The 144,179-nt window shown below is 40.1% G+C and overlaps 4 protein-coding genes across 9 annotated transcripts in view; 1 reads left to right on the top strand and 3 right to left on the bottom strand.

Annotated features, from left to right (window-relative positions):
- Positions 1-26,638: 26,638 nt before the first annotated feature.
- LOC124115545 lies at positions 26,639-29,860 on the bottom strand. Its single transcript, XM_046476572.2, has 2 exons — positions 29,336-29,860; positions 26,639-28,740 (listed from the first exon to the last, which is right to left on the bottom strand). The coding sequence occupies exon 2, from the start codon at positions 28,668-28,670 to the stop codon at positions 27,750-27,752; it is 921 nt and encodes a 306-aa protein (XP_046332528.1). The 5' UTR covers positions 28,671-28,740; positions 29,336-29,860; the 3' UTR covers positions 26,639-27,749.
- A 934-nt stretch (positions 29,861-30,794) lies between these two features.
- Positions 30,795-114,856, bottom strand: LOC124115558 (prolyl 3-hydroxylase 1-like). 5 transcript variants are annotated; one of them, XM_048386593.1, is made up of 20 exons: positions 114,182-114,856; positions 102,346-102,498; positions 75,959-76,130; positions 73,744-73,869; positions 73,321-73,454; positions 69,061-69,153; positions 66,873-67,064; positions 62,509-62,565; positions 60,395-60,554; positions 58,601-58,685; positions 57,699-57,777; positions 53,117-53,354; positions 51,628-51,734; positions 49,785-49,880; positions 48,597-48,710; positions 46,514-46,664; positions 43,958-44,072; positions 42,864-42,936; positions 38,410-38,455; positions 30,795-31,033 (listed from the first exon to the last, which is right to left on the bottom strand). In XM_048386593.1, the coding sequence occupies exons 1-20, from the start codon at positions 114,665-114,667 to the stop codon at positions 31,029-31,031; spliced, it is 2,682 nt and encodes an 893-aa protein (XP_048242550.1). In that variant the 5' UTR covers positions 114,668-114,856; the 3' UTR covers positions 30,795-31,028. The 5 variants fall into 5 exon arrangements, with proteins under 5 accessions (XP_048242550.1, XP_048242547.1, XP_048242549.1 ...); XM_048386590.1 differs by lacking the exon at positions 30,795-31,033 and having other exon boundaries at positions 37,401-38,455; positions 114,182-114,717; XM_048386592.1 differs by lacking the exons at positions 30,795-31,033; positions 48,597-48,710 and having other exon boundaries at positions 37,401-38,455; positions 114,182-114,717.
- A 408-nt stretch (positions 114,857-115,264) lies between these two features.
- On the bottom strand, positions 115,265-116,660 carry LOC124115562. Of its 2 annotated transcripts, XM_046476596.2 has the most exons (3): positions 116,550-116,660; positions 115,765-115,814; positions 115,265-115,655 (listed from the first exon to the last, which is right to left on the bottom strand). In XM_046476596.2, the coding sequence occupies exons 1-3, from the start codon at positions 116,582-116,584 to the stop codon at positions 115,441-115,443; spliced, it is 300 nt and encodes a 99-aa protein (XP_046332552.1). In that variant the 5' UTR covers positions 116,585-116,660; the 3' UTR covers positions 115,265-115,440. The 2 variants fall into 2 exon arrangements, with proteins under 2 accessions (XP_046332552.1, XP_046332553.1); XM_046476597.2 differs by lacking the exon at positions 116,550-116,660 and having other exon boundaries at positions 115,765-116,519.
- A 14,505-nt stretch (positions 116,661-131,165) lies between these two features.
- The window catches only part of LOC124115546 (tRNA (guanine(37)-N1)-methyltransferase-like), a 17,380-nt gene continuing 4,366 nt past the window's right edge, over positions 131,166-144,179 (top strand). Inside the window, exons 1-3 of the mRNA XM_046476573.2 lie at positions 131,166-131,983; positions 134,519-134,741; positions 137,363-137,551. Coding sequence (XP_046332529.1) covers positions 131,462-131,983; positions 134,519-134,741; positions 137,363-137,551 — 934 coding nt within the window. The 5' untranslated portion in view covers positions 131,166-131,461. The remainder of the gene's footprint in view (positions 131,984-134,518; positions 134,742-137,362; positions 137,552-144,179) is intronic.

Here is a 144,179-nt window from a genome sequence, read left to right as displayed (position 1 = left end):
CTTACTACTCCCTTGTGTATTCTATAACGTCACTACTCCCTTGTGCATACGATAACGTTACTACTCCCTTGTATATTCTATAACGTTACTACTCCCTTGTGTATTCTATAACATCACTACTCCCTTGTGCATACTATAACGTTACTACTCCCTTGTATATTCTATAACGTTACTACTCCCTTGTGTATTCTATAACGTTACTACTCTCTTGTGTACTCTATAAAGTTACTACTCTCTTGTGTATACATTAACCTTACTACTCCCTTGTGTATTCTATAACGTTACTACTCTTTTGTGTACTCTATACAGTTACTACTCTCTTGTGTATACAATAACCTTACTACTCCCCTATGTATTCTTTAACGTTACTACTCTCTTGTGTACTCTATAACGTTACTACTCCCTTGTGTGCTCTATACAGTAACTACTCTCTTGTGTATACAATATCGTTACTACTCCCTTGTGTATTTTATAACGTTACTACTCCCTTGTGAGTTCTATAAAGTTACTTCTCCCTTTTGTATACTATAAAGTTACGGTGTCATCCCACTTGATCCAATTTTTAAACCCAAGGTACCCAAGTCATATGGGAATGCACGCATGGTGACTTCTTGTTATTAGATCTTGTGGGAATGTGTTGTTAAGTAGACCAAGTCATTTCAGTCTCATCTGAGGGGTGATCAGGTTCAAAATCAATTCAAAGAGCGAATACTTTATTACTTGATAGATACATGTACTAACAATAACAATATCAATTCAAAGACATAAATATATAAATATCAATGATAACTATAAAAAGTTTATCCATTTATACTGGTACATCGATAAACACAGACTGTGTATTATACCCAACAGTCGAGCAGCTCTGTCAGTATACGTCATAAGGGAGACACAGCCACTGATCAAATTGTCCTTGGCTTGTCGCAGACCTTCATGAGTTGCAATGTACTGTCGTCTCCTGGCAGGCTCCCGTCTGTGACCACTCTGCTGCGCCCACTCTCACCTTAGTTTTGGACCGTTTGATTAGTCTAACAAAGTCAAATATGTTTGAGTGGCATTTGGAAACTGTATGAAGCTTGTTATGCTAACCCTCTACGTTGCTGTTTGTCCTGTGCCCATTATTGGCAAAATGGTTCCAGTTAAGTGTCCCACACTGCACTCTCCATCCAGATCGTTGTAACCTCCTCAAGGTATGTCAGCTATGGCATCCAACTGACTTGAGCAAAGTGGATCTGTACTCTGTCGAACACAGCAGTAGCAGCATTTGCCTTCTCAAAGTCAATCTGAAAGACTTATGGTGGGGAAAAGGAGACGGTGTCGCTCTGTTACTTGTTGAATCAGCTGAAATGTCCTGGTGTGGGTTGCCTCGGCGTTGTTTGGCAGCAGACATTAGACAAGTGGGTACATTAGTCCGTGTATCTCGGCCTGGAGAGTGTAGACTTGCAGGAAGAATTTGGGAGAGAGAATGTTCATCATATACTACATCAGCATCACAGGGGTGTTCAAGGTTTTCTCTTGTGGTGAAGTGTAGAATCCCTTCGTTGTTGTCGCCATCAGCAAGCAGGAAGTTATCACTGGCATCAGTTGTTGTCCACTAGCCTTCCTGTTGGATAGACTGTCTTGTCTTGGGTAGCTTTGGACGAGCCTTCTGCCTCTCTCCGCACATCGGTGATTTCATAGAGATGTATGTAGGAAATTGCTGAAGGGCTTGCGTTGATATCAGGTCAGCATTCTTCCTCAGGGCGGACAGCTCAGCGATATAGATGGCAGGAATGGGCATAGTCTCTGTTCTTGACCTCTCCAGTAATCTCACCTGGAACGTCTACATCATGGATGTAGGGTAGGAGTTCATGGTTCTGTGCGGTTGGTCCAACTTTCAGCAGCAGATCATCGGATGTCTGAATTGTTCCTTTGCAGTGCTGAACTGAGCATCTCCAATATGTTGTGTTATCTTTCTTCCTGTTAACCTTGAATTTATTGCCGGCATGGTAAGCAAATCTACCTCAGCGTATATTCGGTAAATATAGGACAACAAGTGAATTCGCCATTCTGACATTTATATGACCATGACTACAAACATACATGTACATACATTCATACTGTTTCATTTATAAATCCTTACTTCTCAATTAAATGGAGAAGGAAATTTAAAGTCTTAATCCCAGTCAAAGAGTTGGAGCACTGGAGTTTCATGTATCCCATAACGTTACTACTCCATTGTGTATTTGTCACCTTGTGTATTATATGACCACTCACTTGTATATTACCTCCCCTTCTCAATTCTCTGACATATTTACATTCACGTGTATATTACCTCTCTTCTCTATTCTCTAACATATTACCACTTACTGGCATATTTTTCTCTAACATATTACATCCCCGTCTGTAGTCTCTAACATATAACAACTCTCTTGTCTGTTCAGCAACATATTTCTACTATGTTGTCTATTCAGCTACATATTTCCACTCCCTTGTGTATTCAGCAACATATTTCCACTCCCTTGTGTATTCAGCAACATATTTCCACTCCCTTGTCTATTCAGCAACATATTTCCACTCCCTTGTGTATTCAGCAACATATTTCCATTCCCTTGTGTATTCAGCATAATATTTCCACTCCCTTGTCTGTTCAGCAACATATTTCTACTCTCTTGTCCATTCAGCAACATATTTCCGCTCCCTTCTCTAGTCAGCAATATATTTCCACTCCCTTGTGTACTCAGCAACATATTTCCACTCCGGATCCCTTGTGTATTCATAAACATATTTCGACTCTCTTGTGTATTCTGTAACATATTCCCGCTCCCTTGTGTATTCAGCAACATATTCCCATTTCTTTGTTTATTCAGCAACATATTTCCACTCCCTTGTGTATTCAGCAACATATTCCCACTCCCTTGTCTATTCAGTAACATATTTCCGCTCCCTTGTGTATTCTGTAACATATCACCGCTCCCTTGTGTATTCAGCAACATATTCCCATTTCTTTGTTTATTCAGCAACATATTTCAACTCCCTTGTGTATTCAGCAAGATATTCCCGCTCCAGTGCCTATTCTGTAACATATTTCCGCTCCCATGTGTATTCAGCAACATATTGCCGATCCCTTGTGAATTCAGTAACATATTTCCACTCACTTCTGTATTCAGCAACATTACCCCACTCCCATGTGTATTCAGCAACATCTTTCAACTCCCTTGTGTATTCTGTAACATATTTCCACTCCCTAGTATATTCTGTAACGTATTCCAGCTCCCTTGTGTATTCAGCAACATATTTCCACTCCCTTGTGTATTCAGCAACATTACCCTACTCCCTTGTGTATTCAGCAACATATTCCCACTCCCTTGTGTATTCAGCAACATATTCCCGCACCCTTGTCTATTTAGTAACATATTTCCGCTCCCTTGTGTATTCTGTAACATATTCCCGCTCCCTTGTTTATTCAGCAACATATTTCAACTCTCTTGTGTATTCAGCAACATATCCCCGCTCCCGTGTCTATTCAGTAACATATTTCCGCTCCCTTGTGTATTCTGTAACATATTCCCGCTCCCTTGTTTATTCAGCAACATATTTCAACTCCCTTGTGTATTCAGCAACATATTTCCGCTCCCTTGTGTACTCAGCAACATATTCCAGCTCCCTTGTGTATTCAGTAACATATTTCCACTCACTTCTGTATTCAGCAACATTACCCCACTCCCATGTGTATTCAACAACATATTTACATTCCCTTGTGTATTCAGCAATATATTTCCGCTCCCTTGTGTATTCAGGAACATATTCTCGCCTTTTGTGTATTCAGCAACATATTCCCACTCCCTTGTCTATTCAGCAACATATTTCCACTCCCTTGTGTATTCAGCAACATAACCCCACTCTCTTGTGTATTCAGCAACATATTCCCACTCCCTTGTCTATTCAGCAACATATTTCCACTCCCTTGTGTATTCAGCAACATATGCGCAATCTCTTGTGTGTTCAGGAACATATTCCCGCTCCCTTGTGTATTCAGCAAAATATTTCCGCTCCCTTGTGTATTTAGTTGGATTATCCCGCTCCCTTGTCTATTCAGCAACATATTTCCACTCCCTTGTGTATTCAGTAAAATATTTCCACTCTCTTGTGTATTCAGGAACATATTTCCACTCGCTTGTGTATTCAGCAACATATTCACACTCTCTTGTGTATTCAGTAGCATTCTCCCGCTCCCTTGTGTATTCAGCAAAATATTCCCGCTCCCTTGTATATTCAGCAACATATTTCCACTCTCTTCTGTATTCAGCAACATTACCCCCCCCAGCCCCCAACCCCCCCCCCCCCCCCCACCCCCTTGTGTATTCAGCTACATATTTCCACTCCCTTGTGTATTCAGCTACATATTTCCACTCCCTTGTGTATTCAGCAACATATGCGCAATCTCTTGTGTATTCAGCAACATATTCCCGCTCCCTGGTGTATTCAGCAACATATTTCCACTCCCTTGTGTATTCAGCAACATATTTCCACTCCCTTGTGTATTCAGCAACATATTTCCACTCCCTTGTGTATTCAGCAACATATTTCCACTCCCTTGTGTATTCAGCAACATATTTCCACTCCCTTGTGTATTCAGCAACATATTTCTACGCCCTTGTGTATTCAGCTACATATTTCCACTCCCTTGTGTATTCAGCAACATATTTCCACTCCCTTGTCTATTCAGCAACATTATCCCGCTCCCTTGTGTATTCAGCAACATATTCCAGCTCTCTTGTGTATTCAGCAAAATATTTCCGCTCCCTTGTGTATTTAGTAGCATTATCCCGCTCCCTTGTGTATTTAGTATCATAGTTCCGCTCCCTTGTGTATTCACTAACATTATCCCGCTCCCTTGTGAATTCAGCAACATATTCCAGCTCTCTTGTGTATTTAGTAGCATTATCCCGCTCCCTTGTGTATTTAGTATCATAGTTCCGCTCCCTTGTGTATTCACTAACATTATCCCGCTCCCTTGTGAATTCAGCAACATATTCCAGCTCTCTTGTGTATTCAGCAAAATATTTCCACTCCCTTGTGTATTCAGCAACATATGCGCAATCTCTTGTGTATTCAGGAACATATTCCCGCTCCCTTGTGTATTCAGCAACATATTTCCACTCCCTTGTGTATTCAGCAACATATTCCCACTCCCTTGTCTATTCAGCAACATATTTCCACTCCCTTGTGTATTCAGCAACATATGCGCAATCTCTTGTGTATTCAGCAACATATTCCCGCTCCCTGGTGTATTCAGCAACATATTTCCACTCCCTTGTGTATTCTGTAACATATTTCCACTGCCTTGTGTATTCAGCAACATATTTCTACGCCCTTGTGTATTCAGCTACATATTTCAACTCCCTTGTGTATTCAGCAACATATTTCCACTCCCTTGTCTATTCAGCAACATATTTCCACTCCCTTGTGTATTCAGCAACATATGCGCAATCTCTTGTGTAGTCAGCAACATATTCCCGCTCCCTGGTGTATTCAGCAACATATTTCCACTCCCTTGTGTATTCAGCAACATATTTCCACTCCCTTGTGTATTCAGCAACATATTTCCACTCCCTTGTCTATTCAGGAACATATTTCCACTCGCTTGTGTATTCAGCATCACATTCACACTCTCTTGTGTATTCAGTAGCATTATCCCGCTCCCTTGTATATTCAGCAAAATATTTCCGCTCCCTTGTGTATTTAGTTGGATTATCCCGCTCCCTTGTGTATTCAGCAACATATTTCCACTCTCTTCTGTATTCAGTAACATTATCCCGCTCCCTTGTGTATTCAGCATCATTTGTCCACTCCCTTGTATATTCTGTAACATATTCCCGCTCCCTTGTGTATTCAGCATCATATTTCCACTCCCTTGTCTATTCACTAAACGTATGTCTACTCCCATGTGTATTCAGCAACATATCCTTTCCTTTGTTTATTCAGCAACATGTTCCCGATCCCTTGAGTATTCAGCAACATATTTCCACTCGCTTCTGTATTCAGGAACATTATCCCGCTCCCTTGTGTATTCAGCAACATATTCCCGCTCCTTTTTGCATTCAGCAACACATTTCCACTCCCTTGTGTATTCAGCAACATATTTCCACTCCCTTGTGTATTCAGCAACATATTTCCACTCCCTTGTGTATTCAGCAACATATTTCTACGCCCTTGTGTATTCAGCTACATATTTCCACTCCCTTGTGTATTCAGCAACATATTTCCACTCCCTTGTCTATTCAGCAACATTATCCCGCTCCCTTGTGTATTCAGCAACATATTCCAGCTCTCTTGTGTATTCAGCAAAATATTTCCGCTCCCTTGTGTATTTAGTAGCATTATCCCGCTCCCTTGTGTATTTAGTATCATAGTTCCGCTCCCTTGTGTATTCACTAACATTATCCCGCTCCCTTGTGAATTCAGCAACATATTCCAGCTCTCTTGTGTATTTAGTAGCATTATCCCGCTCCCTTGTGTATTTAGTATCATAGTTCCGCTCCCTTGTGTATTCACTAACATTATCCCGCTCCCTTGTGAATTCAGCAACATATTCCAGCTCTCTTGTGTATTCAGCAAAATATTTCCACTCCCTTGTGTATTCAGCAACATATGCGCAATCTCTTGTGTATTCAGGAACATATTCCCGCTCCCTTGTGTATTCAGCAACATATTTCCACTCCCTTGTGTATTCAGCAACATATTCCCACTCCCTTGTCTATTCAGCAACATATTTCCACTCCCTTGTGTATTCAGCAACATATGCGCAATCTCTTGTGTATTCAGCAACATATTCCCGCTCCCTGGTGTATTCAGCAACATATTTCCACTCCCTTGTGTATTCTGTAACATATTTCCACTGCCTTGTGTATTCAGCAACATATTTCTACGCCCTTGTGTATTCAGCTACATATTTCAACTCCCTTGTGTATTCAGCAACATATTTCCACTCCCTTGTCTATTCAGCAACATATTTCCACTCCCTTGTGTATTCAGCAACATATGCGCAATCTCTTGTGTAGTCAGCAACATATTCCCGCTCCCTGGTGTATTCAGCAACATATTTCCACTCCCTTGTGTATTCAGCAACATATTTCCACTCCCTTGTGTATTCAGCAACATATTTCCACTCCCTTGTCTATTCAGGAACATATTTCCACTCGCTTGTGTATTCAGCATCACATTCACACTCTCTTGTGTATTCAGTAGCATTATCCCGCTCCCTTGTATATTCAGCAAAATATTTCCGCTCCCTTGTGTATTTAGTTGGATTATCCCGCTCCCTTGTGTATTCAGCAACATATTTCCACTCTCTTCTGTATTCAGTAACATTATCCCGCTCCCTTGTGTATTCAGCATCATTTGTCCACTCCCTTGTATATTCTGTAACATATTCCCGCTCCCTTGTGTATTCAGCATCATATTTCCACTCCCTTGTCTATTCACTAAACGTATGTCTACTCCCATGTGTATTCAGCAACATATCCTTTCCTTTGTTTATTCAGCAACATGTTCCCGATCCCTTGAGTATTCAGCAACATATTTCCACTCGCTTCTGTATTCAGGAACATTATCCCGCTCCCTTGTGTATTCAGCAACATATTCCCGCTCCTTTTTGCATTCAGCAACACATTTCCACTCCCTTGTGTATTCAGCAACATATTTCCACTCCCTTGTATATTCAGCAACATATTTCTACGCCCTTGTGTATTCAGCTACATATTTCCACTCCCTTGTGTATTCAGCAACATATTTCCACTCCCTTGTCTATTCAGCAACATTATCCCGCTCCCTTGTGTATTCAGCAACATATTCCAGCTCTCTTGTGTATTCAGCAAAATATTTCCGCTCCCTTGTGTATTTAGTAGCATTATCCCGCTCCCTTGTGTATTTAGTATCATAGTTCCGCTCCCTTGTGTATTCAGTAACATTATCCCTTGTGTATTCAGAAACATATTCCCACTCTCTTGTGTGTTCAGCAACATGTTCCCGATCCCTTGAATATTCAGCAACATATTTCCACTCGCTTGTGTATTCAGGAACATTATCCCGCTCCCTTGTGTATTCAGCAACATATTGCCGATCCCTTGTGAATTCAGCAACATATTTCCACTCACTTGTGTATTCAGCAACATTACCCCACTCCCATGTGTATTCAGCAACATATTTCCACTCCCTTGTGTATTCTGTAACATATTTCCACTCCCTTGTATATTCTGTAACGTATTCCCGCTCCCTTGTGTATTCAGCAACATATTTCCACTCCCTTGTGTATTCAGCAACATATGCGCAATCGCTTGTGTATTCAGGAACATATTCCCGCTCCCTGGTGTATTCAGCAACATATTCCCACTCCCTTGTGTATTCAGCAACATATTCCCACTCCCTTGTCTATTCAGCAACATATTTCCACTCCCTTGTGTATTCGGCAACAGATGCGCAATCTCTTGTGTATTCAGGAACATATTCCCGCTCCCTGGTGTATTCAGCAACATATTTCCACTCCCTTGTGTATTCAGCAACATATTTCCACTCCCTTGTCTATTCAGCAACATATTTCCACTCCCTTGTGTATTCAGGAACATATTTCCACTCGCTTGTGTATTCAGCAACATATTCACACTCTCTTCTGTATTCAGTAACATTATCCCGTTCCCTTGTGTATTCAGCAACATATTCCAGCTCTCTTGTGTATTCAGCAACATATTCCAGCTCTCTTGTGTATTCAGCAAAATATTTCCGCTCCCTTGTGTATTTAGTAGCATGATGCCGCTCCCTTGTGTATTTAGTATCATAGTTCCGCTCCCTTGTGTATTCAGTAACATTATCCCGCTCCCTTGTGTATTCAGAAACATATTCCCACTCTCTTGTGTGTTCAGCAACATGTTCCCGATCCCTTGAATATTCAGCAACATATTTCCACTCGCTTGTGTATTCAGGAACATTGTCCCGCTCCCTTGTGTATTCAGGAACATATTCCCGCTCCCTTTTGCATTCAGCAACACATTTCCGCTCCCTTGTGTATTCGGGAACATATTCCCGCTCCCTTGTGTATTCAGCAACATATTTCCGCTCCCTTGTCTATTCAATAAACGTATTTCTACTCCCATGTGTATTCAGCAACATATTCCCATTCCTTTATTTATTCAGCAACATATTCCCGCTCCCTTGTGTATTCAGCAACATATTCCAGCTCCCTTGTGTATTAAGCAAAATATTTCCGCTCCCTTGTGTATTTAGTAGCATTATCCCGCTCCCTTGTGTATTCAGCAACATATTCCCGATCCCTTGTGTATTTAGGAACATATTCCCGCACTTTGTGTATTCAGTAACATATTTCCGCTCCCTTGAGTATTCAGTAACATTATCCAGCTCCCTTGTATATTCAGCAACATATTTCCACTCCCTTGTGTACTCAGCAACATATTTCCGCTCCCTTGTGTATTCAGGAACATATTCTCGCCTTTTGTGTATTCAATAACATATTTCCGCTCCCTTGAGCATTCAGTAACATTATCCCGCTCCCTTGTGTATTCAGCAACATATTTCCACTCCCATGTGTATTCAGCAACATATGCGCAATCTCTTGTGTATTCAGGAACATATTCCCGCTCCCTTGTGTATTCAGCAACATATTTCTACTCCCTTGTATATTCTGTAACATATTCCCACTCCCTTGTCTATTCAGCAACATATTCCCACTCCTTTGTCTATTCAGCAACATATTTCCACTCCCTTGTGTATTCAGCAACATATGCGCAATCTCCTGTTTATTCAGGAACATATTCCCGCTCCCTGGTGTATTCAGCAACATATTTCCACTCCCTTGTACATTCTGTAACATATTTCCACTGCCTTCTGTATTCAGCAACATATTTCTACGCCCTTGTGTATTCAGCTACATATTTCCACTCCCTTGTGTATTCAGCAACATATTTCCACTCCCTTGTCTATTCAGCAACATATTTCCACTCCCTTGTGTATTCAGCAACATATGCGCAATCTCTTGTGTATTCAGCAACATATTCCCGCTGCCTGGTGTATTCAGCAACATATTTCCACTCCCTTGTGTATTCAGCAACATATTTCCACTCCCTTGTGTATTCAGCAACATATTTCCACTCCCTTGTGTATTCAGGAACATATTTCCACTCGCTTGTGTATTCAGCAACATATTCACACTCTCTTGTGTATTCAGTAGCATTATCCCGCTCCCTTGTGTATTCAGCAAAATATTCCCGCTCCCTTGTATATTCAGCAAAATATTTCCGCTCCCTTCTGTATTTAGTTGGATTATCCCGCTCCCTTGTGTATTCAGCAACATATTTCCACTCTCTTCTGTATTCAGTAACATTATCCCGCTCCCTTGTGTATTCAGCATCATTTGTCCACTCCCTTGTATATTCTGTAACATATTCCCGCTCCCTTGTGTATTCAGCATCATATTTCCACTCCCTTGTCTATTCACTAAACGTATGTCTACTCCCATGTGTCTTCAGCAACATATCCTTTCCTTTGTTTATTCAGGAACATTATCCCGCTCCCTTGTGTATTCAGCAACATATTCCCGCTCCTTTTTGCATTCAGCAACACATTTCCACTCCCTTGTGTATTCAGCAACATATTTCCACTCCCTTGTATATTCAGCAACATATTTCTACGCCCTTGTGTATTCAGCTACATATTTCCACTCCCTTGTGTATTCAGCAACATATTTCCACTCCCTTGTCTATTCAGCAACATTATCCCGCTCCCTTGTGTATTCAGCAACATATTCCAGCTCTCTTGTGTATTCAGCAAAATATTTCCGCTCCCTTGTGTATTTAGTAGCATTATCCCGCTCCCTTGTGTATTTAGTATCATAGTTCCGCTCCCTTGTGTATTCACTAACATTATCCCGCTCCCTTGTGTATTCAGAAACATATTCCCACTCTCTTGTGTGTTCAGCAACATGTTCCCGATCCCTTGAATATTCAGCAACATATTTCCACTCGCTTGTGTATTCAGGAACATTATCCCGCTCCCTTGTGTATTCAGCAACATATTGCCGATCCCTTGTGAAATCAGCAACATATTTCCGCTCCCTTGTGTATTCAGCAACATTACCCCACTCCCATGTGTATTCAGCAACATATTTCCACTCCCTTGTGTATTCTGTAACATATTTCCACTCCCTTGTATATTCTGTAACGTATTCCCGCTCCCTTGTGTATTCAGCAACATATTTCCACTCCCTTGTGTATTCAGCAACATTACCCCACTTCCATGTGTATTCAGCAACATATTTCCACTCCCTTGTGTATTCTATAACATATTTCCGCTCCCTTGTATATTCTGTAACGTATTCCCGCTCCCTTGTGTATTCAGCAACATATTTCCACTCCCTTGTCTATTCAGCAACATATTTCCACTGCCTTGTGTATTCAGCAACATATGCGCAATCTCTTGTGTATTCAGCAACATATTTCCACTCCCTTGTGTATTCAGGAACATATTTCCACTCGCTTGTGTTTTCAGCAACATATTCACACTCTCTTGTGTATTCAGTAGCATTATCCCGCTCCCTTGTGTATTCAGCAAAATATTCCAGCTCCCTTGTATATTCAGCAAAATATTTCCGCTCCCTTGTGTATTTAGTTGGATTATCCCGCTCCCTTGTGTATTCAGCAACATATTTCCACTCTCTTCTGTATTCAGTAACTTTATCCCGCTCCCTTGTGAATTCAGCAACATATTCCAGCTCTCTTGTGTATTCAGCAAAATATTTCCACTCCCTTGTGTATTCAGCAACATATGCGCAATCTCTTGTGTATTCAGGAACATATTTCCGCTCCCTTGTGTATTCAGCAACATATTTCCACTCCCTTGTGTATTCAGCAACATATTCCCACTCCCTTGTCTATTCAGCAACATATTTCCACTCCCTTGTGTATTCAGCAACATATGCGCAATCTCTTGTGTATTCAGCAACATATTCCCGCTGCCTGGTGTATTCAGCAAAATATTTCCACTCCCTTGTGTATTCAGCAACATATTTCCACTCCCTTGTATATTCAGCAACATATTTCTACGCCCTTGTGTATTCAGCTACATATTTCCACTCCCTTGTGTATTCAGCAACATATTTCCACTCCCTTGTCTATTCAGCAACATTATCCCGCTCCCTTGTGTATTCAGCAAAATATTCCCGCTCCCTTGTATATTCAGCAAAATATTTCCGCTCCCTTGTGTATTTAGTTGGATTATCCCGCTCCCTTGTGTATTCAGCAACATATTTCCACTCTCTTCTGTATTCAGTAACATTATCCCGCTCCCTTGTGTATTCAGCATCATTTGTCCACTCCCTTGTATATTCTGTAACATATTCCCGCTCCCTTGTGTATTCAGCATCATATTTCCACTCCCTTGTCTATTCACTAAACGTATGTCTACTCCCATGTGTATTCAGCAACATATCCTTTCCTTTGTTTATTCAGGAACATTATCCCGCTCCCTTGTGTATTCAGCAACATATTCCCGCTCCTTTTTGCATTCAGCAACACATTTCCACTCCCTTGTGTATTCAGCAACATATTTCCACTCCCTTGTGTATTCAGCAACATATTTCTACGCCCTTGTGTATTCAGCTACATATTTCAACTCCCTTGTGTATTCAGCAACATATTTCCACTCCCTTGTCTATTCAGCAACATTATCCCGCTCCCTTGTGTATTCAGCAACATATTCCAGCTCTCTTGTGTATTCAGCAAAATATTTCCGCTCCCTTGTGTATTTAGTAGCATTATCCCGCTCCCTTGTGTATTTAGTATCATAGTTCCGCTCCCTTGTGTATTCACTAACATTATCCCGCTCCCTTGTGTATTCAGAAACATATTCCCACTCTCTTGTGTGTTCAGCAACATGTTCCCGATCCCTTGAATATTCAGCAACATATTTCCACTCGCTTGTGTATTCAGGAACATTATCCCGCTCCCTTGTGTATTCAGCAACATATTGCCGATCCCTTGTGAATTCAGCAACATATTTCCGCTCCCTTGTTTATTCAGCAACATTACCCCACTCCCATGTGTATTCAGCAACATATTTCCACTCCCTTGTGTATTCTGTAACATATTTCCACTCCCTTGTATATTCTGTAACGTATTCCCGCTCCCTTGTGTATTCAGCAACATATTTCCACTCCCTTGTGTATTCAGCAACATTACCCCACTTCCATGTGTATTCAGCAACATATTTCCACTCCCTTGTGTATTCTATAACATATTTCCGCTCCCTTGTATATTCTGTAACGTATTCCCGCTCCCTTGTGTATTCAGCAACATATTTCCACTCCCTTGTCTATTCAGCAACATATTTCCACTGCCTTGTGTATTCAGCAACATATGCGCAATCTCTTGTGTATTCAGCAACATATTTCCACTCCCTTGTGTATTCAGGAACATATTTCCACTCGCTTGTGTTTTCAGCAACATATTAACACTCTCTTGTGTATTCAGTAGCATTATCCCGCTCCCTTGTGTATTCAGCAAAATATTCCAGCTCCCTTGTATATTCAGCAAAATATTTCCGCTCCCTTGTGTATTTAGTTGGATTATCCCGCTCCCTTGTGTATTCAGCAACATATTTCCACTCTCTTCTGTATTCAGTAACTTTATCCCGCTCCCTTGTGAATTCAGCAACATATTCCAGCTCTCTTGTGTATTCAGCAAAATATTTCCACTCCCTTGTGTATTCAGCAACATATGCGCAATCTCTTGTGTATTCAGGAACATATTTCCGCTCCCTTGTGTATTCAGCAACATATTTCCACTCCCTTGTGTATTCAGCAACATATTCCCACTCCCTTGTCTATTCAGCAACATATTTCCACTCCCTTGTGTATTCAGCAACATATGCGCAATCTCTTGTGTATTCAGCAACATATTCCCGCTGCCTGGTGTATTCAGCAAAATATTTCCACTCCCTTGTGTATTCAGCAACATATTTCCACTCCCTTGTGTATTCAGCAACATATTTCTACGCCCTTGTGTATTCAGCTACATATTTCCACTCCCTTGTGTATTCAGCAACATATTTCCACTCCCTTGTCTATTCAGCAACATTATCCCGCTCCCTTGTGTATTCAGCAACATATTCCAGCTCTCTTGTGTATTCAGCAAAATATTTCCGCTCCCTTGTGTATTTAGTAGCATTATCCCGCTCCCTTGTGTATTTAGTATCATAGTTCCGCTCCCTTGTGTATTCACTAACATTATCCCGCTCCCTTGTGTATTCAGAAACATATTCCCACTCTCTTGTGTGTTCAGCAACATGTTCCCGATCCCTTGAATATTCAGCAACATATTTCCACTCGCTTGTGTATTCAGGAACATTATCCCGCTCCCTTGTGTATTCAGCAACATGTTGCCGATCCCTTGTGAATTCAGCAACATATTTCCACTCCCTTGTGTATTCAGCAACATTACCCCACTCCCATGTGTATTCAGCAACATATTTCCACTCCCTTGTGTATTCTGTAACATATTTCCACTCCCTTGTATATTCTGTAACGTATTCCCGCTCCCTTGTGTATTCAGCAACATATTTCCACTCCCTTGTGTATTCAGCAACATTACCCCACTTCCATGTGTATTCAGCAACATATTTCCACTCCCTTGTGTATTCTGTAACGTATTCCCGCTCCCTTGTGTATTCAGCAACATATTTCCACTCCCTTGTCTATTCAGCAACATATTTCCACTGCCTTGTGTATTCAGCAACATATGCGCAATCTCTTGTGTATTCAGCAACATATTTCCACTCCCTTGTGTATTCAGGAACATATTTCCACTCGCTTGTGTTTTCAGCAACATATTCACACTCTCTTGTGTATTCAGTAGCATTATCCCGCTCCCTTGTGTATTCAGCAAAATATTCCCGCTCCCTTGTATATTCAGCAAAATATTTCCGCTCCCTTGTGTATTTAGTTGGATTATCCCGCTCCCTTGTGTATTCAGCAACATATTTCCACTCTCTTCTGTATTCAGTAACTTTATCCCGCTCCCTTGTGAATTCAGCAACATATTCCAGCTCTCTTGTGTATTCAGCAAAATATTTCCACTCCCTTGTGTATTCAGCAACATATGCGCAATCTATTGTGTATTCAGGAACATATTTCCGCTCCCTTGTGTATTCAGCAACATATTTCCACTCCCTTGTGTATTCAGCAACATATTCCCACTCCCTTGTCTATTCAGCAACATATTTCCACTGCCTTGTGTATTCAGCAACATATGCGCAATCTCTTGTGTATTCAGCAACATATTCCCGCTGCCTGGTGTATTCAGCAACATATTTCCACTCCCTTGTGTATTCAGCAACATATTTCCACTCCCTTGTATATTCAGCAACATATTTCTACGCCCTTGTGTATTCAGCTACATATTTCCACTCCCTTGTGTATTCAGCAACATATTTCCACTCCCTTGTCTATTCAGCAACATTATCCCGCTCCCTTGTGTATTCAGCAACATATTCCAGCTCTCTTGTGTATTCAGCAAAATATTTCCGCTCCCTTGTGTATTTAGTAGCATTATCCCGCTCCCTTGTGTATTTAGTATCATAGTTCCGCTCCCTTGTGTATTCACTAACATTATCCCGCTCCCTTGTGTATTCAGAAACATATTCCCACTCTCTTGTGTGTTCAGCAACATGTTCCCGATCCCTTGAATATTCAGCAACATATTTCCACTCGCTTGTGTATTCTGGAACATTATCCCGCTCCCTTGTGTATTCAGCAACATATTGCCGATCCCTTGTGAATTCAGCAACATATTTCCACTCACTTGTGTATTCAGCAACATTACCCCACTCCCATGTGTATTCAGCAACATATTTCCACTCCCTTGTGTATTCTGTAACATATTTCCACTCCCTTGTATATTCTGTAACGTATTCCCGCTCCCTTGTGTATTCAGCAACATATTTCCACTCCCTTGTGTATTCAGCAACATTACCCCACTTCCATGTGTATTCAGCAACATATTTCCACTCCCTTGTATATTCTATAACATATTTCCGCTCCCTTGTATATTCTGTAACGTATTCCCGCTCCCTTGTGTATTCAGCAACATATTCCCACTCCCTTGTCTATTCAGCAACATATTTCCACTGCCTTGTGTATTCAGCAACATATGCGCAATCTCTTGTGTATTCAGCAACATATTTCCACTCCCTTGTGTATTCAGGAACATATTTCCACTCGCTTGTGTTTTCAGCAACATATTCACACTCTCTTGTGTATTCAGTAGCATTATCCCGCTCCCTTGTGTATTCAGCATAATATTCCCGCTCCCTTGTGTATTCAGCAAAATATTTCCACTCCCTTGTGCATTAAGTTGGATTATCCCGCTCCCTTGTGTATTCAGCAACATATTTCCACTCTCTTCTGTATTCAGTAACATTATCCCGCTCCCTTGTGTATTCAGCAACATATTCCAGCTCTCTTGTGTATTCAGCAAAATATTTCCGCTCCCTTGTGTATTTAGTAGCATTATCCCGCTCCCTTGTGTATTTAGTATCATAGTTCCGCTCCCTTGTGTATTCACTAACATTATCCCGCTCCCTTGTGTATTCAGAAACATATTCCCACTCTCTTGTGTGTTCAGCAACATGTTCCCGATCCCTTGAATATTCAGCAACATATTTCCACTCGCTTGTGTATTCAGGAACATTATCCAGCTCCCTTGTGTATTCAGCAACATATTGCCGATCCCTTGTGAATTCAGCAACATATTTCCGCTCCCTTGTGTATTCAGCAACGTTACCCCACTTCCTTGTGTATTCAGCAACATATTCCCACTCCCTTGTCTATTCAGCAACATATTCCCACTCCCTTGTGTATTCAGCAACATATGCGCAATCTCTTGTGTATTCAGCAACATATTTCCACTCCCTTGTGTATTCAGGAACATATTTCCACTCGCTTGTGTATTCAGCAACATATTCACACTCTCTTGTGTATTCAGTAGCATTATCCCGCTCCCTTGTGTATTCAGCAAAATATTCCCGCTCCCTTGTATATTCAGGAAAATATTTCCGCTCCCTTCTGTATTTAGTTGGATTATCCCGCTCCCTTGTGTATTCAGCAACATATTTCCACTCTCTTCTGGATTCAGTAACATTATCCCGCTCCCTTGTGTATTCAGCAACATATTCCAGCTCTCTTGTGTATTCAGCAAAATATTTCCGCTCCCTTGTGTATTTAGTAGCATTATCCCGCTCCCTTGTGTATTTAGTATCATAGTTCCGCTCCCTTGTGTATTCAGTAACATTATCCCGCTCCCTTGTGTATTCAGAAACATATTCCCACTCTCTTGTGTGTTCAGCAACATGTTCCCGATCCCTTGAATATTCAGCAACATATTTCCACTCGCTTGTGTATTCAGGAACATTATCCCGCTCCCTTGTGTATTCAGAAACATATTCCCGCTCCCTTTTGCATTCAGCAACACATTTCCGCTCCCTTGTGTATTCAGGAACATATTCCCGCTCCCTTGTGTATTCAGCAACATATTTCCGCTCCCTTGTCTATTCAATAAACGTATTTCTACTCCCATGTGTATTCAGCAACATATTCCCATTCCTTTATTTATTCAGCAACATATTCCCGCTCCCTTGTGTATTCAGCAACATATTCCAGCTCCCTTGTGTATAAAGCAAAATATTTCCGCTCCCTTGTGTATTTAGTAGCATTATCCCGCTCCCTTGTGTATTCAGCAACATATTCCCGATCCCTTGTGTATTTAGGAACATATTCAGGCCCTTTGTGTATTCAGTAACATATTTCCGCTCCCTTGAGTATTCAGTAACATTATCCAGCTCCCTTGTATATTCAGCAACATATTTCCACTCCCTTGTGTATTCAGGAACATATTTCCGCTCCATTGTGTATTCAGGAACATATTCTCGCCTTTTGTGTATTCGGTAACATTTTTCCGCTCCCTTGAGCATTCAGTACCATTATCCCGCTCCCTTGTGTATTCAGCAACATATTTCCACTCCCTTGTGTATTCAGCAACATTACCCCACTCCCTTGTATATTCAGCAACATATTCCCACTCCCTTGTCTATTCAGCAACATATTTCCACTCCCATGTGTATTCAGCAACATATGCGCAATCTCTTGTGTATTCAGGAACATATTCCCGCTCCCTGGTGTATTCAGCAACATATTTCCACTCCCTTGTATATTCTGTAACATATTTCCACTCCCTTGTGTATTCAGCAACATATTTCCACGCCCTTGTGTATTCAGCTACATATTTCCACTCCCTTGTGTATTCAGCAAAATATTTCTACTCCCTTGTGTATTCAGCAACATATTACCACTCGCTTGTATATTCAGCAACATATTCACACTCGCTTGTGTATTCAGTAGCATTATCCCGATCCCTTGTGTATTCAGCAAAATATTCCCGCTCCCTTGTGTATTCAGCAAAATATTTCCGCTCCCTTGTGTATTCAGCAAAATATTTCCGCTCCCTTGTGTATTTAGTTGGATTATCCCGCTCCCTTGTGTATTCAGCAACATATTTCCACTCTCTTCTGTATTCAGTAACATTATCCCGCTCCCTTGTGTATTCAGCAACATATTCCACCTCTCTTGTGTATTCAGCAAAAAAAATTCCGCTCCCTTGTGTATTTAGTAGCATTATCCCGCTCCCTTGTGTATTTAGTATCATAGTTCCGCTCCCTTGTGTATTCAGTAACATTATCCCGCTCCCTTGTGTATTCAGAAACATATTCCCACTCTCTTGTGTGTTCAGCAACATGTTCCCGATCCCTTGAATATTCAGCAACATATTTCCACTCGCTTGTGTATTCAGGAACATTATCCCGCTCCCTTGTGTATTCAGCAACATATTGCCGATCCCTTGTGAATTCAGCAACATATTTCCACTCACTTGTGTATTCAGCAACATTACCCCACTCCCATGTGTATTCAGCAACATATTTCCACTCCCTTGTGTATTCTGTAACATTTTTCCACTCCCTTGTATATTCTGTAACGTATTCCCACTCCCTTGTGTATTCAGCAACATATTTCCGCTCCCTTGTGTATTCAGCAACATTACCCCACTTCCTTGTGTATTCAGCAACATATTCCCGCTCCCTTGTGTATTCAGCAACATATTTCCACTCTCTTCTGTATTCAGTAACATTATCCCGCTCCCTTGTGTATTCAGCAACATATTCCACCTCTATTGTGTATTCAGCAAAAAAAATTCCGCCTCCTTGTGTATTTAGTAGCATTATCCCGCTCCCTTGTGTATTTAGAATCATAGTTCCGCTCCCTTGTGTATTCAGTAACATTATCCCGCTCCCTTGTGTATTCAGCAACATATGCGCAATCTCTTGTGTATTCAGCAACATATTTCCACTCCCTTGTGTATTCAGGAACATATTTCCACTCGCTTGTGTATTCAGCAACATATTCACACTCTCTTGTGTATTCAGTAGCATTATCCCGCTCCCTTGTGTATTCAGCAAAATATTCCCGCTCCCTTGTATATTCAGCAAAATATTTCCGCTCCCTTCTGTATTTAGTTGGATTATCCCGCTCCCTTGTGTATTCAGCAACATATTTCCACTCTCTTCTGGATTCAGTAACATTATCCCGCTCCCTTGTGTATTCAGCAACATATTCCAGCTCTCTTGTGTATTCAGCAAAATATTTCCGCTCCCTTGTGTATTTAGTAGCATTATCCCGCTCCCTTGTGTATTTAGTATCATAGTTCCGCTCCCTTGTGTATTCAGTAACATTATCCCGCTCCGTTGTGTATTCAGAAACATATTCCCACTCTCTTGTGTGTTCAGCAACATGTTCCCGATCCCTTGAATATTCAGCAACATATTTCCACTCGCTTGTGTATTCAGGAACATTATCCCGCTCCCTTGTGTATTCAGAAACATATTCCCGCTCCCTTTTGCATTCAGCAACACATTTCCGCTCCCTTGTGTATTCAGGAACATATTCCCGCTCCCTTGTGTATTCAGCAACATATTTCCGCTCCCTTGTCTATTCAATAAACGTATTTCTACTCCCATGTGTATTCAGCAACATATTCCCATTCCTTTATTTATTCAGCAACATATTCCCGCTCCCTTGTGTATTCATCAACATATTCCAGCTCCCTTGTGTATTAAGCAAAATATTTCCGCTCCCTTGTGTATTTAGTAGCATTATCCCGCTCCCTTGTGTATTCAGCAACATATTCCCGATCCCTTGTGTATTTAGGAACATATTCAGGCCCTTTGTGTATTCAGTAACATATTTCCGCTCCCTTGAGTATTCAGTAACATTATCCAGCTCCCTTGTATATTCAGCAACATATTTCCACTCCCTTGTGTATTCAGGAACATATTTCCGCTCCATTGTGTATTCAGGAACATATTCTCGCCTTTTGTGTATTCAGTAACATTTTTCCGCTCCCTTGAGCATTCAGTACCATTATCCCGCTCCCTTGTGTATTCAGCAACATATTTCCACTCCCTTGTCTATTCAGCAACATATTTCCACTCCCTTGTGTATTCAGCAACATTACCCCACTCCCTTGTATATTCAGCAACATATTCCCACTCCCTTGTCTATTCAGCAACATATTTCCACTCCCATGTGTATTCAGCAACATATGCGCAATCTCTTGTGTATTCAGGAACATATTCCCGCTCCCTGGTGTATTCAGCAACATATTTCCACTCCCTTGTATATTCTGTAACATATTTCCACTCCCTTGTGTATTCAGCAACATATTCAGGCCCTTTGTGTATTCAGTAACATATTTCCGCTCCCTTGAGTATTCAGTAACATTATCCAGCTCCCTTGTATATTCAGCAACATATTTCCACTCCCTTGTGTATTCAGGAACATATTTCCGCTCCATTGTGTATTCAGGAACATATTCTCGCCTTTTGTGTATTCAGTAACATTTTTCCGCTCCCTTGAGCATTCAGTACCATTATCCCGCTCCCTTGTGTATTCAGCAACATATTTCCACTCCCTTGTCTATTCAGCAACATATTTCCACTCCCTTGTGTATTCAGCAACATTACCCCACTCCCTTGTATATTCAGCAACATATTCCCACTCCCTTGTCTATTCAGCAACATATTTCCACTCCCATGTGTATTCAGCAACATATGCGCAATCTCTTGTGTATTCAGGAACATATTCCCGCTCCCTGGTGTATTCAGCAACATATTTCCACTCCCTTGTATATTCTGTAACATATTTCCACTCCCTTGTGTATTCAGCAACATATTTCCACGCCCTTGTGTATTCAGCTACATATTTCCACTCCCTTGTGTATTCAGCAAAATATTTCTACTCCCTTGTGTATTCAGCAACATATTACCACTCGCTTGTATATTCAGCAACATATTCACACTCGCTTGTGTATTCAGTAGCATTATCCCGATCCCTTGTGTATTCAGCAAAATATTCCCGCTCCCTTGTGTATTCAGCAAAATATTTCCGCTCCCTTGTGTATTCAGCAACATATTACCACTCGCTTGTATATTCAGCAACATATTCACACTCGCTTGTGTATTCAGTAGCATTATCCCGATCCCTTGTGTATTCAGCAAAATATTCCCGCTCCCTTGTGTATTCAGCAAAATATTTCCGCTCCCTTGTGTATTCAGCAAAATATTTCCGCTCCCTTGTGTATTTAGTTGGATTATCCCGCTCCCTTGTGTATTCAGCAACATATTTACACTCTCTTCTGTATTCAGTAACATTATCCCGCTCCCTTGTGTATTCAGCAACATATTCCACCTCTCTTGTGTATTCAGCAAAAAAAATTCCGCTCCCTTGTGTATTTAGTAGCATTATCCCGCTCCCTTGTGTATTTAGTATCATAGTTCCGCTCCCTTGTGTATTCAGTAACATTATCCCGCTCCCTTGTGTATTCAGAAACATATTCCCACTCTCTTGTGTGTTCAGCAACATGTTCCCGATCCCTTGAATATTCAGCAACATATTTCCACTCGCTTGTGTATTCAGGAACATTATCCCGCTCCCTTGTGTATTCAGCAACATATTGCCGATCCCTTGTGAATTCAGCAACATATTTCCACTCACTTGTGTATTCAGCAACATTACCCCACTCCCATGTGTATTCAGCAACATATTTCCACTCCCTTGTGTATTCTGTAACATATTTCCACTCCCTTGTATATTCTGTAACGTATTCCCACTCCCTTGTGTATTCAGCAACATATTTCCGCTCCCTTGTGTATTCAGCAACATTACCCCACTTCCTTGTGTATTCAGCAACATATTCCCACTCCATTGTCTATTCAGCAACATATTCCCACTCCCTTGTGTATTCAGCAACATATGCGCAATCTCTTGTGTATTCAGCAACATATTTCCACTCCCTTGTGTATTCAGGAACATATTTCCACTCGCTTGTATATTCAGCAACATATTCACACTCTCTTGTGTATTCAGTAGCATTATCCCGCTCCCTTGTGTATTCAGCAAAATATTCCCGCTCCCTTGTATATTCAGCAAAATATTTCCGCTCCCTTCTGTATTTAGTTGGATTATCCCGCTCCCTTGTGTATTCAGCAACATATTTCCACTCTCTTCTGGATTCAGTAACATTATCCCGCTCCCTTGTGTATTCAGCAACATATTCCAGCTCTCTTGTGTATTCAGCAAAATATTTCCGCTCCCTTGTGTATTTAGTAGCATTATCCCGCTCCCTTGTGTATTTAGTATCATAGTTCCGCTCCCTTGTGTATTCAGTAACATTATCCCGCTCCCTTGTGTATTCAGAAACATATTCCCACTCTCTTGTGTGTTCAGCAACATGTTCCCGATCCCTTGAATATTCAGCAACATATTTCCACTCGCTTGTGTATTCAGGAACATTATCCCGCTCCCTTGTGTATTCAGAAACATATTCCCGCTCCCTTTTGCATTCAGCAACACATTTCCGCTCCCTTGTGTATTCGGGAACATATTCCCGCTCCCTTGTGTATTCAGCAACATATTTCCGCTCCCTTGTCTATTCAATAAACGTATTTCTACTCCCATGTGTATTCAGCAACATATTCCCATTCCTTTATTTATTCAGCAACATGTTCCCGCTCCCTTGTGTATTCAGCAACATATTCCAGCTCCCTTGTGTATTAAGCAAAATATTTCCGCTCCCTTGTGTATTTAGTAGCATTATCCCGCTCCCTTGTGTATTCAGCAACATATTCCCGATCCCTTGTGTATTTAGGAACATATTCCCGCCCTTTGTGTATTCAGTAACATATTTCCGCTCCCTTGAGTATTCAGTAACATTATCCAGCTCCCTTGTATATTCAGCAACATATTTCCACTCCCTTGTGTATTCAGTAACATTTTTCCGCTCCCTTGAGCATTCAGTAACATTATCCCGCTCCCTTGTGTATTCAGCAACATATTTCCACTCCCTTGTCTATTCAGCAACATATTTCCACTCTTTGTGTATTCAGCAACATTACCCCACTCCCTTGTATATTCAGCAACATATTCCCACTCCCTTGTCTATTCAGCAACATATTTCCACTCCCATGTGTATTCAGCAACATATGCGCAATCTCTTGTGTATTCAGGAACATATTCCCGCTCCCTTGTGTATTCAGCAACATATTTCCACTCCCTTGTATATTCTGTAACATATTTCCACTCCCTTGTGTATTCAGCAACATATTTCCAGGCCCTTGTGTATTCAGCTACATATTTCCACTCCCTTGTGTATTCAGCAAAATATTTCTACTCCTTTGTGTATTCAGCAACATATTACCACTCGCTTGTGTATTCAGTAGCATTATCCCGATCCCTTGTGTATTCAGCAAAATATTCCCGCTCCCTTGTGTATTCAGCAAAATATTTCCGCTCCCTTGTGTATTTAGTAGCAATATCCCGCTCCCTTGTGTATTCAGCAACATATTCCTGATCCCTTGTGTATTTAGGAACATATTCCCGCCCTTTGTGTATTCAGTAACATATTTCCGCTCCCTTCAGTATTCAGTAACATTATCCAGCTCCCTTGTATATTCAGCAACATATTTCCACTCCCTTGTGTATTCAGCAACATATTTCCGCTCCCTTGTGTATTCAGGAACATATTCTCGCTTTTTGTGTATTCAGTAACATATTTCCGCTCCCTTGAGTATTCAGCAACATATTTCCGATCCCTTGTGAATTCAGCAACATATTTCCACTCACTTGTGTATTCAGCAACATTACCCCACTCCCATGTGAATTCAGCAACATATTTCCACTCCCTTGTGTATTCTGTAACATATTTCCACTCCCTTGTATATTCTGTAACGTATTCCCGCTCCCTTGTGTATTCAGCAACATATTTCCGCTCCCTTGTGTATTCAGCAACATTACCCCACTTCCTTGTGTATTCAGCAACATATTCCCACTCCCTTGTCTATTCAGCAACATATTTCCACTCCCTTGTGTATTCAGCAACATATGCGCAATCTCTTGTGTATTCAGCAACATATTTCCACTCCCTTGTGTATTCAGGAACATATTTCCGCTCGCTTGTGTATTCAGCAACATATTCACACTCTCTTGTGTATTCAGTAGCATTATCCCGCTCCCTTGTGTATTCAGCAAAATATTTTTCCCGCTCCCTTGTATATTCAGCAAAATATTTCCGCTCCCTTGTGTATTTAGTTGGATTATCCCGCTCCCTTGTGTATTCAGAAACATATTCCCACTCTCTTGTGTGTTCAGTAACATATTCCCGCTCCCGTGTGTATCCAGCATCATTTGTCCACTCCCTTGTATATTCTGTAACATATTCCCGCTCCCTTGTGTATTCAGCATCATTTGTCCACTCCCTTGTATATTCTGTAACATATTCCCGCTCCCTTGTGTATCCAGCATCATTTGTCCACTCCCTTGTATATTCTGTAACATATTCCCGCTCCCGTGTGTATCCAGCATCATTTGTCCACTCCCTTGTATATTCTGTAACATATTCCCGCTCCCTTGTGTATTCAGCATCATTTGTCCACTCCCTTGTATATTCTGTAACATATTCCCGCTCCCGTGTGTATCCAGCATCATTTGTCCACTCCCTTGTATATTCTGTAACATATTCCCGCTCCCGTGTGTATTCAGCATCATTTGTCCACTCCCTTGTCTATTCTGTAACATATTCCCGCTCCCTTGTGTATTCAGCATCATATTTCCACTCCCTTGTCTATTCACTAAACGTATGTCTACTCCCATGTGTATTCAGCAACATATCCTTTCCTTTGTTTATTCAGCAACATGTTCCCGATCCCTTGAGTATTCAGCAACATATTTCCACTCGCTTCTGTATTCAGGAACATTATCCCGCTCCCTTGTGTATTCAGCAACATATTCCCGCTCCTTTTTGCATTCAGCAACACATTTCCGCTCCCTTGTGTATTCAGGAACATATTCCTGCTCCCTTGTGTATTCAGCAACACATTTCCGCTCCCTTGTGTATTCGAGAACATATTCCCGCTCCCTTGTGTATTCAGCAACATATTTCCGCTCCCTTGTCTATTCAATAAACGTATTTCTACTCCCATGTGTATTCAGCAACATATTCCCATTCCTTTATTTATTCAGCAACATAGTCCCGCTCCCTTGTGTATTCAGCAACATATTCCAGCTCCCTTGTGTATTTAGCAAAATATTTCCGCTCCCTTGTGTATTTAGTAGCAATATCCCGCTCCCTTGTGTATTCAGCAACATATTCCTGATCCCTTGTGTATTTAGGAACATATTCCCGCCCTTTGTGTATTCAGTAACATATTTCCGCTCCCTTCAGTATTCAGTAACATTATCCAGCTCCCTTGTATATTCAGCAACATATTTCCACTCCCTTGTGTATTCAGCAACATATTTCCGCTCCCTTGTGTATTCAGGAACATATTCTCGCTTTTTGTGTATTCAGTAACATATTTCCGCTCCCTTGAGTATTCAGTAACATTATCCCGCTCCCTTGTGTATTCAGCGTCATACTTCCACTCCCTTGTGTATTCAGCAACATATTTTCCACTGTTAGTTCTATAACATCGTCATGCTTGATCGGATATGTTTTCGAACAGTTTGTAACAACTCGTGGAAGAGAACGGACATTAATGCGTTTAGTGATTGATTGCGCAGATCTCACTGGGCAGATCTCATCAGGCGTATTTCCTGGTGACCTTTGCGACGTTTATTTAACAGTTTAAGAACTGAAGAAACTGGAAATGAATGGAATTGGAAAGGGGAGGCGAACGTAGTAGTGTAGCTTACTCTTGTCAAAACCCTCTGTTTAACAAACAGGAGTTGCTATTCTATGACTATTTTATGATTAATCTCATCTCCAAACCTCCAAACTCGGTTATAGTACATAAGGGGGCGGTCGGGGAGCCTAGTGGTTAAAGCGTTCGCTCGTCACGCCGAAGATTCGGGTTCGATTCCCGACATGGGTACAATGTGTGAGGCTCTTTTCTGGTGTCCCCCGCCATGATATTGCTGCAATATTGCTAAAAGCGGCGTAAAGCCATACTCCATCCCTAGTACATAAGGTAAAAATGAAAACAAAACAATTAGTGAACCAAGCATTAACACTGGACTTATTTATTTGCTTATTGTTGATGAATCTGTTGAGGAACTATAACACATATTATTGGGACAATTGCGTGGATCAATGCTCATGATGTCAATCACTGGATTGTCTGGTCCAGACTCGATTATTTGCAGACCGCCGTCATATAGCTGGAATTTTGCTGAGTGTGGCGTTAAACAACAAACAAAAAACTTGTTTTTGTAATAAGCTCAACTCCAAAAGAAACGTGAAGTTTTCTTTGAGAATTTGAAGTGGTTAAAGTAACATGCAATAGAAATGAAATCTTTGTTCACTGCCTCCTCTTCTGCCAATTCTTATTATATTGTGCCCATATCTGAGTGCGGTAATGACGCCGAGTTGAACGGTGGACCCCTTAATGTCGACCGCAGTGTAGATGGTACCTCGCAACCTAGGTCAAACTGTTTAACGCTAATTGGTCTGTTGTGAGTCCCATACGGGCAGTTGTGGTTGTACATCTATCGCGTAGGTGTGACGTCACCATCACATCGTACCGATCTTGTCTGCGGAACACCACTCTCAGTCGGCCGCTTCGTGGACGATCACCTGCACTGTTGGTCAACTGATTATGTTCCTGAAGCCTGGAAGTTGTGGAATGGCATCTCGTGGCATACTCCATCCAGCTACAGTGAGACAGAATGCCCTCGTCCGGTTTTCCCGTGTCAGACGGGACATGGTGTTTTTGTGTCAAACATAAAATCAAACTACAAAACCAACGGCTATTGTTTGAGACCAGCAGATAAGGTGTCAATAATTCAACTGACACGCTTTCAAACGTTCTGGTAATAAATAGTATTCCACGTTTTATGCATTTTCCATAGAAGTTCGTACAACTATTGCAAGTTACGTTTTGGTGAAAGTTATCATGTGAAATAAAATGAATTTTTGTCTAATAAAAATGGAATTCATTTTATAATTTTACATCCCTTCAGTTGAATGATAACACATATAAAAATAAAAAATTCGCCTCTTGGTGTTGAAAGGAGGGGACTGTCCTCCACTGCATAGAACCACTCCTATTTTCATTATGTACTATATTACCACTCCTGTCTGCATTCTGATATCTAAAAATGAAGTTTAGCAGGACATATCAACAAACTCGAGGTTAAACCTGAAGTGTTCCAGAAATTGAATCAGTTGGGCAAGTCTTACAGGTAGGGTAAGGTTTGCATCAAGTGGGTGGAAATTCAACAGAGCTTCTTTATTAGTAGCGAGGTCTATTGTCATGACAACGCGTACATCACATGCAGTTCTATGCATCAGAGCGAATGGCGTCAGACCGCCTAGTGAAACATGAAAGATGGCTGCCATTTCGTCTTTGGTCCCAAAGGAAAAATTTCTGTGAGCTTTCAGTTTGCACCGAAGCCTTTTCAAGTCAATATCATGATTTTCGTCACAGATAACCAAGTAATACTGACCTCTTCTATCTTTGAGAAATAAGTTCTTGCAGAAAACCTCACCTGCACAGTCGTGCCTGTGTGCCCGGGGTGCATATGGAACTGGTTGGGACGTAACACCAAACCCCACTAGCAAACTCATCAGATCCATGATACATTGTGGGGATACAGTATCGTCATAAACGGTATCCTTGTCCGCAATGTTGACAAAGGCAAAGTCTCCAAGGTTAGCGGTATGTTTACACAGAGCTGAGGAACCACCAGGAGGTTGAGTACCTATCATATTGTATCTCCCTTTGTGCCGCCCACAGCAAGGACTGCTGCCTCGGCGGTGCCGGGGCAAGCTAGGGGTTGCCATCTGCACTCCCTCACCTCTCATGACGCCCTCCGATATAGCTGGAGCCTCATCGAAGCTCCTAGAGACGCTTAGGATCAGTCCGTCCTCAGGTGTGGCCGAGCCCATCTTCCTCACTTCATTAGGGTGTGCGTATTGCTGATCATGGCCAGTTTGAGATGTCTCGGTCTGGAACCAGGACTTGAAGAGGCGACGACAGGACAGCTTTGGGCGCGAAAACTGCCTGGCCACATCCATTGAAGCCATCGTGGACGTAAACTGGTGGATGACATATTGTCATCCATTTCATCTTCACAGAACAGACTGGTCGCATCATCTACAATAAAACATGAAGACATAATTTGTTTTAGTCTAAATATTCATTAGAAATATATATGCTTGGTGGTACATACACAGATATGTTTCTTATACACATATCGCTTCTAGTACATAAAGACTGGCTTTGTGATACATCGATAAATGTAAGGTGAGGCTTAATGGGGTTTAGTCACGTTCAAGATTATTGCACTTATATAGCGACGTGCATGCACGTATGCGTGTGGCTGCATGCACTAGTCTGGACTAATACCGATTTTATAGTGCTAGCCCACAGAGACCCCATGCCGCAGTGTAACATGAACACCCCACACATACACAGTATACAGATTCGGGGCCGACCAGTCCGTGTCCGTCTTTTGGTATGACGCGGTCGGTGATGGAACCCCCGACCTTTTTTTCCAGGCGGACGCTCTAACACTAGACCACGGAGGCGGTCCACATATATGTCCTGTGATACAGTTCAGTCTTGTGATACACAGATATGTCTTGTGGTACATACACGGATATGTATGACGACCCAAATGCAGAAACCTGGCGTACATACAAAACAAGTCAAATAGCAGTTTCATCGTAGACTGTAAAAATCAACTTACCGCCACAATCTGTTCAACAACGTGTTGTGTAGAAATGATCTCTACTTCTTCCAAACTACTGTACGCCTGGGTCTACATTACAGTGTTTGCTGTCGGTGACACGGTCAATGTCCAGGGGTTCACAAGCTCACTGATCATGACTGTAAAGCGTCCGTAAAATGATCAAATATGTCGTCCTAGTTCGACATTCATTTATTGCCAGTTTTTACAATCCAATCATAGTGTTTACGTCTTCATGTCGATACTAGTGTCCGCCAATACGGTCTGTAGAGATTCTGTCTGGTGAACGTTACCTGGCCGCCGAGCTATATAGGACAGTCTTCGTTCACATGTGACAAGTCGATAAAAGTATTCAACAGCTGAAACTCCGGAACTATTTTCATATCCGTTGGGCCTAAATGCAAGACTATTGTACTCCAAACATCTGCAGAAAACAATTAATGAAAATGTACCGTCATCCCCAGAAAACAGACACTCGTGATACATATTTATCCCTTTGTACAACTTTGTGGTTCTAAATTTAGAAATGAGACACGCGTTTGCAGTGGTATTTCATCAGTTGTTGCGAAAGAGCTATGGTGCAAGTTGTCTCCCTTACTACAGCAGCCCTCTCTGCGGTTAATCGCGCACTTGTTCATAAAATATAGGCGTGGTAAATTAGTGGAATTAGACGGAATTCGTGGACGTCGGTAAAAAAATCCAAGAGTAGACCATTTTAAACGAAATAACCAGTTCATGAATGATATATCTTAAATCATAACTTCACTGATTATTGGATCCGTTTGTATTAGTTATCATTCTCATTATTATTCTATTATGACGGGAATTTGTTTTTAACTATATGATTTTGGAAGTAAACACACCAACTGTATAGAAAGGTACTGGCATCTAACGAGTGAAAACGAGTCAATATGAAAAATTCACTAGTTTCAGAAAGTTGGTATTAGGGGGACGTTTCGCATCTCATTTATTACTTGCCGTTTATAACTTTTATAAACCTCATTTGAGATTCCCGTCATAAGCTAGGTCTGGATGAATACAATATTACACTGCCGTTTATAAATGGTCAACGCGACCCACAGCATAATCCAACTGAGTTAAACAGAACAACAACAAAAAGTTGAGACATATAAATGTCTATAAGCATTACAATTTTCGAATATCTGGTTTTTAGGGTGTGTTTTTTACAGAGCTGAATAGACATCAACTCGGCCATGAAGTTGATTGGCAGTTGGGGTTTAGGGTTGAGGGGGTGGGTTCCAAGCCTACCTGGCCCTTAGTTTTTGTCTCCCAATGTTTAGTTTATGCATTTGAGGGAGATGGACTGGTATAGAGCTGGAAGTCAAGCTTTGCTAGTGTAGTGGTTTATACATAGTAAATGAGGTATAAAGTATTGCGGCTGTTGTGGCTGGGGCTACCATCGCGCCCTGACGATTCTTCAAGTCGGCTTTGAAAACAGGATCCGCCGAAAATAGCAACGACTTTTAATATAGATTACAAACGAAAACGGCAAAGCATTTACATAAACCCTTCTTTTTGTTAATATATTATATAACTTTCTCCCGCCTGTTGCACTGCAAGTGACTGTTGACGCGAGGTAAAAAACCTCTTCGTGTTTAACAGTATGTAGCCTGTGTTTCCGTCCTATTCTTTGTGTAATTGAGTCACCTCTGTCAGTGATTAACACCACACTTTAATCTGTGGGCAAAAGAGGAATGCGTGTCACATGCGAGTTTATTCAGCAAAACAACTCAATCTCAGTAAAACTGTTAACATGTTTTATCCATAAACCATAACGCATAACGCAAAATATCATTAGCAATGTATAATCATTTAATTCTGACATATAATGTTTTGTGGCTTTTATGAAAGTGTGTTGAATTGAAGAAAAAAGTTGTAGCCGTTTTTGACTGTTGTCAGCTTGATTCCAAGTTCCACTTGTTTCCTAAAATTCAAGGATTAAGCAAAAGGCAAAACGTTCCACAAATTAGTTGTGTTCACAGGCCTATAAAATTCAATTACGCTGACCAAGGTGCATCATATACCCGACAAATCCTGAAATAATTACAAGACTAATCCCAATCAATATATAACACAAAACAGACATAAAGAAATTGATTTATGAGCTTTCTACAAATGTGTTCTGGCATAAACGGCTATAATGGAACCGCGAAAAATGTATGCATATTCACGGAAAATAAATGTTACATATAAACATATTCACTGACTGGAAAACAGATTCAGAAAAAATACAGGTACTCGGAAGTATCAATTCTTGTTTGTATGGCCTATATCTATAATATAGCATGTTGATACTTATAGAAAACTGTTGTACAACTATTTTCAATTGAAACAATTTTTAGTGGTGGGACTGAGGGCACCTCACACATTTTTCCAAAATCCTATGGCATGTTTAGGATAACAAAACTTCATGAGATGCTTTTGGGACAAATCACATGTGAGAAGACACACAGTGTGGCAATAAAATATATATTTCAGACAAAAAATGCTTCTGGCTTTGCAAAAAAGTAAATAAGAATTGTAATCCAATAGCTGAAAAGTTGGGGCGTTCTGTTGATACCATACACTCACAAACCATTGAGTATACGCCAAATCTAAACTTATTAATCTGCTCAATGAAGACAGACAAAACAATGTGACTGAGGAATTATGACCTGGTGACTGCATAAACTAGCCTTATCTACACAGTAGGCTCCTCAGGCAACGTGACTTCTGATCTGTGTTCCCTCTACAGGACAATGTTTAGCCATGTACATAATTTACAAATTTATTTGTTTCTAATGTATGTCAAAAGTGTTTTATGGAGTCGTTTTAGCCAACCTATCTAAGAATAATGGCCTCAAATATACATGACATGACAGACAAAATCACTGGCAAATATTGAGCTCTGGTCTTCTGGTTACATAGAAATGGTGCACCCAGTGATAGAGGTATCACCCTGCAGCCAGGTAAGACAGCTAGGTAAGACATGTATATAATAGTGCAGTCAGCAGTTATGTCTCTGACAGTCAGACATCCACTGAACCTTCATCCAGGACTCAATTAGAAACAGGAGCACCGCCATCCCTACTTTTTCAAAACTTTGCTATATCTACCTATCTTCATCTTTGACAAGTTTACCTCATGTGGTCAAATGCAGTTTAACTTGCCTCTAGGTCCTTGTCTAGGGACTCACCATTACTATTCTAGGGGAGTGGGGAGTTGGGGTGATGGGTTGGCATTTTTTGTTAAACAGAAACTTCTAAAAATGTTTACACCACCATGGTCGCCTTTACTTCCGGTTTTGGAAAACATGTGCCCTATGCAAGAAGACTTGAAAACTGTAAGACCCCTCAATTCCGGCCAATTGTATGCTTGATTATGCTAGCTGTTAACATGTGTAAGAGTGAGTGAGTGAGTGTGTGAGTTGTGTTTAACACTGCTTTTAACAGTATTCCAGTTATATCATGGCGTGTCAGCTTAATGTGGGAGGAAAGTCCGAAGTGATGCAGGTCTCAGACGTTTACCACTTCGGTGAAACCCACAAGCACAAGTATGGTGCTGACAAATCTAGAAACATAATCAGGGCAAACCGGAATTCGAACCCACAATCATAGGTTTCTGGCATGCCCAAGGGACGCAACTCTGCACAGCGAATTGTGGCGCCTTAGAGGACTGGGCCACCCGTGCCCCCACATGTGTAAAATCTCACAGTACACAAAGAAGTATATCTACATTCAGAATGACAATTTCAGTGACTTTCACCTTCAATAAAAATTGCACAAAATCTTACCACTTCAAAGATACATTTTTAGCATATGACCTTGAGAGTGAATATGACCCCTAGTTGTAACAAAGAATATATGGTACATGCTAAAGAAGGTCATTCTAATCTGTTATCAAAATTCTGTGAACTTGGACCCTCCCAAAAGAAGACCTGTACGAAGTTCCATTGACCTTTAGCAATAATTTTAGTCAAAAGAGTAAACATGCTTCCCAATGACCTTCTCTGTGACCTTATACAAAGGTCACTCACAACCTTTTCCAATCGTGGTTCCATCCTATGGAATACATGTTTCAAGTTTCACTGGCCTACAGTAAATCCTTGAGTTGTACAGTAAACACATTAAACACACTTTTCTCCTAGGGATATAATGGAGATATGCATGTCAAAAACGTGTTAAAGAAGAAAGTGCGACAGCAGCTGCGGCAGTCAAATTCAGGCAAAACCATAATCCTTAATATTGTATAATCCACAGAGTTTATCTGCTGCCAACAGTTCGAAAAACACAAATAAATTCCATAATGTCAGGACAAAATCGAGTTTGGCAAGCTTCTGTGTAACAACAGATTGGGTATGATATAAACATTCTATAACAATTAAAGAACAATATATGTATAAAGTAGACATTTGGCACATTTAAGGCTAACCAAGGAAAGCACACAGGAACCTCTACGGAACTCTCAGGTAATACAATACAAGGATAAATATAGGAAGTATATCTTGTCTCAAATCTCTTAGTGACAGGTCAATTGTTTGATGATGCAATCTAATACATAATTGGGCAACCATATCCTGACTAAATAATCTATAACCAATACCAATGAAACATTTTGCAGTAACCAAGGAACTGTGTAAGTGATCACAGGCACATCACATTGTTGCTTCTTCCGCTAAACTGAAGCAGTACAAGAAATTTTCAGATGGTTTGAAAGTAACAATAATCAATACGGATCTGTGCCAAATGGTATGTAAAAACTTTGTATCTGATCTTAAAACATAACCATGGGGAAGGAAGGTGGCTCCCAAAGTCCCAAACTTAACACCATCAAACCATGGTTACATTCAAAACATAGCTAACATTTTGTTCAGGTGACCTCAAGGTAACACCAATCATAACTAAGGTTTGCACACAGCAATTCATGTACACGGCACCTTTAATATAAAAAACATATACAACATCTGACACAAATATCTTTGGCATACATATCACAGTAATCATGTAACTGAACATGACCTGCCTCTGTACAGAAACAAAGGATGTCACATTCCTTCTAAACTCATGGAACATGTCACACTTCTTCTGTATATTAATACAAATATCTGTAAGAAATTATGTATAGGCGACAAAAGTCAACATACTCAGATTTGTACACACACACATTATAAGTTAAGTTATAAGCAATTCTGGTTTATTGACCTTGACCTTCAATCTCAGCCCTGAACTATCAAGTTATATAGATATATAAAGTCTCAAATTCCAAAAATAAATGCTCAAGATATTGTGTACACAATCTTGTGGGTTTCAGCTACTTCACAATGACCTTGACCTTCAACATCATCCACTCACATTCTAGAAAATTACTTCTTGCAAACTTATATGAAGTCCCCATATCATTCTCACACTACTTTGTGAATGCAACTATCTACAAGTCATGGGAGTGAATGACCCCTGAAGTGACCTTGACATTTGACACACTTAGGACATATGACAGGTATTGAGTTAATAGACCGCCCCATGCTGTCAATCAAAAGTAGACAATGCTTGTAAATACAAAATCAGTTTTGATTCATGATTTTTGGTTGTTGCTTTTTGCCAGTTTTGGGCATTGAGTTAGCAATATTCATATTCCAGGACAAGGGAGACATACTGAACACACTTTTAAAAAATATGTGATCCCACTTTGGTAGTGCAGATTGAAATCATAACATTATTTAAACTCTGGTGGGAATTGTTGTCCACTCTCTTAGGTATTAACTTTGTCACAGATCTTGAAATGTTTTAATTTCAAAATGACAAATTTCCCAATAGGCCTACCTAACATTGCAAACTACTGCAGTAATAATTTATAAACATGGAAATATAGCCATTGTCAAAGGTTTTCTGTCATGCAACATATTTCAATTAAATTCAAATAAGTTCACATTATTGTTTGAATATTTCAGCATTCCTATGAAGAGGCAGGACCCATTATTTAGTTCCTTGATCCAATTCTTGTGAAGGGAAGCACCCAATCCAAGGATAGAAAGGAAGAGGATAGTTTAATGAAGTGAGAAGAATAGTGAATTGGCAGAATATTGTGACTGATTGAAATAAAAGTTTATTTCTCTGTCATGAGAATAAAATATGTGTTTAGAAATTTTTACAACAGAAGTTATTCAGTGGCAGTGGAGACTTATTGTTATGCATTTTAGTTAAATAATAACACAACTGTCATGGTGATTTTAACTGACTTACTGTAAATGATGTCAAGACATTTTTGATAACACAGATTCCTCAAGTAAACATTAAAGTAATGATATAAATCATAATCTAATGAAGTAATTAATCATTATTCCAATCAATTAGGTGATGTAATGTCAAAGTTAGATTCATATGATTTAACTGCAGGACATGGCAAGCACATATACACAAAATAATTCATGGTACAACATCCACTTGGTATAAAACCCAGCTTGTTGACTCTTGCAATAAGACATATTTCTTCTCTAATAAAGATAAGGCTGAAAGTGATACCAGTATCAAACATATTTGAAGATACTGCCTCCAAATATTTTTTTAAAATATCCCAAACTATCAAAAGGCACCAGTTCACCACAAGACCTATCAATGTACCAAGTTTGCTGAAGAAATATTGTTAGGTTGTCAAGGTCAGCTCCAGAAACCACATTGTGCACAAACAGACGATGTCCATTTCATTACCCCCACGCAGAAGACATTGCGTGGATAATTAGTGCTTCAGATATGAAATAAATGTGACTGTTGACAATCTATTTACAGATATCCAAATGATTTGCAATATGCACATATGCTTGTGTTTATGGTTTCCATAACATTAAAAACGAAAGGAAAAGACAAAATTTAATTGAACTGCCAATGGATGTGTAATAAATTACTGACAGGACCTTGCCCTTCCTGACATGACTAGCTTGAAGTTATGCACTTCCTCAGGGACAGATAAGATTTACATTGGACAAATGCTCCATTTCCATTCACCAGATAAAATTTGACAACTGAGTCCCAACACAAAATTTGTATAAGTCTACTTACAACACTTTTTGACAAACAACTGGCACCAAATGTATCAAGCCAAATTCATCACTCATGCAAATAAAATTACACCGTCTGTGACACCATAGCAACTAGCGAGTGCCTGTCGCTCTGTCCCCTACCGTTCTAACATCAACAACAAGTTGGAGACAAGGCGAGGGCTTATTGGCCAGGGCTGGAACGGTCTATCATTTAGAGTTCTTCACCAAGTGATTGGAAAATGCTCAATTTTGTCATGAATCCAAAGGTGAAATTTGAACCATTTAATATGACCTCCTGTGATCTTGACCTTATACAGAGGTCACCTAAGATTCGATATAACCAAAACCCCACCTTAAAGATGATGTATATTAAGTTTGATCGTAAATACTCAAGTTATCCTGCACACAAGCTATTTTGACGTCTCCCTCATACTGAGTGACCTTTACCTGCAATATTATCCAATTATATGTCATAAAAATATACATAGGAATATAGAGGAGGTATACCCGGGTAGGAAGTCTCTTTCATCTGTCATAAACTTGTGGTTGAGAAAACCAATTGTGGCAGTGGTGGTGGTGGAGCTCAAGTTGGAGCAAACACATTGAGCAGTCCCCCTTATTAGAAGGCGCATCTTCCCGAGGCAATGAGTTAACTGACTATAAAAGTCTAGTTTCCACCCTTGCCGAAATAGGCTGGTATTATGGAGTTACATTTTGGCTGGACTAATGAGTCTATTCATAGTCCAATCAAAATCATGCAACGAAATTGAAATCCGCTTTGTAAACTGTCATGCAGATTTCGGTCGATTGCAGGATTTGCAAAGCATGTGCACCGCCAACTCGTTGTCAACAAATATTTTCAAATGTTTTTAATCAAGGTGCTTACGTGATTTGATGCACTTTGTGATGTAAGACTTGTTTTATGACAAATTTGATCTTGATTATCGATCAGATCGTCTTGACAGGGCGCCACCATTTTGTTTGAAGCAAATGCAAGTGATACGAGAGGTGGAATCTGATTGGTCCATAGGACAGGCATAGAAGGGACATAACTCGTAATAGTCACAGTTGGCGCTACGATTGAGGCCAGGATTCGAGTCTAGTTCGGCAAGGGTGGAAACTAGACTTTTAAAGTCAGTTAACTCTCTTGCCTTGGGTAGATGTAGAAGGCGTTCTTAATTACAATTTCAGTAAAAGTGTTACACACATGGCCCCGAAGCCTATGTGACTCTTTCAGCACAAAAGAAATCCTAGACTGTACATACATTTACACAGACTTCATGACACAGTCAGAGACATCTATGAATTTGCAACCGGTCAAGGCAAACAGAAAAAAAATCCCTGTCGTTATATCTTGAGTAAAATAGTCTGAAAGAACACCTAAAAGCAGATCCTGACTTCCTGATATACAAATATAGGGTGTTATGTAGAAAAATACTCATGTAAAAGATATGTCAGATACTGACCCATACAACCTTTTGACCTGTAAGTCTAGTGATCTTATGTTTCATTATGCCAAGGTGTAAATGCTGGATGCTTTGTGTCTTTAGTGATGTGGGTGGGAGGACCAAACCTCTCACACATGAAATTGGGCCAATATTTCACCTGATACAGTAAGAATCCATGTCCACATGACAAAAGATAAGGAGATTCAAAGACAGGTGTACATACAATTTTCAGACAATAAAACATGATGGTTTGTACAGCTGAATGAAGAGACATATATGTGAATAATTTCCAAACATGTTCAGTATTATGATATGAGCATTCAGAAGAATGACTTCCATAAATAATAACCTGTGAACATTTGAATAATTATCAAAACATCTTCTTAAATAACAACAAGTTGTAAAAAGTATTGGTTATAATTCAGTCTTGGACAATTCTTTCTGGTTCTTTTCTTCTCTCTCCTTCCGCTTTGTGGCCAAAATTTTGCGAGCTTGTAGATGTGCAAGTTCCTTGAACTGTGGGTTGGTTGTGAACCACAATGCTAATGCACATCTGGTACCCTTGACAACTGCCTTAACCCCATGAAACTCACCAGCATTAAAGCTGACAAGTCGCCCACACTTGGGATGAACATTTACCTGGGAAGGAAAACAAGACAGTGAAAATGTTTTTCCATGGCTCTTCCATCTATCATTCTGCTTGTAAATATACCATATTATCACAATTGTTCATGCTTGTAAATATACCATATTATCACAATTGTTCATGCTTGTAAATATACCATATTATCACAATTGTTCATGCTTGTAAATATACCATATTATCACAATTGTTCATGCTTGTAAATATACCATATTATCACAGTTTATGCTTGGAAATATACCATATTACCACAATTGTTTATGTTTGTAAATATGCCATATTATGACAATTGTTTATGCTTGTTAACTTATGTCAAAACAATTGTATATGCTTTTAAACATATAATATAAGAATTGTATATGATTGTTAGTATGCCATATTTTAACAGTTGTTTATGCTTGTAAACATACCACATGATAATTGTTAATGCTTGTAAATATACTATATTATAACAATTGTTTATGCTGGTAAATATACCATATCATAACAATTGTTAAACTTTGTAATATACCATATAATGTCAATTGTTTATGCTTGTAAATATACCATATCATAACAAGTGTTTAACTTTGTAAAATACCATATAACAATTGTTAATGTTTGTAATTATCCAGTCAACTGTCAACCTGTCAACCCCTCATCATGACAATGTGGGAGATTTGACTTCAAAATGTGGGAGATTTGCCTCCAAAGGGGGAGATTTTTAAAATAGTGAAGATAATTTTATTTCCAACTCTTATTTTTATTAATGCGATTAAGAAAACCAAATATTTTAAAACAATCAATAATTATTAACTTTTTATACGTACAGCTTGCATAATTTCCATTTGCATTTCCTCCTCCAAGAATAAACATAGCACAATCTATCCATATCACTTTCGTTCAAAGATCATCTCAGATAAACGCAAACAGAAATTGAAATTTAACGATCGGTAGCTTGACCAGTTGACCATGGGATTCAATCCAACCAGTTGTCAGACTTTGTTATGATGCAGGTTTTCTAAGTATTTGGCACGATTTTGGTTACAAGAAATATCAAGTGACGCAATATCCTGATGCAACATGATCGCCCTTAATTTTTTTTCTGTCTGCAGTACTTCGTCTGTTGATAGTCCCATTACTTCGCTTCTAAAATTTCCTAGAAACGTTCTGGTTATTCTATTCCAAGAAATGTATGCCATATTTGGAAGTACTACAGTGTTCCCTCGTTATTGCGCCCTTCAATAAAGTGCTAACTCGGTTATAGCGCGTGGTAAAGCATGGCTCCAAAAATTTACTATCATTTTCAATAAACTCAAGTTTTCAAATGACACGATGCTTTCCCCCATCTCAGAAAACATTATAAGCTGATCACCGCAATCACTTAACACCAGAAATACCAGTCAAACAAATCCGAACCGAAGTACGCAATTTAGTCCTATTATTATAATATCTGGTAATAAAAAAAAAATGTTCATTGTTTATCTGGACTAATGTTGCAATATATATATTTTAATTATATTTAAAATTTCATTCAATTATTAGATTCTATAATAATATTTACAATAATTTCGGCGAAATCGTATGCGAAGTGACCGGTAGATCGCACAACTCACCATTATTAACAGCAACCACGGTCAGATTACCGCTATTGACGCCTTGAAACAAACTTTAGTTGCAAGAGAAATGATACACATATCATAAATGCCATACCATGACTCGCTAAAAGTCATATTTGAGGCAATTTGACTATTAAATGTCAACATAACGTTTTCGCTATCGAAATACATATAGCACGGGAAGTCCCTACGGTGACTGGTCAAAATCGTTTCATACGTCAAAAAATATCCTGCATACAATCTGTACCAAAGTGCTACGCTTGTCGTTCTTATAATTTTAAGTATATATGGTGGAAGCTGCAACTAAAATAACACGATATTGGACTATATTATTCCTGATAAAATAATAATATCAGATACAATTTCTTCCGACCATGGCATCAAATTTCTTTAAAGTGGTATCACTGGGTACGTTTTAACTGAATCACCGGTAGATTGGGAGGAAACGCGTGCACAGCTGATTGCTATTTCCGGCTTAGTTTACGAGAAAATACACACGGTAATCTTAATCTCTGCATATAAAAGAATACCTTAGAGAGCAGGAAATACATTTTAAATGGTAAATCATCATGTCTAGTGATGTTTTATATCAAATTTCATACTTTTATTGACCAAGTTTGTTGCCGATCTACCTGTTTATTCACCTGAAGGGATACGATGTGTTGTTGTTTTTTAAAGCGCATATTAATACTCGATAAATCTTTTTCTACACTATGAATCATAAATAACTTCTATTCTAATCTTTTTTGAAACCCTGAAACATGCAACGTAGATCGTGTTAGGTAGGCAGAGCATGTATACTGTTTTGTTGGTCATCTACCAGCTACAACTCAACCTTCATTAAACCGCTGATCATCTATAATGCTCATCAATTATTTGGACCCCGAAGGTTGCGTTGTAGCGAGGGATCACTGTATTACGTTTTACTACAATTTATGAATGAAATGAGTCTCGTTGTCGTTGTTGACCTTTCTGACCTTGACGTGTATTAATCTCATTGGTTGACTAGTACTCTTGTATGCAAATTAGATTGCAGATCTGGTATGCTAGCAAATTATTAGCCAATCGTGTAAAATAATCACAGGATACATTCGCGTGAAATTTGATAAAGTTCTAAGTGTTGATATTTCTGTGCACACAAGTCACGATGTCAGTCAAAAGTTTATTTATAAGTTTCACTTTAAACTTTGACTTTGAAACCCTAGCTACGAGAAAGCCTGATCGTGTAATGCATTGTTATTTCGACTACTGAATCAACCAATCACGCATCGTGTTGCTTTTGAAGATGGCGCTTGCATGTCCTATTTTGTTTCCATTTCCGAGAGTTTAATGACGTAACTTTGAGGTATGTTGATGTTTTAACAAAGTTTCTGACAAATCTGATAACCAATTAGATCTAAGTCAACTTGTATAACTGGACCAGCCATATATGTACCTACGTTCTTAAATTATGGAGGAATAAACACACTAAGAACATGAAGACAACAGTTCATTTCAGTAGGTGATGAATACTCGGCTGATTATTTAGGTACCTGTTAGGACTATCTGAGTTTTCTTTACAGTTTACATTGTTAAATCGTTCACCACATGAATTTAATTACCAGTTGATTACAAGACAAAGGCCCATCTGGGTCCCCCTATGGATGGCTGTGATAACGGTCCCCCAATCCGTGAGCCTACTGAACAGATCGGGATGTAAACTTCCCATTCTTTGTTTTTACTCACGGGACAAGAGAGGCTAATTTTTAAAATAATGAAGAATATTGTTTTGCGGGAGAAATAGTCCATGATACGGGAGACTGGGAGATTTCATCAAATTGCGGGAGTCTCCTGCAAAATGCGGGAGGGCTGACAGGTCTGAATATCCCCTATTCTAACAATTGTTTATGCTTGTAAATATACCATATTATACCAATTGTTTATGCTTGTAAACATACTATATCATAACAATTGTTTATGCTTGTAAACATACCATATTATACCAATTGTTTATGCTTGTAAATATACCATACTATAACAATTGTTTATGCTTGTAAATATACCATATTATACAAATTGTTATGCTTGTAAACATACCATATTATACCAATTGTTTATGCTTGTAAATATACCATACTATAACAATTGTTTATGCTTGGAAATATACCATATTATACAAAAAAATTATGCTTGTAAACATACCATATCATAACACTTGTTTATGCTTGTAAACATATATAACAATCGTTTATGCTTGTAAACATACCATATAACTGTTTATGTTTGTAAACATACCATATGATAATTGTTTATGCTTGTAAATATACCATACTATAACAATTGTTTATGCTTGTAAATATGCCATATTATAACAATCGTTTATGCTTGAAAACATACCATATTATAACAATACAATTGTTTATGCTTTAAAAACTACCATATGATAAAAATAATTTATGCTTGTAAATATACCATATCATAACAATCGTTTTTGCTTGTAAATATGCCATATCATAACAATTGTGCATGCTTGCAAATATGCCATATTATAACAATTGTTTATGCTTGTAAATATGACATATTATAACAATTGTGCATGCTTGTATACATACCATAGCATAACAAGTGTTAAATTTGCAAATACATGTATACAACAATGATTAAAGTTTGTAACAACAACATATTTATAAAACAAATTTACAAGTAAGTAAAGAACTCCAACATCACACTAGACAACATCTTTCAAGACATAAGAATATTATTTAATTGAAGACAATCTTTCCACAAAAACAGATTCATGAAGTCAAGGAATGAGTTCAATACATACCTGTGCAGATTTATTCTTGTGAGCAAAGAAAAATTCCCCACCCTCAAACTCATGGTTTAAGTAAAGAATTGCACTGAAAAGAAGCAAACACATCTCAATGTAAGCACCCCAGAGCTATCCTGGCGTTTACAGTTCCTTCATACACATAGGTATTAATATTTGTAGATGCCGAAGCTCTAACTAATATTGTAATTCTAATCATGCCATCAACAATTAATTACAGTTAATAAGACATGCACCAGCCTGTCTTAATACATGGAGAAATCTCCCACAATTACCTTCCTACATTCTGTCTATATATACAGAAATGTGAATGACCTACCTGTCTACATCTAATGGAGAGGTCAATGACCTACCTGTAATATGTCTAAATGTAATGGAGAGGTCAATGACCCACCTGTAATCTGTCTACGTTTAATGGAGAGGTCAATGACCTAACTGTAATCTGTCTACATTTAATGGAGAGGTCAATGACCTACCTGTAATCTGTCTATATTTAATGGAGAGGTCAATGACCAATCTATAATCTGTCTACATTTAATGGAGAGGTCAATGACCTACCTGTAATCTGTCTACATTTAATGGAGAGGTCAATGACCTACCTGTAATCTGTCTACATTTAATGGAGAGGTCAATGACCAACCTGTAATCTGTCTATATTTAATGGAGAGGTCAATGACCTACCTGTAATCTGTCTACATTTAATGGAGAGGTCAATGACCTACCTGTAATCTGTCTACATTTAATGGAGAGGTCAATGACCTAACTGTAATCTGTCTACATTTAATGGAGAGGTCAATGACCCACCTGTAATCTGTCTACATTTAATGGAGAGGTCAATGACCTAACTGTAATCTGTCTACATTTAATGGAGAGGTCAATGACCCACCTGTAATCTGTCTACATTTAATGGAGAGGTCAATGACCTACCTGTAATCTGTCTACATTTAATGGAGAGGTCAATGACCTACCTGTAATCTGTCTACATTTAATGGAGAGGTCAATGACCTACCTGTAATCTGTCTACATTTAATGAAGAGGTCAATGACCTACCTGTAATCTGTCTACATTTAATGAAGAGGTCAATGACCTACCTGTAATCTCTCTGAATGTAAGCAGGGAACTCCTTGGGGCAGGAACCATCAGTCTTCAGCATACAGTTGTCAGCATGGACCGGGTGACTCAGGTCCGACCGGTCAAGGTTACCATCTGATACAATCACAGGTCATGATACATATTACAGGAATACAAAGTAGATTGTCCTAACTTTCCTGAATGGTGATGCTAATGAAACCTAGTTCAATACCCACTTCAAGTCCCTGTGCCACAATCAGTTTTTGAAGAGGACTTGTTCACGAGTTGGGTCTTATTTCTTGAGAGTTGCAATGTTCTTCATTCAGGGCTTGAATAATTTCTCAAACCCAACTTGTCCTGCAGGGCAAGTAGATATTATTTTGTACTCGTCCTGCGTCCTGTTATATTTACTAAAGTTTTGTTTTCTCAGTTATTATTTATGGCAGACAGTACAAAATACTTCCCCACCTATTGAAACTTGCTCAACGATGTGTCTTGCACAGTTCGTTTTCTTTTTTCACAGTCATACTGTTTTTTGTTGCCTATTTGATCATGTCTTTTGTTGTTAACCCCACCATCCCCGATCAAAAACTTCCATATGTCAGCCATTTCCTTCACAAAATCAGTCATCAGCTGTTCACTATCGCTTTGACATTTGAGCGTCAGAATTGAGTTGCTTACAGCTAAAATAATATATATAATTATCTTCCTTTAAAAACTAGTTTCAATTCCTGCTGTGCAAACGTACTTCTTGTTTATTTCTGTAACAGTCAATTGCCAAGTATGTCGCCTATTTATGATATGAGCGACATGTATTTCGTTGTTATTACTCAGAAAGTGTGGGAGATGAAGACAAATTTTAGGTTTGAAATTATCTTGCATATTTTATTGAAAACAATTAGAGATGAATTTAAATATATATGTACTTGCCCGGTATGACGAGCGTTTCTTCAATTCTTTCTCACCCTGCACATGCTGCCACTCGTCAATACGAGTGGAGGAACGGATTATTCTAGCCCAGATTCATATATTCCCTAAGAAATGCAGACAGTTTTGACTCTCATTTGTTGTTTTGGGTGATACTTGAAGCCCAGAAGAATAGATTAGAAATTTGGTACAATGTCTTCTGACATACAGTTATTGTCATGTGTAACAAAAGCAGTAGCTCATTTGTCCAGAATCTATTGGGTCAATTCTAAACACAAAGGTCACTATCTTCTTGGACTTATACCAAGCATTACTTATGAGATATGAAAACAGGTTCCAAGTCTTAATACAGCAGATTGCCGAAGATGCTGTACACAACATTTGAATCCCATGACTTTATTTCAGTGTTACATACGGAACTGTGCAGCAAGTTGTAACATACATCAACTGAAGCTTCAGCTCCCACTCAGTGCTGCATGGACATATATTTCAGTTACCGCTGTAAACTGTTGTATAGTTTGTTTATACTGGAAACATATATTGAACATAACTAATCCAGTGATTAAACATAGTTTATTGTGAAAGGACCCTCACTATAAACATGATATACATTTGGTCTTATTAAATACTTTGTTGACATTGGGTGTTGGCAGTTTTGTTTGTTCTACACTTCATATATTTATCATGACACTTCAAGCAAATGAATTGCATTTCTCTACAAAGTCTGTGCAAGAATAGCAATGCTGCTCTGATGGTCAATGGCTAGAAGTTGGATGTAGCAATGCATACGGATACTAATGTCTTGGATCAACTCAGATTGAACAAGAAAGGTATTTGCATTACATTAAAAAATTCAAGAATCAGCCCCATCCCTACCTTTTACTGAACCTAAACTTAAAATTCAGTAAACCATATTGACCTAAAAATATCGTCTTGATTTTTCCATGTTTCAACACAAGCCTAAAATCCAGAATTTTCAAAAGTTCAAGGAGTGTGAACTTGTACAAGAAGCAAACATTGTGGGTATGCTTTATAACAGATAGTTCTGTCCAATATGTAATACATGGAATCACATGTAAAGGGTGCAAAGAACAATATATTGGGCAGAAAGGATAAGCCAGAGTGAGAGTCCACAAACAACAAACACAGGATCTCAAACCAGATGCATTGGCTAGGTGCCACTTGGATACATGCTCTTCAGAAACATATTTCTTTGGAAAATTGTGCCCATCACTCAACTGCTAAATTATCTAAACGTGATGCATATGCCTGCCTATAAAAGACAGTAATGGACTTTCATGCAATTTATAGTGCACATGACCCTTGATACTGTGATGCCATGGAAACGTGGTGCCACAACCACTGTATCTCAGTGTCCCTGGTCATCGCAAAGAAACATGGAAAAAACATTGGTCATTATTTTTCTTAAATGTTCTGAATATATAAACAAGGATAAACTTCAGGCACTTCCTTCATAGTGAGATTATCCTCAGCTGTCAGACTGGACCCCTATCCCCAACCTTTCAGATCATTGCAGTTTAAAATTGTGTCTCCCTCATATAACCATATGTCCAAATTTGTATGACACCCATTTGAATCTCTGTCTGGATAACTGGAAAGAAAAGGCTATGTTGTGACGTCCTACTCACCATCAATGGCTGACCGACAAACAAGGTGTGTGAAGTCAAAGTACAGAGGTTTTGTGACATTGAAGTATTTCTCTGTGAACAGACGACTGCGCTCGCTCAGGTTCACAAACAGCTCAACGGCAGCATAGCTTACTTTGTCCGAGTTGGCCAACTGAGGAAGGGAGAGCATCACATGACAGTAAGACGATGGTTGTGGTAAATGAGGCACTTGTCACACAAACAGAAAATAGTTGTTAAACATTTCAAGATCTAAACGAATGAAAGATAAAACATATCATTAAGACAACTTAAGCCTAATAACTCAATTGATGGGACAAAATAGGAAGATATTACTCTTACAAAGGTTAATATTGTGTTTAGAGAGTCTAGAGTATGTAAAACATTGTGCTCAGTGAAAGTGATAGCAACACAATGAAGATGACTGTACACTAGTGATGGAGCTAGCTCCTCACTGTCTTAAACTTCAATACATAGATGATCACTGGTCTACACACTATTTATGTCTGACCTGCACACTAAAGATAGTAATTTCACACAATGGATGGGACCTAGACACTATAGATGGGACTTACACACTATATATGTGAGACCTACACACTACAGATATGAGACCTACACACTATAGCTTGGACCAACACACTACAGATGGAACTTACACACTATAGATGGGACTTACACACTATAGGTGGGACCTACACACTATAGATGGGACTTACACACTAGAAATGTGAGACCTACACACTATAGATGAGACCAACACATAACAGATGGGACTTACATACTATAGATGGACCCAACACACTATAGATGGGACAAACACAACACATTTGGATGGGACCAACACACCACACTATAGATGAGACCTACACACAATAGATGTGAGACCTACACACAATAGATGTGAGACCAACACATAATAGATGGGACCTAAACACTATAGATGGGACCAACACCCTATAGATGGGACCAACACACTACAGACGGGACCTACACACTATAGGTGGGAGACTTCCACACTATAGATGGGACCAACACACTATAGATGTGACTTCCACACTATAGATGGGACCAACACACTATAGATGTGACTTCCACACTATAGATGGGACCAACACACTATAGATGTGACTTCCACACTATAGATAGGACTTACACACTATAGATCGGACCCACATACTATAGATGTGGGACTTACCTCAATAGATGCGAGACCTACACACTATAGATGGGACCTAACACTATAGATGGGACCTACAGACTGTAGATTGGACCTAGACACTATAGATGGGACCTACACACTGTAGATTGGACCTACACACTGTATTACCTTCTCTTGAGGGTAAATTTGTATCGTGAGTGTTCCTTGAAAACAAATACCCTTGAAAATTGGTTCATATTCCAGAGGGCACAGGAATCGGACTGTTTTACTGGAACATCCGATGTATTAGAAGACAAGAAAACTTCAGGAAAGACTGTAACATTTCTTTGTGGTCTACCACTCTTAGTTAGATGGCAACTCTGAAGCAGCTTACGTTTGTTGATTAGTGAAACTAACAATTGATTTCTAACCCTACTGGAACATCACAAATATGACCAAAACCCCTGTGTACAAATTCTTGTTAATAATCAATACAAAAAGACCCACCTAATCACTGCCATTTGTCCATAAAAATGAGATCCTCTAAGCCTAGATAATCTAGCTGTTGAACAGTCACAAGAATACCTATAATAACAAAAGTATTTCAGCTATGATATTAACCTAACAGGCACCCTGACTCCATATACTTAACAGAATATTTACAAAAATCAGAGTTCCTAGATTGCCTTGGACAACAAGAATCTGAGGGGACCTACAACATCTCTACACAGTTCCATGGCTAACAATTACTCGCTTTTCTGACAACATTCTGATCCACGGTCCTCAAATCCACCTAGTGCAAAGACTATTATCACTGGGTCCAGTACTCTGGAATGGAATCTAGTATGCGGGTTTTTGTTAATGTCTTTTCTTCATGTCAGATCATTGATACCTTAGACATCTCAACAAATATACGCATCAGGTCAGGCATGACAACATACAAACCTTTGCTGCACGGTAAACTGTGAGGCCTTGGAACATCTCATGCTCTGTGTGAGGGGAGATAGCTGATGGCTTAGTGGGGAGATGCTCGTACCCATCACCGACTAAAGCACCCGTCTAGAAGCCAGCAGAGATGACAAGCAGAGGACAATATAGACAGGATGTGAAGGAAAGCTGAGAGTGTGCTGAGACCACATATCAGGGTGTACTCCAATACAGTGCCAATACTTGTGCTAACAGTAATACAGATATATATCATTCAAGCCTACAGCTGTATGGTCAGCCTAGCAGGTGCACTGAACAACAAGGACAAATTCTGGGTTGCGGCAAAAGAGAAATGCTCTCCAAACAAAACAAGGTGTAGCCTACAGCCACACAAATTTCAGCTTAGCTGACCATGCTTTGAGCTTTTGAAGTAGAAACAAAATTTAACAACATCCATTTTCTATATTGCGCAACATATGAGAACAATAAGTGTTATTTAAATGTTTATGAAAAAGAAACAACTCAACCCCACCCAATATGCAAAATGATCCAAATTCTGAAAGACAGCTATTCCCTTACAGCTAATCAGCATGTATTGATACTACTATTAAATATACACCCTGATACACACAGCTATTACAAATCAATTTTCTAAAGCGATAAAGAAAACAGGATCAGTAGTAAACTATCCAATGAAACATCAAAATTACTAATGGTAAACTATGCAGTTGTATGAATTATTTGAAAGATTGTATGACATTGCAGTTAGATGTGAGACTACATAGCGATCATGAGAGTGTTAAAACACAAATTCAACACACACAAAAACCCATGTCAAAATACTGCAAAATGAAAAAACATTACATGAAAAAAACTTTGCAAAATGTCAGGTTCATATTGTTACTTAATGAATTAACAAAATATTTTTTTTATAATCTTATAATCTAGGCTAATGTACCAATGACGTCTGACTTGTTTAATAATTAACAGAAATAAAATCTTTAAAAAATCTATTTAATGATCCTACATGACATAAGCCCTATACAGATTTACACAAGTTACTAAGTAAACATGGGAGTGTTTTAGAGTCACTATCTAGCCTTCAGCTGAATGACACTTCTAAGCTGAAACCTGCACCACTTTCAAAGCGTTGCTATGTGCTGATGGCAAATGATATATAGTTACAATGCCAACATATATATGTACCTCCCACGCGTCAATCATTGTAAAGCCCTTAAAATTCTCCTGGGGTGTGTGAGGGAAAGAATTCCCTTCATAGCCACTCCCCTCTGTACCGTGAGTCTGAAATACAACAGCCCTGAACATCATCGCACATCCTGCTTCTTACTTTCTCAATATTATTTACCATCTTTATACACAATACCAAGTCCCTACCCACTGTAGTTGATAAGAATATATTACCACAGGCATTGTAGCTCACCTGGATATGTAGTCATCAGTTTTTAAAATGTCAAGAAAGATAGCTACTTAACAAACATTGCTGTCCGCAATATCTTAATATATTCTGCATAAATACCGAGGTCTGAATACTAGTACCATAATTCTAAAATAATTTGAACAAAATAACATTTTTATCATCAGGAGAAACATACATGCCAAAGTTTAACTACCCGGTACCTCAGTTTGGAAATCTCAGTGGACAAACATGGACAGAGCCAAAAATGCATTTTGAGAGAATTTAGAAGCAAGGTCTGTATATAAAATTCTGCAAAAAAGTGGAAACAAATCAAACAAATACGAAATTTAACTACATTTTAAACAAAAAATGGCTGAGTAACTGAAAAGCCATAAGAAGTGACAGCTTACAGTAAGATTGCTAACTTACGTCAAATCTAGGTCAAACTATAGAATATTGCAAAAATAAATCGAATTGGCCTACTAGATTTCTGAGAAGCCATATTTGATTTCCTGTCAAGCTTCCTAAAACAAACATGGAACTACATATGATGCCCATCTCAAGTATCAGATCCCCAGTTCTTCGAAAAAAGTGCCTGCCCATAGGACCTTGGCAGGTAGATTTTGTATATATCAGCCATTGATTCAAATTTGTATGGGTCCTTTTGGCCTGCAGTAAATTTACGTTTTGATTTATCTGTCACAATAAGCCGCAATTTTTGGAAAAATGTGCGCCTGAAGAGTTCAGTCAGCATCTGCAGCTTCTGAAGTTTGTGGGTCCTCCTGGCAATTGTTTTTATTTCAAAGACTGCTTGAAGAAGATTCTTTACTATATTTTTTATAAATCAAAGATAGCTACCTGGTGGCAATATTGAAAGTCCAATTTAGATGCCGTGAAAAGACACTTGAACCCCCTTACAGTAACTACCTGTGAAGATCCTGGTTAGAATAGGTCTTCAGGAACCCATGCTTGCCATAATAAGCAACTATGCTTGTCGTAAGAGGCCACAAACAGGATTGGGTGGTTAGGATTGCTGACTTGGTTCAGGCATGTCATTGTATCTCAGTTGTGTGGATCGATGCTCATGACATCTATCACTGGATTTCTGGTCCATACTCAATATTTACAGACCGCCGTCATATAGCTGGAATATTGCTTAGTGCAGCTTTAAACAATAAACAAACGACAAACCTTACTCACACAATTTCAGCTTGAATCCATCAAGTCATTTCAGAAAAGTTGAAAACGGATCTGACATCATGACAGAATCTTAGCGACAACATAAACTCACAATTTTGATGATTGATCATAGTTCCAACAACACAGAATATCTTGACATCATTTTTTGTAGACCAGCACAGGTAATTTAGTACAAGGACTTTGTAATTTTGACCAAGCCATTCACATTTAGGGCCCTTTCACATCTAGCACTGATATCTGAAGATTAACTTGCCAATCACGAAGAACCATAACTACTTAAAATATATATAAATATCAAGGAGAAAAATCATATTGCTCTTTAAATCAGACAATAGTTTCTTTTTTGAAATACAATATGGTGTATGGCATGGTCATATACCACTTGACCACAGCTGTGGCAATGTTCTTGATAGAGCCTGGTTGGTACCTTACCAGGACAAGGTTGGTCAGTGTCTGGCACTCATCGTCCTTGGCAAGTCCATCGGCCATCACTCGCTCCCCTCCCTTCATGTCAGCACCTTCCTTTGTTATAGAGATCCCTGCAATGGTGACAGCTTTGTTAAAATAAACACATCTTGAAGGTGAGAAGATATATACTGGCAATCAGTCAAGTCATGCAGTTTGCTAGCGTCACTAGGGTTACTAAACAGAATGAATAAGTACAGTTTAATTTTAGTCATATAACCACAGGTGACTTCCCTATTGTTGAAGTCACATTCAAACATAGACCAAAATATTGTGAGCAGCCAAACTTATTGTTTGATCAAAGAACTTGGTATTAGTGACACATCAAACAAGAGTCATCAGAAAGATGACATATCCCCCCGGCAGCTGTCTGTAAAGTAACCACTAGTAAATGTGCAATTCTGTATGTCATGAGTCAACAGTTGAATGTTCTTTAAGAAGCATACATTGTTTACCCACTGAATGGTTTTCGAATTCTGGCCCGGAAACGAACCCGTTCCCCAATGGAGTCTAGGTCCAACTTCTTTCCATAAAAATTGTAAAAAATAAAAATTCGTAAAAAAATAAATATCAAAAGGCACGCACTTCGGTATGTGCCCGATAGCTTTGCCAAGTTTCGATCAAATACACTGAATGGTTTTCGAATTCTGCCCCAGAAACGAACCCCATCCCCAATGGAGTCTATGTCCAACTTCATTCCATGAAAATTGAAAAAAATAAAAATGAGAAAAATCCCAAAATATCAAAAGGCACCACTTCAGTATGTGCCTGATAGCTTTGCAAAGTTTCGATCAAATACACTGAATGGTTTTCGAATTCTGCCCCGGAAACGAACCCCATCCCCAATTGAGTCTATGTCCAACTTCATTCCATAAAAATTGAAAAAAATAAAAATTCGAAAAATCCCAAAATATCAAAAGGCACCACTTCAGTATGTGCCTGATAGCTTTGCCAAGTTTCGATCAAATACACTGAATGGTTTTGGAATTCTGCCCCGGAAAAGGAAATGATTACAGACGGACAGACGGACGGACAGACAGACTGGCTGATCGCTATATCCCCCCGCATTATATGCGTACTAACAACTTTGGACTTGACTCTATAACCTTAAGACATGTCTATTCCTCTTTTGTACTGGATTGCAAAGCTCCATAAAATACATACGAAGAGAGATATTACTGGGTCCAGCAAATGTACCACCAACAGTGTACGACAAATCCCTGTCATAAACATTAACCATAATCCTTTATACAATCAAGGAAGGACTTTCCATATATTCAAAGAAAGTATCTGAGACATTCAAGTGAAGTGAGGTGAAACAGGGTTTAAGTTATTACACTTATCTAGTGAAGTGCAGGAAAAGTGCAATTACATTAGCACATTTGACTTTCAGTTAGGTGAGCTAAAAGTGGAGTTGCAATTCCAAAGGGCAAATAATCAAATTGTTTTGTCATACCACTTTTTTTCATATCTTCTAAGGTGAGCTGTTTGGAGTTCATATCACTCAGCAAGTATTTCCTGTCCATCTTGTGCAGAGCCTTGATGGTCTCAACATAGGCCTGGTCATCCTTGGTGGGGTCAGTGGTGTACCGGATGACCAGTGCACATCGCTGCTCACTGTACGGGATGCTGACACCATGATGGTCACTGCTCTCAAATGCAACCAGCCGCCCACACTTTATTCCAACTTTGCTCTGGATGTGAAATGACATATTTATATAATTTTATATTTTGAAGTTACGATATACAGCTTTTCCATTGGACGAGAGGTCGGTCACATGACCACAAAATCGTTCATAAGTGTATGACGTTCATAAGTTTTTCACAAGACCTTGTTCTAGAAATGACGTAAACATTGACCGACTACTTCCACATTCCTGGGGGAACCCCTGGGAATTCCCTTGCATGAATACATACAGAAGCGTTCTTTCTGATCATTTGGACCCTTTAATCTTGAACTCAGTAATTTAGTGTACATTGAAAAACGTCAGAGAGTTTGACTACATGATCATTCATGAATATCCTCGCTACGACCATGCTAGTGAACAAAACTAATAAGCGCACATCCAAACTGTTGTATCTGTCGATCTGTCTTGACAGACAGTTACAGTCTACAGAAATCTATGCATTTTCCTTAGTGCCTATTTGATACATCTTTAATCACCTTTCAATGATCGGCCAATTGATCAAGGATGAGTAAAACATGTAACTGCCAGAGGTTCATTAACAACTTTCAAAATCTCTCCCGTCACGTTTATCGTGTTGGACATTTTTACGTCTTATACTTGATGTAAATGTATTATGACACCCTGCCATTGTGACTTACTGAGGTTGTTCTTAACAGACATTTCTCATCTAATGGTGTTATTATTTGAATACATGTGTTGTGTCTGATGTTTCTGAAGAGCAAGTTGTACATACATACGATCAACTCTCTGTTTGAGGAACTATTTTATTCCGCGATACAGCTGGTTGTTGTATGGCAGTCAGTGTAAACATGAAGTCACACGTACTTAATAAAATTGTGTATAGATCTAGGCCTATATCCTTTGAGGTAAGAAATTGTGATAAAAATTATAAGCATTGACTTTCACTTTGTGTGAGTTCATTGGAGTATGAACCTTCATAGAGTGAGGGACAAACATTGTATGAACGTCGTCACAAGCTCCAATGAACTCACACAAAGTGAAAGTCAATTCTTAAACACACCATTTTAAAAGAATCAATCAATATTAATTTTTACAGTTAATAATTCTATATGTCTCTTGGAAATGCCAATTATATTTTACTAGTATTTCTACAAATTTAACACTCTCTACAGGGTGTGAGTCTTTTTCAAACATGCCTTGAACTAATGCATACATGTATAGGAATCTCTATCAAATCCACCTTCAACCAACAGATAAACAGAATGTGAACTGCTACCTTAAGGTAACCCACCAAGGTGTATCTATACAGAGGTGCATGGTAATGAACCAACCTCAGTGTGCATGTTTGTTGTTTGTTGTTTAACACCGCACTCAGCAATATTCAAGCTATATGATGGCGACCAGGTGCCTGGTAACGGAATAAGTGGAACAAGCTATCCCACCTGTATGTGTGTATGGTAACGGGTGTATGGTAACGGACTGGGTGCAGCAAGGTTACCCACCTCGGTGTGTATGGTAACGGACTGGGTGCAGCAAGGTTACCCACCTCGGTGTGTATGGTAACAGACAAGGTGCTCCAAGGTAACCCACCTCAGTGTGTATGTACACAGGTGCATGGTAACAGACTGGGTGCAGCAAGGTAACCCACCTCAGTGTGCATGGTACAGACAAGGTGCTCCAAGGTAACCCACCTCAGTGTGTATCTACACAGGTGCATGGTAACAGACTGGGTGCAGCAAGGTAACCAACCTCGGTGTGTATGGTAACAGACAAGGTGCTTCAAGGTAACCCACCTCGGTGTGTATGGTAACAGACAAGGTGCTCCAAGGTAACCCACCTCAGTGTGCATGGTAGTGGACTGGGTGCAGCAAGGTAACCCACCTCGGTGTGTATGGTAGTGGACTGGGTGCAGCAAGGTAACCCACCTCGGTGTGTATGGTAACAGACTGGGTGCAGCAAGGTAACCCACCTCGGTGTGTATGGTAACAGACTGGGTGCAGCAAGGTAACCCACCTCGGTGTGTATGGTAACAGACTGGGTGCAGCAAGGTAACCCACCTCGGTGTGTATGGTAACAGACTGGGTGCAGCAAGGTAACCCACCTCGGTGTGTATGGTAATGGACTGGGTGCAGCAAGGTAACCCACCTCGGTGTGTATGGTAACAGACTGGGTGCAGCAAGGTAACCCACCTCGGTGTGTATGGTAACAGACTGGGTGCAGCAAGGTAACCCATCTCGGTGTGTATGGTAACAGACTGGGTGCAGCAAGGTAACCCATCTCGGTGTGTATGGTAATGGACTGGGTGCAGCAAGGTAACCCATCTCGGTGTGTATGGTAACAGACTGGGTGCAGCAAGGTAACCCACCTCGGTGTGTATGGTAGTGGACTGGGTGCAGCAAGGTAACCCACCTCGGTGTGTATGGTAGTGGACTGGGTGCAGCAAGGTAACCCACCTCGGTGTGTATGGTAACAGACTGGGTGCAGCAAGGTAACCCACCTCGGTGTGTATGGTAATGGACTGGGGGCAGCAAGGTAACCCACCTCGGTGTGTATGGTAACAGACTGGGTACAGCAAGGTAACCCACCTCGGTGTGTATGGTAACAGACTGGGTGCAGCAAGGTAACCCACCTCGGTGTGTATGGTAATGGACTGGGTGCAGCAAGGTAACCCACCTCGGTGTGTATGGTAACAGACTGGGTGCAGCAAGGTAACCCACCTCGGTGTGTATGGTAACAGACTGGGTGCAGCAAGGTAACCCACCTCGGTGTGTATGGTAATGGACTGGGTGCAGCAAGGTAACCCACCTCGGTGTGTATGGTAATGGACTGGGGGCAGCAAGGTAACCCACCTCGGTGTGTATGGTAATGGACTGGGGGCAGCAAGGTAACCCATCTCGGTGTGTATGGTAACAGACTGGGTACAGCAAGGTAACCCACCTTGGTGTGTATGGTAACAGACTGGGTGCAGCAAGGTAACCCACCTCGGTATGTATGATAACAGACTGGGTGCAGCAAGGTAACCCACCTTGGTGTGTATGGTAACAGACTGGGTGCAGCAAGGTAACCCACCTCGGTGTGTATGGTAGTGGACTGGGTGCAGCAAGGTAACCCACCTCGGTGTGTATGGTAATGGACTGGGTGCAGCAAGGTAACCCACCTTGGTGTGTATGGTAGTGGACTGGGTGCAGCAAGGTAACCCACCTCGGTGTGTATGGTAATGGACTGGGTGCAGCAAGGTAACCCACCTCGGTGTGTATGGTAATGGACTGGGTGCAGCAAGGTAACCCACCTCGGTGTGTATGGTAACAGACTGGGTGCAGCAAGGTAACCCACCTCGGTATGTATGGTAACAGACTGGGTGCAGCAAGGTAACCCACCTCGGTGTGTATGGTAATGGACTGGGTGCAGCAAGGTAACCCACCTCGGTGTGTATGGTAACAGACTGGGTGCAGCAAGGTAACCCACCTCGGTGTGTATGGTAATGGACTGGGTGCAGCAAGGTAACCCACCTCGGTGTGTATGGTAACAGACTGGGTGCAGCAAGGTAACCCACCTCAGTGTGTATGGTAACAGACTGGGTGCACCAAGGTAACCCACCTCGGTGTGTATGGTAACAGACTGGGTGCAGCAAGGTAACCCATCTCGGTGTGTATGGTAACAGACTGGGTACAGCAAGGTAACCCACCTCGGTGTGTATGGTAACAGACTGGGTGCAGCAAGGTAACCCACCTCGGTGTGTATGGTAATGGACTGGGTGCAGCAAGGTAACCCACCTCGGTGTGTATGGTAACAGACTGGGTGCAGCAAGGTAACCCACCTCAGTGTGTATGGTAATGGACTGGGTGCAGCAAGGTAACCCACCTCGGTGTGTATGGTAATGGACTGGGTGCAGCAAGGTAACCCACCTCAGTGTGTATGGTAATGGACTGGGTGCAGCAAGGTAACCCACCTCGGTGTGTATGGTAATGGACTGGGTGCAGCAAGGTAACCCACCTCGGTGTGTATGGTAACAGACTGGGTGCAGCAAGGTAACCCACCTCGGTGTGTATGGTAATGGACTGGGTGCAGCAAGGTAACCCACCTCGGTGTGTATGGTAATGGACTGGGTGCAGCAAGGTAACCCACCTCGGTGTGTATGGTAACAGACTGGGTGTAGCAAGGTAACCCACCTCGGTGTGTATGGTAATGGACTGGGGGCAGCAAGGTAACCCACCTCGGTGTGTATGGTAATGGACTGGGGGCAGCAAGGTAACCCACCTCGGTGTGTATGGTAATGGACTGGGTGCAGCAAGGTAACCCACCTCGGTGTGTATGGTAACAGACTGGGTGTAGCAAGGTAACCCACCTCGGTGTGTATGGTAATAAACTAGGGGCAGCAAGGTAACCCACCTCAGTTTCCTTGTCAGGTGACATGAAGTAAATGTTTGATCCTTCATCAGCAGGGATATCAGAGAGATATGTCACTCCACTGGAGAGAAAATAAAGATTTCATGACAAGCTATCAGGTCTAAATATGGCTTAAACAAAATAAAAGAATTGGTTCTCAGACAATGAATTTTGAAAATATTGTGAGGGCGTGCAGTGCTTTTTTTTTTTTTGCTTGTTCAAACTAGTATGTACCCAAACAAACAGTTGTGAACCATCAACCTGGGAAAGGGCCTCCCTACATAAACAAGCATACAAACTCCTATTGCTGCCATGACCACTTACAAAGCAGTGTGCATGTAAAGGGAAGTAACTGTGCGCTTATACTGGATTGCATTGTTGTTAAGTATTAGAATTTTTATATTTCTTTGAAAATGGAAATAAAAATGAAATGTGCGGCAGTGCCTGAGAACCAAGAGTATTATTTTTTTTAGCCTATATTAGGATAACGTTACACATTTCTTTGATTACATAAACTACATGACAGAATCCATAACTTGATCAACAGTATTCAGTTAGTGAAAACTGTCACAGAAATTGTCTGATAAGAAACTGATTTCCCTACTTACTTTTTAAATGCTGACAACTGTTGGCAACAAAAGTTACTTTGCAAGAAAATCAAAGCCTGTGTCTGGCATACTAGTCATTACAAAAATCACGGGTTGCAGCGATGGCAGTCAAATTCCAACAAAACCTCCAAGTAGTCTGTCTCACATGGCTGCAAATAACCATTAATCACCTTTCTGTTCATTACATGATATACTGAGGGAGGAAAGAACTCATTCTTGACACTCATCATTTACTGAGTAACACCTTGACCATGCATTGACCAAGGTTGTCATCTAGGAAGAAAGAAAGCTACTGACATGTATTCCTCATCCCCTATGTTGGATGGCAATTCGTCTACACATGATCCACTCTCCTGGGGTATGCACCCATCAAAGGAAGATGCTGCAACAGGAACAGGAACAATCACTGACACATTTCAACGGGAACAATCACTGACACATTTCAACGGGAACAATCACTGACACATTTCAATAGGAAAAATCACTGACACATTTCAACGGGAGCAATCACTGACACATTTCAACAGGAAAAATCACTGACATATTTCTACAGGAAAAATCACTGACATATTTCTACAGGAAAAATCACTGACACATTTCTACAGGAAAATTACACACTTCAACAGTAAGAATCATAGACACGCTTCAACATGAACAATCACTGACACATTTCTACAGGAAAATGACACACTTCAACAGTAAGAATCATAGACACGCTTCAACAGGAACAATCACTGACACATTTTAACAGAAGCAATCACTGACACGCTTCAACAGGAACATGACAGACTTCAACAGGAACAACACACATTGACAGGAACAATCACTGACACATTTTAACAGAAGCAATCACTGACACATTTCAATGGGAGCAATCACTGACACATTTCAACAGGAACATGACACACTTCAACAGGAACAATCACTGACATGCTTCAACAGGAGTGATCACTGACATGCTTCAGCAGGAACAATCACTGATACACTTCAACACGAATATGACACACTTCAACAGGAACAATCACTGACACACTTCAACAGGAACATGACACACTTCAACAGGAACAATCACTGACATGCTTCAACAGAAACATGACACACTTCAACAGGAACATGACACACTTCAACAGGAACAATCACTGACATGCTTCAACAGGAACAATCAGTGACACGCTTCAACAGGAAGATGACACACTTCAATAGGAACAATCCCTGACACGCTTCAACAGTAACAATCACTGACACGATTCAACAAGAACAATCACTGACACGCTTCATCAAGAACAATCACTGACATGCTTCAACAAGAACAATCATTGACATAGACACAAATAATGCTGTGCCAAAAGATTTGTATGAATGATTAGTGTAAACACACATGGCACCATTAATAAAAATTAAGTGTGAATTGTGCAATGTGCACAACTTTCCCAATCACTGTGACTTTGGTTTGTGTGCCAACATATTGCAAGAATGCGAGGAGTTCTGAGCCTAACTATGGTGGACTGTGTTGATGGAGTTGGTTGCTGATTATTTTTCAATATAACATCATATATAACATCATTACCATCATCATTTGCATAATGTTGCCAGACAGTTCTTTCTTCAAGTTTGGGAAGTGGTGGAAATCTGAAGGTGCCAAATTTGGTGAATATGGAGGATGTTTAAGGAGTTCTAAGCCACAGCACCTATGGTGACTTGTGCACAGGTGCAGTTGTCCTGGTGGAACAACAAACCCTATGTGAGTTTAAACATTAGATGTTTCACTGCTTTGACTGTTATTTAATCTCTGGCTGAATGTGGTGAACACAAGACCTATCCATCCAGCTTAATTAGAGTGACAAGCATCCAGCTTGAAGTTTGAAGACAATATGAAGTTACCAAACACTATCAACATGATCAAGGGTTGCTAATCACGCTAAATTTTCATTGAATATTGTAGAGATTCTCTTGTTTACTGAACAACAAAACTTTGGAAAACAAAGTAAACTGGTTTCCAATTCTTGCATCTGAAAGAAAGGTGAGGTTTTCATGGTGACAATTTCCAATCTGACCAGTACATTTATTAAGTAGTGTCATGATAATACCTACCGTCAAGGCCTTTCTCAGGCCCCCAGCACACTATAGATGTATGCTTGAAGAACAACCTTGTCAAGTTGTAATACTTCATTATGTAGTGGCGAGTTGTCTCGGAAATACGAAGCAAGAAGCGTAATGAGACCTCATTGTTCAAATCCTCTGTCTCCAACATCTACAGAAAGAATTAAACAACATTATCGGTTTACAGGTGTAAGAATCTGGAGATAACAGGTCCAGTGAGTGAGTGAGTTAAATCTGGAGATGACGGGGAACAGAGGGACAAGAATCTGGAGATAACGGGAACAGAGAGACAAGAATCTGGAGATAACGGGAACAGAGAGACAAGAATCTGGAGATGACGGGGAACAGAGGGACAAGAATCAGGAGATAACGGGAACAGAGAGACAAGAATATGGAGATGACGGAGAACAGAGGAACAAGAATCTGGAGATGAGTGAGAACAGAGGGACAAGAATCTGGAGATGACGGGGAACAGAGGGACGGGAATCTGGGGATAACAGGAACAGAGAGACAAGAATCTGGAGATGACGGGGAACAGAGGGACAAGAATCTGGAGATGACTGAGAACAGAGGGACAAGAATCTGGAGATCACGGAGAACAGAGGGACAAGAATCTGGAGATGACGGGGAACAGAGAGACGGGAATCTGGGGATAACAGGAACAGAGAAACAAGAATCTGGAGATGACGGGGAACAGAGGGACAAGAATCTGGAGATGACTGAAAACAGAGGGACAAGAATCTGGAGATGACGGAGAACAGAGGGACAAGAATCTGGAGATGACGGGGAACAGAGGGACAAGAATCTGGAGATGACTGAGAACAGAGGGATGGGAATCTGGGGATAACAGGAACAGAGGGACAAGAATCTGGAGATGAGGGGGAACAGAGGGACAAGAATCTGGAGATCACGGAAAACAGAGGGACAAGAACCTGGAGATGATGGGAACAAAGCGACAAGAATCTGGAGACAACAGGAACAGAGGGACAAGAATCTAAAGGTAACAGGAACAGAGAGACAAGAATCTGGAGATGACGGGGAACAGAGGGACAAGAATCTGGAGATGACTGAAAACAGAGGGACAAGAATCTGGAGATGACGGAGAACAGAGGGACAAGAATCTGGAGATGACGGGGAACAGAGGGACAAGAACCTGGAGATGATGGGAACAAAGCGACAAGAATCTGGAGACAACAGGAACAGAGGGACAAGAATCTAAAGGTAACAGGAACAGAGAGACAAGAATCTGGAGATGACGGGGAACAGAGGGACAAGAATCTGGAGATGACTGAGAACAGAGGGACAAGAATCTGGAGATCACGGAGAACAGAGGGACAAGAATCTGGAGATGACGGGGAACAGAGAGACGGGAATCTGGGGATAACAGGAACAGAGAGACAAGAATCTGGAGATGACGGGGAACAGAGGGACAAGAATCTGGAGATGACTGAAAACAGAGGGACAAGAATCTGGAGATGACGGAGAACAGAGGGACAAGAATCTGGAGATGACGGGGAACAGAGGGACAAGAATCTGGAGATGACTAAGAACAGAGGGATGGGAATCTGGGGATAACAGGAACAGAGGGACAAGAATCTGGAGATGAGGGGGAACAGAGGGACAAGAATCTGGAGATCACGGAAAACAGAGGGACAAGAACCTGGAGATGATGGGAACAAAGCGACAAGAATCTGGAGACAACAGGAACAGAGGGACAAGAATCTAAAGGTAACAGAAACAGAGAGACAAGAATCTGAGATAACGGGAACAGAGATACAAGAATCTGGAGATGATGGGAACAGAGGGACAAGAATCTGGAGATGATGGGAACAGAGGTACAAGAATCTGGAGATGATGGGAACAAAGAGACAACAATCTGGAGACAACAGGAACATAGGGATAAAAATCTGCAGATAACGGGACCAGAGGGACAAGATAACGGGAACAGAGGGACAAGAATCTTAATTTAGCAGGCACATGGACTTCATATAAGGAGATAATGAATCATGAAGCAGAGAGGAGTTTGAGATATGAATTGTTCGGAATCTAACTGTGCACATAGCATATCATCTTGAATCTACCGGGCACTCTAAAGTCATGGTTACCTCTTTCGCATCAGTAATAGTCACCACTTTGGCTCCATACTTGTTAGCTTTCTTTTTCTGAAAAACACAAAAGTATCAATCGTATTCATCATAAAACTTTTATCATCTTTGAGGAATCATGGGTCAACTTGTGTCCACACTTTTGTTACAATATGGAGAACCAGACTAGGAATCTTTCAGCACATATGTTGACAAATTGTTAAAATCTGCAGAATGTGACATGAACCCAGGGCGAATAGGTCTAGTCAGCCCGTGTGGCTCGAGGGCTGGTCATCTCTCAGGCAATGAAGCAAATCAGCATAGTAGGCATCGTCTTCTTAATTTCTAAGAAATCAACAAGGATCATACCCTTTGCGTCCTAGAATACGGTGGCCATAATTTTCTTCACTGATCTCAAAGACTTAAATTTCTTTGGTGCCGGAGAAGTGGAATGGTGCCATTCCATGAATTGACGTTTTGACTCGGGATCATAATGGTAGACCCATGTTTCATCACACATTACTAATCTTCTTTTGCATACTGACGAAATTCTACTCAATTAGTTCAAAATTTTCACTGGCAATGTCACTTTTTGTTACCTTAAGTTCAGAATTTAGAAACTTTGGCAAGCAAGGAGCAGATATCTTTTTCATCTGTAAATGTTCATGAATAATAGTTTCATTGCATCCATGGCTTAGACCTGTGTCTTCCTTAAGTTCAGCAATGGTTATACGTCTATCTGATAGTATAAGTTTCTCTTTCTCCTTCATTGAATCTTCATTGATGGAAGTTGAGGGACATCCAGACCAAGGGTCACCATCAAGGCTTGTTTACCCAGCCTTAAACATAGCTTCCCAACTTTCAAAAGTGGAATATCTAGGGCACTTATCCCCATACACTTGTGACATGACGTCATGAATTTCTTGGTGGGTATTTTTCTCTTAGTCAAAAACTTGAAGACTGCTCTGTACTCGTTCTTTTCCATTTCTGTGTCCATTTTGAACCAATCGTGTTCAATTGGCTGTCACTAATATACAAACAGCCTCAACAGACCAAATACACTTGCAATCAACTACTCAAACAATGTACTATAATGACAAGTTCACTTTGCTATGCCCCACAGTTGAAAGTTAGTCAGGCATAGAAATTTTTGACCAGACCTCACATGAACGTACCAACATGACAAGTGTGCCACACCCCCCACTAAATACTAGTGGGTTTTTTCTGGCCATACTAAAAATATACCATTGTGGTACAACATCATGGAAGATTAAAGTAACTCGCCTGCATCGATAATAGCGAGGAGGTCAAAGTCATTTTCACTCTGATGACATCACTTCCAGTCTAATCAACTCCTTTTTTGGTTTGGGAAGCACATGGCCAAATGCAGTACAAAGAAACAGAAAAGACTGCCACTAGCTATCTTCACAACAAAGTCATTCTGCACTTCCAGTTTCATAACAGCACTTACACTTTGGGAGAAATGCCCAATGCAAAAATGAAACAAAAGACGATGCTATGGTTTCAGAACAGTACATTATCTTGGACACTGACAGATTTCCATAAAAAATGTCTTAAAGAAATTTTACAAATTTGCTAATGATGTAGAGAAATGTCCCATAAAAAGTTGATAAAATCACTGCTATGCCTCTGGCTACTGTAACCATGTCAACCTGCTGAATTTCTAGCACACTATGAACCCTGCCTACTGGATGAATTTCAGCTTAAGGAACTGTAACAGGGTGGGTGACTTCAAACATTCAAAGCTTAATTAAACAAGGGACAAATAAATCAACATTTCGCTCATCAATATTTCCCCCAAATTGTTGTTTCTTTTATCTGCAAACAACATTACTAGTGAAATGAGCAACACACTACTCACATGAGCCCGACAAGGAAGAGAACACCACACGACTAACATGAACTAGACAAGGAAGTGAACAACACACTACTCACATGAACTAGACAAGGAAGTGAACAACACACTACTCACATGAACTAGACAAGGAAGTGAACAACACACTACTCACATGAACTAGACAAGGAAGTGAACAACACACTACTCACATGAACTAGACAAGGAAGTGAACAACACACTACTCACATGAACTAGACAAGGAAGTGAACAACACACGACTCACATGAACTAGACAAAGAAGAGAACACCACACGACTAACATGAACTAGACAAGGAAGTGAACAACACACTACTCACATGAACTAGACAAGGAAGTGAACAACACACTACTCACATGAACCAGACAAGGAAGAGAACAACACACTACTCACATGAACTAGACAAGGAAGAGAACAACACACTACTCACATGAACTAGACAAGGAAGTGAGCAACACACTACTCACATGAACTAGACAAGAAAGTGAACAACACACAACTCACATGAACTAGACAAGGAAGTGAACAACACACTACTCACATGAACTAGACAAGGAAGAGAACAACACACTGCTCACATGAACGAGACAAGGAAGTGACACTACTCACATGAATTAGACAAGGAAGTGACACTACTCACATGAACTAGACAAGGAAGAGAACAACACACTGCTCACATGAACGAGACAAGGAAGTGACACTACTCACATGAAATAGACAAGGAAGTGACACTACTCACATGAACTAGACAAGGAAGAGAACAACACACTGCTCACATGAACGAGACAAGGAAGTGACACTACTCACATGAACTTGAAAAGGAAGAGAACACACGACTAACATGAACTAGACAAGGAAGAGAACAACACACTGCTCACATGAACGAGACAAGGAAGTGACACTACTCACATGAACTAGACAAGGAAGAGAACACACTACTAACATGAACTAGACAAGGAAGAGAACAACACACTGCTCACATGAACAAGACAAGGAAGTGACACTACTCACATGAACTAGACAAGGAAGTGACACTACTCACATGAACTAGACAAGGAAAAGAACAACACACTACTCACATGAACTAGACAAGGAAGAGAACAACACACTGCTCACATGAACCAGACAAGGAAGTGACACTACTCACATGAACTAGACAAGGAAGAGAACAACACACGACTAACATGAACTAGACAAGGAAGAGAACAACACACTGCTCACATGAACGAGACAAGGAAGTGACACTACTCACATGAACTAGACAAGGAAGAGAACAACACACGACTAACATGAACTAGACAAGGAAGAGAACAACACACCACTCACATGAACCCAACAAGGAAGAGAACAACACACGACTAACATGAACTAGACAAGGAAAAGAACAACACACTACTCACATGAACTAGACAAGGAAGAGAACAACACACTACTCACATGAACTTGACAAGGAAGAGAACACACGACTAACATTAACTAGACAAGGAAGAGAACAACACACCGCTCACATGAACTAGACAAGGAAGTGACACTACTCACATGAACTAGACAAGGAAGTGACACTACTCACATGAACTAGACAAGGAAAAGAACAACACACTACTCACATGAACTAGACAAGGAAGAGAACAACACACTGCTCACAGGAACGAGACAAGGAAGTGACACTACTCACATGAACTAGACAAGGAAGAGAACAACACACGACTAACATGAACTAGACAAGGAAGAGAACAACACACTACTCACATGAACCCAACAAGGAAGAGAACAACACACTACTCACATGAACTAGACAAGGAAGTGAGCAACACACTACTCACATTAACTAGACAAGGAAGAGAACAACACACTACTCACATGAACCAGACAAGGAAGAAAACAACACACTACTCACATGAACCAGACAAGGAAGAGAACAACACACTACTCACATGAACTAGACAAGGAAGAGAACACCACACTACTCACATGAACCAGACAAGGAAGAAAACAACACACTACTCACATGAACCAGACAAGGAAGAGAACAACACACTACTCACATGAACTAGACAAGGAAGAAAACAACACACTACTCACATGAACCAGACAAGGAAGAAAACAACACACTACTCACATGAACCAGACAAGGAAGAGAACAACACACTACTCACATGAACTAGACAAGGAAGAGAACACCACACTACTCACATGAACCAGGCAAGGAAGAAAACAACACACTACTCACATGAACCAGACAAGGAAGAGAACAACACACTACTCACATGAACTAGACAAGGAAGAAAACAACACACTACTCACATGAACCAGACAAGGAAGAAAACAACACACTACTCACATGAACTAGACAAGGAAGAGAACAACACACTACTCACATGAACCAGACAAGGAAGAAAACAACACACTACTCACATGAACCAGACAAGGAAGAAAACAACACACTACTCACATGAACTAGACAAGGAAGAAAACAACACACTACTCACATGAACTAGACTGATGAGCTCAAGGCACTGCTCCTTCCTTAAGAAGCCATCAGCTGCAAACCGCTTTTCCCCCTTCAGTTGGTCTCCATGGGAAACTATTTTCAGCCCAATTCTCTCGTACTGTTTCATCCAGAAGGTATTGTGCTTCTCCTCTTCATTTGTAGTCTTTACTCCACTTTCTTCCAGTGGCTTCTGTGATGGACAATACAATGTAATGATATTGATCATTTAATCACAGCCCTGAAAACCATAAATTGTAGGCACATCCAGTGTTTGTTACAAAATAAATGTTACTGTAGCAAGCTCGCAAGTCTTTCAATTTCCGAATGACCTTGACATACAATTCAGACAGCAATAACAGAAAGTGCTTATGTATTATAAATACTAAAAAATGGTTGGTATGGATTCTGTTGTGGAGGGTATTAAACACTCATTTATTTGGGTTCATGGTACATGAACACTTCATATCAACTCACCATATTCTGTTTAAAAAATATCCCATAGATCATGGCCCTTGCCACATGTGAGAAACTGAATTAGGACAAGTCAACTTAAAATCATCAGCTTAGCATTTTTGTTTGTTGGACCAAACACACTTTATTTTGTTCTCTAGGGCCAATATTTGTAGTCTTTATACACTGAAGAAGTGTTCTTATTTGTATGGTTATGTATCTTACCTAGTTTCTTCATCCCTTTAGTTCCCCGGTAATATTTGATTTTAAGACAATCACATTCAGTACCCAGTATTTCAAATGGTTGACATTTGTTCTGTTGTCTTCCACTACGTTACAAACCATATGTTTTCACAATAAAGTACACAAACCAAGCTTATTTGACATCGAGTGACCATGACCTTCAATGTATTTTCCAGGGATATATAGCAGGTATGTCAGTATGAGTGACTGATCTACTGGTAATCATGGTAATTGTAAAGAATTTGTTTTGGCACAAAGTTCAGCAAGTTCACGGCATTAAGACCTCCTATGTTTTTCACTGTTTTCATGAACTTTTATTTCCCGGAGCCTAAACAATTTCAAGCCAGTTCTGAAAGAATTCAGCCTTCCACTTCTGTCAAATTTTTGACAAATACAACAGTACATGAAGCTTTCAGTTTCTTCATAATGAAGCCAGTCTCTGCAGCCCTTTTTATAATGTTTTCACCTTCTTCTTTACATCATTACTGATACCCCAGGGACACAGGCTTACATTACATGTTGAAGCGTTTGTGTCAGCAGTGTGGCAGTAGCAGATTTTACAGACCTCTTGTATTTGACATTGAAATTCAATGAAGGTCACTCAAAGTTTTATAAAACAAAATGTAAGCCCCACTATAAGAATATGTATCAATTTTTTTCCTACATTTCTTGAGTTATTTCAAACTTAATACATTTTTGAGTGTTTGACCTCGAGAGTGAACTTAAGCATTCCAAAGGAATATCCTGAAAATTAACCAATTATGGTGCCCCAAGGTGGAATATCAAAGTAACAATGAAACATAAGCACATACAACTCATTGTGGGCAGATCACAGTGACCTGTTACTGACATCACAAGTCTGTCATCACTTGTGATACAGACCTGTGAAGATCCAGGGTAGAATAGGTCTTCAGCACCCCATGCATGCCATAGAAGGCGACTATGCTTGTCGTAAGAGGTGACTATGCTTGTCGTAAGAGGTGACTATGCTTGTCGTAAGAGGTGACTATGCTTGTCGTAAGAGGTGACTATGCTTGTCGTAAGAGGCGACTATGCTTGTCGTAAGAGGTGACTATGCTTGTCGTAAGAGGTGACTAATGGGATCAGTTGGTCAGGCTCGCTGACTTGGTTGATGCAATTTTATATATTGATGCTCATGATATCAATCATTGGATTGTCTGGTCCAGACTCAATTACTTGAGGCATCAAACAACAAACAACATTCACCTAAAGAAAAGGTTTCTTGAGTATTTTCTTTCATGCCATTACTTTGAGGATGACCTTGACCCCTGACATGGTTTGTCAAAGTGTACCAAAAGGGTAGACACATAAATTTACTGTAGGCCATAAGGACCTATACAACTTTGAAACTACAGGCCCGACACACAAGATCTACCTGCCAGTGGCCTAAGGGCATATATATATTTCACACATATCTGACTGGTAAATGTGTTTAACACAGTATGGGCACTGTACAGCATATTCAGTCTTACCACCAAGTCGCCTGTATCCTTCAAATAATTTGTTTGGGAGAAGTCCAGTATCCTCTCCATTTGATGTTTCCTTTCCAGATAGACAACTGCTTGCTGAAATGATGAATAGCTGACATTAAAGAAAGAGGATTATCTGATACCATAGACTCCGAAGAAGACTAACACTTAGTCAGTGAAAACATGTTTTTAAAAGAATTTTTTTCTTTGAAAGGACATTTCCTCTTCTGCTGTTTTCATATGTGGAATCAAGCAAACTAGACTTGGTTAGTTTGATCTAGACTTGCCTAGGCTTTTAGCAAAAAAAATACCTAAAAAATATCCACAGTCAGGGTGCAGGACTAACACCAAAGCAATTTGGAGCAAAATAGTGCCACGGCACTGTACCACACTTTAATATGTCTACGGTTAAAGAAGCAAAGGAAAGGGGAAAAAAGGCATGCTAAAAATCCAGCTCCCAAAAAGGTTTACAGAGCCAAATATTCATTTTGAAAGAATTTAAGAGCATAGTCATGGTCAAAATTCAAAATATTGTAAAAAAGGAACATGTATGTCAGTTGAGCCCACTACTAACAGCACAATTCCATTTTGAACAAATATAACCTAGTAATGGCTATACATCTGTCATACCAAATCTATACCAAATCCATGCAGAAGTTTGATAACTTGCAAAGAACAGCTATAGGAAGTACCGACAAATTGTGCCTAGCATAAAGTCTTGGGCTTAGTTGCAACGTATATTGCTACATTAACAAGAAAGTAACAAGTACTTCCGGTTTAATTTTGGAAACACATATGTCTAATACTAGCTTACTTAAAAACAGAAAGTTATATGTCCTTCCCATATAATGACCCTCTATTACAGCCTTAACATATGACCTTGACAGGAACAAATTACAGATTTTTTCCAAATAATTTGTTTTATAAATCTAGCTTCATCAATAGACGGATGGTTTGGAAAAGGGCAAGGTAGATCCAAGGTAACCTATCTCCACTCCCTAATTTATGTAAATTTTCATTGGCTTGATTTATCACTTCCTTTGCATAACTTGGCCATGGGAGCCAAAGTTAATGGGCCATGGCAGCCAGAGCATTGAAGCACCTGAGGTGCAAACTGTTCATCTGGTTTAGGTTGAAAGTCTTGCATAAGGTGGTAAATCTCCTTAAGTCAATCTTTATGGCAAAACAAAGACCTTAAAGGAGACCGGTGGCCTTCCTCACACTACATGCAATTAGTTGGACAATGGTGCACAATGGCCACTATGAACACTGTACGGCCATACAGGGCTAAAAGAAATTCTCAAATACAACTTGTCCTACAGGGCAAGTAGATATTATTTTCTACTCGTCCTGCGATGTTTTCACTTGCCCTTATAAAATTTATAAAGTTTCATATTCTCGGTTATTATTACCATTTTCTGCAATTAACCTTTTAAAGTAAAAATTCACAAATATCTTCAGTGATTTTGCATGATCTTGTGCTGACTGAAGTTAATTCATAACTTGTTCATTTTCACAGCAATGAACTTATTTCCTACTTTTCCCTTGACATCTTCATTTTTCATTTCTGAACTTATTGTTTAACCCAATCACCGGTCAAGAATTTGGATCTGATGGTTGAGGATATTTGACACTGGCAGTGACTGGTCAAATTGTTCCATACATAAAAATATCTAGCAATAGCAATCAGCTGTACAAAATTGCTTCACTTATGGTTATTTTTATTTCAAATATATATAGTAAAGCTGCAACGAAAATGAAATGATATTGGAATATATTATTCCTGATAAAATAATAGTTTCAGATACAATTCTGCCAATCATTTGCATCAATATTCTTTGAAGTTTTATTATTGGATAATTTTTAAAAATGTGTACAGCTGATTGCTGTTTCCGGCTAAGTTTACGAGAAAATACACACAGTAATCTTAATCTTTGCATATAAAACAATGCCTAGCAGAACAGGAAATACACTTTAAACGGTACATAATATTGTCTAGTGATGTTTTATCTCAAATGTGTATTGAGCAAGTTTGTTATCACCCAATCGCTTACCTGCATGAATTCGGTGGAGGGACATGATGTCATTTTTTTCTGTGCATAATACTCGCATATTTGTTTCCAAAATACTGAATCACCTACAAGGGTGCACATAATGGCACACTTCTTTCTTGCCCTGCACAAGTGGACTTTTCGAGCTCTGGCTCTTTTGTTAGTTTGAAGCAAGCTGAGGGTCTGAACTGACATTCTCTACTGCCACCAAGGGTGGTGTGGAGACCGTGCAATGACCATGTGGTAGCCGTAAGGTACAACTAGATGCTGCATTCAAGGTCCTGATGAGCGTGGGTGGTTTAAGTTCATGAATCCAACTAATACACCTGCTGCATGGAGACCGCACTGGTCAAGCGGGCATCCCCAAATCAGTCACTTCAAAATTTTATTGAGAACCCAGGACCAATGGTCTACTGTGTCTGGCAAACTCTTCTGTGTCGCTGTGGATAGTGACATAATACCCTAAATCCCCCTTTGGCCTCACTTCTGGGTCTGCTGCTGCCTGATAGATGCCATTTCTTCTGAAATGGTAGTCAGACGTCTGTAACAAAGTCAGCATGTCATCTTGCTGATTCTTCATTAACTGATCAAAAACATTGAGGAAGCGCCGGGCTGGGAAACACACTGAGACCATCTAGCTTCAACTGATCACAGAGGATCTTGCACTTCCAGAAGGATGTGTGTGGATCTCCAGTGATATTGAACTTCCACACTCTGCATGCACCTGGCGAAAGCGGCGGAGGAGACACCATTCTTTCCCACAATACACCACCAGATCCCACAACTACTCAGCCGTAAATAAGATACTAATAGTGACTAGTACTAATACAGTGTGACAAACTACCAAAATGTACAAAAATAAATTCACAGGAAAGAAGTGATATTTCCCGACTTGTGCAGGTGCAAGAGCCTTTGGGCAACAGGATAGTATTTCCTGCACAACTGTATATGGATAGCCATCAGTGAGGAGGATTTCTGTTGAAAATCAGAAGATTTTAAAGATGACAGCCAAAATACAGGATTTATGGTAGTGATGTAATATGGGTAGGATATTTGCAGGAATTTGTATGTTACTTCCCCTCCCACATACTTTGTTCATATCATTTTCATAACAATACATGTAGAAATGGCACAGTAATTTTCAATATGGCCTCTATGGCATTCCAAAATTTTTGTGAGCAATTTTAGACACCATAGTGGAGATCAAAGTTTCAGCCCCCACAACCCGAGTAATTTTCATCAAGGAGATGTTGAAAAAGTGAAAGTTCATAACAGGCAGACAACCAGATGATGGGCAATGCACCACAATGTAAGCTCACTTGACTTTCAGCCAGGTGAGCTAACTTGCAATATAAGTTCTTTGAAAAACATTTAGAAGTTGATTTGTCATGAACAAAGACAAGTTCTTATTGATAACCAACTTCTTTATTACAAATGTTTCACATGAGATTCTTACACCCTTGTCGCTTGCTTGACAAAAAAGTTTGAATCTACATCCAAACGAACAAGGACAAGTTCTTTTGGATAACAAACTTCTTCATAACAATTGAAGTGACTTTTCTGTATACATTCTAATACCTTCATCATGTGCTGTATAACCCCTCTGACCTTACATCATAGATCATCAAAGACCATCATAGCTCTTGTGGCACCAACAGTATCATCTTCCAGAGGCAAGGGAGTTTACTGACTCTGAAAGTCCTGTTTCAACCCTTGTCGAATTTCTGGGCTTAATCGTAGCGCCAGAGTGGCTATCACTATGTTCCCCCTATTGATCAATCGGATTCCACTTGCACTTGCATTTGCTTCAAACAAAATGGTGGGCCCAGTCGATAATCAAGATCTATATCGTAATAAAACAAGTTTTATTTCACGAAGTGCATCAGATCACGTAAGCACCTTGATAAGAAACATGAAAGGATTAGGAAAATATCTTTTGATGTCGAGTTGGTGGGACATGTGATTAAAAAAATCTTCACGGCAATTGACGAATGTGTATGTCGATTTCGTTACGTTATTTTGTTTGGACTATGTATTGACTCATTAGTCCAGCGAAAATATAACTCCATAATTCCAGCCTTGTTCGGCAAGTGTGGAACCTGAATTTTTATAGTCAGTTAACTCCCTAGCCTCTGGAAGACACAGCAGTATGTTTGTGACAAGGTGACCTGCCAGGAACCCTAATGACAACTAAGTACACAAATACACTCACTTCTCTAGGCTGGAAGTCCTTCTCTGCGTACCCCTTTTGTAGATAGAAGCCCTTGTTCTTCTGCATCGTCTCATCACCAGGTTGAAACAGGAGGAACGTTGCTGCTGCTTCCATGGATTTCTCATCATTCTTTACTGGAACATGGTTATGTATGTGAGAGAGGAATGCTACAGTTACATCATGGGATGTCTAAGAAATTTACTTTAATTTTCATTCCACTCATGAAATTATATGTCCATCACAAAGATTATTTGGAAAAGATGAGCAGACTATGTCCCTACTCAAAACACCTTATTCTAATATGTTTATCTTGGAGAAATCAGGTCTGTACTGAGGCATCCTACTGGACACAATGGAAGCAAAGACTGAAACACATTTGGCACATCAATCTTCATCAATACAGCCAATGAGCATCCAACTTACACTTGTAGTAGGCAAACTGCAGGTAGTGAAAGTGGTCAGCCACATAGTCTTCCATTTCGTCAGTAAATATCCTGCTCAGTCTCCTCTCACAGTTGTACTGACACTCCAGGACAGACAGATAATGGTCTGGAACACAGCACAGATACATCATACAGTCTCCTCCAGGACAGACAGTAGTCTGAAGCACATGCATCATACAGTCTCCCCTCACATTTGTAGTGATACTCCAGGTTGTGGCTTCTGAGGTGATGATGTTTACAATGCAAGGAAATGCATTTTGAGTGAATTTAAGAGTATGTTCCAAAGGTCAAATAAAGGTCAAAATTGAAAATATCGCAAAAAACGGAACCTATTAGTGGGGCTCAGCTAAAACTACAAACTTCATTACATTTTGAACTTAAATAATGTAATGTCAGATTCAAAGTTCTTGAACATCAGGTTCCATATTTGGTGCAAATAAGCATGTGAAGGTTCAGCTTGATTTGTCCAGATCTGAGAAGATGTTGACATGCTGACGCTGACCTTGACGGATGCTGGACAAACAGGCCATGACTTAGGCACACGAGCTACAAATAGAGCCACAAATAGAGCCACAAGGCCCTGTAACTCAACCTTATGTGGTGGCAAAGAACCATCTACTTACGATGAAATTTCACATTGTGCATGAACAACATGGAACTAATGATCTGAATATAGCTATCGTTGAGATGTAAATTTACAGTCTTGAGGCATTGCACCTGAATGCAACATCTAATCACAATGAAGTTTCACATCATGCATGAACAGCATGTGATGCACGTGCACATAGAAGCCAATGTGTGTGCACCCATAACTGTGTGAGCTAAGCACACGCTTACAAATGCCTCAAAGACAGTATCTCAATGAAGAGTCAAAATGGTGAAATGTGGGTACGATAGAGGGGGAACATCACAAGTTGACTGAATGTTTGGTTTCTTGACTGTGGGACATGAATCGTCAAATGGGTTGAGTTGCAGGCCTAAATAAAATGACACCTAGACAAAATCGTCTCATTACATTAATTGCAAATGATTCAAATCTGCCCCTGTTATCAGTAGAGAATTTCGTACAAAAACAGGAAGGAGAATGTCAACATCTGGTGTGGGAACTGATTTGGTTATTGTGAATAGACACTTGACTGACTGGTATGTTGACAAAACTTTGCATCCTGTCATTCCATTTGCTAGAATTAGCGGCAGAAATTTTGAACTGCAAGATGACAATGCCAAAGCATATCGTGCCCAGCTTTGACTGATTATCTCCGCTGAGAAGTTATACGGACATTGGAGTTAAGTACCCTGACTTATCCCCAATACAGCATCTGTAGGATGTTCTCGGGCGAAGAGTGTGCACCAGACACCCAGAACAAGAGACAAATTAGCAAAAACATTGACTTGCACAACTTTGACCTGCTCAAACTTGTTTCGCTATTTTCTCCTTAACCACTAGGTGCAGGATGGTGTGGAATGGGGTTGTGGATAAGCAGTTCCAATTTTGCACCTACTTTGACTAACACTGCCCCTGACAGCATTTCACTTTGGTGACACAAATGTTTATGCTGAAAAGGTGAAAAATGTTGCAGATATGTGTTTGGCCCTTCTTCTAAATACACATATGCCAAATTCACTACTTTTGAAAAAAGATGTCCAAAAATATGAGTTTTAGGATTTCAAAAATAAGGGTTCATGTTCCGTGGCTGGGATATTTAAAACCAATTTCAGTGACACTATACCTGGAATCGGCTTCAGTTTCCACTTAATAGATAGGCCTTGCAGTTTCAGAGGAGTTAATGATAGATGGAAAACTGTACGGATGGATGAAAGGATGAAAGAAAACGTGCCACAACACACACTCACTTGATTTCAGTCAGGTGAGCTAAAAAGATGACACCATAGAATCCTATACACATGGAATACACATAGCACTCACAGCCATATATAGTCTCCCTTTCAACCCAGGGGTATTACCTGAAAAGCTCCATGTATGAAAGCCAGTTGTAAACCAATGCTCCTTCCACTCTTAGAAAGGAGCGAGCATGCATGGTTTCACGCAATCCAAAAGATTTAAAAGCACCTATGTGATAAGCCTGAAGTATAGTGAGAGCCCAAACATGTAATGACTCATATGACAGATAGAGTACTTTTTATAGTTGATATGGTAGAACACACAAAACATCGACTGAAATATGGATAGGTACCTGCCACAGCGCTGACAAACTCCTGTGGTACAGCAGACTCATAGATGGCCTCGCACTCCACGCGACACCTTTCCTCCTCATGGTAAAATTCAGTGATGGCCACCTCCATGTTGGTTTTAACCCCTTCCCAGTCATCACTGTTGTAGGACATGAGCCCACGGACATACGCTTCCTGAAAAAGATGAACAACTATGTAACGCATTATCACTGTTGAAGGGCATCAGCCCTCAGACACGTTTGTAGGACATTAAATGAGCACTCCACTTCATATCAAGTTTATGTCTGATTAGAAACATTCTTAGCTGCCCCAGATTGTGTTCAGTTGAACTCATAACCACCCAGTGAAATATCTTGCGATAGTTGTTAATGTCATTCAACAACCAACAACATCACACTCTGTGGGGGTCACTGAACTGAACAAAAGATAGCATCTACTCACTAACAGTGAAACATTACTGATATAATATTGGCATTACTTATCATATTACACAACCACAACATGCATAGGTATTAAAGAAATGTGAAGAACGAGGAATTTTAGTGAAAATAGCAACTATATTTTACTTATCCGATTCACTGTGGCCTTGACCTCATACGTAGGTCATGCATGACCTCTTCAGACAGAAGGCCTACCCTAAGGATGACTTCTAATCATTTACAGTAGAAGTACAGTGAATGCGTCCGAAGTTATCAGATCAAGATTCTTTGCTTCCTACTATGAACTTGAGGATCTTCAAACCTGACTTGACCAATCAAACAAATTTTATTGCATAATTTCTATGTGTCCTTATGACATGTTTACACATTGGGGGAACCGCCTCATTGGTCTAGTGGTAGAGCGTCCACCCGACTCGAACTCGAAAAAAGGCTCGAACTCCGGCCATGTCATACTAAAAGACATTAAAGGATGGTACTTGTTGTTACCCTGTCTGGCACTCAGCATTTAGGGGCTAAAACAAGGACTCAGTATACTGTGTCTGAGTTGGGTATTCATGTTATTCATTTAGTCAGAAAACATATAAAATAAAAATCACATGCAGTTGGTGCATGAAGACATAAATATTAGGTTGCAGTTTTCAATAATTGGTTGCACTGGTGCACGTTTAAATAGCTATATTGAGCCCTGATATTATACATAGAGATTGAACACACTTGAGCATCTTCACTTCTGACATACGATAACATCCCCATAAAGTACATAGGCCACAAACTTATTTGGGCAGTAAAATATAAAAGCAAACTTTTGTCACAACATAATAATAACTTGTAGTACACACAGAGTATAGTAGGTCACTAACTATTTTTACTTGGTACATGTGTAATCACAAAAGGCCTCGTTGATTCCATTTCTTTAGTTCAGTGGACCAGAAAGATAAATTCTCAAAGAAATCTCATTCACTGGACCCATTAGTCTAAATTGCATATGAAAGATCAATCTTATACTCTAATTTTATCCTGTTAATCTATATGCAAATACATCAGAAATACAATTTTGTGAGTAAGTGAATGAAAAGTAGCATTAGTCAGGTCACAATTTACCCATCAATATATCAAATGCAATACAAATAGACCTAGTCACAATATGTATCCTCACAGAACCTGTTGATACTTGGAATCTTTCCACTGTCTTGTTGTACTTCCTCGATGACTTTGTCGAGCTTGTCATTAAAAACTTTTGTTGCTGAAACCATTCAGACATAACCATCATTTTTGACTGATCGGAAACTGCTCCAGAGCAAACATGGGATAGAAGTTGTTGTCTCTGGGTCTATAGTAGCTGAGATGGCATCCATACTAGGGTAGATAATAAATGATCTTGCATCCATTCAATCGTATCTTCAAAGATTCCTTCATATGAGTCTTGTACTAATGTTAGTCAGATGTTGGATTACACATGTATATATATATATGTGTGATGTCAGACGGTGAGTGCACGAGGAATGACATAATACATTGCGCACCTCAGCATGCAGTTATCATATACACGGCGGAACAAGCCGATTAAACTCGGAATGTTTTACAAATTGCAGCGCCATCTGGCGTTCTTTATTGTCAAAGTCCTTTCATGCTCACTGATGTTCTTTATTGAAAACGTCCTTTCGTGCTCACTGACGTTCTTTAATGAAAACGTCCTTTCGTGCTCACTGACGTTCTTTCGTACACATTGTTCTTTCTTTTCTTATGACGTCTTTTCGTAACATTTGACTATTAATACTGCGTACTTTTGACATTTATTTCAACTTTGTATGTTTAACCCTCGTCAGTTTGTTTTGTATTTTGACCTTTAGTAGTAACATTTAGTTCTTTATTCCTAATATTTGACCTTAATTGCGTACTTTTGTCCTTTTTTTCAACTTTGTATTTTTTTACCGAATGGCCGCCCATAGATTTTGATTTGTTTGTTTGTTGTTTAAGCCTGCACTCAGAAATATTCGAGCTATATGATAGCGGTCTGTAAATAATCGAGTCTGCGCCAGACAATCCAGTGATTGACATCATGAGCATCAATCCACGCAATTGGGATACAATGACATGCATCAACCAAGTCAGCGAGTCTGACCACCCGATCCTGTTAGTCGCCTCTTATGACAAGCATGGTCGCTTTTTACGGCAAGCATGATATATATGTATATATTTTATCAATGTGCACTCATTGAAGATGGAATATCAAAAGAAGCGTTGATTTTTTGTCATTATCTTTCTTCCGCTTGACTAACAATTCTTTTCTGTCGAGTTGTAGTGTTTTTGATATTCCATCTTCAATAAATGCACCTTGACTATGTGCACATTTTCTCAATCTCATTAAAATCAGACCTTAGTTCTCGCAACCGCTAAACAAAGATCTGAGGACATCCCATTACGGGTCACGTCAGACCGACCTTGTGCAAACTTTGACAGATCAATAGAATGACCAATCAGAAGGCAGCTTTCTCGTGCTTTACGGCACTAATTTCAAATTGACAACTACACTTCGAAACATATTGTGACAAATTCTCGTTTACAAATTTAAAACCTAAACAAAAGAACATTCTGGAATGGCTAATAGATGGTCTAGATTGTATGGATTCAGTCGTTAAACCTCTAACTATCGTTCGGAATACCCTGTGTTTTCAAGGTTGTATGATTAGAAATCACATTCCGACTGTCACTTTCATGATCTGGTAAGCGACGCTCTAATTGGTCGGATGAAAGGTCATTCTGACATGCCCCTTAATGGGATGTCTTCAGATCTTTGTTTAGCGGTAGCGAGAACTAAGGTCTGATTTTAATGAGATTGACATTTTCTTAGTTTCATAGCATGTTAAATAAACATAGTTAAATTTCTCATAGTTTCTCATGTCATTACTTTACAAAATTTTGTTACCATTTGGGTTGTGGTGGAAATACCATAGTTACTTCGATATTTTGCACTTAATGCTCTTAATCATTATACACTGGACATACACATAAAAAGTGATATTCATCTTCAATAAAATCAGTTTTACAAATCCTACAAAGTCCTTGTTCTCTTGCAATACGCCTGTTTCAATAAATAGATCATGTGAGATTCAACGAAATCGAGAAAGAGCTGTTCTAAACTTATGTAAAGTTACACTTAAAAGATAAGGTTCTAGTATTATAGTAGTCTTAAATGAAGTGGAGTAATTTGCTTTTATAGAACTGGACAAGCTTCCTGTCAGTTAGATCAAAATGAAGAAGGCCACACCTTACCCACTGGCAGTCAGAGATCACAATACATTATTATGTCCTTAATGAACTGTTTGTATTCATCAAACACATAACAACCAAGGGATTTTATTTAATGTTCGCAAATTCCCACCCACATCAGGTTTCCACTTAGTAAAGTCAGAAACCCTAGTTGTAACAATCATCTTCTATCTGCAACTGGAAATTAGACACAAAAATCACTTCAACACTTGTGCATCCTCATTGAAACAGGCATGTAAACCATGATAAGAAATATGGTTGTTTCTTCAACTGTATTGGATAATGAACATGATGAAAGGACACGTGTTTCTAAACAAAAACATATGGACTCAATTTAAAAGTTTGGATTCATCACCCACATGCATTTTCATTTTTTTTAAATCTTCTCTCACAAATAATTTATTTGAAAGGATGTTCAAATCTGATGTTCACTATAATATATGAATTAAACAATCTGATTAAAGGTGAGGTGAAATGGGGTTTAACGTAGCAAACAAGAATTATACACTTATATAGCGACGTGCATGCACATGTGTGAGTAGCTGCTTGTACTAGTCCAGACTGATGCTCATATAAAGTGCTTGCCCACTGAGATACCATGCTGCAGTTAAACATGAATACCCCACTCGGACACAGTATACTGACTCCGAGCCTACCAGTCCTTGTTTATAGCCCCTTAATGCCCAGTGCCAGACAGGGTAGCAACTAGTACCATCTCTTAACGTCTTTTATTATGACGCGGCTGGAGTTCAAACGCCGAACCTTCCACTCTCCGCGCGGACGCTCTACCACTAGACCACAGAGGTGGTCCTATCTGATTTAACATTTATTTACAAACAACTCTGCCACATGCATGTTGAAGACATTCCTGTTGAAATCCCTTTAATGTTCCCAAGCATTCAAATCATGTGCAAGAAGAAGGAACACTTATTACTGTATTTGTATGGTGTTTGGTGTGTATCCAAGCATAATTGAACACCCTCTCTAGGATTTTCAGTACTTTGGAAAAAAATGTTTTTGATTATTATGCACAGTGAAAACCTACATCGTACCCTTTCAGCAAATTCAGGTGAACCAACAAGGAATAAAACTTGGTCAATAAATATGAGAAATTTGAGATAAAAGCATCAGCATTGTTGTTTTGCACTCGATCCAAAGTATGTGATGCCATGTCTGAAAACCAAGCATATCTATTTTTATGAAGAAACAATGTTTTTTCATATTCTGAGATGAATTAAAAACACATAAATTTTCATGTCATAATTATTATTTAGTATCTGGACTAAAGAAGACTGTATTAGTCTTTCCATTACAGGCCTTTAAAACAAATCAAATACCGTACATCGCCGTCTATAAAGCCACCCCACGTATAAGATGACTCCTCTGTACAAGCCTCTAAAATCAATGCTTATTTATATACCCCGTCTATAAAGTGAATCGGAATGAAGCATGTCACCAGCGCATACATAATCCCTACATTAGCAATAAAAACGTGTTTGTCTTCTGCAGAAAAAATATTACATCATTTCGCTTCAACAAATTCAGGGAAACGAACAGATCATAACAATTAAACTTCTTCAATACAAATTTAAAATTTGAGATAAAAAAAACCCTTGACATGATCATTTACAGATTAAATTGTATTTCCTGTTCTGATAGGCATTATATGCAGAGATTAAGATTACCGTGTGTATTTTCTCGTAAACTAAGCCTGAAGTAGCAATCAGCTGAACACACATTTCTCGGAATCTACTGGTGATTTGGTAATAATTACCCAATAATATAAATTGAAGAATTTTGATACAAAAATCGAAAGAATTGAATCTGAAACTATTATTTTATTTGGAATAATTTATTCCAATATCATGCCATTATTGTAGTATTTTACTATATATATTGGAAATAAATTAATAACCATAAGAATAGCACTTTGGTGCAGTTGATCGCTGGATAGTTTTTCGTATGGAACAATTTGACCAATCACCGTCGCTGCGCCTGCGCTCGTGAAAACTTTGTTGACATATAATAGTCAAACTACCACTAATATGACTTGCATTTATGATATATATATATATCCATTCTCTATCCACTAAAGTTCATTTCAAGGCATCAAAAGCGGTAATATGACTGGGTTGCTGTAAATAACAGTGAGTTGCGTGATCTTCCAATCACTGCACATTTGATTTTGCCGAAATGAATATGAACAATATTGAATTAAATTTTTAATAAAATTAATAAAATAGATAGTCCAGAAACACAATGAACTCTTTTTATAACCAGACAGTGTAATTACATGATTAGTTTGAGTACTTCATAACAAATTTGTTGACATGGTATTTTTGGTGTTACGTGCTCACAGTAATGTCTTTGTGTTGGCAGAAAAAACATCAAAACTCTTCAACCCTGTGTATAAGACAACCCCCCTTGAAAGCCCCCTAATTCAAGGTACGAAAAACTTGCCTTATACACAGCGATATATAGTACTAAAGCGTCTCAGCTTCTTCACATATAGCAAATATACAGTATTTGTCTTCCAAAGTCACCAATGAAGTTAGATAACAGAAATCATATCTTTTTCATGTGGTCATTCTTTAAACTCTTACAGTAAACTAACCTCGAAATTATTTCTGAGAGCTTTGTCAAGCAATTGATACAAAAAAACTGTGGTCGATACATAAGGAGAATGTAGCGTTCATTTACAGGTCAGTAAAAACCAGGTACTCGAGTCCAAGTCCGGTAATGACAAACAGGTACTCCAAGTCCATTTTTTTCTACCAATCACAGCCCAATCACTTTGATGTCTACAGGAATCTCTCAAACCAATTTATGACTATCAACCAAATTTTCACACATTGGAGTGTCATCTTTCACTACCGTATGCGCCCCGCTCTAATAAGTGCCCACAGTGATATTTGCTAATATATTGGATAGTGAACAACTCCAATTGGCACCCCTTCCGATTGATCAATGTACACAAGACTTATTTTTCGCGTATAATACGCACTCGTGTTTTATATGCACCCTCAATTATGGGCAATTAAATTCCGGAAAAGTATATCTGTCGTATATAAACATTTCAGGCTGTCAGCATAAACCACGAAATATATCTTTCAACTCTGTTTTTTTCACCAAAATAATATTCTAATAAGAGCCCCCTCTTTCTAATTTTGAGAGCGCCCTGGGCGCTTATTACGTCAAATATGGTATTTGGGTTCTTCGTCAGACCCTTTCCTGAGATCAATCAACACAATGCATTTCATATCCTCTCATATCCATGATCTACTTCACTCCACAATTCTTCCTGACACATGTACACACATGCACACATGTGAGATTATGGCATGTGGAGGTTCTTTGGCTTCACATCCTATACCCTGGTGAATGCATCAGCCACTACCCTTTCTTCCCCCAGCTTGCCCTGACATGCTGGCTATGTACTGATGTTATTCTCAGGATTAGCACCTGCAATGCCATTACAACCAGGGGATCCTGTCACAACAATCTCATGTCAGAATGGCCTCAAAAAATAGAGAAGGTAATATTGTGTCACATTAAATGCATTATATACATTGAAGTCTTTGGTGGCATTTAGAAGTTGGGAGAACATCAATATGTGATCTTCTTGCTCCTTCATCAGGTGAATGCTTAGTAAGGGCATAGAGCTATATACATATTAAACCCTTAGTCCATGGTTTGAAGCTCATATGTTAAGCAGCTCAGAGATCAAAGTAAATTGTTGAAATTGGTTAAAACAACATGTGAACTGCACTGGAATATATCACATTATTCCAAAAACATCTAACATATATGCTTTGTAGACATCCTGCTCACATTTGATATTCATTTACTATTACCATGGACATTTTGACTGTGGCTGTTATGACTGTTTTGTTCTGGTCTTTTTGACTCAGGGTTTGTGGCCACTTAAGACTTTTTTATGGCCGTTTTGACATGAGGCCATTTTGACTACAACCCACAACCAGCACCACCTACACACTCACTCCTTCCATATGGAATGATTCCATGATATCCATGGCCCTGTTCCACAAAGCCATCGGAGTGCTACGACAGTCGTAAATCTGTGTTAGTGTATAGGAGTTACGATCATCTTAGAGCAACCATTGCAAAAATATTTAAGAATTGACCTTCACTTTGTGTGAGTTCATTGGAGTATGAACCTTCATAGAGTGAGGGCCAAACTGTACAATGTTTGGACCTCACTCTATGAAGGTTCATACTCCAATGAACTCACACAAAGTGAAGGTCAATTCTTATAATTTTTTTATCACAATTTCTTACCTCAAAAGATGTAGGCCTAGATCTAAACACAATTTTATTTAGTACGTGTGACTTCATGTTTACACTGACAGCCATACAACAACCAGCTATATCGCGGAGTAAAATAGTTCCTCAAAAAGAGAGGTGACATGCGTGTATGGATGCACAACTTGCTCTCCAGAAACATCTTACGCAGCACATGTGTTCAAATCATATCCTCATTAGATGAGAAAGGTCTGTAAAGAACTACCTCAGTAAGTCAGTCACAATGACAGCGCGTCGTAATACATTTACATCAAGTACAAGACGTCAAAATGGCCGACACGATAAACGTGACGGGAGAGATTTCCGAAGTTGTTGATGAACCTTTGGCGGTTACATGTGTTCGTCATCATTAATCAACTGGCCGATCATTGAAAGGTGAATAAAGATGCGTCAAACAGACACAAAGGTAAATTCATAGATTGCTGGAGACAGTCAATGTCAGCCTAGGCACGGATCGAGTCGATGCTACGATAGTTTAGATGTGCATTACTGCGTTTGTTCATTAGGATGGGCCGTAGCGAGGATATTCGTGAACAATCATGCAGTCACGCTCTCTGACATTTCTCAAAGTATACTGAAACGCTGAGACCAAGAATAAAGGTTCTAAATGATCAGAAAGAACGCTTATGCATGTTTTCGTGGTAGGGAATTCCCAGGGGTTTCCCCAGGAATGTGGAAGTAGTCCGTCAGTGTTTACGTCATTTCAAGAACACGGTCTCGTGAAAAACGTATGAACGTCAAATTGTGTCGTTCATACACTTATGAACGTCAATTTCGCGGTCATGTGACCGACCTCTCGTCCAATGGAAAAGCCGTATATCGTGTAAACTTCAAATTAAAAAAATTATTTTGTATTGAATCCATATTTATATGTACATGTATATGTTGAAGGAATGATTTTGTACCTCTTTTGCCAATGATAGTGGCCTGAGTGTCAGTTAAGTGGATTGAGACCCATAGGTTTTTCATGACTTCCTTAAGGATACCAAATTGCCAGGGTATTTATTATCATGCAAATAACTACAGAGGTATTATCATGATTATCAATATTTGAACAGTAACAAGTATTTGTCACAGAGTGACGAAATATCCCCCGCCTGTACACCATAGTACCAAATATGAAGACAATCCAGCGATTAGTTCTTGAGATATTGTGGCAACACCGTTTTCCAACTCCAAAAACAGATTTGCCTGCTGTGACCTTGAAAATGGGGTCAAGGTCACCAAATCTGACAGGTGTATGCGGTGTCTGTATATACACTATAGTTCCAAATATGAAGACAATCCAGCGATTAGTTCTTGAGATATCACGGCAACACCGTTTTCTAACTCCAAAAGCAGATTTGCCTTGACCTTGACACCAAAACCGACTGGTGTCTGCGGTGTCTGTATATACACCATAGTTCCAAATATGAAGACAATCCAGTGTTTAGTTCTTGAGATATCGCGGCAACACCGTTTTCCAACTCCAAAAGCAGATTTGCCTGCTGTGACCTTGAAAAAGGGATCAAGGTCACCAAAACCGACTGGTGTCTGCGGAGTCTGTATATACACCATAGTTCCAAATATGAAGACAATCCAGTGTTTAGTTCTTGAGATATCGCGGCAACACCGTTTTCCAACTCCAAAAGCAGATTTGCCTGCTGTGACCTTGAAAATGGGATCAAGGTCACCAAAACCGACTGGTGTCTGCGGAGTCTGTATATACACCATAGTTCCAAATATGAAGACAATCCAGTGTTTAGTTCTTGAGATATCGCGGCAACACCGTTTTCCAACTCCAAAAGCAGATTTGCCTGCTGTGACCTTGAAAATGGGATCAAGGTCACCAAAACCGACTGGTGTCTGCGGAGTCTGTATATACACCATAGTTCCAAATATGAAGACAATCCAGTGTTTAGTTCTTGAGATATCGCGGCAACAAACAGGTGGGACGTACGGACGGACGTACGGACGGACGGTCGTGAATACTATATCCCCCGCTTCGCGCTTTCGCGCGGCGGGGGATAATAACCAATCAGTTTGTTCTTCACCCTCCCCAAATATTCATTTTTCTATTTATCCTATATAAAATTTCTTGCTGACTGCTCTTGAACAACCCACCATCACGGGTGGTGAAATCGAAAAATGTTCACTTGTCCACAGACTAGCTGTCTGTCCAATAGCTGAAGGCCTCCTGTACTTGTCCAGACCCTCATTGGAAAACTGTTGTTGAGCTAATGTGTTGTGTTTTGCAGTCATTTGGATAATGGCCTTGAGGTAATGGTTTTCATTTCATAAATCTGAATGTTTTCAACAGACTGCACACTTTGAATGTCATGCATGATAAAGATAATCATTTCTACTATTCATGTAAATATATTTTTTTTCCAGGCTATAGCTGAGCTACAATGAACATGATGAATAACAGTGCATTCTGTATAAATACTTGTGTGTAATATATAATGAACAACAAAAGTTCCTGTGACATTGAATAAGATTTAATGCAAAGGTTTTTACCAAATCTGAAACAATTTCGGAATGGACCAGGCGTCGCACAAAGTCCTGTGGGATATCTGTCCATATCGACTGGAGCATGTTTCGAAGTTCCTGGAGTGTCTGTGGAACACGTGGTTGAAGTCGAAGGCGCCGATCCATCTCATCCCATATGTGCTCGATTGGTGAGAGATCAGGGGAGCGAGCCGGCCAGGGGATGACATTCACGTTGTTTTGTTGAAGAGAATCCTGAACAAGTCGAGCAATATGAGGCCGGGCGTTGTCATGTTGAAAGGTAATGCCTGGGCCATGACGACGCAAAAACAGTAGAACAACAGGGCTGATGATCTCGTTGCGGTAACACTGTCTGTTGATATTTCCCTCTACCATTACCCTCCAGACGCTCATTTTCGGACAGGTGTGGTATTTCGTAATGTTGAATAAATGCGTAATTTTGTTGTTTTTCTGAGTGGTTGTTGTCAGCACGATGCTTAACAATGCATATGGAATCCCTTTAAGGCACATGTTTATTGTTTTATACCCATTCTTGGGTAGTGAAATGCATGGGGCTTGCATAAAAGTCAACCTTTGCATGGAATGCATGCTTTTCTGTAGCAGTTGCATTTTTTGTGACTTGATTCCATACATGTACTACAATATTGAAAACCAAACTTTACTTGTTTGAAAAATACACTAAAATATTGGTGTCATGGGAACTTTTGTTGTTGAGTATATATCAGTCTTATTTCAGGAGAATTGATAACTTATAGCTACACCTACCTAGTATCCCTGTAGCTACACCTACCTAGTGCTCCTGGAGCTACATCTACCTAGTACACCTGTAGCTACACCTATCTTGTACTCTTGGAGCTACACCTACCTAATGCTCCTGGAGCTACACCTACCTAGTACTCCTTGAGCTACACCTACCTAGTACTCCTGGAGCTACACCTACCCAGTACTCCTGGAGCTACACCTACCTAGTGCTCCTGGAGCTACACCTACCTAGTACACCTGGAGCTACACCTACATAGTACTCCTGTAGCTACACCTACCTAGTACTCCTGTAGCTACACCTACCTAGTACTCCTGTAGCTACACCTACATAATACTCCTGTAGCTACACCTACCTAGTACTCCGGGAGCTACACCTACCTAGTACTCATGTCGATACACCTACCTAGTACTCCTGTAGCTACACCTACCCAGTACACCTGTAGCTACACCTACCTAGTACTCCTGTAGCTACACCTACTTAGTACTCATGTCGATACACCTACCTAGTACTCATGTCGATACACCTACCCAGTACACCTGTAGCTACATCTACCCAGTACTCCTGTAGCTACACCTACCGAGTACTCCTGGAGCTACACCTACTTAATACTCATGTAGATACGGCTACCCAGTACTCCTCAGTGATTTTGACACAAAAAGCTGTATACAGGTCAATGACTTGGACCCAAGAAATGTAATAAGTCAGTGGCAAAAGTCAACAAGTCACTTAAACAAAGATTCCGGATGCAGTAAAATTTCGAAGTTAAATCAGTACTTTTAAAAAATGGGGCATAGCTTCCGCACACCCGGCTACCCGCCGGGTCTGGGAGCAATACTGCCATCAACTTCACCCCCCATCCCCCAGACACAAGGACAACTGTCACAAGCGTGCAATGTCTGACCTTTCCCCATGGTGAAATATATATTTTTTTTAAATAGCCTTGTACTTACTTACCTATTGTTGAAAAAAACATTGCAAACATGACATTATTCCAACACATATCCAGGGTTATGGGTTTTCGGACACTGAAGAAACAGTCATAGTTTTCTCGCTGATCACATGAACAACTGTAAGTGTAAAACTTCTCATTCACTTATTCATAAAGGACAACTTTATCTTAGAATCAAGCCATCATCTGAGTATTTATAATTTCTGTGTGACACCTACCGTTATGGTGCAAGTATTCGTGATTGAAAACGTATGATGTCCGAAAACCTATGATCCGACGATAATAGTATTGTGTCATGAATAATAATAAAGGCATAATTGATGCTGAAAGTTCTGATCGAAAACAGGACAATCCGCGACGGTTCTCCGGAAACACAATATTTTCGGAGTATTTTTTTTAATCTTTGATTATATTTTTACGAGGAAGATGACTCTTTTCGAGGACCACTGTTTTAAAAAACGCGATTTTCAGCGTTTTTGCGGAGATTTCACATTGTTAGATCTAATTATTTACGTATTGAACAAATTGACCAGTCACCAAAGGGACTTCCAGCGCTACATGTATTTCGATTGCGAAAGTGTTATGTTGACATTTAATAGTCAAATTGCCTCAAATATGACTTTAAATGAGTCAAGGTATGGCATTTATGATATGTGTATCCATTCTCTTGCAAATAAAGTTTGTTTCAAGGCATTAATAGCGGTAATCTGACCGTGGTTGCTGTAAATAACGGTGAGTTGTGCGATCTACCGATCACTTCGCATACGATTTCGCCAAAATTATTATAATTATTGAATAATTTTTTTAATAAAATCTTTAAGATATATTGCAAACATAAGTCCAGATAAACAATGAACACCTTTTTATAACCAGATACTATAATAATAGGATTAAATTGCGTTCTTCAGTTCGGATTTGTTGACTGGTGTTTCCGGTGTTACGTGATCACGGTGATCAGTTGATTATGTTTTTTTGAGATGGGGGGAAAACATCATGTCATTGGAAAACTTGAGTTTATTATAAACATAAGTAAATTTTGGGACCATGCTTTACCGCCCGCTATAACCGAGTAAGCGCTATTATTGACGGGCGCAATAGCGAGAGAACACTCACTGTATATGATGCTGAAAGCTCGGATCGAAAACAGGACAATATGTGTACTGTACTTTCTCTCGATTGGCACTACACTTTATGAGAGCATTTCATCGGGCATTAAAATCGATACCCTGAGTGGAATAATCCCTACTATTTAATCATGAAATTATGACACGTGTGACGGCTTGCTTAGCATTTCTATCGGTCAAAAGTCCAACAACTTAAACAAACCATCGGTCAAATAGAAATTTTATCGGTCTATGACCGGTGACCGACGGCCATCTGAAACCCTGCTCCTGTAGCTACACCTACCCAGGACTCATGTAGATACGCCTACCTAGTACTCCTAGAGCTACACCTACCTAGTACTCCTTGAGCTACACCTACCTAGTACTCCTGTAGCTACACCTACCCAGTACTCATGTAGCTACACCTACCTAGTACTCCTGTAGCTACACATACCTAGTAGTCATGTAGATACACCTACCTAGTACTCTTGTAGCTACACCTACCTAGTGCTCCTGGAGCTACATCTACCTAGTACTCATGTAGCTACACCTACCTAGTACTCCTGTAGGTACACCTACCTAGTACTCCTGTAGATACACCTACCCAGTACTCATGTAGCTACACCTACCTAGTACTCCTGTAGCTACACCTACCTAGTACTCCTGTAGCTACACCTACCCAGTACTCATGTAGCTACACCTACCTAGTACTCCAGTAGCTACACCTACCTAGTACTCATGTAGATACACCTACCCAGTACTCCTGTAGCTACACCTACCTAGTGCTCCTGGAGCTACATCTACCTAGTACACCTGTAGCTACACCTATCTAGTACTCTTGGAGCTACACCTACCTAATGCTCCTGGAGCTACACCTACCTAGTACTCCTGGAGCTACACCTACCCAGTGCTCCTGTAGCTACACCTACCTAGTACTCCTGTAGCTACGGCTACCTAGTGCTCCTGGAGCTACACCTACCTAGTACTCCTGTAACTACACCTACCTAGTGCTCCTGGAGCTACATCTACCTAGTACACCTGTAGCTACACCTATCTAGTACTCTTGGAGCTACACCTACCTAATGCTCCTGGAGCTACACCTACCTAGTACTCCTGTAGCTACACCTACCCAGTACTCATGTAGCTACACCTACCTAGTACTCATGTAGCTACACCTACCTAGTACTCATGTAGATACACCTACCCAGTACTCATGTAGCTACACCTACCTAGTGCTCCTGGAGCTACATCTACCTAGTACACCTGTAGCTACACCTATCTAGTACTCTTGGAGCTACACCTACCTAATGCTCCTGGAGCTACACCTACCTAGTACTCCTGGAGCTACACCTACCCAGTACTCCTGTAGCTACACCTACCTAGTGCTCCTGTAGCTACACCTACCTAGTACTCCTGTAGCTACGGCTACCTAGTGCTCCTGGAGCTACACCTACCTAGTACTCCTGTAACTACACCTACCTAGTGCTCCTGGAGCTACATCTACCTAGTACACCTGTAGCTACACCTATCTAGTACTCTTGGAGCTACACCTACCTAATGCTCCTGGAGCTACACCTACCTAGTAATCCTGTAGCTACACCTACCTAGTACTCCTGTAGCTACACCTATCTAGTGCTCCTGGAGCTACACCTACCCAGTACTCCTGTAGCTACACCTACCTAGTGCTCCTGGACCTACACCTACCTAGTACTCCTTGAGCTACACCTACCTAGTACTCCTGGAGCTACACCTACCTAGAACTCCTGTAGATACACCTACCCAGTACTCCTGTAGCTACACTCTTGTAGCTACACCTACCTAGTACTCCTGTAGCTACACCTACCTAGTACTCCTGTAGCTACACCTACCTAGTACTCCTGTAGCTACACCTACTTAGTTCTCTTGTAGCTACACCTACCTAGTTCTCCTGTAGCTACACCTACCTTGTACTCATGTAGCTACACCTACATAGTACACCTGGAGCTACACCTACCTAGTACTCATGTAGCTACACCTACCTAGTACTCCTGTAGCTACACCTACCTAGTACTCTTGTAGCTACACCTACCTAGTACACCTGGAGCTACACCTACCTAGTACTCCTGTAGCTACATCTACCTAGTACTCCTGTAGCTACACCTACCTAGTACTCCTGTAGCTACACCTACCTAGTACTCCTGTAGCTACACCAACCCAGTACATCTGTAGCTACACCTACCTAGTACTCCTGTAGCTACACCTACTTAGTACTCCTGTAGCTACACCTACTAAGTTCTCTTGTAGCTACACCTACCTAGTACGCATGTAGCTACACCTACCTAGTACTCCTGTAGCTACACCTACCCATTACTCCTGTAGCTACACCTACTTAGTTCTCCTGTAGCTACACCTACCTAGTACGCATGTAGCTACACCTACCTAGTACTCCTGTAGCTACACCTACCTAGTACTCCTGGAGCTACACCTACTTAGTTCTCTTGTAGCTACACCTACCTAGTACTCCTGGAGCTACACCTACTTAGTTCTCTTGTAGCTACACCTACCTAGTACGCATGTAGCTACACCTACCTAGTACTCCTGGAGCTACACCTACCTAGTACTCCTGGAGCTACACCTACCTAGTACTCCTGTAGCTACACCTACCTAGAACTCCTGTATCTACACCTACCTAGTACTCCCGTAGCAACACCTGCATTGAAAACACAATACTTAAATATGAATCTCCCATGTAATTTCTCATCTTCTAACGTCTCTAGCTAAGCTTAATAAGAATATGAAATGCACTTTCAGTTCAAGACCATCACATCTGGTTTGGTATGCATTTGGTATTTAGTCTTATGCAGTGCTACCTTAAAAAAGAAGGCATCATTCCTCTAGCTACCTTAATTAGAAAGTTAGTATGTGCTTCTGGTTACATGACATCACTTCCAGTCCTGGAAAACACATGCACAATACAGCACAACTTTACAAGTCCAATATCTCTAGCTGCCTTAATAAGAATGTCTGTCACTAGAATCCAGTCCAATGATCTTTACCCTCAATTTCAGCCAATCACAAGCCTGATCTTTAGTTGTCAACTTGGGTACAAGTGTAACTATGCTTACCACTTCCATGCGGCTAGGGTTTGATAAGTACCAAGTTTCATTCTCCTTCAGTAAACACCTATCATGCTATGATGAGCAGAATACACTTTTGAGTGTGTGTTACACGTAAGTATTAAAATCACAAAACCATTACATGCAAAAGTTTTCAATTTGTCTGCAAGTAAATAAAGGCCTAAGTCATTCCCCTTGCATGATCAACAATTCAGTAACACTAACAAGGGGCTGCTTATTTTGACACCAAAGTTCAAGAGAACATGGAGAATATAGTATTCTCAAAATGTCCTTCAAGATTACAGGTAAGTGTTCATTGCCAACAAATATAATTGACTTGACTTCATGATTTAACATTTCCTTTTTCCTCTCAGGCTAACCATGCTGACAGATGACGATGACTAGTGAACTGAGATGTTCTCAAATCTACAACAGTATGTTCATGTTAGCACAGTAGAGAGCATTTTGAACAGGTGCATCATGAAAAAGTTGTGTTAACATAATATTTCGCGACACGTGTTTCCTTGGTATTAAGAAAAGCATTACGATAAACCCAACTGCTGACTTCGAAAAGCAATAAATGTGAAATAAATCTTTAGAACCTTCACCATTACACAATTTAATAATAAGCAAACATCATTTTGTCCACAAATGCCTCCGTATCGGCTGCTGTACAATAGCGGCCATTTCTACACAACTAGTAGTGACGTCACATGTTTCCGTGGTAAAGTTCATCGGGTCAAGCTACAGGTGATTAGTTCATGCCACAATGTCAAAGTGCTTTTGAATCGAAAGTAATTTTCCCAAGGCACTTCCAAACGTAACAAAATACAGATAACTCTGTACTTAATTATGAAATATGAAATAACTGTCACTTTAACACGAATTTCAGATTATTTACTGTTTATGATCATGATCATCACAAATTTCGTTATTCTTCTTGATGTCTGCAAGGTAGACCGTGACACACACAGAAAAACACATCATGTCTACGAAGAAAGGAGATGTCACAACAGTATTTTAAATGCATCCAGTGTTCACAATTCCCATGCATGCACTGTCCCCACTTAGTGAACTCAACATGAGGACATCGCCTCAGTTCATCTGGCTGAGACTTTCGCATACACAACACTTGGCGTCAATATCGTTGATAGATTCAGAATCTGATTGATCGTCGCTTGAGATCGGAGCTTATCAATCCCAGATGGTCCAGGTTGTTGGGATGACACAACAGTGGGACATGTAGCTGATTTCCTTATACTGTCCAGCTAATCCTTGTCTCCTGTAGACTTGCTAGTCATGTTATCTGTTGTCACTTTAGTTGTCTTTGGCTTCGCAGTTGATTTTGATGCCTTGCTTTCTTTCTTTGTTGACTGTTTGGACTGGTTGAAGTAAGCCGTGACTTGACATGAAATATCTGGTTCAGTAATTGCTTGTCCACCAACGATCTTATGGATAGAACGTCTTGGCTTCAATTTCTTAATGGTAACAACAGGCAGATGATCTTCAAAAAATCTTGAATCTGATGGCTGTTCAACAACGTCAGGACATGAAACTGAAATTTCTGATGCTTTTTCCTGTAGAGGATTTCTCCGGGCAGATTTCAATTGGAACCTCGTCTGCAGATCCAATGATTTGTGGTGAAGAATGTGTGAGATTAATTACCTTCTCATCGAGGTTGTAGATCAGCTCTGGACTTGATTTTATGTCATACTTGTCAAGAACTGCTTCAAGTTGAGGAAAATACTTGTTAATGCTCTCCTCAGATGTGGCAGTGGCTCGTAATTGAGACAATCCCCTTGGTCGTCACAACTTCAGTTCAAGCCATCTTCCCATCAACCCATAAAACCACTGTAGTGATAGTGATTTGGAATCATTACTACGTTTCTTGAGATTTATGGCATATATAGCCAGTTCCAAGACAGATAACCTGCGCCCTGGTACATCCATACCCTACTGAGGCCATAAGCTTTATGTGGTCGACAAGGCGTGCTTCTTCTTGTTGGGAAAATAATGGGCCTGGTCCAGAGGACAAACATTCTGGGGAAGTTATGCCTTCAGTTCTGTCCCTCAGAGTTTGGTCAGGCACAGAGTACTTCCTGGCTGCTATGTAGACAGATGAACCTCGTTCAACTACTTCCAGATAGGCTTCTTTCAGTTGTGTTGGACTATAAGGCCGGTACTGTCGTTTACGTCTCGCAGGATTATCCTACAAACCACGATAAATGATATAAGATATGGCCCCACTCCGCTTCCATAGTTTTTAAAATTGAGCGGGAATTCCCCTTAGTAGTCACGTGCTACACATTACTGTTTACATCAGCTAGCTGACGAAATTCTCTTGCTGAACTTACGAGTTGAATATTTTTTAAGGTCTCATTTTTTATAATGGTACAAAAAGTGCATTACGTGCAGAAGTTTAGTTTTAGTTACTTTATCGTAATATAAAGCTGTACTTACACAAATAGATGCAATTCTGAACATTTTTCGCTCGAAGCTGTCACAATCAAGTTGTCAATGTAAACAATCGCTAGGGGGCGCAAAACCGTGCGAGGTGCACGAGAACTCACGTCATAAAAAAATACCACGGATTGGTGAGTACCACGAATTGATGTGTCAGCAGGATAAATATAGAAATTTTAAAGGACACATCATGTTGGTCAATATTGACTTAAGTTAAGCATGAGTATCACATGCAATCTTTCACCACTCTTTCAAAGTCCAAATGAAAATTACCCTTTTTTTTATTACTGCCGATCTATTCGCATCTTCCCAAGGTAAGAGAGTTAACTGACTATGAAAGTCCAGTTTCCACCCTTGCCGTACTAGGCTGGTATTATGGAGTTACATTTTGGCTGGACTAACGAGTCAATCAAAATCACGCACCGAAATCGAAATCCGGTTCGTTAACCATATTTGCTAGGCATGTGCACCACCAACTCGTTGTCAACAGATATTTTCCAAATCTTTTCAAGTTTTTAATCAAGGTGCTCACATGATTTGATGCACTTCGCAATGTAAGACACGTTTTATCACAATATAGATCATGATTGTTGATCAGATCGTCTTGTCTGGGCGCCGCCATTTTGTTTGAGGCAAATGCAAGTGATATGAGAGGTGGAAACTGATTGGTCCACAGGAGAGGCATAGAAGGGACATAACTCGTAACAGCCACTGGTGGCACTACGAACGAGCCCAGGAATTCCAGCCTAGTTCGGCAAGGGTGGAAACTGGACTTTTAAAGTCAGTTAACTCTCTTGCCTCGGGAAGATGATCTTTTCGTCAAAAAGTTCAAACAAAAAAAGATTTCATTTCCTCGTCGAGCATAAAGCAAAGGGAAGTCACTCTGATATTTCTCACTGGGATCCTTCTTTAATACCATCAAAGCTTGTCAACGCAAAGCGCAGTGATGACCAGTGTAACCCTTTCAACACTGTTGGCCGGTACACCGGCCAAGAAGCCACAAGTAACCAGACACCGCAGGGTATACCGGCCAAGTTACATCGAAATAGTTTATAATAATATTATCATATCATTTATTAAATCTATCACATTTCCCAATGTCTGAAATACATATTCCATTTGATTTTATCATTTTTTATCAATAGCCTAGATTAAAAAATTATTCACTAGGTCTTTATTTCCCGCAATGTTATTGAAAATACAATTCTCGGACACACTTCATGTCCTCGTCGAACATGCCAAACAACAAAATAAAGACGTTTCAAGCAAATCTTTAAATATATTATACAAAGTAATAAAACCAACAAAAATATATCTAAAAGTTGCCAAACTGACATTCAAGTTATTATTTTCATCTTTTCTTGTGATAGTGTGTAATCATGGTAATGTAAGTCAAATGACATTTCGGCTTTCGTCGCCTCGATTTCTCGGATCAGACACGATGTCTTTAATGCCAAAATAAATGCATAAGAAATCTTTGTCACAGCTCATAACCAAGCACTATGCATCCATGAAGTTCCATATTTTTAATATAGATCGCTTTTTCATGCTTAAAAGGTTCAGAATAACATGATTTAACCCAAACCTTTCGTCAAAGTCTGAAAATGATCATACACGAGGACAGTACAGCTGTAATTTGATTGGCTGCCTTAGGTCACATGCTTAAATTTGACCAATCACGAACCTTGTAGCAGATAATGTCAGTGAAACAATATAAGTTTTTTTAATGTATATATACTGACATGGCAGTCTGTTATTCATATGAAGCTTTGAAAACAGAGGTATTTCCTCATGTTAGTGAGCGGACAGCCACTATGATCGGGAAATGGCTGATGACAGATACTATTGTATTTCTTTTTAAAATAATGTTCGACTACGTAAACAAATGAAAATAAAGAAAGAAATAGGTAAGTGGATTTTATGAAATCTTATATTTGCCGAAAATTGTTAAATTTTCGCTTCATTAGTCCTTAATCTGGACATTAGGAATGTTTTAGCTTACATAATTTATATTTAAAATGAACTTTATTAAGTTGTTAATGAATTATTTAAATAATGTAATACACATAACTTTCATATTTATAATCAATAGGATTAATTAGACCTTTCAAATAGTGTATAGCCAAACATGTAGTAGCAAAGATATTTTACAAGCAGATAATTTCCTTGATAAATGTTGGCTTCACCTATCACACAAGAGTCTCTGGGAACTTGGTGTCACAGCAGTAATCTTCTGGTTGGCTGGTGTTGAAAGAGCTAAATGTCGTCCATGCTGCCAAAATAGCAGCATCTTTCATGCATTTCCACCCATGACATGAATATTGTTATATTGCCATTTGTGCACAAGCTGAGTGTCAGGGATATGATTAAATGTTCTTGAAAACTTTTGTTTTAAACTGGCCTATCTTACTTTTTTAAATGAGTTTGAAATCCGTAAACCAAATATTAAAGAAATGTTGCCCAGGATAGAGTAGGCAGTCAGCACTGACAGCACGCCTCGAAATTACTAGTGCAGTCATGCCTGCAGATGTTTTCTTTACATGTGTTCAAATTGATCCATCCAAACTCTCTAACAGCAACACATTGACTTTTTATCATATATACAACAGTGCGTCTTTCCAATCAGCTGATCTAGTATTGACATAGGCAACACTTTGCACATGGTCACTTATCAGCTCCATATTGCTGTGGGTTGTTGTAGACAGGATCCTGTGGGGGTGGGGTGAGTTTGCATGTCATGACAGCTTCCTGTTTGGGAAGAGGGTGTACGGAGTTACACTGACACACATACACATACACATACACATACAAGAATGTCAGTTACATGTACTTCCAGCCGGAAATTATTCATGTCACTTTCATGTACATTTCTGTCACCAGCTGATACCATGTTCCTCTCTCAGTTTAAGGCTCCATTTCACCTGAATGTTGAACAGCCATGTTTAAACATGTTAAAACAAAACAAATGAAAAAATTATGTTCCTCAAGGTCTTCATACACAGCTGTTGCTGTTGCTTAGATAAAGCACCATTAAAATGTGCTTTGATTAATTACATGCATTGAGAGACCTAAAAGAACACCTGTAATTCATTATTTCTGGGAGTGGAAGAGTGGGTTTCCCGAACACTCATCTAGAGGAACAGTCCCATGTAACTAGTATCCTCCACATGCTCCAAGCATGTCCATGCGAGATGAACTGTTTAAAATGCCCTACCTTGCCCATCATAACGATCATGTCCAAAGCTATAAAATACAGCACTATTTCTAAGCAAGAGCTGAAAGAAGGAGTAACTTTGTATGTATTGTAGATTTCAGATTGGAGCAATTTGTTCATTCAAATAAAAGAAACCTTTTATAAAATTTAATCTGCCATAGACTCCACTTGTCTGATCTTTCAAAGACAGGTATTTTGAAGTTATCCAAACACTAAAACAAAACTAAAGATCATCAAATCACATTTTCATATCAGGTACAGTTAGACATGTTACAGGGATGGTTATATAAGCTAGCACCATGAAAAGCAAAGTGAAATGTGAGGTTACAAGACAATGAAAATCTCATAATTATTTTTTTATGCCAGGTGACTGTATATCACAAACGGAAAGTCTTGCTCAGTCTCAGCTGAAATCCTGAGAATACATGTCACTGAGAAATAAAAACACATGAAACCAGAAAAAGTACTTCATAGCCAGGCTGTGTGAAATTCTAACTCATTATTACTCCTCCAACAAAACACATTAAACAATACATTCAGCATCAATCACATGCCACACCTTACACAACAAACCACTGACAAATAACCTCACAGAGACATTACACAGTTTGGGAAACCTCTTGAGAAACCAGGAACTTCTGTACAAAATTATAAAGGTTAAAAAAACATTCACTTGGGCAAAAACTGCCACCTCCAATAAAATCAGTGCAGCTTGAAAGCATTGTGTGAGCAAAAAATCTTAACCAGAGCCACAATTCCTGGTGAATAAACAAGAAATCTACATGCAATAGACCAGGCTTCTCAGCCACCTCTAGCTCTGCTCATTCTGTGATTGACACTTTGTGAATACAACAAAGGAGTGCTCACAAGAGGGTTCTGAAGCAATTGTAAACCAATCTGGGAGTACAGTACAAAGTGAAAAAACCCAATTATTCTGAAAGTGTACTACTTGCACAATTTCTATATCTTACTACTTTGATTAATTTGTCCGGGAAATCTGTATGATGATGTTAGAAATGTCTAATCTTTAACTGAACTCAAGCATCCATACATGTCTCTTTCTTCCCTTACACAGGTACAATGTATCATAAATAAAAGCATGAGTCATCAGAGGATGACAAATCCCCAAAGTAAAAATGACAAAAATTTGAAAGAACAAATCATCTGACTGTTACTTAAAGTCCAACTTGATGAGAGAATTTCTATCTAATCTGTCATTCCATATACAAAAGTAGTTATTGAGCTATCAAAACAATACCATGTAATCATGGTAATAGGGAATCAGAAATTTGTGTTTCTATGTCAGGTACACACCACTATGAACAAAGTCAAACCAAACTTGTTGCCATGGAAACAGAAAAATATAAATTCTAAACACCCCTAAGTAGCAACCTGGTCTTTGTGTGTGCGCAGTTTCAAGAAAGAATACCTATCAGTATTAGAGATATGGCCCGGACAAACACACCACTATGAACAGAGTCAAAGTCAAACTTGTTGCTATGGAAACAGGAAAAATGAACATTTCTTAAACTCCAAAATAGCAAAAGGCATCACTTCAGCCCTTGAATAATACATGAACCATGTTTGGATGAAAAATGTTGAATAGCTTTTAAGTTTAAATGTTGAATAGCTTTTAAGTTCTGCTCCAGAAAAGACACCTACCCCCGTTTCAGCTTGATCAAACTTGTTTTTATGGGAACAGGGAAAAATCAAATTTTGAAAAATTCCTAAATAGCAAAAGGCACCACTTCAGCCCTTGTTTGATACATGTACCAGGTTTGGATGAATAATGTTGAATAGCTTTTTAGTTTTCAGGTTGTGTTCCGGACACGACTCCTATCCCCACCCTTTTGAGACTAAGTCCAAATCGTTTCCATGGAACTCAAGATCAATACAAATGCCAAAAATCTGCAAATAGTAAAAGGACCACTTCAGGATCTGCTTGATATATCTGCCAAGTTTTGTTGAAACATATTGAACGTTTTTTTGAGTTGTGCTCCGGAGATGAAATCTGCACCCTTATGAGACTAAGTAGAAATTGTTTCCATGGAAATTGAATAAAGCGAAAATGACAAAAATCTGTAAAAAACAAAAGGCACCACTTCAGGATCTGCTTGATATATCTGCCAAGTTTTGTTGAAGCATAGTGAACGTTTTTTTTAGTTGTGCTCCGGAGATGAAATCTGCACCCTTATGAGACTAAGTAGAAATTGTTTCCATGGAAATTGAAAAAAGCGAAAATGACAAAAATCTGTAAATAGCAAAAGGCACCACTTCAGGACCTGTTTGATATATCTATAACAGTTTTACAGTTACACTCCGGAAATGATTACAGACCAACGGACGGACTGACGGATGGACAGACAGATAAGGTGTCCACTATATCCCCCTGCACTATAAACTGGTTCACAGAAGTAGAAAAAAACATCAGTCATCAAAAGGAAACACAATAGTCCTACACGACAAACACAAAAGCATCATATGAAGGTCCCCATTACCCAGTGGGCCTGGTGTTGACCTGTGTATTACTGAAAGGTACTCCCACATTGAGGCAGCATGTCTCAGTCTGTAACTGGCATCAGTTACACCTTGTGTCAACACAATCTTTTTGACCACCTTGTTCATTTTACAATCTTGCATATTCAACCATCATCCCTAGTGTTAATAGCTGTCGCTCATTGTAAAGACAGTTTCTAGCTGAAATATGAACATGTGGACTATATATAGAGAATTACCAAGAAGCTACGCGGAAATATGTATTAGCTGTGACATTGTCCCTAGTGAATGAACAGTAGCTTCTGGCTCGGGCCTAACAGCATTCATGAGGGACAGATAATCTGTAATTCAGTGTTTCAAGTAGTTTATTATTTTGGACTCATCTAAGATAGAAACAGCAGAAAAATAGTGCCACAGCACTGCAGCTCACTTGGATATGTAGTTAACAGCTTAACATGTCAACAAAGACAGTATATTAATTTCCATAATGATTATGGACGATAGATGACTCATCACATGTCACATAGCCAATCTAGTAGGCATCTCTCATCATGCTCATGATAAGAGTTGAGGACATTCTGAGGAAGGAACTGGGCATGACACAGGTTTCAGCATGCTGGGTTTGAAGGCTTCTGCCTCCTGATCAGAAAGCTTTACTGAAATTCTTATTCGAACCTCGATACAATTCAGGTGCCGTCATATCATTGTCAGCAAGTGTATCGTCTTGTATCGATACAGAAAAAAATGTATCGTGTATCACATCGTCATAGTTAACCTCACGATGCAGCGGTGCACCGATGTATCAATTCCCCCCCACAAACCAGTGAAGTTGAAGCTTCACAGGTCAAGTAGTTTCTGAGAAGAGGTTTACAGATGACACCGCTGATAAATGCTGGACAACCAAACCATGACATTAGCTCATGTAACTTTCAGTAAGGTGAGCTAAAAATCTGAAAACCTGGTTTTACACGAAAGCACTTTCACACAAATCGTACCTGTAGGCCATTCAAATACTGACTTTTCTCAATACAGTGATCCCTCACTACAATGTTACCTTTGGGGTGCAAAATAAGCGATGAGTATTACATATTATCGGACTATTTACTGAGGTTGAGTTGGAGAAGGTAAAAACAGTACATGCTTGGCCTACCTAACATGATCAGCACCACTATAACCTCACCTCGCATGTTGCATATCAGAGTTTGAAACAAGATTAGATTATACTCTAGTCCTAGCCCTATAATAACCTGTACACTAGCTTGATAATGCCTTTCCAAACAATCTGATTTGTGCAAAAATAAGTCCTTATCAACATAACAGTAATTGGCTTCTTCTCCTGATAGTCCCTACAAACCTCTTCCTCCAATACAGTAATCTGTCATACCTGCATTCATATTTCTTTAAATATTTCCCTGGCCCTGGGACTTCAACCTCTTCATCACATAGCATTACACTGTTCATAAGCTTGCTACCATTTCTGCAACTGAGGCCCAGTGTATTGAAGGAAAAGTTTATTAAACTCTGATTTGTAAATGCTGGAAATGCTTGGGATTGTAAGCCCTCAAGAAAAGAGCCTTGGGATTAAGACTTACTATCTCTTGCCTCTCTTATCTATAGTTTTACAATCCCAAGCATAACCTCTGAGTCATGTGTTATCCTGCACATGTTGATCTGCAGACTGGGAGCAGTAGCATAATGAGGGTGTGAGCTGGATGTCACAGGATGTGCATCATAGAGGAGCACCAGATGTCATTGAGCTCTCTGTTATTGCCTGTATTTCTACCTTGTATGGCCTGAGTTCCAGATCAAGGAAGTCGTTCTCGTGGATGCCAGCCTTATCCTTATAGTAGCGGATGTTGCTTATCATGTCCTCATGGTCAGGGTTGACCAGGTAAAATGTGTAGGCAGCAGATGCGGCATCCTTGAGGCGATCCAACTGAAAAATATCCACTCAGTTTAGGAAGATATCAAGTCAAAGACAAAGAGGCAGCCCAGTACATGGCTTTTATTATTTGCTGGTCAATAGATACCAAAAATAGTGGAAAGATAATTTGTCATTTTAAACCTTGACAAATCTTTCACTAAGTACAGTTTTTGTTCACAACCTTAGTTGTAACCACTGACATCCAAATACCAAATTACACAATACTTTGTGTAGCCTGAAGATTGTAAATAAATAAATTGTACTTGAACCAAAATAGTGGGTTTTTTTCCAATTGTTGGCACATGCCTAACAAATAATGTTTTTCCTATTTTGTGGTTTCCACAAAACCTGGGCTGTACATTATTAACTTAATGGCAGACATAAGACATTTCCATCTGACATTTTGGTAACCGATGAAAATACACTTTAAGCTCCCTGCTTACTCTAATCATGCCGAAGTCCAATATTCTAAAGAAAACTAACCTTTACAAAATAACAAGCATTTACTAGCAGTCAGGGCAATAGGAAATCTCTGCTCCAAAAATTTAATATCAAAGTTTATTTATTTCATTGACAGTAAAATTGGCAATAATTGGAGTAGATCAGGAACTAGAACAATATGCAACCACATTGCTGTTCCACACACTATAATACACAATGACTTTTCAAAGAACATGAAGTATGTCACTTTGTTATACCACCTGTTCATAAATGGAAATGAGAAAGGAAGAATTCACTTCCATAAGCTTTTAGCACTTTGTGAACCTATGGCTTCGTCAACTCTGAGAATGTAGCAGTAGCTTTTGACCATGCACACATACTTCATAGACTTCTTGCTGACAAGTGAAACATGCTGTTAGTGATTAAAACAATGTGTGTATCACAACATGCTAAGAATTTGCATCGGTTGTGCAACTGCCTATATTCTGCTATTTTTGCTTTTTGAAACATGGTTTATTGGAGGTCAAGCAAAACCTGCATCTCGTTACAACAGTCCAATTATAAAGAGGTTGAATGTGTGTTCATGTGAACTACCAATTGTATGTACAAATGAGGTCAAACAGAAATAACATACAAGGCCCTTCCACAGAAGCCCAGAAGAATAATGTTGATCTTTTTCATGCAAATATGATGTAGTCAGAAGTTGGGCATAATGTTCACTAACCTTGCTAATGGCATAATATTCGCAACAAGAAGACACTGAGTAGACTCTTCACACGTTTACAGACTGTGCAAATAATGTTTCATTCTACTTGAACAAACTTTGCATTATTTCAGCAAACTTGAATCGAGTATCACTTGTTCTTACAACTTTAGAAAGAAATTAGTAGTCTCTGACAAGTGAGTGAGTGAGTGAGTGAGTAAGGTTTTACGCCGCTTTTAGCAATATTCCAGCAATATCATGGCGGGGGACACCAGAAATGGGCTTCACACATTGTACCCATGTCGGCAATCGAACCCGGGTCTTCGGCGTGACGAGCGAACGCTTTAACCACTAGGCTACCCGACCGCCCCAGTCTCTGACAAGAGTAGAGTGGCTAGATTCATATAAAATATTAATAACAGTCGTGCTTAATATCAGTTTACTTTCTCTTTATTTAATTTTAACATAATTCTTTTTGTGGTTTCAATATACTTCAGTTTCACTACATCAAGACTAGAAATAAATGTAAATAAAACAAGAAGACAGTCATTGATTTCCTCCACAATTTGAAATATGTGCAACAATTATAACATTATATTAATATCACACATATCTCATTATATTAAAAGAAGGTGATCCTAAAGCTTGTGACAATAACTTACTTTATGATTGATTACTAAACCGAATGATTCCCTCTATTCTTCGAATGCTTTTGATACCTTCCAGGGAAATGAATTAGTTATGATAATAGACAAAACTTTTCATTTGATAGCAATGTCACATACAGTAGAACATGGATATAACGAACTACAAGGGACCAGAGAAATCAGTTTGTTATATTCGTTGTTCGTTATACACGTTTTGCTCGGAAACGTCCGCCATCTTGGATAAGACAAACACAGATTTTCCAAAGACAGACAATGACAGACATAATATTTTACAGACAATATTACATGTACAGGTAAGATTAACACAATGCAAATTTAACAAGGTTGATCCGTCACCGCCTATTGTATTGATTTGCCACCATTGTGTTGATTCGCCGCTGATTGCGTACAGCCAATTGTCAGTGACACTTGACACTGAGTGAGATTTCTCAGTTCGCTATACACTTCACTAATTTGTGATAGATGGGCTTGTCAGTGATCAGATAGCAGTTCGCTGTATCCGTTAATTTCGCTGTAGAGAGTTTGTTATGTACGCAAATTTTATTTGATATTATATAGGAGATCAATCGGGGACTTTTTAACAGTTCGTTGTATCCGTTTGTTCGCTATATCCGTGTTCAATATATCCGTGTTCTACTGTATAACATTTTTAAAACTCTAAATTATCATTCAGCAAAACAGGAAGAATTAAGCAATTACTGTATTGATGTATAATGGTATAATGCAAACCTGCTCGACCATCCAAGACATTCAACTTTTAAAACAGGCAGGGTCGATAGTCTGGCTGATTATCTCTTTTGTAGCTTATTTAATAAACTAAAGCATATTTACTTATATCGTGAGTGGCATATAGGTATAGCACAAAATAGTTATTGCAAGTAGATCAATTATGCATGATCAGCTGATGATACCTGCCAGTGGTATCAAATTTGGCCGATAAGCTCATTGCCGATTGGTATTCTACATCCAATAATGTGCACAAGAAGAAATTCTTTTCCCCTGACACAACATTCCTGCATACAGCATGTACAGTCGAACCCTGTTACCTCAAAGGAACCTTTATCTTGAAAGTACTGATACCTCGACCCCGTCCTGACCATCTCACTATATAAATACATAAAAATTTGCCTGCAAACACGAATTTGAGATAAAAAGACTTATCCCAGGGTACCATTCTGTATTCTGATTTTGGTTAGGGTACATTTCTGCATACCGAAAAGTACCTGGGGTACATATGTGTAGTATCTGAGTGGACAACAACCCCTTCAGGGCTATAACTGACTCAGTTTCTTGGTCATGTAGGCAGATCAGCAGATATATTGGCAACATACAGTTATGTGTGATCATGATAAAAGCATAGTAACAGAAATCAAGTGGCAGTGTCTTCTGACATAAGGTCAAAGTCAGGCATATTGATGCTATAGGGGGCATTGTCAGCAAGGATACTACAGATATGTACCCCAGGTACTTTTCTGTATACTGAAATGTACCCTAGGTAAAATCAGAATACAAAACGGTTGCCTCAGATGAGTCCATTCCGCAGTGAGCTTAACCGATTCTTTCACTCTTTGACTCTGAACATTGAAGATTTTCTTCAGTTTCTGGATTATAACAGTGATACTGTTGTACGAGATGCATTCCAGCATGCTATATAAAATAGAACAAACACACTGACATACGTACAGTACTCCAATCTTTTGCAATGCACAGTGTTATCCAGCACACACTAGTAAGGCGACATTTTTTTTATTTCTTGGTTTATAGATGCCCTGCTCTTTCAAAGTCCGAATGTTAAAAAAACATAAAAATGAAAATTACCCTTTTTTATTACTGCCGATCTTTTCGTCAAAAAGTTCCTTGTCGAGCGTAAAGCAAAGGAAGTCACTCTGATATTTCTCACTGGGATCCTTCTCTAATACCATCAAAGCTTGTCAACACAAAGTGCAGTGGTGACCAGTTTAACTCTTTCAACACTGTTGGCCGGTACACCAGCCAAGAAGCCACAAGTAACCAGACACCGCAGAGTAGACCGTCCAAGTCACGTCAAAATAGTTTATAATTCTATTAACCTACTTGTCATATTATTCATTTATTAAATCTATCACATTTCACAATGTCTGAAATACTTATTCCACTTGATTTTATCATTTTTTATCAATAGATTAAAAAATTATTTACTATTTCCCGCAATGTTATTGAAAATACAATTCTCAGACACACTTTGACAACGGGTCCTCATCGAACATGTCAAACAGCAAAATAACGTTTCAATCAAATCTTTAAATATATTATATAAAGCAATAAAACCAACAAAAATATATCTTAAACTTGCCAAACTGACATCTTAGTTATTATTTCCATGTTTTCTTGAGATCGCGTGGACTGTAAGTCAAATGACATCTCGGCTTTCGTCGCCTTGATTTCTTGGCTCGGACAGGATGTCTTTAATGCCAAAATATATGCATAAGAAATCTTTGTCACAGCTCGTAACCTAGCACCATGCATCCATGAAGTTCCATATTTTTAATATAGATCTCAATTTCATACTTAAAACATTCAGAATAACGTGATTTAACCCAAACCTTTCATCAGAGTCTGAGAATGATCATACACATGGACAGTGCAGTTGCTGTGATTAGAATAGATTGGCTGCCTTAGGTCACATGCTTAAATTTGACCAATCACAAACCTTGTAGCAGATTATGTCAGTGAAAAAATGTATACTGACATGGCAGCCTGTTATTCATATGAAGCTTCAAAAACAGAGGTATTGAGCGGACAGTCACTATCATCAGGAAATGGCTGATGACAGATATTATTTGTAATTCTTTTTAAAATAATGTTCGACTAAGGAAAAATAAAAAAGAAATAGGTATTTGGGTTTTATGAAATCTTATATTTGCCGAAAATTGTTAAATTTTCGCTTCATTGGTCCTTAATCTGGACGTAAGGAATGTTTTTAGCTTAGACTATTTTTATCTAAAATAAACTTTATTAAGTTGTTAATGAATTATTTAAATAATGTATTACACATAACTTTCATATATATAAACAATAAGATTAATTAGACCTTTCAAATAGTGTATAGCCAAACATGTAGTTGCAAAGATGTTTTACAAGCAGATAATTTCCTTTATAAATGTTGGCTTCATCTATCACACAAGAGTCTCTGGGAACTTGGTGTCACAGCAGTAATCTTCTGGTTGGCTGGTGTTGAATAGCAGCATCTTTCATGCAATTCCACCCATGACATGAATATTGTTATATTGCCATTTGTGCACAAGCTGAGTGCCAGGGATATGATAAAATGTTTTTGAAAAATTTAGTTGTTTTAATTTTGTTACTCCAGAATATTTTTATTATACCTACCTAACTTTTTAGGACAAAATTCAGGTAAAAAATCTTTAAATTTTTTTTTTAAATTGGCCTATCCCACTTTTAAAATGAGTTTGAAATCCGTAAACCATGAAATAAAAAAAATGTTGCCTAATCAGGTCAAAGGGATCTACAGCATGAACCTGGTTTGGTTTTGGGGTCAGGAATATGGACCCATCCCCTTCCTAGGGTACCGGGTACAGTCCAATTATTCTGATTTTGGCTAGGGTACATTTCTGTATACTGAAACATATCTAGGGTACATATATATAGAAACCGTGCCTATGACTCCTTCAGCCAGATATACCATCAGCCTTCAAACTCATCTCTTGTCCACTTGTCAGGTTACAATACCCCTAAACCACAATTGACCTGTGACCACTTACACTTTTTTTAAATTACAGCCATCAAAATCTAACACCCTTTTCAATAAACACTGTAACAGTGTATAGAAGAAATATGACAGAAGTGGAAAGTTTGAACCAAGCCCTTCGTCCTTTTGTCTAGGCAGCAACAAGCATGCAACACAGCAGGGGTCACACCCTGCCCGAATCAGCATGATCAAGTGGTCAGATCCTGGGCATCTGGTGGAAATGGCATTTTGGCTGTACAGGAAAGTCAGTAATCTCTCTTGCAAGACTAAAGTAAAATGAATTTCAGCATATACAGTGTTGGGGATAATTTTGTTCTTCAAAACATATTTGACAATTTTGTCATGCGATCAGTGCTAGTTAAGTCGGTTTTGTCAATCTTGTAGTTTAATCATGTTGATCATCAATTCATGCACCACTTTTTTTTAGATGGGCACAGAAATTTGGCATTTCTTCCACCTTCATATCTTTAGAGTGAGCCAAGTTATCAGACGATAAGACATTACAGATCCTTGTGTCATAGTTGAATTCTTCTGGAATAATATATTTGAACAGAGCGTAAAGAAGAGACAGTGGGTGAGTTGTGTTTAATTTAACACTGCTTTGAACAGTATTCCAATAATATCACGACGTGTTAGCTTAACGTGGGAACAAAGCTAGAAATGATGCAGGTCTGCGACGTTTACCACTTCGATGAAACCCACGAGCATGGGTATGGTGCTGGCACGACCAGAAACATAATGGGGGCAAACCGGGATTCGAAATCACAATCTTAGGTTTCTGGTGTGCTCAAGGGATGCAACTGGGCCACCCGTGGCCCCAGTAAAGAAGAACAAACAATAGATGCTTATGGGATCATTCAATATGTAAAGTTTCTCAAGAAAACAATGATCAATCAAAGGGACAGTATGTCAACCATTCTGAAGCATTGTTTGTAAATAGCCTATACCCCCCAAAGCTTACTCGATTCTGCTCACATTACTCTGCGAGAGAAGTTTCTGCTCCAGTGACCACTGTGCAGGCTTATCGTGTGACCAGACTTTTATCTTGTTTGTAAACAAACTCACTTATTCTGGCACAGACAGGTCTAATGCAAACTTTTCTCAATGAAAACATATTATTATCTAAATGTGTAGACTCAAAATGAAACAGATGAAAAACACATGAATGGACTATCTGAGATGTGACAATGTGACAGAGGTACTAGACTGGCAGCATGGAACTCTGAGTAAGAGGGTAAGGGGGTAAGAGATTGGCTTCATACGACCGAAGCATACTTATATTGTAATCTTGGCTTCGATAAATACTGGTTTCTAATCTAATCAAACTGGCAATTGGTATCTTATGCCTCTTCCATAAGAAAAACACACATTTTTCTCTTCAATTTGTCTCTAAAAAAATCATGACTGAAACGAGTTTACTCTGAACACCATTTGTGTTGTCAGCATAGCTGTGCAGAGCTCTATTATTTTGGATTGAGAATTGAATAAGGCATGAACTATAGGTGTAGCATCACACTCGAAAAATATTTCTTGCATGATTTAAAAACACACAGAACCAGCAACATACTGCCCCATTAATGACTGATCACGAGGGAACAAGATATGGGACTGTTAACTGAGTTATTTCCCTCCTTTGTCCCTCCTACTGACCAATCAAATTCCACCTCTCATATCACTTGCATTTGCTTCAAACAAAATGGCTGTGTCCAGTCAAGACGATCTATCGATAATCAAAATCTATATTATTATAAAACATGTCTTACTTTGAGAAGTGCATCAAATGACGTGATCACCTTGATTAACATGATTAAAAACATTAAGAGATTTGGAAAATATCTGTTGACACAGTGAAGACGGTACACATCTTTTGCAAATCCTGCAATCGACCGAAATGTGCACAGCAGTTTACAAACCAATGGTCGATTTTGTTACGCCATTTTGATTGGACTATGCATAGACTCGCTTGTCCAGCCTAAATATAACTCCTAATTCCAGCCTGGTTTGGCAAGGGTGGAAACTGGACTTTTATAGTCAGTTAACTCCCTTGCCTCGGGAAGCTGGTGCTCCAGTTGCATGTTACTTTTTATTTTGTAGATATATATTTTTAAATAAGGAAACTTTATTTGTGGGACTATATGTTAAGTCTCCTTATTCAGCTGCATGAGTTGATTTGCTGGTTGAGGCAACTGTGCATGACGAGACTGGGATAGTGTGCAAGGACATATGTGAACAGTGGAAACAGACTTTGACTCAATGCCTGAACAATTATTGGTTACCGCATGATCTGTGAAGATTTTGATATTACAAAGGGTGCATGATAATTCATTTCTTCCAACATGAACAGAATGGTGGAGGCGTGTCTGATCCTGTTACTGGAAAATACTGCTGATGTTCGGAGGGGGAAAAGAGTAGAGATTCCTGCAGTGAAATCAGGTTCTGATTGTGTGGAAGATAAGGTGACTGAGACTGATTGGGACTCCAATTCTGTAATTCATACCTTGATATCTATCTATCCTGTGTACAGACCGATAACATTCAAAATATACATGTGTGTGGCAGCTTTGAGACCATGAAATAAAACCCTGTTTTTCCATTGCATGGTTATTGTAAACTTCTATCAGACACAAATTGAATATAGAAAACGTTTGATATATGTAATCTATTTGTTTACTCTTTCCAAGTAGGTTGTCATTTAAACAATAACTTGTAAACAAGGAAGGGTAATTAAGATGATTTTCCAGAGAGTCTTTTTGCCCCAAAACATATCATTCTCATTTAAACTAAGTTTAATATACAGTTAGCATGGTTAGAGTCTTCCATGTCCCCCATGGTATATTCTCTTTGTGGCCCTCATGGTTCATTCTCCCTGCAGTGTTTTATTGTACGATAAACATGTGCTATCTAAGTTGACCAATCAGACTTGACACTATCTGAAACATTCAAGACAAACAACTTGTGTGACCAGTTGAGAAACAGGAACAAGCCATAATGTCTAATTTTTCATATCTGCTGCTATGGTAAGACACTTGTTAAATGTAACAAACTAATATTAAAAAAACAAACTAATTTAAAGGGACACTGATCTAAAGCAATTCCCCGGGAATGGATGTTGCCTTTGTTATTGTTTTTTCCACTTGAGTTCCCGGATGATACGCAACGCAACTGAGTGTGACAAAAGACTGGGCTACCGTCTGCAAGGACAGCTAAATACACTTGGGGGCAATATTTGTTTTACTCATTTTTGAACACTGATTGGTTAACCATGATCTATAAAGATTTCGACAAAGGGCCCATGTTAATTAATTTCTTTAGCCTAGACAAACAGACAAAAAGAATGGCATAGCTCATCGGATGTCGTCATTTGGAAATACCCCTGATTTTTATAGTTTAATGATGAAAAAAAAGTATCCATGCAGTGAAAGTATTTTCGGATTTCTGACTGCGTTGATAATACGATTATTACTCCCTTGTCATCCCTTGTACTGTCATCCACGTTTTCTGGTATAACCCTACACGTGTGTATTTGTCATTCACTTGATGCTCAGTCAATGAATTTATTACAGGTACAATTAGTGGTAGCACCACTCAGAACACCTGACAAAGGTTCCCATTTGGCATTTATTTTGTATGGGGTAATTATTCAATCTAAATCCAGATTTGAAGTGAGGTGAAATGTGTGTTATGTAATATGCACATGGCAGCCCAGCAAGAGATGAATGATCAGTTGATTTACCTTTTTGTAAATCAACGGATCGTTCGTAGTCATCAAAGGATTAAAAGAAAATACATTGATTGATTAATCACTGTTATCTTGCACAGTGGATATGTCAAAAGTGAGTGTTTACATGTCTAGGTTTACTAAAACAAAGGAAATACTCTCATATCATGGCGCGAAGTGCCAATGTAAAAACAACATACTTCGTTCAAAGGGTTAACCGATAACACGTTGATTGATTGCTTATCGTTATCCAACTCAATGGATTTTTTAGGAACCGTGGACGTTATGAAAATAGTTGTCACATGGGCTTTCTCAGCCGACCTTTGAGACTTAACACCCATGTGAAACACCTGAAACAATCTTAGTGATCAGTTGAAAAACGAACACGGGTTATAATATCCTGAAACGATATATATATTTTAAAATATTTGATTGTTACAGATACAATAAGTTTCTTTGTACAGCTGCAGACTTGTGGGATATTGTTCCTTTGTGTGGATATTCATGGATTCATTCCTCGAACAAGGAAGCTGCCTAAAATTATACACATAAATTTGGAAGGTATTTGCATTTTGTTTGTCGTCATTTGCTGTAGCATTGGACAGATTCATTCTTGTTCCTCTACGTCTTGGTTGGGAAGTTCTTCAATGCGCGATAGACGTTGTTTTCACAAATCTTTTCCTTTGTAACCGTGCATATATTAGTCAATTTGTAAAATGTGATTCTCTCAGGCAATTTATAAAATGTGTTAACGATCACAATAGATTATTATGTAGGATTAGAAGCCAAACAATATGGAAATGTACTTTTCATCATAACATTTTCAGTCTCTTGGTGATGATTTTAAATATAAAAATGTTTGGAATTCGTTGTCATAATACAGATGGACATACTTTTCAGTCAATTTGAATATTGAGGCGTTTAATAAATTTCCTAAGTGAAAATTTTGTACGTTTTGACTGTAAAAATATAAACATGACAAAATAAGCAATGCTCAGGAGAAATATTTACTTTGTGTTGCAAGTCAAAATAGTGTAAACGAAAATAGCACAATTACCAAGCAAGTGACTTTTCAAAACTTCGTCACCATGACCAATGCTACCCACAAAGTTACCTACATTTCCTTATTATTTCCAAAACTGTATTTCATTTTGTTGATCAATGTGACCATACGCCCTTATACTATCAATAAAAGTGACAAATGCGCTTGCGAATTGCGCAGCACAGGTCGCGAACTAGTCTAGGTTTCTGCTATATCATCCGGGTACTCACGGGAAAAAAACAATAACAAAGGCAAAAACCAGTCCTGGGGAATTGCTTTAGATCAGTGCCCCTTTAAATTAGTTTGGTTTTTTAATATTAGTTTGTTACATTGAACAAGTGTCTTACCATAGCAACAGATTTACAGGACACACAGATACATTAATAACTCCTCAAACACGACAAGTGCCTAATATTACGCAATCCGTATTCGACGTAATAAGCGCCCCGCTCTAATAAGCGCCCACGGCGATATTTGCTAATATATTGGCTAGTGAACAATCCCAATTAGCACCCTTCTGATTGATCAATGTACACAAGACCTATTTGTTCGTGTATAATACGCACTCGTGTGTTATACGCACCTTAATTATGGGCAATTAAATTCTGGAATATATATCTGTCGTGTAGGATACGCACATACTTTTCTTTTGTATCATTTCAGGCTGTCAGCATAAACTACGAAATGTACAATCTTTCAACTCTGTTTCTTTTCTCACCAAAATTATATTCTAATAAGAGCCCCCTATTTCTAATTTTGAGAGCGCCCTGGGCGCTTATTATGTCGAATACGGTATATCTTTTATCAGTTGTAATTGCGATACATGCTTTTTATTTTCATTCATTTGTTGTGGCACTTAACAGAACCACTCAAATTTCTTTAAGTAATCTTGGTAGATTTTCTTCTATGCAAGACAATCAATTGTTACAACATAACCTTTTGTTTATATAGGTGATAACACACATTAGAATAAGCAAGGCTATTAGGTGTGTTACGAGTCAAAAAAGTGTAAACTTTGTGTCAACACCACTGATGTGAATCCACGAAAGCCTACATTTCATTATTAATTCCACGACAAAGATCATATCATTTTTCTTCATCAATGTTTCCAAATTACTTTACTTCTTGTTCTTGCCCTGACAGCATGAAAACAAACATCACCAGTGATGGTAAGGAAATCTGTGTAAACCAATATTGTTGGATTACACTAGTGTAGTGGCCCACCCTTCATAATAGAGTAGTACTATTATCCAAATTTTGTAACAATATTGCAAACCTGTGTCTTTCTAGCCCTAGCTGCATCATAAACATGATAAACATCTCTAGTGACAAGAAATGGGGAGATATCCAAAGAAATATAGAAATGTATAATTACCTGAAACCAACAAAACTGCAAGTATTCGTATGGTTTCCTCTTCTGGAATGTAGAGAATATCCTATCCCGTGGGTCTGGGTAGATTCTGTCACCGAACTTATGCCTTTTGCATCTTCTTATACAATCGGAATTTTCTATTATTCTCTCAAACACAGAAAATTCCACCATTTCTGGGGTCACTTCTCGAATCGTTGTACTCTTTTTGCACTGAATCCGACAGTCGATAACAGTATCTTTATAAAACGTGTAATCTTTAATTGCGTCTTCCAAGGAACTCGCACACAAGAACCACGTCTGGTCATTGTAGGCATCAACACCCGTGGAGTACAGAGTAGCAAAAGTTTTCTTTGGTTTGATATACACAGTTTTCTCTGTCGCTAGGATGAATGGCAAAAATATCAAAAAAATGATTTTCCTTGCCATACTTATGTTGCAGCTGGGACGACGCTCCTTCCCCGATGCGTACGTGACACGAAGGGATGCCATTTTGGAAACTTCCCGCAACTTCACCGTCTAACCGGTGAACAGTCACGTGTGTTTCCACCGAATAAAGGATCCTCCAAGACTTAGCTGCAAGTCTGTTGTGGTGTGAGTTTGTATACTATATTGCGCTACTCTTCGGCATATCGGCCTCGTAGGATACATGGGTAATTTGTTTGGAGTTTTTTTGGTTTTTTTTGGGTTGTTGTTTTGGGGTTTTTTTTGGGGGGGTTGCTTTTGGAATTGCAATTCCAGTGTGTGTGTCTGAGTGGGATATCATGTTAAACTGTAGAATGTCAATTATATAAATCATCTCAATGGGATGAGGATAACCCAACCTTATGCATACCTGTTGTGCACCCTGCCGTTTCACAAGATGCTCTTCATTTCTGTTCAGTGGTATTCGTGTGGGTTTCCAATCATAACAATCAAAGTTACTGCGATTAAAATACACAGCGGTTCAATTTTCAATCGTTTGCTTTGAATGTGCACCGATTTCTCTGGCGAAAACGGCTACAATGTGTAGGGCGAAAACGGCACCTCTAATTTTAATAACGATAACAGCGATTTTTAATATATATGGTTTATTTACATTGTATTTGATGTATTTACATGTTATTGGATGTATGTGATGTATTCACATGGTATTTCCTGTTTTCACAGATAAGTACATATGTTCATATATACAGTTCTTCAGTTTTGTCGGCATGTCCATCGTCATCTTCATCGTATTCACAATATTGGCCCATGTACAACCGAACATTGTGAGAGTACTTGGCTCAGGGGGAGGTCTCCATCTTTGTATCGTCGCCATATGTCAAAAATCTCCTCTTGACGAGATGTGGAAGATTTGCGCACATACGCCCTGGGTCGTCCCTCCGAATGAGTCTTGACTGTAGAGGCAACAGACTGGCCTCTCTGAACAGCTCCTGGACCAATCTGTAGATCCCCAGGGACTGCTCACCCACCTTGTTATTGATACGTCTGTGCCAACCTAAAACGTGAGAAAACAGAAATTTTAATGTATAGTAAAAACATTTTTATTGTTTAATATAGTTTATTTTTATTGTGTGTATTTGTATTTGAACTATTTGTATTATTACCTTCCACAAAGTTGTTCGTCCTGACAGCTATGTTGAACACAGACCAGGATCTGGGAGAGAAGGTGGGATGAGCAATCCACATAGCAACAAGCTACATTGTGAGAACGTAATGAGTGACATGCACATAACGATGTCAGATACCACAAGGAACAAATTATTATAACACCGGCGCATGGGATCTCCCAAAGTTTTTGTTACTATTTCTAGAATTTGTACCAGCTGCTATTTCCCAAAGAATGCCGAGTATCAAACAAAAGCTGTATTGTATGGTAAACAATTCTGAAATTAATGGAACTCGGAAATTGCTAAAGGGTGTGGCATCACCATATTAACTACGAGCGATATAACATAGGAACCGCGAGGAACCGGTATTGGTTTCTAAGTCAACGTGGCATGTTTCCTGTACACGTTGATAAAAAAGAGCCCTCTTTTACCTGACCCTTACTACTCCCACACAACAAGAAGATATACTCTCTAAAGTAATTTGGCAGGACTGACTGTAATTTTCCCCACTTATCTACTCCAATCCATAGATGTTTGATTGACACGTTTTAATAGTTAAAAATATAAGTGTGCAATATTGCAAATCATATTGCCCCATATCACGGACTTAATTCCGGGCCAACATACACAGAACATTCTGGGGTAAACTCGGGAAATCGTAAGCGGAATAAATGTTGAAATTGATAGAATATTAATAATTTATAGAATATTCAATATATGTCTACTTCCGTTATTTATGAATCAGGCTACAAATCTCGCCGACGACGCATCATACTACTTACAGATGTACGATGTCCGTATTTATAACCAAACACATACAGTATGTCACAACTGGTATCCCCAATGTCTCTTTTCCTGTCACCGACAAGATCGAGTTATGACCCACCGTGGTGTATTACATTTACGCTCGGCGTTAATTACACTATTTAACTAAAAGACACGCTGAAGCTCGGATTGTAGTCCCCGCCACTTAAAATATTCATTGCAAAGAAAGAAATATCCATTTTCTTAGCGATATACATCGTCTTTGATTTTTTATCACGTGTTTACAATCCAACCGAGGAACTGCGGGCGACAATACGTGTGCCAAACTTGAAAACCTTAATCCCTATACCGTAATGAACTCATCCATGCAATGCCATTGTCAACAAACAAGGAATAATTTTAGACGAGTAGTTTATTATGACATAATATAAATTGATAACGCATATTTGACACTTCTCACAATGTAAAATCTTTATAACTGAATGACAAGATTCGATCCCCAAATAATCTTATTATACAAACATACATACACACACACACACACACACACACACAACACACCACACACACACACACACACACATACACATGTCACCCAGCAGCATCAAGGAACTGGAGCGGGCTCACTACGTTCCCTGAGTCTGCGGATACGTTGCTCCAGTTCTTCACGGGAGATCTTTCCTGGTGGGAGTCGGGCGCCATGGAGGTTCGGAGCCAGCTTGTTTCGTTCTGTTTTCTCCAGTAGTTGCAGGGTCTTGATGACTTGGGACAGTTCTGTTATGTCCTGTAGTAACTGTCCAATGTACGGGAAGGTCATCATCTGGCAGTTTATCTTTCATTTGAAAAATTGTTGTTTGTTCCAATCTTTTACATAATTGGCTTGCTCACCAGCTGCTCATGGAGATTAGATAACAATAGGTGAACAATGAACGCACCTATATTTCTTTTTCAAAACTCTTAACTTATCAAAACACAATACTTACTAATTTTTATTTTTTTTAAATATATATGTTTATTCATATATCTTACTAACTGTGGACTTCCTCTTATTCTTGTTCAGTCTTTTCCATAACTGGGGGGCGGTCGGGTAGCCAAGTGGTTAAAACGTTCGCTCGTCACGCCGAAGACCCGGGTTCGATTGCCGACATGGGTACAATGTGTGAAGCCCATTTCTGGTGTCCCCCGCCGTCATATTGCTGGAATATTGCTAAAAGCGGCGTAAAACTATACTTACTCACTCACTCACTCACTCACTCACTCACTCCATAACTGGCTTGCTCACAAGGTGCATGTTCATGGGATTTAGATAACAATAGACAGACAGACAGACAGACAGTTTATTCAGTATGCAATGGCCCATAGTACAGTTCAGATTTAACAGATACATAAAAATCAACGTGATCTTAATCATAGTATAATATAGTCACCTGAGTCTAAATACATGTTTCAAATACATTGCTAAAGATTTAATAACTTCTTCATTGTTCGAATTCAACAAATTGATCATCAATTGCTTGTCTTTGTGTGTAATATCTAAATTAGGTAGAAACTTTAATCTCAACGTTTTATATTTTTCACATATAAAAAGAACATGAAACTCGTCTTCAATCTCCTGATGGTACAGTTAGAACATATATAATTTTCAAAATCACTATCCTTGGTTCTACGATATTTATTGTCAAGGAAGTTATGGAGAGATATTCTAAATTTACAAAGAGCTCTCAATTGAGTTTTATCTTGTAATATGCTTAAATATTTTTCCGATTGAAACAATGATTTAATACCAGCATAATGCTTGAGAAAGTGTGAAGAGGAAACTGTTTGGTGCCAGTTTTGCTGAAATATGTCTAATAATCTTTGTTTAAATTTGAGCAAAAATAGTTTTCATTACCAGTGTCTTGTGAGATCCATACAAAAGAAAATCCAGTATTAAATAATATGCTTCATACACCAGCCACCCAATTCGTTTTCCCTTCATCATCTAATTGTTTTAGCATTTTGTAACATTGAAATGGGTACCTGTGAGCTTCCATTTTTAATAATTTTATCCAATATTTAACAACACGCAGCTGGCTATGTACGTATATACTACAGCGACCAGTTTCACCAAGCACTGCCTTATTTAAAGCACATTTACCAATGCATAAAAACTGCTTATACTATATGCAAAGTGTGAACTCTCTCAATGGATTCAAAATATTTAATGCTCCATATTTCCGAGCCGTACAACAAAATGGGTAGAATTTTACCATCAAATATCGAATTTGCTGTTAAAAATGAGATATATTTATTTTCCTTGAATAATTTATAAATAGGAAACATTGCCTTAGATGCCTGTAGCGCTAATGTCTTACAAGCCTTGGACCAATTTAATCTTGAGGACATTAATAGTCCTAAATACTTATAATAACTTGCAACTTTTAAATGTTTATCATCATATATCCAATTTTCATGCTTCGATACAATTCCACCATTTCTAAAAACAATAACATTGGTTTTGTCAAGGTTTACTTCTAAAACCCACTTAATACAAAAGGACTGCAATACATTAAGCTGTTTCTGCAAGCCTACTACATAGTAGGCCACCAGAGCAACATCATCCGCGAACAACAATAGCATAATATCTATAATATCTTGTGTCACAAACACACCATGATGACATTCTTTGTAAATTTCAGAAACAAGTTCATTTATAAAAAAGATGAATAAGACTGGACTCAAGATGCATCCTTGACGAACATCACTGGAAGTAGTAAAGCAAGGAGTTGTACCCGAGTCAGTTTTAATACATGCTTTGACTGAGGAATACATATTCTTAAGAACTATTGACAGTTTTCGACGACATCCCTTAGTGATCAAAAGGTACAGCAGGTTTTTTTCAACGTAATCAAAAGCTTTGCGGAAATCAACAAAGGCGCAATAAAAACGACCTCTAGGTTTACATAAATATTTGGAGCAAAGTGACTGTAGAACAAAGATATTGTCAACTGTAGAATACCCTGAGCGAAACCCTGCTTGAGCTTCAGATATCATATCATTTATTTCAAGCCAACTTCTAAGTCGTTTTTCAATAATAAATGCAAATAGTTTTCCCATGACATTTAAAAGAGATATACCTCTGTAATTGTTTGGTTGACTGACATTTCCTGATTTGTATAAAGACATTATCATTCCAATAGTCCGTGCATCGGGGAAAATACCCGTATCATGGATTTTATTGAATAAAAGCAACAAATATGGTATTAAAAAAAATCCTGATATTTTGTAAAATTCTGGTGGGACTCCATTAACGCCTGACGCCTTACCATTTTTAAGACTTTGTAATGCTTCTCTCACTTCTTGTTCTGTGATCTCACAAGATAACAATTCTTCCGTGAATGGAAGATCATTACATTCATCACACATGAGTATCTAAAAAATCAGATATTAATAGATCAAATTCTGTTTTGGCCGTCATGCACATCGGATTTAATAAATTATGAAAATATGAAAGCCATAAACTAGGAGTTATATAACTGTCTGGTTATCTTTTACGTAACGACTTTTTAAGTATTTTCCAAAACGTTTTACAATTTCCATAATGCGCCGCTAACTTAATTTCTTCACTCACTTTTATGTCATACAGTCTCTTCTTACGTTCACAAATCTTTGTAAATTCTGCTTTTGCAGTTACATATTTGTGCAGTTTCAAATCACACTTATGATTTCTGAAGTTGTTGAGATATAAATACTTTCTAGATTTCATATTCTGACACTCGCTTGATAGTGAGCTTAGTAACTGCTGCGTTAAGGTTATCATTCAAAATAACTGCAAACTCATTAAACATTTCTCCACTTAACGTATTACCGAGATGGAGGTGGTAGGAAACAACTGGATCAGGAGGAAGTCTATATTTTGGTACAGGGGTTAATGAGGCAGATGCAGCGTTGACACTATCGTTTTGTTGAAAAGAACAAGGAGTAAAATCTTTGAAGTGACAGACACTAGGCAAGTGTTCTGAGTTGGTTCGTTCAACCACTAACATATCTGTAATAGATTCAAATACACACTATGAAACAATGTAATAATCTACAGTACTGCTTCCTGTGTGAGAAATGAAAGTAAGATTGCCTGGACTATCTGATTTTGTCCTACCATTAACGATGTGAACCCCAAGTAACTTACACAGGTCAAGTAAGGCTCTACCATTGTTATTTATATGAAAATCACTGACACATCGTTGTTGGTAAAATTCATCGGAAGTTTATTCGTTATCAATAGGTAGATAATCTATTTCATCATCTATCAAATAATCTAATTCCTGACCAGTCCTTGCATTAAAATCTCCACATAGGATGAATTTACACAAGTCACCATAATCATGGATAATATGTATTAACTGGCGTTCTAACGTGTCTACCGCACTGTCCTCCTCATAAGAATATATAGGAGAATCCTCAGGGTGGATGTAAACCAGGAATGTTGGGAAGGGAGATAATTCATCCTTGATTCTGAAAACCAGAACGTCATCCCAAAGGGAGGAAACTCGTTCAAAATATTGTGACAAATGATGTCTAATACAAACGGAAATGCCACCTGAGAACCGACAACGGTTTACAGATCGCTCAGCCTTTCATTCGAAAATGTTGTAATTACTGAAATTGTTGTTTAACAAAGATATAGCATCATCATAGTTTCCAAATGACAAATTATATCAAACGTTTTACAAAATGAAATAAAATCAGAACATTCAGCTTTTGATCTCAAGCCGTGAATATTCCAAGTACAGATTCCAGTTGTGATGTCCACATGTACATCATCGGCTTGACCATTCCTGGCTGAAACACTGGGGTCAGATTGATACTCTGTGTTATGAGACTTGGTAGTACTGTCAAGTACTCTATCTGTTGCTACTGTAACTATCACATTATTAACAGTACCTGACGTACCGGTAACATTTGTAATGTTTGTACACTTGTCAGAAGTACCAACAAAACTATGACCTAGGAATGTAAAGCAAGCGTTTTTCCGATCATGGTGATTTTTACTAGTACTACTCTGATTATGACTGTAGCCATGGCCGCACCCCTAGTCTCTCTCGGCCTGGGTATAAGCACTCCCTACTGAAGCTGTTTCTGCGATAGGCTGTCTATGTGACACCCAGTGACGTCTTTGTCCCACATTACAGAGGCCCTCCTCTTCCTCATCAAACACAAACACAGATCCCTCGATCACCATCTTATCATAGCTCAGATAGGCAGTTTTACCATCGTCGCTGGCCTGCTTCATGAAGGGAAACAATTTTGATCGCATATTTCGAACTCTCTGCGTAAAATCATCAGCTACTCTAAAGTCCTTATTCATTTTTAACTCTTTCCTTGCCACATCGAAAACCTCAGATTTATCCTTATAAAAAGAAAAGCTCACTATTATGGGCCTGTTTGTTGACTTTGAGTGTAATCTATGTGCTCTTTCAATGTTGATAGAATCAGCAGAGTCAAGATGGGGTGTTGAGGCCATAAAATCTCCAACTGCCTTCTCACTCTCTACCCAAGTCTCACCTTTCTTGTCGGGTATGCCGTGAAAAATCTCGAATTATTTCGACGTGATTGGACCTCCATATTATCCGTCTTGGTCTCCAAATCAAACACTTTCTTCTTGAGAAAGTCATTTTCTTTTTCCAAATCGCATAACCTTTCATCATAGACCTGTATGAAATCGTCTATTTTCTGATTGAGCTGAGCAATTTGTGATTGTATTGTTGTCAGTGTAATAGCGAGATCATTGAGGGTAATGGATGCACTGTCAGAATTCGATGGGGTAATTACTTGACCAGAGACGTTGCGAGAAGAAAGTCTGGTCTGTACACCTTCAGGTTGTTGTTTCGGGGGACCGGGGTTCGACTCGACATCTCCGGCGACAAGTAAAAGGGTAATAGACAAAAGCAACAGTCTAAGTCCCAGCCAGGTACCCCCTGGTAGCTTTATACCGGGGTATCTAGCGCTGACTCGTCGACCTCGTGGACAAAAAAGTCCTATTCTAACTCTCCAAATACTAATATCTATCCAAATACCTGATTTGCGGGATCACCATACACTTAGACAGCATATGCACCTCCGTTTGTTTGGAAAACCTTTCTTCTCTTCCCACAATTTCCGATTTTTTTCCGGAGCAGTGAAACAACAACATAAGATAACAATAGCCTGACTATGAACACAACTATTCTCTTCAAAAGTGTAAGAACTTCAGAAAACGCGCAGAGTTCCCCTTTCATGCATCTACTGGGTGTTGAGAGGAAATATATAAAAAACAACATGTTTCAAAATAACTCACATGTTTTTCAATAGAGAGTAAAGTAATAATAACATACAATCTTCTTTGGACTAGTCCACAATTAATGTAAGGTGTGTATATTTCATAGTATAGGCAACGTGTACTAAAACCCAGCTTTACTGAAGGCGAATAGAAATAGAGATGCATTTGGGTTTATTTCGTTTCATAAGGCTTTTTAATCACATTCGTTACATTTACTTCAAAATTTGTTTGTTGTTTAACGCCACACTCAGCAATATTCCAGCTATATGACGGCGGTCTGTAAAACTCGAGTCTGGACCAGACAATCCAGTGATTGACATCATGTGCATCGATCTCCGCAATTGGGATACAGTGACATGTATAAACCAAATCAGCGAGCCTGACCACCCGATCCCGTTAGTCGCCTTTTACGACAAGCATAGTCGCCTTTTACGGCAAGTATGGGTTGCTGAAGACCTGTTCTAATCCGGATCTTCACGGGAACTGATCTTATGCAGATAGATCGAAGTTGCTGGGTTTCTACACTTTTCGTGTTTGTCTATTGGATTTTTAGTATCTGTCGGGTAGTTCAGGATATCCAAGTACACATTACTTCCATGAACTCTCTTGAAGGAAAAGCTTGTTATTCCGGTACATGTGTGTCATTGTATGGTATGCTTGTTTTGTGCAAACCACTTCAATAGTTTCTTTAATACTTCATTTATTCAAAACATCTAAATGTTTCAATATGACTCCAAAGTGCACCGAAATTACATCTCCTTTGTCTGTTTAATATATTCAGCAAACCTTCGGCGTATCCCCTCTCATCATAAGCCCCTCCGGGGAGGACCCTTAGTCCCCAGAGCTATCACAAAATTTCCTTTAACACCTCCTTACGTGTCCTTACGCATGTACATGTACCATGGTCACGAACCTTGCACAACATGGCGTGATTACTTTACCTACAAAACCTGACTGACATGGTCCGTCACCTCAACAGCGCCCACGTCGACGATGAAGAATCTGTGCATAAGTGACAGAGCGAGTCTCCGCAACTGGAACATTGGCCACTCGGTTGGCCCCGGTGTGCATTTGGTCGTCCCCTTTTTCGAAACTGATTAGATTCTGTCTGGTTCAATCCAGTCAGTTTGAAGGTCCCCTTCTTCGAAACGGATTAGATTCTGTCTGATCCAATCCAGTCAGTTTGCAGACCCCCTTCTTCGAAACTGATTAGATTCTGTCTGATCCAATCCAGTCAGTTTGCAGACCCCCTTCTTCGAAACTGATTAGATTCTGTCTGATCCAATCCAGTCGGTTTGCAGACCCCCTTCTTCGAAACTGATTGGAATCCTCCTGGTCCCATTCAGTCAGTTTGCAGACCCCTTCTCCGAAACTCATTAGATTCTGTTTGGTCCAATCCATTCAGTTTGCAGACCCCCTTCTTCGAAACTGATTAGATTCTGTCTGATCCAATCCAGTCAGTTTGCAGACCCCCTTCTTCGAAACTGATTAGATTCTGTCTGATCCAATCCAGTCAGTTTGCAGACCCCCTTCTTCGAAACTGATTGGAATCCTCCTGGTCCCATTCAGTCAGTTTGCAGACCCCTTCTCCGAAACTCATTAGATTCTGTTTGGTCCAATCCATTCAGTTTGCAGACCCCCTTCTTCGAAACTGATTAGATTCTGTCTGATCCAATCCAGTCAGTTTGCAGACCCCCTTCTTCGAAACTGATTAGATTCTGTCTGATCCAATCCAGTCAGTTTGCAGACCCCCTTCTTCGAAACTGATTGGAATCCTCCTGGTCCCATTCAGTCAGTTTGCAGACCCCTTCTCCGAAACTCATTAGATTCTGTTTGGTCCAATCCATTCAGTTTGCAGACCCCCTTCTCCGAAACTGATTAGATTCCTTCTGGTCCCATTCAGTCAGTTTGAAGGTCCCCTTCTTCGAAACGGATTAGATTCTGTCTGGTTCAATCAAGTCAGTTTTCTTCATTTCCTCGCTGTGTTCCTCGTGTAAAAGGACTTTATCCCCAATCTCAAAGTTCTCAGCTTTGCCATGATATAACTGTCTCTTCAGCGCACATTCTTTCCAGCTTAAATTCTCTGCTTGTGTGGGGAAGATTGAGGAAAGATCTGGCTCTTTTATTTTTGCCTCTTCGTCAGAAGCATCAACAGTTCTACGGGCTACCTAGCCTTGCGTCCAAAGACCAGTGAAAACAAAATGCATTCAGTGCATTGGTGCTCAGCTGTTCTGTAAGTGAAAAGCGCGTATGGTAGTTTCTCTTACCAGTCATTCTGGTCTTCATTAACGAGACGCTTTTCATTTGTCCTCCAGTCTGTGGGTGGTATGCTGAGGAGTTTCTGTGTCCAATTCCCATTTGATGACAAAATCTCATTAATCTCATTACAGAATTCTAGGCCCTGGCCGGTTGTGAGAATATGTCTGCCCCATGCATAAAGACACATTAAATTTTAGTGAGAATTTTCGATACAGACTAGGCAGACGTGTTGGGAATTGTCGCATGCAGCATCAACCCACTGTGTGATGTATCGGTTACATGATAATGTCACCTCCAACGATGGCCAACGATGTCCATCCCGATCTGCTGAATCTGGTGCTGGTATAGGACGCAGCTGTTTCTTAGCTTCCCTCTTACCCTCGTTTCATGTGCATTGATCCCACTCGACAATAAATGTTGAACATCTTTGAACGAGTGCTTCCAGTGACATCGCCCATGAATATTTACACCAGAATAGAATATAAAATACATTATAGTGAATAGTAGGATTTGTAATGGGAATTTGTTTAAACATACCTTATTCTCATGAAAAGGATTGGACACAAGGTATCACAACTTAGAACGCCCTCTCCCATAGATTTACATGTATGCTTAATTACAATTTATAAATTAAATGACAGAAAAAAAGAAAAGAAAAGAAATACAGAAACGTATGCACTTTAACATTGCTCACTCAAACCTTTTTGTTTTGTTTATACATGTATGTACACTTCTAAAAATGTTTCCGTTCACATGATTAGGTAAAATTGCATTGCCAATTAGCATCAAGTTAACATTTACATCACAAGTATCTTTCAAATTAACAATAGTGAGTGCATCAGTGCGCTCTAGCTTATTTTTTAAAAAATGGACGTTCAGTAAAAAAATGATATGAATGTTTTTCATATGGGTTTACACATCGACATTTTGGATCTAAATAAGTCAGTTTTTAATTCACTATCACCATGTCTTAATGTTGTATGTATTATGTTAATTTCCCTGAGATCATATGAGAAATATGATGGAACTGTAGATTTATCTGTTCTTAAACTGGATTTAAATCGAGAGAAGGTTTCAATATTCCCTTTTTGAATTGGCAAATGTATTCCACAATTTAACAGAGGAATATATAAAAGAGGAATTTGTTTCGCACATACCTTCTGAAAATAAAAGAATAAACAACATGACGTAATCACAAGTATTGTCATTACTACGTGTTTTGCTTTACGGGGCCCTACAACAGTTACTACAGTGTCTTGCCGTCCCGTGTCATCACGGTCAGTTAACGGGACACAACTACAGTTACTACAGTGTCTTGCCGTCCCGTGTCGTCACGGTCAGTTAACGGGACCCAACTACAGTTACTACAGTGTCTTGCCGTCCCGTGTCGTCACGGTCAGTTAACGGGACCCAACTACAGTTACTACAGTGTCTTGCCGTCCCGTGTCGTCGCGGTCAGTTAACGGGACCCAACTACAGTTACTACAGTGTCTTGCCGTCCCGTGTCGTCGCGGTCAGTTAACGGGACCCAACTACAGTTACTACAGTGTCTTGCCGTCCCGTGTCGTCACGGTCAGTTAACGGGACCCAACTACAGTTACTACAGTGTCTTGCCGTCCCGTGTCGTCGCGGTCAGTTAACGGGACCCAACTACAGTTACTACAGTGTTTTGCCGTCCCGTGTCGTCACGGTCAGTTAACGGGACCCAACTACAGTTACTACAGTGTCTTGCCGTCCCGTGTCGTCGCGGTCAGTTAACGGGACCCAACTACAGTTACTACAGTGTCTTGCCGTCCCGTGTCGTCACGGTCAGTTAACGGGACCCAACTACAGTTACTACAGTGTCTTGCCGTCCCGTGTCGTCGCGGTCAGTTAACGGGACCCAACTACAGTTACTACAGTGTCTTGCCGTCCCGTGTCGTCGCGGTCAGCTAACGGGACCCAACTACAGTTACTACAGTGTCTTGCCGTCCCGTGTCGTCACGGTCAGTTAACGGGACCCAACTACAGTTACTACAGTGTTTTGCCGTCCCGTGTCGTCGCGGTCAGTTAACGGGACCCAACTACAGTTACTACAGTGTCTTGCCGTCCCGTGTCGTCACGGTCAGCTAACGGGACCCAACTACAGTTACTACAGTGTCTTGCCGTCCCGTGTCGTCACGGTCAGCTAACGGGACCCAAAAACAGTTACTACAGTGTCTTGCCGTCCCGTGTCGTCACGGTCAGCTAACGGGACCCAACTACAGTTACTACAGTGTCTTGCCGTCCCGTGTCGTCGCGGTCAGCTAACGGGACCCAACTACAGTTACTACAGTGTCTTGCCGTCCCGTGTCGTCACGGTCAGCTAACGGGACCCAAAAATAGTTACTACAGTGTCTTGCCGTCCCGTGTCGTCACGGTCAGCTAACGGGACCCAAAAACAGTTACTACAGTGTCTTGCCGTCCCGTGTCGTCACGGTCAGCTAACGGGACCCAACTACAGTTACTACAGTGTCTTGCCGTCCCGTGTCGTCGCGGTCAGCTAACGGGACCCAACTACAGTTACTACAGTGTCTTGCCGTCCCGTGTCGTCACGGTCAGCTAACGGGACCCAAAAATAGTTACTACAGTGTCTTGCCGTCCCGTGTCGTCACGGTCAGCTAACGGGACCCAAAAACAGTTACTACAGTGTCTTGCCGTCCCGTGTCGTCACGGTCAGTTAACGGGACCCAACTACAGTTACTACAGTGTCTTGCCGTCCCGTGTCGTCACGGTCAGCTAACGGGACCCAACTACAGTTACTACAGTGTCTTGCCGTCCCGTGTCGTCGCGGTCAGCTAACGGGACGCAACTACAGTTACTACAGTGTCTTGCCGTCCCGTGTCGTCATGGTCAGTAAGCCAGAATTTCTCTAAGTCAAGGAGTCAGGGGTCATTCGACTACCGGGGGCACGGGTGGACACGTCTGAGGCCCTGCGATTCACTGTGCAGAGTTGCGTTCCTTGGGCAAGCCAGAAACCTATGATTGTAAGGTAAGGTTGTCGCATTAGCCCTCCGGAAGGTAAGGTTGTCGCGGTAAGACAACGCTTTGTGTGAATTGAATAACAAAGCCGCCAGTGTTGACACAGAAATGGAGACTAACTTATGATTGATAATTACGCAGACCGTGTAGGTAGTTAAAGTTGAAGTCTCTTCCCAAACATTGCTTATAGGGGGCACGGGTGGCCCAGTCGCCTTAGGCGCCGCGTTGCGTCCCTTGGGCACGCCGAAAACCTATGATTGTAGGTTCGAATCCCGGTTCGCCCCGATTATGTTTCTAGGTTTGTCAGCACTATACCCGTGCTCATGGGTTTCACTGAACTGGTCAACGCCTGAGACCTGCATAACCTTGGGCTTTCCTCCCACATTAAGCTGACACACCTTGATATAACTGGAATACTGTTAAAAGCAGCGTTAAACCCAACTCACTCACTCAGTGCTTTTGAAACATCTCAGGGATATGGAAGCATGCATATCTCCTTAATAGCACAGGAAATTGTTGGATACATTAGCATGTCATGTGAAGGGACATGGTCATGCACAACTTCATAGTCTGAAAATAATGTTACTGTAGGTTAATGAAACTTAGTAATGTCTTAGTATGACTGGAATACTGTTAAAAGCGGCGTTAACCCCAACTCACTCACTCATTGGACTACCGTTACTCCTACTTATCCCAAAGACATTCATGTACTCTGCCACTGCGACGCTTGTTTTGATTAATAACTACAACTACTTATCACTCAATGGGGTTACTATATAGCATGTCCATTATAGTTCGTGCTTGTAGCTATAGTGGTTTCTGTGAAAACTTGTCCACATTCGGGGTTCTATGCAAAATACTCCTATCCACCGCCAAAATGACATGTCCGGTTGTGTGCAAGGCATTAGCCCTCCGGAAACGAGCACTGCCACCATTCAAAGTCGTTGCCATGGAAACTCGAAAAATATTTATCTTAAAAAATCCCAAACTATCAAAAGGCACCAGTTTACCACTAGATCTATCCATGTGCAAAGTTTGGTTAAGATATCACTCATTGTTTTTTAGTTCTGCTCCGGAAACGAAACGGGACGGAGGGACACCACCCATTCTTGTATCCCCCTTCCACTTCGTGGCGGGGGATAATAATCAGTAATATTAAAGAGAAACTACAATTATTGACATGAAAAGTAGGGTCTATATAATACGTTCCCCGTTAGTTAAAAAGTAAATAATTCGCTATTTCAATCTAAGAGTCGCATCGGTTTTTACATTGGTGCTACATGATTCAACACTGAAATTCTGACCTATACTAGGCAGACCATGTATCTGTATCGTATTCCTTTATTTGATGTGAAGTAAAAACATATTTATCCATTATTTGAACCAAACGTCACTCCGGTTCATCACATAAACGGTACATTATACAACATTTGAAATATGACCGAGGCACATCGTGTATCTGTATCGTATGCTCTCACTGGCTTTGGAGTACAGCCTAAATTATTCATTATTGTATTCAAACGTGCTCGTTCTACTCAGATATCAGGCACCACCTGCAACTGTAGTTAACCCTACATGTTATTGAGCCGTAGTGTGTCTGCTATTTATAGATAGTCCGCATTAAACTTTCTGCCCGGTAACATACCTTCTGGACTGTTCATACTTTCTGGGTTGTGACACACGTTGTGCGCTGCAACAAACTGGTGTAACTGCAATAATATATATGTAATGTGATAGGAGTTAGGAGATTATCATCCTGCCACCAGTGTGCATGAAGCCCAATTTCATTAAAATCATATCGAGAACGAGATCCAAGATCTGATTATAATGTGATTGGGCTTCTTGTACACTGGTGGCTAGTTCTCGCCACAAACCTTTGTTTAGCGGTAGCGAGAACTAAGATCTGATTTTAATGAGATTGGCGGTAGCGAGAACTAAGATATGATTTTAATGAGATTGGCAAGAAGCCATAAGAAGAGTCTTGAAAAGGTTTACGCTGACTTTATTTTCCCCACATGCATTGCGTTTGTTTAATCAGATCGGTTGGAGATTGCAGACTCATTGAAAAGCACCTAACTTTCCCATTGCATTCTAACCAAAACGGGGCGGTCGGGTAGCCTAGTGGTTACAGCGTTCGCTCGTCACGCAGAAGACCCGGGTTCGATTCCCGACATGGGTACAATGCGTGAAGCCCATTTCTGGTGTCCCCCGCCGTGATATTGCTGGAATATTGCTAAAAGCGGCGTAAAACCATACTCACTCACTCACTCTAACCAAAACAGTCACATGATATTGAATTTAACAAAATCAGCACTTTTTTGCTAACACAACGGTCAGGCGGTTGCTATGGGCTGCCACTCGGTCAAAAAATACAAAGTTGAAAAAAAGGACAAAAGGACGCAATTAAGGTCAAATATTACGAATAAAGAACTAAATGTTACTACTAAAGGTCAAAATACAAAACAAACAGACGCCGGTTAAACATACAAAGTTGAAATAAATGTAATACATTGTGCACCTCGGCATGCAGTTATCATATACACGGCGGAACAAGCCGATTAAACTCGGAATGTTTTACAAATTGCAGCGCCATCTGGCGTTCTTTATTGTCAACGTCCTTTCGTGCTCACTGACGTTCTTTATTGAAAACGTCCTTTCGTGCTCACTGACGTTCTTTATTGAAAACGTCCTTTCGTGTTCACTGACGTTCTTTCGTACACATTGTTCTTTCTTTTCTTATGACGTCTTTTCGTAACATTTGACTATTAATACTGCGTACTTTTGACATTTATTTCAACTTTGTATGTTTAACCGGCGTCTGTTTGTTTTGTATTTTGACCTTTAGAAGTAACATTTAGTTCTTTATTCCTAATATTTGACCTTAATTGCGTCCTTTTGTCCTTTTTCTTTCAACGTTGTATTTTTTGACCGAATTACCGCCCATAGGTTGCGTCTGCAACTCCATGCATGGTTGTGGCTGAGCACAGTTGGGAGCTGTGGCTGGTGGCAGCGATAGTATTGAGAGCTCCGCGAACGGGTTATCGCTGTCAGGAGCTCCGTATATCTGTAAGGAGCTTAAAGTTAAACTGGTGCCGCCGTAAGCTTAGCGCTTTTCAGGGGACCCCAGTTGTAGATGTGATGTATGGGATGACTCTCTCGGCCTTTTCTGGTACCATGTATACATCAGTTGTAGACGTTTGAACGTTCGCAATTTGTAATATAATACCACATCAACAATCTGAGCGAAAGGGTATTCTCTTGTCCATTGTCGCCGATATAACACTAGTTTATTGCTACATCTTCCGGTTTATTATGTCCGGATTTTATCTGGCAAACGGAAATACAATTAGTCTCATGTGTTGATAAACAAGTCACATGGCCGGACGAACAGACGGATTAAGATCACTGTTCAATTATTTAAGCGGGATCTTTGTTCGCAGTCGTCAGCAAATTCAGAAAATACCCACTACCACGAATAAGTATAGAGTTGTGAGTTCTAAGCAACAGATCACTGATACATCTTCAAAACAAACACATTTATGCAAGCATAAGTTTGCACAACCACACATCATATTACATAGTGACCTATCGCATATCAGGCAGTGGTCGGAGAGGTTCATGGATGCTTACAGAATGAGTCAGTCTGCTGTTGCTATGGATCCGCCGGAATCTGTACGGGGAATGACTGAACTGGATAGACATATGTTCAAGAAAAAAATGAAAGTTCCAGGGCTAAAGATTCCAGCCCGTAAGGTTGGCATTCTTAAAAAGTCCACGAAGATGTCGATGTTAAAGGTTAGATTGATGAAGCCAGTAGCAGAACTATCGGATGATGATCACAACAAGAAGACGCACAAACTGATTTTACTTGATCCAGAAAAATATAAATCCTATCAGGTACAGTCTGCTGGGGTCACTCTTCAGTGTAGGGATAAACCCGGCAATATTAGTGTAACTTCTGTGTGAGACATTATCCTCATGTAGTCACTATACTGTCTATGCTAGGGTCACTTGTCAGTGTAGGGATGAATTTGCAATATTTGTGTCACTTTTGTCTGAGACATTATCTTCATGGGGTGCAGGCTAAAACGGCACCTCAGCAAAACGTCACTGATTTCTCGGGCGAAAACGGAACCTCTATCTTTAATAACAAAAAAAACAATTAATGCAGTAGTATATATACTTTATTTACATGCTTTATTATGTTATGTTGTAGTATATATGTTTTCCTTTGGGCAGGGACAAGGTCTGTTATCCACAGAAACATTCTTGTGATGTTGGCTGCTGGCAGAAAGGGGAGATATATATGAAATATCTGTAAAATTATTATTTATATCCTACTTACTAAAGTAAATATTAAATATATAGTATACCTGTTGTCTAATTTCTTGACATGTCCGCCAGACTCAGTTTCAGCTTGACATTGAGTTGATTTGAGTGGGGGTAGTTAAAACTTCAAAGCATGTGGTGTTTCCACGATAAGTTTTGTTGCACCTCCCAATCAGAGTCGGCGAGTAAATTCGAGTAGAGGCTAATTTCGAATGTAAACTTGTTTTAAGGCAATTAACATTTCACAACTAGTTGTGTTTGCAAGTGACCATGTGAGTTTAATTTCATGTATTTCAGTACCAAGGTAAAAGGTAATTTTTTTTATAAAGTGCCGTTCTCCCCATGCAATAGTAGCCGTTTTCGCTTCAGACAAGGTGCCGTTTTGCTGAGGTGACATTTTAGCTATGACCCATACACTATTCACTACTGTCTATACTTTATCTACGTCTTGTGGTATCCCCAAGGACCAATTCCCGGTATGCTCATTAAGCAATTGTCAAAGGCACAAACCCCAACGATATCCTGTCCACGTGGTCATGCCCAGTGATTGTCAAAAGCACAAACCCTAATGATATCCTGTCCACATGGTCACACCCAGTGGTTGTTATGATCACAAACCCTATTGATATCCTGTCCACATGGTCATGCCCGGTGATTGCTATGTTCACAAACCCTATTGATATCCTGTCCACATGGTCACGCCCAGTGATTGTTATGATCACAAACCCTATTGATATCCTGTCCACATGGTCATGCCTGGTGTATGTTATGTTCACAATCCCTAATGATATCCTGTCCACATGGTCACGCCCAGTGATTGTTATGATCACAAACCCTATTGATATCCTGTCCACATGGTCACGCCCAGTGATTGTTATGTTCACAAACCGTAATGATATCCTGTCCACATGGTCACGCCCAGTGATTGTCAAAAGCACAAACCCTATTGATATCCTGTCCACATGGTCACGCCCAGTGATTGTTATGTTCACAAACCGTAATGATATCCTGTCCACATGGTCATGCCCGGTGATTGTTATGTTCACAAACCCTATTGATATCCTGTCCACATGGTCACGCCCACTGATTGTTATGTTCACAAACCGTAATGATATCCTGCCACATGGTCACGCCCAGTGATTGTCAAAAGCACAAACCCTATTGATATCCTGTCCACATGGTCATGCCCGGTGATTGCTATGTTCACAAACCCTATTGATATCCTGTCCACATGGTCACGCCCAGTGATTGTTATGATCACAAACCCTTTGATATCCTGTCCACATGGTCACGCCCAGTGATTGTTATGTTCACAAACCGTAATGATATCCTGTCCACATGGTCACGCCCAGTGATTGTCAAAAGCACAAACCCTATTGATATCCTGTCCACATGGTCATGCCCGGTGATTGCTATGTTCACAAACCCTATTGATATCCTGTCCACATGGTCACGCCCAGTGATTGTTATGATCACAAACCCTTTGATATCCTGTCCACATTGTCACGCCCGGTGATTGTTATGATCACAAATCCTATCTCTTAGTCTATATATGTTTCCTATATATCCTCTTATAACCTCGGCATTTATTCCAAATTTAAAAATTCCAAAAATTCAATATAATTAAGCAACCCCTAAAAGCCCCCTCTTGGGTTGCACACACCACTTTCACCCTTTTCGGAATACACTAAATGGTCTGGCCAGCCCGTGTGCGAAATACGCTACAGTTGGAAAGCGCACGTTAAATCTTCTATATCAGTCAGTCAGTCAGTCTTATAATTGGTGGTTAATGTTTGAAAAACACCCGTGGAAAAGATATCGACTTAATAAACAACAACAAAGGTGTTGAGTGAGGGGAATTATTTTGCAGGGCCAACAGTTGACAAGTTTGATATGGAATATGCCAAGTTTAAGATAAAATTTTGGAATGTTATTGCCATATACATGAGGATCATGGATTTTAATGGAATGGTAGAAATCCTGAAAATATGACTATGACTAAGTAGCAATTATTTGTTGATCAGCATAGACAACAAAATACAAGGGGATTTAAAATAAGAGTATCACACAATTTTCCCAAATATTGACAAATCTCTGTTGTAGGATCTTGAACAGTCTGACAGACAGTTGCTGCAAGAAAATGACATACAATGTAACGACTTTGATATGTATGATGTAGAGATGACATACGAGAACTGGAATGTACAAGACATCCTTCGGGCTGTCATACCAGCCAGTTCTGACAGTGTCACCAGCTTCAGTGTCATCGGCCACATCGCTCATCTCAACCTTAAACCTGAAGTCTATCCGTACAAGAAACTTATTGGTAAGACCAACTTAGGAGTTGTTGAGAAGTGCTTTCAAAATCAGGGCAAACCTGGGCTCTCTAGTTAGCTTCCCTATAACTTCAACAGGAACCCAAACATTATCATCAAGGTCACTAGCGTCTCTAACCCATGCCCACCATGGTTTGTGAACTCCATCTTGCAAGCTTGTAACTAGTCCACTATCTTAAAGGAAACAATTCTAATAACAGCTCTGCTAAATATTTTAAAACATGATTATAAATATGAATTTGTTTGCTTCATAAACAATAGCAATAATAATAAAAAGGGGTGAAATGATACTTTGGTGCATCATGAGTTTTCATGCAACGATACGAAACATGAAACACTTTTTTCTATATTGGTACGAGACAATACACTTGCCAAAATAAATTACTTACTACTCCTTTAATGCCCCTAGCCGGGTGTTTTTGATAGTCAAATATCACAAAATGTGTTGTAATTAGCATTTCAAATTCACTCTTCCTTTAGAACCAGCTCTGAAATATTTATAGTCAAGAAGTTTCAACGTGATATGACGTAAATATGCGTAACGCAATAGGTAGCGTATCGTGTTACCGTGCTGCATTGTTTCACTTTCATAACATATTTCTAACCTCAGGAGTTTGTTCACTTGTACTTTGAAGGCAGTAAACATTTTCAGGAACACCATTTCTTACTATTTCATCATCAGGTATTTCAACAGTTGCCAGCATGATGCTGACAGAGTAGCTCTTCATAAGCCGGTATATCAGTCTTATCCATATCACCTTACAAGTACAATGTCATTTTGTTCCATGTGACACCCTCCTTTCATTTTGTTTAAAAAAATGCTGAACAGTGTACTGCCATGTTCTGTATTAATAATAGTGACCAGGTTTTCATATATAATTTCCAGTTTCTTTCTCTGCTTGGGGCACGCGTGGCCCAGTCGTCTAAGGTGCTGCGATTCGCTGTGCAGAGTTGTGTCCCTTGGGCACGCCAGAAACCTATGATTGTGGGTTCAAATCCTGGTTCGCCCCGATTATGTTTCTAGGGTTGTCAGCACCATACCTGTGCTCGTGGGTTTCACTGAACTGGTAAACGCCTGAGACCTGCATCACCTTGGGCTTTCCTCCCACATTAAGCTGACACACCTTGATATAACTGGAATACTGTTAAAAGCAGCGTTAAACCCATCTCACTCACTCAGTGCTTTTGCTGCTACACTGATTTTGAAACATCTCAGGGATATGGAAGCATGCATATCTCCTTAATAGCACAGGAAATTGTTGGACACATTAGTATGTCATGTGAAGGGACATGGTCATGCACAACTTCATAGTCTTAAAATAATGTTACTGTAGGTTAATGAAACTAAATAATGTCTTCCTTAGAGAAGGGCCATTTTTGGAAAAGGTCGTGAGTGACCTACGTTGAAGGTCAAATTCCATATAGCACGGTACATTTGTCAGAATGAAGGTAGCGAGTCTCAGTTATGTACAGTGCTGAAAGCATTTCTGGTTAACAGGAATTTAATTATTCGCTAAACACAATAGTAGACCTACTTGGTGGCTTCAAGCTGGGTATTATTGGCGCAGACTGAGTAAGCTTTATGATGATAAGTACGAATTTCATTGATAATTATGGCAATGATTTCACAAAACCCAGTAAACGTGACAAAGAGATATGTCAGCTATCTAAACGTCCGAGAATTCCATGTAAACAACAGGATTGTGTTACTCATGTCAACTCAGTTTGTATTCTCATGACCAGTGTTAGAGATAAGCACCTTTCCGTAGGCCTGTGGTAGGTTCATCCCTTGTGTCTGGCCCATAGGTTCGATTTTGTAAGGGTCCTTATGACTTGCAGTAAAACTGCGTGTTGATTTATTTTGTCACAGAAAGCTGCAGTTTTTTAATAAGAGCCTGAAGAGTTCCGTCATCCCAGCAGCTTCTATGTCTGCGGGACCCGATGGCTGCCTGGCATGTCTTTTTTTCAAATACTTTCCTGACGATGTTGTGAGCTCTGACAAGTGGTGAATTGTTGTAGCAATGGAAAATACACCTTGATATATCATTGTTTTTGTTATTCCAAGGTGTTTTCCTAATTATATGCAGAGCTTCACCCAGAAATCAGTTCACGACCACACAAGTTCAATAAATAATCACAAGCTTAAATTTAAGCTTTTTACTTTTACAATCCAAAAAGCAACACAGTGGGTATAACGTGGCAGCAGCTCTAGAATTAATGTTAGTGTACTCACGAATGTTCAGAATATTGCCACTGTGGAGTGCCTTGTAAGAGGTCTCTCTCCATTGCTTGAACGTAGATGAGTGTTGGAATCTGACAGGAAGTCAGTGTCAGATAGGTTTCCAATCTGCACATGGTAAGTAGATTAGAAACAAGTCAGATTGAAAAAGGCATCAAATCTCCCTCTGTATGACTCTTATATTATATACATGCTCCACATGCTGGCAAGCTCCACTCGCTTCTGTTAACTGTGGTTCAATCCAGCCATGTCAGCGCTTGATATCATTTTACCAGTATTTCAATCTTTTGCTGCCACCTACAGTTACTACAAATATATTTACACTAAAACTATTTACACAAAAAAACAGTAATATTTTGTTTGTTTGTCCAGGGCAGGTAATCTCTGACAAGCTTCCTAATATCAGTACTGTGGTTAACAAGCTTGATGTGATTGACAACACATTCCGCAACTTCAAGATGGAACTTCTGGCAGGAGAAGACAACTATGTCACACAAGTTCGAGAAAATGGCTGCATATATGAATTTGACTTCTCTAAGGTCTACTGGAATCCAAGACTCTGTAAGTTCTCAATAGGCAACACAACGTTGAAGCCACAGATCATTATACAGTCTCAGATGGGAATCATAATCCTATACCTTAGAAAGGATTGACTCCACTTGCATTAACAGGACACATACAGACACAGACAGGACACAAACATAAACAGGACACAGACACAGACAGGACACTGACATACACAGGACACACACAGACAGGACACAGACATAGACAGGACACTGACATACACAGGACACACACACAGACAGGACACAGACATAGACAGGACACTGACATACACAGGACACACACACAGACAGGACACAGACATAGACAGGACACTGACATACACAGGACACACACAGACAGACATAGACAGGACACTGACATACACAGGACACACACACAGACAGGACACAGACATACACAGGACACACACAGACAGGACACAGACATAGACAGGACACTGACACAGACAGGACACTGACATACACAGGACACACACAGACAGGACACAGACATAGACAGGACACTGACATACACAGGACACACACACAGACAGGACACTGACATACACAGGACACACAGACAGGACATAGACATAGACAGGACACTGACATACACAGGACACACACACAGACAGGACACAGACATAGACAGGACACATACAGGACAGAGCCACAGAAAGGACATATACAGGACACAACCACAGATAGGACACAGACATGGACAGGACACATACATGGACACGACATAGACAGGACACTGACATAGACATAGATAGGACACAGGCAGGACACAGGCAGGACATAGACAGGACACAGACAAGACAGGACACAGCCACAGACAGGACACAGGCATAGATAAGACACAGACAGGACACAGACACAGACAGGACACAGACACAGACAATATAAGTTGTAGACAGGACACAGACAGGACACAGACACAGACAGGACACAGACAAGACAATATACAGTTGTAGACCGGACACATACAAAGGACACAGACAGGACACAGACAGGACACAGACAGGACACAGACACAGACAGGACACAGACAAGACAATATACAGTTGTAGACAGGACACATACAAAGGACACAGACACAGACAGGACACAGACACAGACAGGACACAGACACAGACAGGACACAGACACAGACAATATAAGTTGTAGACAGGACACAGACAGGACACAGACACAGACAGGACACAGACAAGACAATATACAGTTGTAGACCGGACACATACAAAGGACACAGACAGGACACAGACAGGACACAGACAGGACACAGACACAGACAGGACACAGACAAGACAATATACAGTTGTAGACAGGACACAGACAGGACACAGACACAGACAGGACACAGACAGGACACAGACAAGACAATATACAGTTGTAGACAGGACACAGACAGGACACAGACACAGACAGGACACAGACAGGACATAGACAGGACACTGCCACAGTCAGGACACAGACAAGACAATATACAGATGTAGACAGGACACATACAAAGGACACAGACAGGACACAGGCAGGACACATACAGGACACAGATGTAAACAGGACATAGACACAGACACAGACAGGACACAGCCACAGACAGGACACAGACATGGACAGGACACAGACATGGACAGGACACATACAAAGGACACAGACAGGACACAGACAAAGGACACAGACAGGACACAGACATAGACAGGACTGGACACATACAGGACACATACTGGACACATACAGGACACAGCCACAGAAAGGACACTGACATAGACAGGACACTGACATAGACAGGACACTGACATAGACAGGACTGGACACATACAGGACACAGCCACAGACAGGACACAGACATAGACACAGACACAGACAGGACATAGCCACAGATGGGACATAGCCACAGACAGGACACAGACATGGCACTGACACAGACAGGACACTAACATAGACAAGACCAGACAGGACAGAGACATGGACAGGACACTGACATAGACATAGATAGGACACAGGCAGGACACAGGCAGGACATAGACAGGACACAGACAAGACAGGACACAGCCACAGACAGGACACAGGCATAGATAAGACACAGACAGGACACAGACACAGACAGGACACAGACACAGACAATATAAGTTGTAGACAGGACACAGACAGGACACAGACACAGACAGGACACAGACAAGACAATATACAGTTGTAGACCGGACACAGACACAGACAGGACACAGACAAGACAATATACAGTTGTAGACCGGACACAGACAGGACACAGACAGGACACAGACAGGACACAGACAGGACACAGACAGGACATAGACAGGACACAGATGTAAACAGGACATAGACACAGACACAGACAGGACACAGACAGGACACAGACAGGACACAGACAGGACACAGACAGGACACAGACAGGACACAGATGTAAACAGGACATAGACACAGACACAGACAGGACACAGCCACAGACAGGACACAGACATGGACAGGACACAGACATGGACAGGACACATACAAAGGACACAGACAGGACACAGACAAAGGACACAGACAGGACACAGACAGGACACAGACAGGACATAGACAGGACACTGCCACAGTCAGGACACAGACAAGACAATATACAGATGTAGACAGGACACAGACACAGACAGGACACAGACAGGACACATACAGGACACAGATGTAAACAGGACATAGACACAGACACAGACAGGACACAGCCACAGACAGGACACAGACATGGACAGGACACAGACATGGACAGGACACATACAAAGGACACAGACAGGACACAGACAAAGGACACAGACAGGACACAGACAGGACACAGACAGGACACAGACAGGACACTTGCATTAACAGGACACATACAGACACAGACAGGACACAAACATAAACAGGACACAGACACAGACAGGACACTGACATACACAGGATACACACACAGACAGGACACAGACATAGACAGGACATAGACAGGACTGGACACATACTGGACACATACAGGACACAGCCACAGACAGGACACAGACATAGACAGGACACAGACATAGACAGGACTGGACACATACAGGACACATACTGGACACATACAGGACACAGCCACAGAAAGGACACTGACATAGACAGGACACTGACATAGACAGGACACTGACATAGACAGGACTGGACACATACAGGACACAGCCACAGACAGGACACAGACATAGACACAGACACAGACAGGACATAGCCACAGACAGGACACAGACATGGCACTGACACAGACAGGACACTAACATAGACAAGACCAGACAGGACAGAGACATGGACAGGACACTGTAGACAGGACACAGACACAGGGAAGACACAGATAGGACATAGACAAAGACAGGACACAGACATAGACAGGACACAGCCACAGTCTGGACATAGCCACAGACACGACACAGGCAGGACACAGACACAGACAGGACACAGACACAGACAGGACACAGACATAGACAGGACACAGACATAGACAGGACTGGACACATACAGGACACATACTGGACACATACAGGACACAGCCACAGACAGGACACAGACATAGACAGGACACAGACATAGACAGAACACAGACATAGACAGGACTGGACACATACAGGACACATACTGGACACATACAGGAGACAGCCACAGATTGGACACTGACATAGACAGGACACAGACATAGACAGGACACAGCCACAGTCTGGACATAGCCACAGACAGGACACAGGCAGGACACAGACACAGACAGGACACAGGCAGAACACAGACATGGCAAAGACACAGACAGGACACAGACATAGACAGGACATAGACAGGACTGGACACATACAGGACACATACTGGACACATACAGGACACAGCCACAGACAGGACACAGACATAGACAGGACACTAACAAAGACAGGACATAGATAGGACACAAACACAGACTGGACATTGATGGGACACAGATATAGACAGGACACAGACATAGACAGGACACAGACATAGACACAGACACAGACAGGACATAGCCACAGATGGGACATAGCCACAGACAGGACACAGACATGGCACTGACACAGACAGGACACAGACACAGACAGGACACTAACATAGACAAGACCAGACAGGACAGAGACATGGACAGGACACTGTAGACAGGACACTGTAGACAGGACACAGACACAGGGAAGACACAGATAGGACATAGACAAAGACAGGACACAGACATAGACAGGACATAGCCACAGTCTGGACATAGCCACAGACAGGACACAGGCTGGACACAGACACAGACAGGACACAGGCAGAACACAGACATGGCAAAGACACAGACAGGACACAGACATAGACAGGACACAGACATAGACAGGACTGGACACATACAGGACACATACTGGACACATACAGGACACAGACATAGACAGGACACAGACATAGATAGGACTGGACACATACAGGACACATACTGGACACATACAGGACACAGCCACAGACAGGACACTGACATAGACAGGACACTGACATAGACTGGACTGGACACATACAGGACACATACAGGACACAGCCACAGACAGGACACTGACATAGACAGGACTGGACACGTACAGGACACATACTGGACACATACAGGACACATACTGGACACATACAGGACACAGCCACAGACAGGACACTGACATAGACATGACACTGACATAGACAGGACACTGACACAGATAGGACACAGACACAGACAGGACACTGACATAGACAAGACCAGACAGGACACAAACATGGACTGGACACAGACATAGACAGGACTGGACACATACAGGACACATACTGGACACATACAGGACACATACAGGACACAGCCACAGACAGGAGACAGCCACAGGCAGGACACTGACATAGACAGGACACTGACATAGACAGGACACTGACACAGACAGGACACAGCCACAGACAGGACACTGACATAGACAGGACACTGACACAGACAGGACACAGACACAGACAGGACACTGACATAGACAACACTAGACAGGACACAGACATTGACAGGACACTGTAGACAGGACACAGCCATAGATAGGACACAGACACAGACAGGACACAGACACAGGCAGGACACAGACACAGACCAGATACAGACACAGACAGGACATAGACACAGACAGGACACTGACATAGACAACACCAGACAGGACACAGACATGGACAGGACACTGACATAGACAGGACACTGAGATAGACAGGACACTGACACAGACAGGACACAGCCACAGACAGGACACTGACATAGACAAGACCAGACAGGACACAAACATGGACAGGACATCGTAGACAGGACACAGACATAGATAGGACACAGACACAGACAGGACACAGACACAGACAGGACACAGACACAGATAGGACATAGACACAGACAGGACACTGACATAGACAACACCAGACAGGACACAGGCATGGACAGGACACTGTAGACATGACACAGACATAGATGGGAAAGACACAGACATAGACAGGACACAGACACAGACAGGACACAGGCAGGACACAGACAGGACACAGACAGGACATAACCACAGACAGGATACTGACATAGACAGGACACAGATATAGACAGGACACATACATAGACAGGATACAGCCACTGACTGGACACACACACACAGACTGGACACAGACATAGGTAGGACACAGCCCCAGACAGGACACAGCCACAGACAGGACACAGCCACAAACAGGACACAGACATAGACAGGACACAGACGTAGACAGGACACAGTCAGGATACAGACAGGATACAGACATAGACAGGAGACAGATATAGACAGGACACGTACATAGACAGGACACAGCCACTGACTGGACACACACACACAGACTGGACACAGACATAGATAGGACACAGCCACAGACAGGACACAGCCACGGACAGGACACAGCCACAAACAGGACACTGACAAAGACAGGACACAGACATATACAGGACACAGACATAGACAGGACACAGCCACTGACGGGACACACACACACAGACAGGACACTGACATAGACAGGACACAGACATAGACAGGACATAGCCACAGACGCGACACAGCCACAGACAGGACACAGACATGGCACAGACACAGACAGGACACAGACATAGACAGGAAACAGACATAGACAGGACACAGACATAGACAGGACTGGACAGATACAGGACACATACTGGACACATACAGGACACAGCCACAGACAGGACACTGACATAGACAGGACACAGACATGGACAGGACACTGTAGACAGGACACAGACACAGACAGGACACAGACATAGACAGGACTGGACACATACTGGATAAATACTGGACACATACAGGACACAGCCACAGACAGGACACTGACATAGACAGGACACTGACATAGACAAAACCAGACAGGACACAGACATAGACAGGACACTGTAGACAGGACACAGACATAGACAGGACACAGACACAGTCAGGACATAGACATAGACATAGAGAAGGACATAGATAGGACAAAGACATAGACAGGACACAGACATAGACAGGACACGGACACAGACCCAGATAGGACACAGACACCGACAGGACACTGACATAGACAGGGCACAGGACACAGACATGGACAGGACAGTGACA

The sequence above is a fragment of the Haliotis rufescens genome, unplaced genomic scaffold (genome assembly GCF_023055435.1).
Source record: "Haliotis rufescens isolate VD_foot unplaced genomic scaffold, xgHalRufe1.0.p SCAF_6, whole genome shotgun sequence".
In the NCBI taxonomy this organism is placed as follows: Eukaryota; Metazoa; Mollusca; class Gastropoda; order Lepetellida; family Haliotidae; genus Haliotis; species Haliotis rufescens.
The sequence above is the reverse complement of the archived record's forward strand: the minus strand, read 5'-3'. Positions and strand labels throughout refer to the sequence as shown.

Bases quoted from the DNA above. Each gene is read 5' to 3' on its own strand.
- LOC124115545 (XM_046476572.2), bottom strand. From the start codon at position 28,670: ATGGCTTCAATGGATGTGGCCAGGCAGTTTTCGCGCCCAAAGCTGTCC.
- LOC124115558 (XM_048386590.1), bottom strand. From the start codon at position 114,667: ATGGCATCCCTTCGTGTCACGTACGCATCGGGGAAGGAGCGTCGTCCC. The intron at 76,131-102,345 runs GTAGAAATACAG...CATCTTTTTCAG, and splicing joins TGGAACTCAGGCCATACAAG to GAAGCGTATGTCCGTGGGCT. The intron at 42,937-43,957 runs GTAGGTCATTGA...GCTTCTTTTCAG, and splicing joins TACATTCAGAGAGATTACAG to TGCAATTCTTTACTTAAACC.
- LOC124115562 (XM_046476596.2), bottom strand. From the start codon at position 116,584: ATGTGTTTGGTTATAAATACGGACATCGTACATCT. The intron at 115,815-116,549 runs GTAAGTAGTATG...CTTCTCTCCCAG, and splicing joins AATACGGACATCGTACATCT to ATCCTGGTCTGTGTTCAACA. The intron at 115,656-115,764 runs GTAATAATACAA...CTCACGTTTTAG, and splicing joins GACGAACAACTTTGTGGAAG to GTTGGCACAGACGTATCAAT.